This window comes from Anopheles cruzii, chromosome X (genome assembly GCF_943734635.1).
Source record: "Anopheles cruzii chromosome X, idAnoCruzAS_RS32_06, whole genome shotgun sequence".
Classification (NCBI taxonomy): domain Eukaryota; kingdom Metazoa; phylum Arthropoda; class Insecta; order Diptera; family Culicidae; genus Anopheles; species Anopheles cruzii.
In genome coordinates, this window is record NC_069143.1 from 7,668,187 (window position 1) to 7,805,633 (window position 137,447).

General features: G+C 50.1%; 18 protein-coding genes across 22 annotated transcripts in view; 6 read left to right on the forward strand and 12 right to left on the reverse strand.

Annotated features, from left to right (window-relative positions):
- The first annotated feature begins 859 nt into the window (after positions 1-859).
- On the forward strand, positions 860-5,657 carry LOC128267255 (protein spitz-like). Its single transcript, XM_053004064.1, has 2 exons — positions 860-973; positions 2,296-5,657. The coding sequence occupies exons 1-2, from the start codon at positions 904-906 to the stop codon at positions 2,979-2,981; spliced, it is 756 nt and encodes a 251-aa protein (XP_052860024.1). The 5' UTR covers positions 860-903; the 3' UTR covers positions 2,982-5,657.
- Positions 5,658-8,146: 2,489 nt separating this feature from the next.
- On the reverse strand, positions 8,147-12,726 carry LOC128278749 (uncharacterized). Its single transcript, XM_053017481.1, has 3 exons — positions 12,610-12,726; positions 10,083-12,467; positions 8,147-9,691 (listed from the first exon to the last, which is right to left on the reverse strand). The coding sequence occupies exons 1-3, from the start codon at positions 12,724-12,726 to the stop codon at positions 8,147-8,149; spliced, it is 4,047 nt and encodes a 1,348-aa protein (XP_052873441.1).
- Positions 12,727-13,701: 975 nt separating this feature from the next.
- Positions 13,702-17,075, forward strand: LOC128266959 (GATOR complex protein NPRL2). Its single transcript, XM_053003752.1, has 3 exons — positions 13,702-13,905; positions 14,171-14,352; positions 15,519-17,075. The coding sequence occupies exons 1-3, from the start codon at positions 13,879-13,881 to the stop codon at positions 16,495-16,497; spliced, it is 1,188 nt and encodes a 395-aa protein (XP_052859712.1). The 5' UTR covers positions 13,702-13,878; the 3' UTR covers positions 16,498-17,075.
- A 22,369-nt stretch (positions 17,076-39,444) lies between these two features.
- Positions 39,445-74,961, forward strand: LOC128278760 (protein gone early). Its single transcript, XM_053017492.1, has 10 exons — positions 39,445-39,565; positions 39,653-40,060; positions 40,167-40,357; positions 50,873-51,182; positions 72,432-72,643; positions 72,723-72,932; positions 73,007-74,094; positions 74,174-74,350; positions 74,427-74,762; positions 74,835-74,961. The coding sequence occupies exons 1-10, from the start codon at positions 39,445-39,447 to the stop codon at positions 74,959-74,961; spliced, it is 3,180 nt and encodes a 1,059-aa protein (XP_052873452.1).
- On the reverse strand, positions 52,274-53,759 carry LOC128270198 (fibroin heavy chain-like). Its single transcript, XM_053007636.1, has 2 exons — positions 53,716-53,759; positions 52,274-53,434 (listed from the first exon to the last, which is right to left on the reverse strand). The coding sequence occupies exons 1-2, from the start codon at positions 53,728-53,730 to the stop codon at positions 52,274-52,276; spliced, it is 1,176 nt and encodes a 391-aa protein (XP_052863596.1). The 5' UTR covers positions 53,731-53,759.
- Positions 61,711-63,146, reverse strand: LOC128270308 (glycine-rich protein 1-like). The gene is made up of 2 exons (XM_053007744.1): positions 63,132-63,146; positions 61,711-62,877 (listed from the first exon to the last, which is right to left on the reverse strand). Exons 1-2 carry the CDS (start codon positions 63,144-63,146, stop codon positions 61,711-61,713), a joined length of 1,182 nt encoding a protein of 393 aa, XP_052863704.1.
- A 144-nt stretch (positions 74,962-75,105) lies between the features above and the next one.
- Positions 75,106-75,453, forward strand: LOC128278771 (putative cyclin-dependent serine/threonine-protein kinase DDB_G0272797/DDB_G0274007). The gene has a single exon (XM_053017503.1). It carries the CDS (start codon positions 75,106-75,108, stop codon positions 75,451-75,453), a length of 348 nt encoding a protein of 115 aa, XP_052873463.1.
- Positions 75,454-77,619: 2,166 nt separating this feature from the next.
- LOC128272604 (chitinase-3-like protein 2) lies at positions 77,620-82,583 on the reverse strand. Its single transcript, XM_053010478.1, has 4 exons — positions 82,454-82,583; positions 81,212-81,336; positions 80,205-81,137; positions 77,620-80,091 (listed from the first exon to the last, which is right to left on the reverse strand). The coding sequence occupies exons 1-4, from the start codon at positions 82,522-82,524 to the stop codon at positions 79,508-79,510; spliced, it is 1,713 nt and encodes a 570-aa protein (XP_052866438.1). The 5' UTR covers positions 82,525-82,583; the 3' UTR covers positions 77,620-79,507.
- A 1,906-nt stretch (positions 82,584-84,489) lies between these two features.
- On the reverse strand, positions 84,490-88,497 carry LOC128269328 (sorting nexin-25-like). Its single transcript, XM_053006772.1, has 3 exons — positions 88,377-88,497; positions 88,167-88,272; positions 84,490-88,103 (listed from the first exon to the last, which is right to left on the reverse strand). Exons 1-3 carry the CDS (start codon positions 88,495-88,497, stop codon positions 84,896-84,898), a joined length of 3,435 nt encoding a protein of 1,144 aa, XP_052862732.1. The 3' UTR covers positions 84,490-84,895.
- Positions 88,498-89,283: 786 nt separating this feature from the next.
- LOC128268928 (uncharacterized) lies at positions 89,284-90,378 on the reverse strand. Its single transcript, XM_053006238.1, has 2 exons — positions 90,302-90,378; positions 89,284-90,238 (listed from the first exon to the last, which is right to left on the reverse strand). Exons 1-2 carry the CDS (start codon positions 90,358-90,360, stop codon positions 89,320-89,322), a joined length of 978 nt encoding a protein of 325 aa, XP_052862198.1. The 5' UTR covers positions 90,361-90,378; the 3' UTR covers positions 89,284-89,319.
- A 578-nt stretch (positions 90,379-90,956) lies between these two features.
- Positions 90,957-95,433, reverse strand: LOC128274771 (endoplasmic reticulum resident protein 44). Its single transcript, XM_053013078.1, has 7 exons — positions 94,913-95,433; positions 94,455-94,530; positions 93,864-93,955; positions 93,009-93,402; positions 92,466-92,732; positions 92,171-92,369; positions 90,957-92,089 (listed from the first exon to the last, which is right to left on the reverse strand). The coding sequence occupies exons 1-7, from the start codon at positions 94,955-94,957 to the stop codon at positions 91,942-91,944; spliced, it is 1,221 nt and encodes a 406-aa protein (XP_052869038.1). The 5' UTR covers positions 94,958-95,433; the 3' UTR covers positions 90,957-91,941.
- A 1,714-nt stretch (positions 95,434-97,147) lies between these two features.
- Positions 97,148-105,539, reverse strand: LOC128278804 (uncharacterized). The gene is given in 8 exon segments (XM_053017534.1): positions 97,148-97,335; positions 97,417-97,753; positions 97,825-98,001; positions 98,075-98,246; positions 103,206-103,301; positions 103,361-103,697; positions 104,081-104,249; positions 104,604-105,539. Coding segments are annotated over 8 exon segments (2,412 nt in total).
- Positions 105,540-106,846: 1,307 nt separating this feature from the next.
- On the reverse strand, positions 106,847-108,184 carry LOC128272954 (peptidoglycan recognition protein-like). 5 transcript variants are annotated; one of them, XM_053010871.1, is made up of 3 exons: positions 107,990-108,184; positions 107,631-107,907; positions 106,847-107,557 (listed from the first exon to the last, which is right to left on the reverse strand). In XM_053010871.1, the coding sequence occupies exons 1-3, from the start codon at positions 108,054-108,056 to the stop codon at positions 107,254-107,256; spliced, it is 648 nt and encodes a 215-aa protein (XP_052866831.1). In that variant the 5' UTR covers positions 108,057-108,184; the 3' UTR covers positions 106,847-107,253. The 5 variants fall into 5 exon arrangements, with proteins under 5 accessions (XP_052866831.1, XP_052866823.1, XP_052866815.1 ...); XM_053010863.1 differs by having other exon boundaries at positions 107,631-107,910; XM_053010855.1 differs by having other exon boundaries at positions 107,631-107,913.
- A 3,304-nt stretch (positions 108,185-111,488) lies between these two features.
- On the forward strand, positions 111,489-113,562 carry LOC128272944 (uncharacterized). Its single transcript, XM_053010836.1, has 4 exons — positions 111,489-111,570; positions 112,122-112,357; positions 113,100-113,334; positions 113,422-113,562. Exons 1-4 carry the CDS (start codon positions 111,523-111,525, stop codon positions 113,560-113,562), a joined length of 660 nt encoding a protein of 219 aa, XP_052866796.1. The 5' UTR covers positions 111,489-111,522.
- Positions 113,563-114,567: 1,005 nt separating this feature from the next.
- Positions 114,568-117,293, reverse strand: LOC128278815 (uncharacterized). Its single transcript, XM_053017545.1, has 5 exons — positions 117,279-117,293; positions 116,588-116,924; positions 116,102-116,506; positions 114,901-114,966; positions 114,568-114,647 (listed from the first exon to the last, which is right to left on the reverse strand). The coding sequence occupies exons 1-5, from the start codon at positions 117,291-117,293 to the stop codon at positions 114,595-114,597; spliced, it is 876 nt and encodes a 291-aa protein (XP_052873505.1). The 3' UTR covers positions 114,568-114,594.
- A 7,611-nt stretch (positions 117,294-124,904) lies between these two features.
- On the reverse strand, positions 124,905-125,923 carry LOC128278826 (uncharacterized). The gene is made up of 3 exons (XM_053017555.1): positions 125,840-125,923; positions 125,444-125,773; positions 124,905-125,363 (listed from the first exon to the last, which is right to left on the reverse strand). The coding sequence occupies exons 1-3, from the start codon at positions 125,921-125,923 to the stop codon at positions 124,905-124,907; spliced, it is 873 nt and encodes a 290-aa protein (XP_052873515.1).
- A 3,582-nt stretch (positions 125,924-129,505) lies between these two features.
- On the reverse strand, positions 129,506-133,164 carry LOC128278837 (uncharacterized). The gene is made up of 3 exons (XM_053017566.1): positions 131,936-133,164; positions 130,130-131,788; positions 129,506-130,064 (listed from the first exon to the last, which is right to left on the reverse strand). Exons 1-3 carry the CDS (start codon positions 133,162-133,164, stop codon positions 129,506-129,508), a joined length of 3,447 nt encoding a protein of 1,148 aa, XP_052873526.1.
- Positions 133,165-135,511: 2,347 nt separating this feature from the next.
- LOC128268608 (proton-coupled amino acid transporter 1-like) overlaps positions 135,512-137,447 on the forward strand; it is a 3,477-nt gene continuing 1,541 nt past the window's right edge. The window contains exons 1-2 of the mRNA XM_053005744.1: positions 135,512-135,762; positions 137,346-137,447. The exon at positions 137,346-137,447 is cut by the window's right edge and continues 49 nt beyond it. Of these exons, the coding sequence (XP_052861704.1) occupies positions 135,524-135,762; positions 137,346-137,447 (341 nt within the window). The 5' untranslated portion in view covers positions 135,512-135,523. The remainder of the gene's footprint in view (positions 135,763-137,345) is intronic.

Here is a 137,447-nt window from a genome sequence, read left to right on the forward strand (position 1 = left end):
ACATTTTTCTCAGGGCAAAAGTCGACCGAAGAGTTACAAGGAGCGTTTGCTGCATGCACGACACTGTTTTCTACTTTCAGTGTATGTTTGAAAGTCGAATAGAAATATGTTGAATACGATTTGAACAAGGGCCGCCGTTCATTTTGAATAAACCATGATGCCGTACGTACCGCCGTACGTTCCCTTCTAGAAGAAACCAGACGGCGATGACCAGCCGGGCCACTGAGTTCGAAAAAAACCTACTAAAAACACAAACTACACAATCAAAACGTCACTCAGGGTATTATACATGGGTTGTCATCTTGCGCAGCTTCATTGTTGTAAAATGCTTGATGCTGCCAGCGCAACACCGCCATGCGGTGTTGTTCGTGATGGTAGTGAAGAAAGTTGCTTATGTTTTTAACGGGATCTTAACGAATATGGAGCAACCATGAACGTGTGGTCATTCTAGCAAGCAAAAGTGCGACAATGCGGGTGGGCAACTGATTTTCAAAAAGAACATTTGTGCCCGATGAACTTTTTGCAAGTATATTATTATTCAGCCTTAACAAGCAATAGCAATAAAACACTTTGAATTCAAAATTGTCATATTAGACCGGAATTGCTACGTGGAAACCTGGATTTCGCATGCAGAATTAATGTTGCGCATTTTTACGTTGGATCTTCATCTTGTTTCTTCCCAACAGGGTACGCTTTCGTGTGCGGCACCAACGATCTTGAAAACCGCAGCATCTCCAACTGACACTGACACTGACTGACACGAGTTTAACGAATTGAACGTAGAAAATAGATCTCGTGTGCGAATCTCGTTAAACGACGTTAAACAGAACGACGGTATTTCAATTTCCGGCTGTGTGCTGAGCCTGAATTTCGTTTCCACGGCGCAAGCTAAACACAAAAGCGATGAACGCAAGTGCTTTGAAGTCGGGTTTAGTACTACTCATTATGCTGTCAACAGTTGTGGATTACACAGGTAAGTGTGGTGCAAAAACTCGTGAAATTACTACGTTTGATTAGGTCATGATTTCAACTGTTCTGGAGCGCTCGAACTGTTCTGGAGGTTTTGGAGTTTTAAACCTGCGATAGTTTTTTGTCCCAACTTGGGGCACCGTTACGCAAAGACGATTCGTTTGATCCTGTGCAATGGACGATGAGCTTAACGACTCATCACGTTGGTTCGGCTTGCCGGTTATGCGTTTTTTTTAAATCTCATAAGAACGGACCGGGCCGTATTTATCTATGCGGGGGTTGTTTGTCGATAAATAATATATTTCACCGCTAAGCGGTCGTGTTTTTTTTAATGTTCAATTTGTCAAGCTCCGAAGAACGGAGCGTCATTAACGGATTTCTCTTTTTTATTTCAGTTGTTTTTTAGCATCTCCTTTCTATCATGCTTTCATTATAGTCAACCATTGGATGCTAGTTAGACCTTTTCTGGGTGTGCTGTTTATTTGTTGTATGTTTTTATTCAAAAGGATGTAGCTCTAGCTATACACCTTTTACAGGAGGACAATGTGTAGGAAAAACTTTTAAAATTAAACCGTGACTGGACAGTTTGTCTGAGTAGTCAGAGTAGTGACAATGAAGCAAGAAGAAAAGCTTAGGTTGTTTTGTATCATGCGGTCACTAATTGATGCTCACTGACGTAAGGTTAATATACGGAGCTTAAGTTGAAGCCAATTTTTAAGCCAAACCCGCGAAACTGAAATATAAAAATTCTAAAACAAACATACAAACAAGATGTAAAAATAAACGCTAAGCCGCTTTCTGTTCGGTGTGGCTCGTATATCTCGTTCTCGGGTACGAAAAAATGGTTTGATCCCTTAGCGAGACAATCACAGGGAAACTCTTCTTTTCCCACGGTTACCACCGAACGTAGTTTTGATTAATTAGGGAACGAACGATTCGGAGCTCGAAAGAAACTCGTTTTCGAGATAACGAGAGAAAGTGTAGATCAGAACAGGATAAACAGAAAAGTTTAATTGGAAGAAATTAATATTTTCGTTTTGACTACTTCGACACTAAATGAGGGCGACACTAATTATGGCACTAATACCAGATCAGCTAGCGAACTAAGTTCAATTGCTATTTACATTTTGATGGTTTCGTAATTCGATTACTTTTAACGTGAAGAATGCTTTAAGCCCGACCTCAGCAAATGCTAAGTACCACAGATGGTAAGGGGAAGATTCTTCACACGGCTTTTTCCTAAATATTGAAATCATGTTCCAATTATAATGTGCTCCACTACTAAGTTATGCATTTCCTGTATCTCTCCCATCACTCCCGCTGCAGACTGCTGTTCTAGCAGATCGATGCCCAAATCGAGGCCCCGGCCTGTATCGCACTTTCGCGGAGTAATAAGTACAACATCGACCACTACCATCTCCACGGTTACCCAGATCCAGCTGGACAGCTCCTCACCGCCCGAGACAACGTCGACGGTGACGGACGCACGTGCTCCGGTTGTTGATGGTGGTGGTGAGCAGCCGGCGGCAAGCTTCGATTTCCCCAACCGTAGTATCAACCCTGCAGATGAGCGCTTGAAAACGATCAACAAGGAGCAGAATCAACAGCAGCAGCACCATGTAAACGGTGCATCACCGTCCCGTAGCATTGGTATCGGCGACAAAGAGCAGCTGATGCGCATGGGTCGCTGTTCGCAACTTTTTGAGGAAAATTATTGCCTAAATGGCGGTCAATGTTACAACTTCACCATTGCCAACTCGACGATGCCGACGTGTGAGTGCGCTGATGGGTTTATGGGTGAACGGTGCGAATCAAAGTACCTGGATGGCACGTACCTGAGCATGCGCAAGCCGAAGATTCAGATCGAAACGGCCGGCGTGTATTACGGGGCATTTCTCACCCTGATGGTAGTGCTCGGTGTGTTCTACTACTTGCACTTTTTCGGCAATCGCCACCGTCATCAGCCGCTGGACAATCGTGCGGCCTTGTTTTGGCGTCTGGTACGAATGTGAGCAGGTAGTGCAGTGCACCCGTAATACCTCCGGTATGATGCCATCCACTACATCATTAAACAACCCACAGTCACAAAAAAACTAAAACTAAGAAAGGATTTGATATAGAACTACAGAAAATGCACATTAACACAAGAAACTACAAACTTTGGCTCGGCCTAGCTTCCAAACGAATTAGATGTTGAACTATAGTAATAGCAAAATCAAACTAGAAAAAACGACCCTCAAACATGCATACAACAACATTGAATCTTACAACAATCTTCAATCAGAATTAGAAATCGAGTTGAACAGGATTTGTGATTGTTCGCCTGGCTAGGTTGTAAACGTCTGATCTAAAAAGATCCTTCTCCTCTGCCACTCGAACGTGCTACAGAAACAGTGGTGCAGTCAATTAGTTTTGCGTTTATTCCGATGTCAGATGTCTAAACTTACGTGCAAAACCACGACTGAAATTGAGAATTATTACAGGAAAGGTTGCCAGATTTTCAAATTGCCTATTGAACCAGCTAATTTGGCGGAAAAAACACCAATAGCTACAAATACAAATACAAACAAATACACGCGAAGACAACTGAATGACGAAGACGATATACTGTATTTCCATCCACGCTGCATTAGCATTAGAAGAAACACCGCAGTAAAAGGTGCTGTTTATCCGTACGCACGACTGCCGTACGATTCTAGTGATAAGTTTAGATAAGACACTACGAGCGTAGTGATTAGTAAGGATAAATAGGATTTTCCGTAACTAATATATAACTCTTAACTAGAAAATAGCAGAAGGATACTCGGTGGCTGTGTGTGTGTGTATTGGTGTAGTTGTGAAGATAGAGTTTTCGATGAAAGGGCAAGAAAAACCTATCACAGTAGATTTCTTGTGTGTAAAACATCAACAGGAATAAAACACGGTAGAGATGCAGAAGGCGTAAGGGGATGGTCGATGTGACTGTTGGTATACTGCCATCAAACACACTTCAAGCATCATCACAGCAGAGTAAAAGCCAACACGCACGTAAGCCAAAAGCTAGAGTTATACCCTTCATTTTCTCTTCCCTTCGTTGTACAGAACAATTGAAATTTTGCATAACTATCGGTAGGCAGATAGCGAGAAGTGAACTGAAGTAAAACAATGTATGCAAAAAAACAGTAATGTGTGGAACCATCCTGTCATGGGACGATACTTCCCCTTTGATTTTTCGATTATCCAACAGGTCTAAGGAGAGCTTATGGTGCTTTATGGTCTAGCTAAATGTACGTTGCACTAGAGACCAAACCATACATGCATGATTATACAATACACTAAATGAACGCTAAAATAAACGCGAAAGGGACAAAATGAGTAGCACCGCAAAAATACATAATATCCAAGCAAAATTAATTGATGCGAATGTTAATGTGCATGACTGGCATTATAAAAACTAAAACGGTAGAAATCCTTCAAATAATAGTATATCATATTGGTAGATTCCCACCGACGTGTGGTTTGCTGAACCTCCTTTGTGTAACTATCGGCCTTTTTCTAATTTGTTCTTGGTTTTCAGTAGAACAAACATTGTTCAACAATTTTTTATTCTGACCTACTATCAGTTAGTTTATGCACCAACGTAGTCGATACTTGTCGCGAATCATAGTCCCGAATTTGATTCATCATTTTCTTTTTTGTTTGGTTGTTCAAAGTCAGATACAAGTATAATTGAGAGAAATGTTTTTTTTTATCTGAAAGGTAGCGCGTTGCTTTATCAACTGCTATCGATCAAAAAGTCATGATTAAAACAACAAAATGAGCTTATCTGTGAGTTGAGCTTGATCCTATCTGTGAAAACCTATATAAAGGGGAGTAATGAAATTCGATTACCTAGCGTGACATTATAAACGAACATTCCACTGATTCGAAAAACCGAACATTCAACTTTGTTTCGGTACACCATTGTTGGAATTGATCGAAAGATTTTACCATTTCACATTTACCCACACGCATTCACATTCGATCGTTCATTCTACAGCATAGTGTTTCTCGAAAATAGTTGATGTAAATGGTAGAATAGTCATTACGCATTGTATTGTTATGTTTCCCTTTATTCTGTGGTACGTTTTAGTACTTCTATGTGTTCTCTTCTTCATGTTCTCGATCGACCAATAGGGGATCTTTTATAACTATGGTTTAAAACTTTTAGCTACCAGCTGCGGTACGTGTCCGACTAAAACTTAGTGTCTTGTTTTGTCAAAATTGCATAAAAAACGGTCAAAGGTTCCTTCATTAGAAAGCTGTCTGGTTGACAACAGAAGCCGGTTATGTTTGATAATGCACCATAGAAACAGTTTTCTCTCTACACAATCTCTTTTCGATGCTTAATGTTTATAGGGAATAGCCTTTTCCTTCCCGATGAGATGATACGAGAAAGAATAATGGAAAAGTATTGAGTAGGACCACGAAGAAAACAGTATTATTGAGTATAATGTAATGACAGTTATGAATGATGCAAGTTACATCCTTTTACCAAAATGGTAACAAAGCAAAACATGTGTCACGCTGCATATGAACGAGTTACGTTATAAGTAGAAAACGAGACGCGTTAATATCTTCAGAGTAGAGAGCGAAGCTTTTCCGCAACATACTTAAACAAAATTTAACGCCTCGATAATTGCAGAATATTTGAACTATCATCACATTATTTGTACTTATTCTTCGATAAACTTTTATTCTCCATCATCATCTAGTTTTAACTATTTATCGGATGATTTTTTAATAGCTTTTAGATATTTTTTTTTTCATTCTTTTAAAATCATTTGTAAGGAAAGCGGCGAATCGTTCGATGCTTTAACAAACAAGAAATACTTCTCCAAACATATACATTCTATTTAGAATTATAATAACTAATTTCGCTGAGAACGACGTATAGAACGTCAGCGAACTGCCTTATGATAGTGTCCTTAGGTAGATGAAAAGAAAGGCTGAAAACAAAATATCGTCTTGCAAAGACCTTGAAACCACAATAAAATCATTTGATAGATTCTGCATACACATAAATGCAAGTAATTTCCCCCATATATGTGTAGATATTTTGTAAAGTTTACGTAAAAAATACGGAAAATTAGTAAAAGAATCAATAAAAAAAAGGGCGAACAAATTTGCGCCATTGGACAAAAACGAAAAATAACGATGAACGATCATTTTATGATGGTAGCAAGTATAGTTGCTGATGTACCATTCCATTCCCAAACTAATTCAAAAACCAATATCTTTATAAAAGCCTACTTCTCAACTATGTAATTAGCGATTGTACGCTTAATACACAAGCACATACACAAGCGCATTATCAACATTTGGTTCCTATCGAATTTAAGTTAAAAAAATGTATGCATATATTAACACATTCTGCGCCAGTTGTTGTACCGGCTGTTGTACCAGTACCAGTTGATCAATGTTGAATTGTTTAATGTGCTTTTGTTTGCACAGAAGAAATAAAGCGCAGTATCAAGCATCACATATTTACTATAATCGCTGTAGGAATATTGTTGATTACTTCATAGAGGAAGAAAACTAACACGCATACGGGTAAGTGCAGCATACTAGAAGAAAAAAATGATAAAATGTGACCACAATAGTGACAATATAAGTCTTTTCCCTCACACAACCATTCAATGTCTCTGATTTTATATTATGTTTTGTTGGTGCATAATTTTGTGTGTATTGCTTTCAATCCATTCGCTTGGAGTTTCGTATAAATTTAGTGAGAATAGCATTTTTGGATTCTTTTGACAGTGTTACACAATAACGAATACATTACTATTGAAGTAATTGTCTCAAGCCTATTGAAGTCCGCTTGGTTTCAAAAATAGAAGATGCATAAAGCGTTGTTTATGTACTATGTACTTGAGTATTGAGAAGAAGAGTTAATCATTATTCCACAAGAATGTGTAGGCCACCGATAGCGAGATCGACAATCCCCTTCCAATTAATAACCTTTCGACAATAACTTCTTTGAAAATGTTGTCGATCAAATTGATGCTGCATCAAGTAGTTTGAGAAGTTATTAGATGTTCCAGGATTATATAGGCAAAACAATAAAAACGAAACCACTTCAGCAAAGGGGAAAATGCGTGGATAACTCGAATAAAACCGTAATGTTACATAGATAGCGATTACAATTTTGTCATTGATTTTTTTTCGACATCAACGCAAGACACAAATCAACACACGCCTAACTGGTTGAATATTATACGCCGATACGAATAGATACGTGCAGCAACAGAAGCAGTAGGAGGTAATAGAAGTAAGTAATCTAAAGAAAGTAAGGTTTTAATCGATGAAAGCCGAAAGCTTATAACTATCATTTTCAACTACTGCGAGTTGCGTCAATGCACATAAATACTGTAGGAGAATTCAAAACTACCTATTTAAATCACGGTTGTAGCTCAAGTCAACGAGCGAACATTATGGAGAGAAACTATTTACGGAAACTAAAAAAAAACACGATCAGAAAGTAAAAAACGAGTATTTTTTAAATTTATTATCATCGTCTGAAAACAGTCGTATTACAAGCACCAACTTCAAAGTTTGGCACACAGTTTATGGTAAAACTATAAATGCACACTTATCTTAAACATGTCTCAGCTGTGTTTGATTGCTTCGAGGTTCGCTCGAAGGGCGCATGTTCATAAATTCGTCTTTTTAATATTTCTTCCACACATCTTTTATAAATTAATCCTGAGGATTTTTGCTCTTTTGTTGTTGGTTGGTTAGTACTTGTTCGTACGATCAAGTAAACAAGAGACTAGATTGGAGAGGAACAATGTGAAGTGTGCATAAATTAAAACTACGTTTAGAAAATCAAGAAAACAAAATTATTGATAGTTATCAAGTGGTAAACAAACACCTGCCCTAAAATGTATCTTCTCTGCTTTTGATTTCTTCAGCGTTCACTCGAAGAACGCTAGACACAAATTCATCATTGCTGCAGATATTACTAATTTTATGTTTACTGTACTATCAAGTACGTTCACTGTCGTCTCGAAGTGAACTTTTTCGTCTCACAACCTGATATAACTAAAGCAACGATGAGAAGTTGGAACCAGTGAGGTTACTAACTAACTAGATAACCTTTTAGTTGCTGTTTAGCTTTATGTCCCTACATGACATAATCATCGTTGCAGCTAGTGAGCTAGTCTTCATCTTCTTCTTCATCTTCCGATTCGGGCAAAATATGGACCGGCAGAGACGCAACTGATTCGTGACTGTCTGAGCTGTGCGTCACTTCAATTTGAACGTTGGTTTGGTTTCCGTTGTACAGCTTGCTAGTGTGCAGCAGAAACACCTCTACTCCGTGCATGTTCGGTGCAAGCTTGTTTAGCACCAACTGCAGAATAACGTCGTCCTTGGAATCAAATCCGAGAAAGAGCAGAAACTCGAGCATTGCGGAACGGTAGTGGTAGGTGCTTTTTGGATTGTGTACGGCATCAAGCTGGTAGTATTTTCGCACAAGCGCCTGTACTCGGAGCAGAGTAGCAGCTTTAATGTCCATTGCAGCGGTTTGCTGCATAACGTCACTGTCATCGTTCTGTGGTAAGTAGCGAGCATACGTGAAGTATTTGCGGACTGTTGCACCTAATGCCAGGCAGAGACCATGGCGAAAGTTATCATCAGATTTTTTAGTGAATAGAGTGATGATGAGATGTTCCCAGATCGCCGGTAGCACAGTGTGATCGTGAACATTCGCGAAACTTTCTGCAGCCAATTGCCGCACTAAGCTGTGTTGGTGACACAGTAGCTGCCAAATAGCCAAGCGAATCTTGTAAACCGTCTGCTGCTGCACAGGTATCCCGTACGCTCGGTATTCGAGTTTTGATAACAGAACCAAGACAGGTATGATGTGTGATGTCCATTCCTGGTTCTCTTGAAGTACACGTATCATGAATGGCATGCTATGGTGTAATTTGACGCACAGCTCGTCAAGCGAGACGTACTTTGGAAACCAGGCGCATTGCTGATCGAAACACTGTTGCCGATGACCGGTCAGTTTAGTAACGAGCAGTGTGAATAGACCATTGGCCGCATTTCGCACAACCCACTGGTTAGAGCGAATACTCACTAGCGCAACAATCAGTAGTTCATTGGCGTACTCGAGTATCGTTTCGTTCAGTGACGCATCCTGAACGAGCAACTTCAACTGGTGCAGCTGTAACACACTGAGCTGAGAGACAGGCTCGTTACCCAAACTTGCATAATAGGCAGCGGCTAGCTCGCGCAGCTTCACATGTTCCTCGAGGTACATTCGCAAGAATGAACCATAGACATTACCATCGGTATCATTGCGTACAAAGTTCCACACGAGCCACAGGTAGCCTCGATGGCGACGAAACTCGTATTGCTCCGTGCGGGCGTGCATTTCAAGGCATGTCCAATACTTTCGCTCGAACAGCTGCACGATCGCGTTCGGGTGAAAATGACGATTGTGGTGACTACGATCTTCACCAATGTTGGATGGTAATTGGTTCGTGGCCATCTCTTTACTTTTCAACTGAGTGACATGGCGCACCAAAAGTCCTAGTGAGCTGCCGATGTTCTCGATAGCGGCTCGATGGCAACAGTTAAGCATGCTGTTGATTAGTACGTCCAAGCAGCGGGTGATCGTTTCTAGTGCGTTTTGCCGTTCTTGGTAGTGATCGACGAGCCAAATGGCGAAGTTTTTGATAAACGAAGCCGCTGACTGTGAAGCAAAGAGTAGAAGGAAAAACACAAATCAACAAACTTTGATAATTATGGGTAAAAATGAATAAATTTTGATCGAGTTGTAATGTGTGGGAGTAATATGGAGGAACAATGAACGAACCGTTACACCAGCGAACTGTATGCACTATCCGACGAGCTTATTATCGCGCAGCGCATACGTTTCAGGCTGGTCTTTCCATGAGAATGACAGATGTCGAACCAGCCTGAACAAAATCTTGTGAGACCGTCCAGAAGGACACAGTATCCGGCACGGATCAAGCAATACTCACGCGTAAGGATTTCCACAATGCTACTTGCAGTGCGCGTTTCGCCTTAACCGCTGCAACAGAGTCACCGGCGTCATCGACTCTTCCGCCTTCGGGGATTACCACCACCCACTTCGCGGACCTTTCCAGTAGCATCTGCAAGCTGCGATCCATAATGTCAAAGTTTGTTCCATCCACAGTGGGCTCTTCTTCCGCTCCCATTTCTGCTCCCGCTCCCGCTCCGGCTTCCGCTCCGGCTTCCGCTCCGACTTCCGCTCCGGCTTCCGCTCCGACTTCCGCTCCGGCTTCCGCTCCGGCTTCCGCTAAGGCTTCGGCTCCCACTTCCGCTTCGACGTCCGCTTCGGCAATCTGTTGTTTTGCCAAATTAAGCTTCTCCACTGCCAGATTGACTACATTCACAACCAGATGTAATAAGCGTTCGAATCCCTCGATCCGTTGCAGTAGCGGTCGTGCTTGTTCAAAACCGAAAAACGTTTCATTCGCTCGGTCCACCACACGATACAGCTGTCTTTCCGGGGTTTTCGCTGCATCCGCGACAGCAGCACCATAGAAATCGTTTTCATGGCTGTAAAAAGCAATCGTCAGATCGTATTCGATAGTCTCCAAATCCTCAGAAAGTGATGTCAGCCATGACTGAACAACATCCGTGCTGTTTTTGTTGCCAGAGTAGAGTTCTGCCAGCCTGCCAAGTAACTCCTTTTCGAAATGGTACGCTGTCGATTTGTTGTACAGAAGCTTGGCCGTTGCCCGTTGAATGTCCTCGAATTCGCTACGCAGTAAATAATCCAGTGAGTAGATGACGACTCGGTGTGATGAGCCCAAACTGTCGAGCGTTAATGGTTCGGGCAACAGTGGAGCAATCCACCCAATGTTCTGGTTTGGACGACTCACCATTTGGTAAGGGCTGGTCGGACGGAACTCAAAGAACATCTCCACAAATGCAGAATACATTTGGAGCGCTGTAAGAGTAGGATGGTAGAAGTACAGCTTGGACGAACTTGTCAACAAATAATTATTGTACATTTCAAACGACATGAAACGTGCCAGGATAAGTTGTGTTTCTCGGCCAACCGTCGATGTCACTTCTATTGTGGCCGGAACTTGATGCAGCAACTGTCGGCACTCCTTGACAACGGTGGTGCACAGGTTGCTATCGGTTGATGAGTTGATCACTTCCAGTGCAAACTGTATCAGTTTCGTCATTGCGATGGGCAGCCACACAGCGCATTCATTGTCATCTGCGTCGATCACTTGCTGTGGCTTTCGCCACCCAATACGAATATGATGGGCGAGCGTTTCAAACATAAGGCTGTAAGACAAAGGCGATGGTTTGGCCTGCTCGGTCAATTGGCACAGAAGAACGAGTAGGCCGTGGAGGTTCGAGTGCGTTTCAAACTGTCGCCGGAACACTTTGGCTACAAGGTATAGCTTCTCGTATGCAGTGTCAGATTGCAGAAAATCGGGCAAACTGTTCATTGCTTCGTCGGTGTCATCGCTATTCAGTACGAGACGATCTAGTTCCAACTGCCGATAGATTTTCGCCAAATCCGTTGGTGAGAGGCAGCTGCACCAATGTTTGACCATGTTGCGGCATAAGTTTATATTTGCAGTGCGTAGCAACTCAACGATCACATTATAAACGAAGGGTCGGTTTTCGCGAAGCAGTGTACGGACGAGCGTCTGTCCTCCGCGCATTAGATGCTTGTAGTTGAGAGACAATTTAAGCACGTCGGCAAGTTCCGTCATTGCGACGCTGAGCTGTGGCAGTAGAGTCTCCAGCGAGTATTGGTCTAGCAGCAGTACCAGTAGGTGAAACTTGTTACGGTTCAACCAAGACCAGCGAGCCACCACCGGCAGAACATTGGACCAGACGAAAGCCCTCACCTTCAACAGATGTTTCAGCAATGTGAACATGTGTTCGCGTGTTGCATAGTACGGAGATTCGAGATTCGCTAACACTGCGTACCAAACCTGGCCGGGGGAGTGATGACAATTTGCCACGGAAGAGTTCAGGCGCTCGAAGCTGAGCATATTTTCTACAACCGTGTTGAACCAGCGCGTGTAACCGGCACTAGCAACCAACAGCTCCCGATTGAGTTCCGGTAGCCGACGAAGTAGCTTCGAGTTTTCCTCGAAAAAAGAAATGAAATGGGATCCTAACATACCCCAGATGATAATGCTTCTCTCGGCGGCAGTTTTGCCGTCAAAAGCTGCTGCGTCATCAAACGGGACCATTGCATGGCGTAGGTTGTTGTAGTAGCACAAACGAAAGTACGACTTGCAAATAATCTTCTGCGTCGAGTACGGTATTCGCTCATCCGCGAGAAGACTGGCGAGTAGTTCGATCAGCTTTTGATTGCTGCTGCTGGGAAGATTGTCTGCGCTGTTTTTTCCATACCGTAGCAGCTGTGCTCCTACCTTTTGCACGCCTATACTGGCCGCCGCGGCAGGTACCGGTTTCCGGCAACGATGCGAAATGAAAATATTCTACAAAGCGAAATGAAAATTCCCATGTGATATAAAATTTATTATGAAATCGTCACTTTTCTCAAATCCCGAATGTCCGTCAACGTTCGTTTCCACGGTTTTGACCGGCTGGGGTTTCGGCCGACCGCTCGATTATGCGTACCTGACAAACGTATATTACTGTGGCGAGCGATCTTGGTGGGTTCAGCTGTTCCATCCACTGCGCGCACTGCATTTCGAACGATTGCTCTACTTCACCTTGCACAAAGTGCGGCGCCATCTTGCAGAGTTTTTAACTATTTTCGATAGTAACAATTTTCTTCAGTGCAAGCAAGCAGCGCGTTTCGCGTCCCTTCACTTTCGAAGCCCGCCTTGCAAGAATTGACATTTGCGGCAACGACGTATCCGGAAAGGGTTGTATCGAACCCTTTGCCCAAACGTAAATATAAATACAAGCAAACGTCAAAAAACGCAACTTTGAGATTAATGCGTTTCTTTGCCCTTCGGTTATTTCTTGCGTTTCACACCTAAGGAAAAATCCGTCCTGCCCAACCGCCACGAGTAGCGGTTCTTATTTAAATAATAAGAAATGGAATCCGAAATGGCATTAAATTAAATTAATTTTAAAATTGTAGAAAGCCCAAGCGTTTTTTTTCACGACAACATTTGTATAAAAGCTCTCCAGCATATTTTTGTAAAGCTTCTCAGAAGCTTTTCCGATTAGCATAAAGCATAACTGAAAAATTTCAGCAGTATCGGCTTCTTCCTTTGAACCACCTTTCGTCATATGATGTCTCGATGTGTCAAGATGAGATAACCCTTTCCATAGTTGAGTTTATTATTTCATTATGTTTTTTTTTAATATTTTCAATTGAGCAACTTTATGGTAAAAGTAGTGCTAATGATATTTAAAATAAAATTGGTTTGGATTTCGTAACTGCATTAATGCTACTCGTTTGACAATGACGTTTATCTGGGTGGCGATGCTGCGTGCTGAGAGCGTACGCATACAAAGAGAGTATTGAACAGGCAACGAAGCCAGTTGCTGTGGCACACACACTACTATCTTTAAGTGCGCACTAGAGGTAATATTGATATTGACTAACGATATAATTGTTTTAGGCCGAGAGAGCTCTAAATAGGGTTAAAAAGATACTTTAACAAAAACAGTTCACTAACGTTCTACTTGACGTGCAGTCTTTTTGCACAGCCATGCGCATTGAAGCTGTATTTTTCTTTCGTCAAAACACAATTTTACCGCTCACGCTAAAGATCATGAATGGTGTAGTGAGGTTTCACCAAACAAACAGTCGTAGCGACCAGCTGGACTCAATGTTAAACCTGGGCCACACACAGTCAGTCCAAATTTGCTGTGGCAGTCGTGTGCTGCGTAGCATGATGCGTTCGCATCAGATAAGAACTCCGTGTAGCGATGGGTAGTGAAAAATTAGCACGAATGGTACGAATAATAACTTTACAGACAATTTGTGCTATAACAGAAATCTATTCCAGCTTTAAAAGTGATTATTAGAGCAGATCTGAACGTTTCCAACTGGCTTCATACTACACTATCAGGGACACATCTGGTAGAAACAATCCTTTATTTATTCAAGCTAGTTATGCTGGTTTTTCACTTTTGAAAATGGAATTGATGCCTGTCTTAGTGTGGATTGTTTGTAGCAGGAACGAATAAGAAGTAAACATAAAGGGATCCTTTTCCACAGCCTAGGTCCCGAGGTGCGAGAGATGGCCCGATCCGCGGCATCCTTCTTAGTGAGTTTCATGCTGTGGCGGGGTCAAAGATTAGCTGTCAGGTACCAGATAACCTAATCTCGAAAGAAGTGTTCGACTCAATTCGAACCTTCATTATCCCAAAGCCACAGCTGCAACGATGTATCCTTACGATGTAAGTAATGTTGCCCATATTATGTGTAGGTTTTGTGTTCGGAATGTGTATTAGACGAGTGATAGTATTCTCGAAATGTTCGTGCATCAGGAACTTCAGTTCGGCCGCATAATATACGCCCAAAGTTAGGTACGGTGAGAACACAAGGAGCAAAACTTGGCTTTTTTTGCACTACAAATTGCAGCAAATGAGGTGCTCGGTCTAGCACCCAACCGTTTCCAATACTTTTTCGGCAAACTAATAGCGCATTAGCAAACCTTAGTCTCTAACTGTAAGCATTTTATCTGTAGGCGTTTAGTCTTGTCAAGCAACCTACTGGTATAGTTTTATATCCCCAGCACGAGCGTTTATGAACCGTAACAAGTACTTTATAACAACTATGAAGCATTAAAAGTCTTCGATGAGTAATCATTACAATTCGTATCCAAGTTTACGGCATTAATATCTTTCTGATAGCTTATGGTTAGCGCAATATTCCTAATCCTTCGATGCGGCTGGTATACGTTTACGTGATACGAAAAACCAGCTTTCTACACGTTTTCAGTTAAGTTGACAAAAATAGTTTCAATAGCTACACGCTTTCAGCTAAGCTAACAAACAATCAAACTATTATGTTTGAATTCCATTTTTGATACTGGAGAGAAAGTGAACAGAGCTACAAATTTCTTTCGGCTGCATGCCGTCTATACAAAAACTGCCATTGAAATAAATTTTATGTTTTTAGTGGATCATTATTGGTTTATTTTATTTATTTATTAATACTATAGAACGGACAGAACAAACTTTAAGTGTTGCACTCCAGTCGAAGAACTGTCACATTAGCAGATAGTTTGTTCCAAAAAAACACTTTTGGTATTACATCCGTCATATCTATATTGACACTAATACTGTTTAAGCTGTATTTTATCGTATCGTATCGTATAGTGTCGTAATTCTGATATATTTGAAACCAGTTATTATTTCAGAGAATCTTTAATCGTGATCAACATGTGAAAAATGTTCTTAAATATGCACTTCAAACAAAATCCGGTACACCCTTACAGAAAAATTGGAGATAAACGGTTTAATCAGTCAACTTTCTTAAAAAATTTCTTGTATCCCATATATTATATATGTAACACCAACTTATGATGATGTATGATGGAATTATTGTTCTTTTCTTGCAGCAATATACTGGGCCACAAGGTGATAGGATATCCCGTGCTAATTAATCATGTACGCTACCAACGGAATGCTTTCTATTTTAATCTGTGTTTTGTGTGTGATTCATTGTCACGAACCGTGCAGTACGAGGCAGTGGTGAAGAAACTCTCAGAATATTTGCTAATGATGGAGGAGGAGACGTCTTTCCTTTCATGTTCCGAGAAGAACGGCAACATTCACAATCTCCTGACATGTATACTGCGCGATCTAAACGAATGCCAAGTGGCCACAATCGTAGAAGGCAGCACGACGATCTATTTGAAAATCGGACGCCTCAAACCGGATCCTCCACCTGTCCAGGATCACCAGGTACCTCTCCTGTGCCGCGGGTTCGAGGATACGGATTTGGACGCATGGGACCTGACTACACAGCAAGTGCTACCATTTGTCAATGGCATGAATCATGTGGCGCGGATTGCTGCTGAAGCGGACGTCGAAAATCAGCTTGTGAAGTCCTGCATCCAGAATCTGGTCTACTACGGAGTGGTACAGCTGTTGCCACTTCTAAAGTACAGCAACGTGTACATGTGCACGCGAGCGTTGCAGAAACTGACGCGTAACCGTACCTTTGCGGACGAGTGTCGCCGTTATGTGCAGCTGCACACAGCCAAGGATTCGGTGCGGTTACCGAGCCTATTTAATATCCTACAACTGTACTCGCAAATGACACACGGCGTAACGCTTCGCTCGCTCTGTCAGCGGCTCTGTCCACGCGACAACAACATCGACGAGCGGAAGTTGGTATCATTCGGGCTGCAATACTGTCTCATCCGCTGTATTAACAAGTATCCCATTTTCACCGGTTCAGTACCAACGCCAAAACATAAGCTCTACACAGGACTGAACAGCTTTGATGAGATCTGTTGCAAAACCGGCCTAGCGCCTAGTCGTATTGAGCAGGAAATAGATATGGATTCGAATGTAACCGTTATTTGGAAGTGAGTGCATGCACGAATACAGGCTGCTAGTACTGGTTCAAAATTAATTTTATGCACGATGTCAGAAACATAATTCACACGCGCATCGAGATTATCTTAACTACTACGAGATTATGGTACATGATGCTCGGATTCGGTAGATTATTTTAAAAACTTTTTTGCATGTTTTGCTGTTCTTCTTTTAATTTTTCGTTAATTCAATGTTTGCTTAGTAGGTCACGAACTTGTTGTTTAATTTATTGCCTGATCGTGCGTTTTGTCGACGGAGTTTTAACCAGTTTTTCGTAATCGAATCGCGTCCGCAAGGTGCTAGTTTGATGTCTATTATTGTGAAGGATTTACACAAACCTCAGATGGCCCCCGTTTTATTCATAGCTTTATATGCCTGTTTGTAAACAGTCTGCTCAGTCACTAGCTACTACTGGTGACCACCTGTTGTGTCACAGAATTCTTCAGGCCACTAGAAGCTGGCAAAAGATATTCGTATCGAAAGCATGTTAGATTTGTAGCATTTTAACGTATCATCGCAGTCTATGTCTCACAAATAAAGTGTATGATACTATGAATCAAATTTCTAATAAAAAAAACTGTAACGGTTCCTTTTGGCTTTTATCCGAAAATTGTTGCAAAAACATAAAGTATACACTTCGTAAACATACTAAAACTTTACACTTGTACACACTCACTTGCACCAGAAATTCTATAATTGCAGACAATTATGCATTAAAACATTTTATTGTCATTCAGATTACAAAGCTCCTATTGATTATACTTGAGCGCGTGTATTACACATAAAATGTTGAATTCAATCAAAACACATGCAAAGGAAAAGGAAACCGTTTCAAAAAAAACCGTTTCAGATTCGGGAACGTTCCGGCAAAGTGAGAAGTGAGAAAAGAGAACTCTCGCTATGGTCAGTTTCGGTTAAGCAAGGTAAGGTTCAAAAGTCAGGTTTGCATTTTCATTTTCAGGGAAGAGTTGTGAGTTGTTTGTCAATTCAATTTCAAACATTCAATCGTGCGGTTGGGATGCGTTTCGTTCGGTCTCCTGTTGCGTGTGTATTTTCGACGACGTAAAGTACAGTCAAAGGTATGATTGGTTTTCACTATCAAGAACGGATTCAGTACTTTCGGTTCGGTGTGTTCGGGCTAGTTATAGAATTTAGAATTCGCAGCCGACACTGGATTCGTTAACACCCGTTCAAAGGAGGCCGCAAATGCACAGACAAGAGCTCATTTGTTATGCATGAATAGGCGCAAATCGAGTGCGCAGTTTTTGATCTGAAGTGAGTGTAAGCATCCGAGCGATCACCCGTGTGAATTGTGTATTTTTTTAAATTTAAAATCTGGAAGTTTCGACCCTCGAGGGCTGCATGGTGTGCACAATCGAATAGTAGCACATCCGTCCGTAGTGTACTTCCGCGACAAAGGCAAGGCTCTTCGGTACACGCGATCCTAAACGTGGCGATCGTCCTTCGAACCAATACGATTGTAGAGGCTCGCAAACTGCTCCTGGTGTACATATGAGTGATCATAGAAAGGACGAAGCTGTACTAAACGAACGATCCTTGGAATATGAAGACTTCAGTGAATCAATTTTAACTATTGAATGTGTTGGAAAATAGTGTTCGAAATGGTCGTTGCTGTTGATTTCATTTGTTCGCATTTTCTGAGTTCGCGTTTTCATTGTGAGCGTATTGATTTTGTTTGAAAGCAAATTGCACCTTTCAACAATCATCACATCCACTGGTTCACGGTTAGTTGGTTGCTTTGGTGGTCGGAAGGAAAAAAATGCAGCCCGGCCCGCTGCAAACCCGATGAAACTAACCCTTCGACCGTGTTGTGGTGTTGACCGAACCGAACCCAGAAGAAACTTATAGCACAGCGGAAACGAGATTCCAGTCACAGAACGCCTATCAAACTTTCGAACTATCCGTCGAGCAAGTCCCAAGACCCTTCAATCAACGGTTGGCGGTGTCCCCTCCCCCCTCGTTTTGGGTGGGATACGAAGTGATCGCGGGTGAAACGAGAGGGTGAGTATACGATCTTCGAACATGTACGCGTATGTTGAGCTTGGTAATAATTGATCGACTGTATTCGGTGCAGCCTAGGACCTTGCTGGACTTAGGACTAAATAGCCACCGTCCCCATCCAGGTGCCTATCTCCGGTGTCAATGGCAGGTCCCTGAGATGGCCCAAGACCAGAGTATCGACCGGATTAGAGGGCTTTCTACAGGCCGATCGCTCGCGAATACGCGGATGAGCGGGAGCGGTCTTAGAAACGCCGGAGATTGGTTATTGGATTGACATCGATCCCGTGGCGCGGTGCACGTACACCAATCCGGAGTGGGTGGTCCCTTTTTTTTGGGCTGAATCAAGTCATTTTGCTGGTACCCAAGGTTCGAGAAGGTTACGATAGTCTGGATTCGTTTCCGGTGGAAGCGCTTCGGCACGTTCTCAGTGTGGTGCCTTTATGTCGGCTCTAATTCTGCGAATTCTCCGTGTGTGTGTATGCTCACCTGAAATTGATCACGAAGGTTCCCGCCCGCTGCTGCTCCTGCGCTTTGTCTACAGAGTTTCCGGTATCCTATGTGTTTTTGCAATTGTTTTTGGCGAAAGACGGAAACAGGAAAGTGATTTGTGCTGATCGTCGTCGCATGATAAGAGCGCCTAATGAGAATGGAATGGCCAATGTGGATGGTGGGGGTGGGGGTGGGTGCAGGTGCCGCATAATATACTACTAAAGTGCATACGTGAATGCAGTGGTCTCGAAATACGCCAGGTCAACGCCAGGAAGCCCCAGGGTTGCGAGAAATTCCGGCCCAACCACCGGCGGTGTGTTGGTGAACCGTGGCACTATGGGGAAAAGGCGGTCATGGCTTCAAAGTTTAGCGATTTTCCCTTTAAGGTGACAAGTTTACTATGACCAGCCTTCTGGGTTGTGTACATTCCGAGGGTTAGTGATTGGATAGCTGTCAGAAAGCTACTAATGCCGTATACCTGGACATATAATGGAGTTTAAATGCTTCATAGTTGTTACAAAAGTACCTGCTACGGTTCATAAAGGCTCATGCTGGAGATATAACGTTACAGACCTCCTAAGCTCGATTGACTATGTATTTAAATCAAGTAGATGATGATTTAAATCAAGTAGTCGATGAAGAAATAAAATGTTCGTCGGTTCTTCCTAAACCCATTACAGCTATGTCCGCCTGTCCCATACGAATTCCCCATAGTGCGCCGCCGCCGCCGCTCCAATAATGCCGGATCCAGCGAAGTGGACGAAGGCCGGTGGGGAGGTTGCTCTCGTTTGGGCTGGAAGGGCCCCAAGGAATGCGCCATGCTATACCACGCCACGCGCCACGCCGTAGATCAACGCCAATTGACTGCAATTCGCCGATTCCTTCCGATCGTCGTCTTGAGGGTCGTTACCGTGATTACCGCATCTCTGTCTTTTTCTCTCTCTCTCTCTCTCTGATGAGCGATTGTGGTTCTCGTTGAGTTCTGTCTTTATTCTTATTTTCTTTTATTTTTATTTTGTTGCGAAAACACTGCACCTTACCTTCCAAGGTTTTTTCTTATTGTTTCGGAGCGTCACACTCTCGTCAAAAACCGTTCACAACTTTGACCGTTTTTCTACGAATTCAATCGTTCAAGAGCTTGGCAAAAAAAGGTCTGAACACGCGTACGATTGATGTGACAAAATGCGCTCAGCCAATTTTGGCAAGGCTTTGGAACGAAAACACAAATCCTTGTGCAGTGCTTACCGTGTGTGTGCTGTGAGTTCGGAGCGATTTCGACGGGTGTCTAGCTCGATCGAACACACGTTTGGCCGTTGCTAAAATATTGGTGCCCTAATAAAGGACGTACCTGGTGGGGACATTATCTCATGCATGAAAACCGTCGTCGTGGGATCGTCTCGGAAGGTAACTAGATGCACTTTAGTCTAGCTTTATCATCGAGCAAACCGAAGATGCTCAAACTTCTCACCTATGGCAACAAATGACCGTACCAGACTTCTAAATTAAATGAATATGTCTCCTAATCTTCATACTTGGTCTGATCAAAACTTTTGGCGACATTTTAAATTTCCGCGGGCTACGAATATCCGATTTTCGATATTCGTTGGGGCCTTAGGTTGCTACACATGTCAGTGACTTATGGCGAAAAGTTCGGTCATTTTGAGTAATCAATCAATTTTTGACAGCTGTTTTGCCTGTGACAAGATTTGGCTCAAAACTAATTGACCAGGAGGTGGTAATTTATGTTTTTAAAACAGCAAAGGGTCACAGGAAGCCAGATCTGGGGAATATACAACGGTATCGGTAGGCATCATTTGTGGGCGAAAATTTCGCGCAGAAACCAAGATGTGTTAGCAGGAGCGCGACAACCAATTTTGGTTTTTCCACAAATCCGGGTGGGTTTGTGACGAATTGCTTGGGGGCAAATTGTGCATTACTTGCAGGTAATATTCGTTATTGACCGTACGATAGTTTCACCATAAATTTTTCACCATAAGTCACTGACAACCTACACACAACCTAACGCTACAAAAAAATATATCTAAAATCAGAAATTCAAATGTCGCGAAAACGTTTGATCAGACCACGTGTTATTCAAATGTTCAGTAGCTAAACTCTTCTAGTCACCGTTTATTCGCAGTAACCTGGCGTGTACAAATATGTCCCATAGGTTCTCTTTTCTTCTCGATTTTTCCGTTCTACCTGCCTGCTGTTACCTGTTGGCCAGTTTGGGTTCGTTCAGCCACTTTTTAAAAGCCACGCGTACCAGCAACACGGCACGGCAGGTGGCGGGGACCGACTCCGACAGAGAGAGATCTGGTAGCGCGTTTTGTTTGTTTGTAACCACGAGGAGCCAGCTCTCTTACGCTTTTACAATTAAAAGTGCCCTGCTGGTGGTAGACAAAAACTAAAATACCACTTTCCACTGGCGCGACGGAGGGAAGGGGGGGGGGGGGGGCGGATCCGGATGAGTTCCGGATGAGTTCCCCAACCCTCGCACACGAAATGAAATGGGTTAAATTTTTCATCTCTCCGCGCACGACGCCGGTGTCGTCAGCGGAAATCGTAAATCAATTAGCCGTCTTGGGAATCCTTACTCTCAAGGGCACACGGGAGGAGCAACAGAGCGTATCCCTTGCTGCCCGTTGACCGCTCGCCTTGTCCTCCTCTCGTCCTTTCGCCATCCGTCACGGACAGGGTTTATGGGGCTGTGGCTGTACCGTATTTTCGCCCGCATATCGTCCTTTCGTAAAACATAACATCCGCTGTTCTGTCGCTGACGTTCTTTTTTTTTGGTGAATAAGAGTCCGACCAAAAGGTGTTTCCATCGAAATCGGTGCAACTTTTAATGATTATCTACGAAGTAAGTTTAGAAACTGTTAACCGTTTAATCTTTAGTCCTCAACTCATCAACTTGGTTTTATTTTCTAGTGGCCTGCCGAGAAGAAAATACGGACGGACGGAAATTCCGCTTCCGGACGCAGGCGAGAAACACGTGCTCGGCACCAAAAAACACGGTGCTGACAACTCGCAACTCGCGCTGGGCAGCTTGTTGCTTGTTGCTGTGCCGAATTAATTTATGAAACTCGATACTACTGCTCGCTCGCGGCTGTGTTCTGCGAGGTACAGGACCTCTACAGCAGGACTACAGGCTCCCGTGTGGGTGAGGGTGATGGCGCAAAGTACTTCGCTGAATTTTTGATGCACTGAACAGTTGGGGGCTTGGACTTGGCTGACTTTTGAAGTCAGTCGCCTCAGACAACGCCAACCGCCGCAGGTTTCCGTGATCGCAGGCTCTCGGTCGGGCCGGATCTGTTCGCACAAAAGAACCTAACGAACGTAAACAAGTGCTTTCGCCATTTCACCAACGCAACTGTGCATGGCTGCGGTGCTTACTTATGCATGAATCGCTGACCTCTGACCGCTGTCAGGGAAGGGAAGAATCACCGTCGTCGCGCAAGGAGCTCGAGCGGCGGCGGCGGCGGCGGCAGGACTTCCTCCCCGAAACGGGTTAGTGGTGGCTAGTTAGTTCGTTTGTTTTTGCCAGTTCCTGGTGGCGGTGGCGTGTGGTGCGAGAGCGAATTGTTAATCTGTGCTTTCTTTTTCTATTATTTATTTAACTCCGATACACACACACACACACAAACGGTCGTGTCCCGTACCGGTTAATCACGACCGCTGTTTGAAGACCATGAAGAATTGAAGCAGCACGAAAGACGAACCCGACGGGCCTATAGGTTAGTGATTGTCACGGAAGATTTATCGCCGGTATTGTCGATGGCTGTGGGAGGAGGCTCGGGCGAGCAGTTCGCTCGGGCGAACAGTCGGCCCGCAGGCTGTCCCTGTGTGTAGTCCTGCTGTAGTGTGTTTTGTTTTCGTTAGCCACATCGCATCGCATCGTGTGTAACAATGCACGGACGCGCTGAACACAATGGGCGCGCCATGCTGAACTTTGCATCCTTGGTTTCCCCCTCACTCCCTTCGCAAACATCCTCAACAACAAGCTGTTGCGAGCTGGTAAGTGAAAGCTAACCCCGGTGTCGATCCGGTGTCGTCACTGATTTACGCCCTGGGCGAGCTACGCTCTGCACACCAATTGCTTCACGGCTTGGTGGGCGTGGGGTGGGGAACGTGCGATGGGGTGGTGCGATGGGGTGACGAATGGACGACTTCACACTTTTTACTGACTTGGCGTTCGTAATATGTTCGCTTCGCGAACGATGCGCCGACGAGATCAAGGAGTTCAAGGTGTCACAGATGAGCCGCGCTCACCTTACCTCTGGGACCACCTTCTGACGTGGCCGTTTTATTGGCTTGGACCACCCAACTGCGCCCTGGTGTTGGTGGGTCTGTAACCAATACTGGTTGGACTCGGACCACCAGCGCGCGCCTTTGGGAGCGATCTTTCGATGCTCTCAAAGTCTCCTTTTCTCCTTCTATCTTTCGTTGATCTTCGTCCGTAGTTTCGGAGGAACACCAAACACCCGGAAGCTGTCCGTGTTGTTTGACCCAATTGAGCCCTTCTGCTTCTCAAGTCGGCCAAATATAAGGCTGGCTAAAAAGTAATCCATTATTTTCTCCAGAGATGCCTTTAGTCATCGATATCTCGTGAAGTATCGATCGTACAATTTCAAATTTAGGCTCATTTTAAAGTTCATACTTTATACAAAAAAAAAATGCTCACAAAGAAGCTCCGTTTTTGGGCGCCACCCTATTTACACAAAAAAACCCCGATGGATTGAATGGCCATCTGCGCAATTTTGGCCAAACGGAAAAAATTGAACCATTTCTTTAATGGATGGGTACTGGGGATGAGGAATGGGATACATACAACAATACTGTGTGAAAATGATCGTGATCAAAGCGTGGTGATGCAGCTTAACCGGTCGTCAAACCAGGACTCACTGGGCCAGGAAGGACCATTTATTGAGAGTTGCTTCCGTGTAGCCAAACACTAAATTTAGATCTCTCTACTGTCAATTACTCCATGTTCCATCAGGACAACAAAATGGCCAAGCGATTGACACCTTTTTCGCGGATTAAAAAAAAATCCTGAGTGATGAAAAACTGAGATCAAAAAAGGATTGCTAAAATGGATTGCTCGAGTTTTTCGCCAATAACGACCAATACTTCTACAAGAGAGGCCTTTTTGAAATTTTCTAACAAAATGGTGCATATTTGACGCAAATCGCGGATTATTGGAAACCTGTTTAAATACAGTTTTGATTACTTTTTAGCCAGGCCTTATACATTGTGTGCCGGACTTCGAAGTTGGTGGACAGTTGTGGTTGCAAAACTGCTGCGCTGACGACCCGGGCCGACCCCGGGAAGTGGCAATGTGGCGACCCCGCGGACTCTACGACCGACTATACTAGCGAAAGCGTGTCCTTATAGCGCTGATACAGCAGACCGTTTTCGGAGCCAGCAGACCAGCGCTTCGATGGTACGCTTGCTGGACGTTGCTGGTTGCTTGTGGAGGACATCGAAGATCTCGATTTTTATCGGCACCGATTTATCCATCTTTTGCTTGCGAGACGAGTGTGTTCCGGGTCCGGCTGTGTCAGCAGAAACTTCTCGATAGAGAGAGAGAGAAAGAGAGCGTGGGGTGTCCAGCTCAATGCGCTCAAGTCCACGCCAATTAGCGGGCTATAGAGAGCTGAGAGGTTGTTTATGATAGGCGAAAGGTTTGGCTCTCTCTCGAGGGTCGTCGGTGTTGGCGAGGCTTGATGTGTGGTGTGGTTCCAGGCACCAGGCAGCTAAGATAAGAGCCGTCGTTGTCGTTCGATCAAAGTTGCGCACGACCACGACGGACGGCGTGCATGATGTGCGGTCTCTGGATCTTCTCCTGGGGTGATGTGCTACTTGGAAATTGGTGAATTGACGCAAAACTGCCCCCCGGATGAAGGTCCGGATGAAGCCCGTGTCCTGTGACCCGGGCGGGCGGGCTGGCCAGGCATGTTAATACATTCTCCGCGGAAGTCACCCCCCTCCCCCCTCTACCACCCCTACTTAATGGGTTTAGCCGGACGGTGCTTGCTTGCTGTTGCGGCCCGCCTGATGATGATGATGATGTGAGCGATTGTGAGGTCCACCGAGGAGGATGCGATGCGCGCTGCAGGACAGGACACGCTGCTCTGTCAGCTTTTTCAGCGCGGACTGGCGCTCATTTATGATTTGGCAGTTTTTTTTTCGGTCAGCCCTTTGCCTATCCAGCCCGGTTTGCCGATTCGACGGTCGTCGTCCACACCACGTCCATTATCCGGGAAAAGGATCCGGGGCACTGTGTTTGTATTGTTGTGTGCAACGAAAGAGTTCGGGCGTCGGGGAGAGGGGGCGGGGTGCGACGTTTCTATTACCTTGTGGGAGAGAGAGAGAGAGAGTGTACTTATGGTGCTGAGGTACCGAGATCGGAGTTTTTTTTTTGCATCGTGTGCCCTCTAGCTTTTGCATAATGATCTCGGCGAACTCTGCCAACTCATTCTGCTGTGGTATCTGCGCCACCATATGTTGGTCCTTCCGCGGAGTAAGCCCTTTCCAGGGAGTGCCGGGACGGGCCAGTATAGGGATCTGTAGGATAATGGGTCGTGTCGATACTGCCATAATCCTTGTTGGCGGCCATGGCGCGCGGAAGCCGCTCATCGAGTGGAACCCCGATACGTACACGATGCGGGGACGAGGTCGGTGATGTCACAGTACAGCTGTGTGTGGTGTGCGGATAACAAAACCATAAATTCCGCAACCTTTTCGGCAAAAATCGGCTTCTCAGGCAAAATGCACACATGCGTCAACAAGTTGGGTTTTCGTTATAGTAGTCTCCTGTAACTGGAAACGGTGATCAATTTTGACAGCATCCAGCATTCGATTGTTCGAACGTTGTTGCTCGATCAAAGCTCGAACGCTTATTTAAGGCTTAGTAGCGGCTCAGGCAACAGGAGAGACCACATGCTGGGGAATACTTGCTGTGGTGCCGTTCCCAACCCCGGGAACATGGGCGATGCATGGGGGGATGGGAGAGACCTTCGGTTCTCCGGCGTATCTGGCGGAAGGAGCCGCGCGTAACACATCTCCACATGCGGAATCTACCTCCCGCCCTCCCACTACGGTTCCGAAGATGATGAAGTCGCGTGATGATAAATTAAAAGCAACCGTCCCGCGGTCGCGGGGTAATAGTAGTTCGTGGGGATTGTTGTAGCTCCGCTCTATGGGGACCACAGGACTCCCCTCCCCGCCCACTCGCCACCAACGGCATCATCACCCCCCCCCACCCCGGGAACTTTACCAGGCCGTGATTTATGTATCGAAGGATTTGCCCCGAGATCTTCATTCATCATTAATTGCCTGGCCCTCCCGATATAGGCTGATTTGCAGATTTTGTGTGCCGTGCATGCTGTGTGCCGTGTGTGCGCATTGCATATATCGCCCCGGTATCGACATACTACGCACAGCGCAACATCACGACGATAATCCTCCGACTTTCGTTCGTGTAACAATGAGCGGCATAAAGAAAGGAAGGACATGCCGCTGTCATCGAAAGGAAAGGGGGGGCGGGGGGAGAGGAACGGGTGGGTGGGGGTACGCATCGACGACCACCGCAGTTCACCGCCCCGTCCTGATGACAGTAGTCGATAGTCAGTCAACATCGGCCCCGCGGAGCCTGCGAAGGTTGCTGGGATAAAGTTCGCTTTCGGCAGTTCCAAGATGCGGCAGTCGTAGGAAGGGAAATCGGGGATTGGTGTGTTGTGCGGGCGGGAGGGGTGGGGGGGAACGCGAAAGTTAGCCGCATTTTTTCTTCCATTCATCACTATCCTGTGCATTCGGTGGGATTGTAGGTAGGGATGGATTGTATATTAGGTAGTCTAAAAAGAAATCCATTATTTTCACGGTAGATGCCTTTAGTGATCGATATCTCGTGAAGTATCAATCGTACAGTTTCAGGTTTAGGCTCGTTTTAAAGCTGATACTTTACACTTCAAAAAATGCTTTCACTGTTTATTGTTCGTTCTATTCGTTTGTGAGTTACAGGGTGTTAACAATGGAAGTCACCATAGAGAAAATACGGTACATTTTACATTTTTTCTTTGAAAAAGGCGAAAATTCAAGCTAGACCGCTGAAATTTTGCATGTTGCTTATGATCCCGATAGTGTAACAGCTAGTTGTGATCAATTTTGGTTTCGTTGACCCGTTTAAGTTATTTTCGATGTTAAAGATGCTCCTCGCACAGGCAGACACGTCATCGAAAATGTCGATAAAATCACAGAAATAAACAAAGTTGGTCAGCATGTTAGTAGTCAGAGCATCGGCCAGGAGCTAAAGACTAACCATCAGACAGTTTTAAGCCATTTGTGCAAAGCTGGATTCACGAAGAAGCTCGATGTTTAGGGGCAACCCTATTTACACCAAAAAACATTATGGCTCGAATTTCCATCTGCACAATTTTGGCCAAACGGAATGAAATCGAACCATTTTTTATACGGATCGGTACTGGAGATGAGAAATGGGATACATACGACAATACTGGGTGAAAATAATCGTGGTCTAAGCGTGGTGAAGTAGTTCAACCGGTGTTCAAACCAGGACTCTTGCTTAGAAAGGTTCTACTGGGTATATGGTGGGACTTGAAAGGAACCGTTTATTATGAGTCGTTTCCGTGTAGCTAAACAATAAATTCAGATCTCTACTGTCAATAATTGCACCGTTCGAAGCTAGCAATTGACCAGAAACGATCAGAATCGGCCAACGGAAGAGGTTTTTTGTTCCACCAGGACAACGAAATGTCACGCACGTCCTTAGTGACTCACCAGAAAGTCCAGGAGCTTGGTTGGGAAGTTTTAATGCATCCACCGTATAGTCCCGACCTTGCACTAATCGATTGACACCTTTTTCGCGCATTACAAAATTTCCCGAGTGATGAAAAAGTAAGATAAAAAATGGATTGTGAAAATGGATTGTTCGAGTTTTTCGCCAATAACAACTAACCCTTCTACAAGAGAGGCATTATGAAGGTATTTTTAAAAAGACAACAAATTTTCCAACAAAACGGTGCATATTTGACGAAAATCGAACAATTGAAACCGTATTAAAAACAGTTTTGAAGTACACGCAAAAATAATGGATTTCTTTTTAGACTACCTAATATTTTATTTGCCGCATTATCGCCAACTAAAGCTGAAGCAAGCAGCCTACTGAAACTATCGGCGGACGACACTAGCCATGGACACTGATACAATCTTTCTTTCGCTCTGTGCTCTTCATATCGCCAGGCCTTGAAATCGCTGAAGAGTTGGTAAGTTCTCCGAAACGAAACTGAATGGTATCTTTTAACGATCTACCGAAGGGAGAGAAGCTGATCAGCGGTAGCGGACTTCTTTCTCCTGAATCCTTCCCTGATATTTGCCAACTAGCTCTCTAGCGTCCACGTCGTTGGGGCTAGTCGTTTCAGCAGCAAAACGAGGGAGAAGATTTTGTATACTAAACTCGACACTAACCGTTCCGTAGAAGATGCCGAGATTCCGGTCACAAGGCATCGGCATTCGCTATCCCACAACGCAACGCTATCCCTCCCCGGCTCTCTATGATCTCGGATGGGTGGTGTAGGTGTGGAGTACATGCTTAAGTATGCAGACGGTCGTCCTTATTGGCAATCTTTTCTTTCGGCCCGCCAGGGGTCGCTCCATTTAGCACAACACACTACGGTGCTACGTGCGACGTTGGTCTATGAGCTGCCCGCACGGGGCGGTGGTGGTGGGGGGGGGGGGGGGGCAAGACTGGTTGTCGCGTCCGTGGACACTGGAGTACTCCCATGAAAAGGTTACCCTCGCAGCAGTAGTGGTGCGTCTGGCTCGTTGACGCCTGGAAGCCGCGCCGAAAGCCTTTTTTTCCGTTCAATCCGACAGCCCGCTGCGATTTTGGACGATGTCTGAAGGCTATTTTCCACCCCCCTACTGGGACCCATGCAGCATTGACCCTACGCGTGTGTCTATGGCCCAAGGTCTCCCTCAGTCTGATCAGCATAGTGCGGCCTGTCACTGACAGCGCGGGTTACGCAGGTACGCCGGGACGTATCGCCCGTGACGATATCGGAAGCGCAACCCTCTCTCTGGCTGTCGGAGTGGGCTTGCATCGGAACTCCGGGCGGCCGCTTCAACGATTACCCTGCTGCTGCTGCTGCTCTGTCGGCCATCATCCACGCAACGCCAATCGGTTCGTTTGACATCAATTTCGCTCGTCTAACCCTCAAACAAGAGGCAGATGTGCAGGAGCGCGCCGTACGTGGTCGTGACCGTATTCCGTGTTCCATGCGTGAGTGTGGGAATAAATTTTGAGTGACTCGGAAACGTGTGCCGCGCTACTTGAACGGATGATACAATACTCTAGCGATAGTGTGCGTTTGGTCTGGGGTGTGTGTGTCGGCGGCCGGTATTGGTAATCCAATCCATCCATGGTGGAAGACCACAGTAACGTGCGCGTGGGTCTGGCAAAAATGCACGGAATCTTTCGAGAGCACCCTGTCTTCTGGACTTGAAGTGGGCTAATTCTCGACACGGCTCTGTCTGGTATCGCTCTCTGACAGCAGCGGCGCCCAGTGACTATACTGTGTTGATTTATATTAGTCCTATCACGGAGCCTACAAGTGCCGTGCGGCGCAACACATGTCTCGGGATATACACTGCTGGGCAATAAAATAGGTAAAAGTATCAAGGCTGCATTATTTGATCATTTTTCAAACCCCTTTTGCATTCACAGGTATTACAATGATAGCACAAGATAGTAGTGCTAAAAACAATATAAAGATAATCTAAAAGAGCAATAGAAAGCAGTGAAAAGTACCTGGCCAATAAAATAGGTCAATCGGTGAATAAGGCTAATTTTGATGAATTTACACGGTTTACACTTTTGCTAGTATCAAAACTCAATATATTTTATTTCCAAAATAGTCAGTAACCCGTGTATCCACCGTTGTTTTGAAGCACTTCATGCACCTTTCGTGGCAGCGAACCCTGACCAAATCCTGACAAGTTCTTACTGAAATGGAATACCGTTCCTGTTGCACTTTTTGCCGACAATTCATCTTTGTTTGAAAAATATTGTCCAGCTAACTTTTGCTTCAAAATATTCCACAAGTTTTCAATAGGGTTTAAGTCAGGAGACTGACTTGACCAAGGCAAAACTAACACATTATTGCCATCAAACCACGATTTCATACGCTTCGACGTATGCTTGGGATCGTTTTCTTGTTGAAATATCCATCTCAGTGGTATGTTTTCTTCTGCATAAGGCAGTACAACGTCTTCCATGATTAACTTATACTCAAGAGCATTCATGGTGCTCTTTACTCTGAAATAGGGACCTATACCAGATCATGAAAAAATATGCCCAAATCATGATACTTCCACCTAGATGTTTAAATTAAAGAGTGGCACTTTTCTTGCAATTCGTCCTGGTAGATTCGCTTCTTGCAACCACCTATGGACAGGTTTTAGGCCAATAATGTTATTTATTATTGGGCAAATCGTTTTGGACGAACCAAACGGATCCGCTTTGGCCAAAAACCTGCTTGCTGCCAATGCTTTCCACAACAAAGCATTTCTCACAAAATTACTGAAATGACGTTAACTAGTGTATCTAACTACAGTTTCAGTTTGGTAATCATTGGTTTAGTAGTGGCTTGTAGTTGCACATCCGGTGACCCGTTTCGTTCTAGCCAGCCACTCTGGCTAGACTGCTAATGCTCGTCAAACTTGCTGGAGTTGGAGTCACTTTAACAGATGGGCCGGAAAGTCCCGGTCCTAAAAAGAAAACGGGTGTTTTATGTTTAAGCATTAGCTTTACTCATCAATTGTAGCATCAAGAGCCACACAATCCTTTCAATACCACTTTTGTTGGAACGATTTTTCTGTCGAGTTGAGCTTCAACGAGTCTATGAATCACAACGCACAACGCAAAAACTCGAGGCCATAAACTTCCCAGGTCCGATTGCGAGTGCCTTGCGGGCGCTTTGGACGAGGTTCACCAGTTGCGCTCTGCACTCAGTTGACGATCGGTTTGCTTCCGTAGTGGTGAAGTGATGAAGATGAATCATCTTTCACGTCACATACATTGTCACATATCGACGCAAAAATTCCGACACGTTCTTTTGATATCGTTACACTGTGTCAGGTAACTCACCGATCAAAATCAGTTAAGTATTCTTTGCATTCCTGTTGCCTTGTTCAATAGTTTTGGTTCATTTGTTTGACAGGAAGTTGAAGGACTGTCACGCGCTGCCAAAGAAAAGATGGAGAAAAATAAGGTCTGCCAGTGGCCAGCTTGGCGGCTGGCGTCAAAATCGTCCGTGTACTGATTTTTTGGAGGTCCCGCCGGACAATCAACATCGGTTTTCGGTGAATCGATTCCGAAGCGGTAATTGGTGCGAGAATCCCACCAGCACGTCACCCAACCGCCGTTGTCAGGTGCCCAGTTTTCCATTGGTGTCTGTCTGTGTGTTTGTTGAGGTCAAGGCCTAGGATTCGCGCTGGATCGCAGCGCATCGCTTCGTCGGACCTTTTCCGGTCCGGTAGCAGCTGCTTGTTGCAGTTGGAATTAGTTTCCGAATCGATCGACCGGGTGTCCGGTTACAAATGCCGCCGTCATCCGGCTGCGGCTGCTGTGCAGTATGGCTTCTGTGCTAGAGTAATAGAGATGTGCACTCTGTTGCTTTGATAAATTGTTTCTCTATATGCTAACGTGTTGTCTTTTAAGGGCAAGCAATCGCCACTCCGCCGGCTCAGCTCTATTCTTGCACCCTGCGATCAATCACGCGTGGTACGTGCCCCGTTTCGGCCAGCTACTGGAGAATGCCAACTTCTTGGGCCACTTCTCATCTGTGGCGAAAAAGTGGCCCGCCCAATACACGGAAGAAAAATGAATCCGACAGTTTATCCGAGAGACAGAGAAAATCAGAGCCAAGCGTACTACGGACCCTTTTCGCCTTCGACCAATTCTCGCATCGACCCATCGCAAGAATGCTGGGAGAATGAAACAATAAAACCTAAGAAGAACAATAATAAATACCATACATAATGCTGTGGTCAGGAGAGTGGGCGGAAAGCACCAGGAGGGGAAGCATCAACAGGAAAACACGGAAGAGAAGGAAAATTATCGTCAAAATATCGGAACTCGGTGGTTGAACCACCAACAATGAACCCCCCAAACCAAAACCTCCACCTCAACGGGTTAATCGCCGGTGCCGGGGTGGTGCAGGGAGATGTGTGATCATCGCCGTCGAAGATTTCGAGTTCTGTGTCATGCAGGCACGTTTCTCAGCCACCGCCACGGACGGCCCGACACCCGCCGGCCCTTCCGGTTGACCTCAGATTGGCAATTATTTATTGTTCAATTTATTTTCGTTCTGCTCGGTTCCGATTTCCCGATCCGATTTGTGCCCCCGTTCCCGCCACCGCCACCGCCACTTTGGCCAAATTTCCCTTCCCTCGGTGCTGGAGGACAATCTTCGGGAAAGTTCCATGAACATCCATGGCCCCAATGCGCTTGTTGGTGGTTGGTGATGTGTGTATATATGTTTCGATAAATCAAGCGTTTTCCGTTTTTAGCGTTGCCGCTGCTAATATGCGTAACAAATGGCGGGCGGCCCGGGAAACAAAATAATCACGCAGGCTGTGTGTGTGTGTGTGTGTGTGCGATTTCGAGTTATCCGGCAACATCCGATAAGTTATCGGTGTGTTTGTTTCTTTTTAACCAACAACGTGGAGGGTCCCGGGCTCGCCCAGTCTTGAACGCTTCAAGGACAGCAAGGTGTAACAATTCAATCAGGCGCTGCAAGTTGCGCTGCAGTTACACCTGCCTAGGTGCCAGACAAGCTTATCTCGGAGCTCTCTAGTGGACGTTGGAAGTTTTCTCTAGTGAAACCCATGGACGTTGGGATGATTCAGCTAGGAGCGGTGCCAGGGGAAAGTCCGTGACACGGGACACGGACGGCGGCAATTGGACATCATTGGCACCGTGACGAACAGGGTTCGCGTGGCGGGTTCCCTTGGTGGCTTAGCATCTCATCGGCGGGCACACTGGAACGAACGCCGCTCCGTACCCTCGATTGCTGTTTATTACTTTATTACTCTTGCTCTGCCGCGTGGCTAATCCGCCTCATGGAGTTCGTGCTGATGGATCCACCGTCGTCGTCGTCATCATCGTCGTGGTAGATCTTTGTGGGGAGAAGTCATGTCGGCGCCGGGCATAGGGTGTCGTGTGTACTGCTAATGGGCTAGGCAATTAGCCAGCACCAGGCTGTTCGATAAGCTTCGATTCGAAAGAAACGCACAACTCTTTACTGTTCAGTATTCAGGTCTCCTTGAACATCGGTACATCCATCGCGTTCCAACTAGCAAACTTTTGCTTTTTGAAAACTCCAAACTCCAACAAACTTTTGAACTTCAATTCATGGACTTTTGCTCCAACGTCAACATGCTCTTGTGACGCGGTACATTGTCCGGATGAAAAACGGAAAGGATCTCCTGCAAATCGGGTCTTTTTCCCCGAACTTTCTCCTTCAGCTCTGGTGTAAATGGTTACAACTTATATCCAGAATTTATTGTTTCACACAGTTTGCCAATATCAAAAGTCCTTTTCGTACCCCAAAAAAAACTGATGCTACCTAAATTTTTGCGGGTTATTTCTGGACATTAACTCGTTTCGGAACCGAAGAACCCAAGGTTCACCGCACCACTTTTTAGCCTCTTGTTTTGACTCAGGATCAGGGTGATAGACCCAAGTCTCATCCATAGTGCTGAGACTTTCACAGCACGATACTTGATTTTTGTACCATAGTAAAAAACAACGCTAAGAAAGAACCTGACAGATTGAAATGAACTACTTCATATGGGAAGGGTGGGTGTACCAAGGCATAACAAAATACAAACCTGGACTACTCTAGCAGCAGCAGCAGCAGCAGCCCTCCGTATAATGGCGGATGAAGAATGGCAAGCAAAATGCTGCAAATTTGCATGAAATGTGAGACACCATGGTGTTCTTCACAACTCGCGAACGGCGATCGAAAGGAAAAGTCCAAGTAACAGCAGGCTCTGGAGTGGAGGCGATAAATGCATTATAAGGTGCAGAGTCTCCCCGGAGTCACCAGATGCAATCGGTTTTTACCTTCTCTCTCTCTGTCCCTCTGCACCGGTGTCGGGAGACCCCACCGAGCGGCGGGACGGCCAAGCGCCGAGCGTTTTCGTTCAAGTGCGCCATTAATATCCATAAACGATTGAATGCTGCGCCCTTCATCGTGCAGCCGAGTGCCGAGCGGACCTCGACGTCTTCATCGCGTGTGCCTTCATGTCTTCATCATGTATTAGCTCTTGAAATGCGAAGTACGACGCCCGGCGACAGCGCGCGCCACCAGCGATCTTTCTTGTGCCGGGCGAAAACCCCCTTGGTGGTGCTATAAATCTTTTCGGCACACGTCTCGGTCCGTCGGTCGCCCCGAAGGCGCAGGCAGAAGTGTGTCCCGGTGCAAGGAGAGCGACGGATGGAAGAAACGCGTCTGCTTTCTTTTCGTCGTGGTTCCGTTGTTCGGCTGAACAAGGTCTGGCTGACGAGGGTGGACCATGTCAAGGCATGGTGCTGGTGTGTGCTGGTGCTCAGAAGTGTATGCATGTTAAGGGCCACAGGAAGAGACATTAACCTCACTCTCGGTGCCCATGGCCCAGGGAGGAAAGAACCCGCTACTCTTACGTGTGCACTTCAAGTTAAGTCGCGTTATCTTTTCCAAAGCCCACATTATGGTTTCTCGTCCCCGAGCAGGCCCAGCAATTGGTGGCGGCGTGGAAATCTGGAAAAATTGAACCCTCAACTCTAGTGGCGAGGGTGGCTTGTGGTCGCCCTCGTACGTCGTGTTTTTCGACTAATTGAGACGTACGCGCGAGGCACGCGGTGCTGCTTGCCCCGTTCCATTCTCCCGTCCGTCAATCGGTTCGATATGCCGCCCGGCGCACTGATTCCGATTCTGCGGTGCCGTATCGCCGTAGGAAACCCTTCGCTAGCCTAGGTGCCCTCAAGCGACCAGTACCTCACGCTCGATCGATCGGTCTCGAGTTCGAGTTCCCTCGTCTCCAATGCATGCCTACTTTCTGAGATGTCTGTCGCCGCCGGTCGTGATCGTATGCCGCCGGATGGAGATCCGATGCAGACCTCTGACTGTACGTCGAGTGTTGTGTGGAAAGTATTTGAAAATCAAAACTTCGGCGAAAAAGGTACACAATTCAGAGGTCCATATCTGAAGGCATGCATCCGAGTGGCAGCTAACAGACTACAGACTACTGATTTCACGTCTGACCTCAGCGATGACCAAGTGCTAGTTTGGAAAAGGTTCAAAATTTTCCCCCGTTGCACTCGGTCAGAGTTCAACAACAGAGTACAGCCAGAGCATTGCAACGGTTGGGTTTGATAATGTTAAAACATTTCTCCTTTCCGGACGTCGTCGTGGGGACGTGTTGTGTGTCGCGCTTGACGTCCGCTCGTCTCGACCCGATCTCGGAAGACCGATTTTTCTTCGACCGGGATAGAAGGGCCACACTGCTGCCTGATGGAGAAAGGATGGCATTTCTTTCCATCTCTTCTTTTTCCAAGGAATTTTGTCTTACATCTTGCTGGTCCTTCGAGCGAGGCCAAGGACGGGAAGCAAGTGCGTGTGGTGCACCCGTTGCACGAGACACATGATTTTTATGACGCACTCCAGGGTCGCGGATGACGCAGTTCGTCGTCCTGTTTGACGTTTTTTTTTCTTTACGAGTTGCGTTGTGGTTCCTCCGTTGATCATATTCGGCAACGCCTGTATTCAGCGGCTTCCAGCGGGCAATAGGCGTCGGCGTCCTGAATCCTGATCGGGTAGCAACACTTGAGCGCAACACTTTATTGATGCCAAGACGTTCTTATTCAAAATAATAATGATAAAAATGCAAGAATTAGTTCAAATGTGTGCGGTGCGAGTACGCAATCGACATCGGCGAGCTCCCGAGCCAAGAGTGAGGGAAATAAAACAGAGACGCAGCAAAGCATCGTCTCGCGTTCTTGCGTCGTTTCGTATGTCGCCCCATTTATCGCCTTGGTCTCTTCGCCAATGCTATCGACTTCAAATCAATTATCCAACAACTTTATGGGTAAACTTTGCGTTTGGACCCCGAGCGAACGACGTGCGAAAGTTAATTAAGTTGATTAGCTTTCGCTTCGATTCGTATAAAAACACCTGACTTTATGTCCATCGTTGCACCGTGAGAGATTGCTTGCGAGAACGTACACACGACACGTGCGTATTACCGGGCGGCTCAGTCGCGTTTGAGATATCGACAATTAAAAGAAAACCAACCAACAAAACGGCACTCGGGCAATTGGTCCAATAAATTTCAATGTTTAATTAAAGTTAGAAAATGCATCGAGAGAGAGAGAGAGAGAGAGAGAGAAAAGAACGGGAGATAAAGAATGAGAGCATAAGATAAAGAGAAATCGATACCCGCGGTACTTTGTGCGTGCCGCCTATTTGTGACTGAAAAGCAGTTTCGATTTAATTGCGTTTTTTCCCCCTTCTAATCATCGTTTAGTAACCTCCGCCTTTTAGTGGCAGCAACTGCCTAATTCTGGCCGTGTGTGGCGTGGGTGACGGCGAAACGACGCAGGGGCAGGGGCAAGGAATGAAAAGATCCCTCAACAACCATACCTGGTACTTCTTTGCAGAGTGGCGCAGTCACTTCGTAGTTCAGTAAATTTTATGGAGAGCGCACCGTCGTCGACCAAATCTATATGTAAATATATTACAAGTATGATGCAATTGATGACGTACAGTCAGGGTTTGCCATGACGCCCCAAAAGACCTAAATTATCCTTCCTTCGGACGAACTGAACCATGTTGATGTATTTTTTTATATACTTTATGATGTAAGCACAATGAATAGAACACCATAGATAGGAGTGAAGGCTTCAGCAACCATAAGGTAGTGGTAAAGGTTTCCGAATGAGTGGGCTCAAGTGATTGGAAGACCAGAAAATCCTTGCTTATTCCAGTATTGGTCTTTCGGGCATCTTACGCACATTAGGAAGGGTTCCTAGTTTCTAGACGTGAATTCTACCTTATCACAGGCACAGGCTCCCGGAGTTATATCGTTCAGTGTTCACAGTCGTTCGATAGTTTAAAATCTGGAAGAACACCTGAAGCCAACTGCAAGAACTTTTTGCAGTTACCTATACTACCAGACGTATAGAGTCGTATAGAGCGGGTGTTCAGCACCTATTCCTCGTCCGTAATATCGCTCGCGAACTGGAGCCGACATTTGAATCCAAGATGCCGAAGACCAATCCTTCGAGCAGACTCCATTTCACGGTTGACAATAATTTACACAAGCGACTCGTCGTCGTCTTTTCAAGCGTTGGTAGTTCTCCGCGGCAATCAGGCCCGCGGCAATCACATTCTTCATGGCACAATTTTTCTTTTCCCTTTGATCTGTGAGAACACAGGCTTTAGGATACGATTCCGGAAGCAATTTGAAGTTTAATTGTCGGCGCGTTGTATTTGGCTGTGGCTTGTGGCAACGAATTCGTATGAAATGTCACTAATCCGTTGCGTCACCTAGTGTCACTCACTGTAGCATGCGGCATGTAAACAAATGTCGATTAGGTGGATTTTCCAAAAGAAAAAGGAGCTATTGATGGGGGGATGGTTATCGGTCTGCATTATTGACCTCGTTTCGGCGGATAGGATCGCCTGTTAGGTCGATCTCACCAGACAGCTGACCGAGTTGCATGTGAGAAAAAAAAATGGTTTACACGAATATAGCGCGCGGCGAATGATGGAATGTGTTTGTAGCTCGACGGTCTAATAACATGCTGCACACGGGTGCGGGTGTCGTCGAGGAGGTTTGCTAAGTTTGCCGCGGGACCCTCTGTCATCTGCCGATGATGTACAGGGCCTGAGGGGGGCAACAGTTCGGAGCAAGAAAGGCTGTGGCGGGCGTAACACGCCGCGATTCTCTAAACAATTTTATGGCGTGTAATGGCTGGCATTACTTATGGGCGGCGGTTGTGCTCGTCGGCGAACCAATATTTGTTTTATACTTAGAGGACCCCTAGGCCTGGTGGGTGGGTGGGTGGGAGAAGAGGGTGCGCCAGGGTAAGTGATCGATTCATGGAGCAGCGTGTGGCGTACGTCTTTTCCGTGAAAACCGCGCGGCCGATTGTTTTGTTGATCGCGGATGCGCTTCGGTTCTCACTTTCACCTTTCAGATGTGTGTACCGGGAAGTGCCATTTCGGGCAGGATCTCTCGGTGCCAGAGCAGGCGCATAGAGCAGGTGCAACCATACGTGAAGCTGTCCTGCCAGAAATTCTTGAGCTGACCCGGACCGAGGTCGCGGTTGAAGTTGCATTTTTGAATGAACTCAATCAGTTTGGCCGTTAGCAAGAATTAAAATAATACATTTTTAGGAAGAACCTAAATTTCACTTACGCGAAAAAAAGTTCAGTATCCGCAATTCATACAGAGAGAATATTGCCAAACAGCTTGGTTTTGTTATGTGATCCTTTTTACAGTCCTCTGGAATTACTTTGCTCCAAATTCTTTTGCTTAATTTAACTAATTCTGTTAAATTGACTGCGGTCTTTTCACATGAGTAATGGCTGGTTGGTTGGCCTGGACAACGATGTTAGTAGCACAGGTCCTTGATATCCATAAGGCATCCTGCTGCATGACTACTTCTCTGGGCTAGTGGATTGCTGCAGTATCCTGTGGTATTTTCACAAATGAGACTAGTTCTTTCGCGAATTATGTTTGCTTTCAGCAAGTTTTGGCCAGTTTTCACCTTGTAAGTGAAGTGTAATGCCACCAAAAAATTTAAAATATAATATACGTAGCCTGCGTAAATACTAAATTATCATTACTTTTTGAACACACCTCCGAAACTTATATTTTTCAGATATTTTTCAAATGTTCAGCAGCAGTACGTTCACCTTTTCGCCTTCCACTATAGGTATACTTGCTGTGCAAAGGGGAAGGCACGTGTAGAACCCCCGAAGACCTGCAGTATAAAGTGGTGTGTGTGAATATTGTGTGTCGCAGGATGCATCGCTCCCATTGATACCGGACTGAATACTCCTTGCTACTAGCTAGCTGACAGGCTGCTGCGAACTGAGTGGTGTTCCTCAGGTGTGTTGAGACCCTATTGTGCGACGAGAGGACCCCTTTCAATAGTATAGTGATAGTGTGTGTGTGTGTGTGCAGACAGACAGGTGTTGGTGATGCTAGCAGTGTGTAGCAGGTGAGCTACTAGAAAGAGAACGATCCATAAGGCGCGACCCCAGGTGGTGCAGTCGGCCGTGGATGTCTGGAAGGCCGCGCGCCCTGCAACCGTGTCCATTCGCAACAATTCTCAAGTTCAAGAAAACGCGCTACGGAATGGCGGACTCGGCCGCTCGCGGCACCGGTTGCATGAGTAGCGACGCTGGCCACAACAACAGCAACAGCAATAGCAACAACAGTAGCAACTGCAACAGGACCGCGGCCGGTAGTCGGTTCAGTATGGTGGCAGTCAATCAGCCACCGACGGTCACCTACAGCACGGCCACCGGTGGTGAGGACGACGGCGGCGGCGGCGGCGGCAAAGTCTGCGTCGGTACCGAGGTTCGCCCGGACGAGCCCGGGCTGGAGGAGCTCGATGACAGCAGCGATCACACCTTCTCCGCTCCATCCATCGACGGCGGCGGCGGCGGCGGCGGCGAGGGGCTACTGTTGGAGGGGCGACGAAGGCTCGGCAACGACGAAAACGGATCCAACAAGAACAGGTCGTCCGGGGCGGTACCACTGCTCGCGACGGGCGGCGGCGACGACCCCGAGAGCGGCGGCGGCGGAACCTTGACACGGAACGAGGCCGCCCTGGTGGTGTCGGTGATCGGATCGGGCAGTGACACGGCGGAGGGTGGTGGCGGCGGATTCGGAGGTGGAGGCGGCAGTAGCACCAATGAATCGTCCTTCAACTCGCAAGCCCGGAACCGGCGCAAGAACTTCCGGTGTGGTAAGTGTGGAACGACCGACATTCTAGAGTCTGCGGACTGACTTGACTACTGATGATGGTTTCTCCAAATTTGCTCTCTTCCTCCATGTGAACTGGATGTGCTCAGGACTCTATGCCCGGTTGCTGAAGCTGTTCGAGGTGTCGCAGAAGTCGGAGCGGGCGTTCCTGGTGCTCGGCGGGATCTGTCTCGCGCTGCTGCTGATCGTCGTCGTGCTGGCGTCCTGCTGGCCCCACATTCCGGACTATCTGCGCATGGAGGTCTGCATGGAGACGGACTGTTTCGAGGCAAGCAAACAGGTCAGTGAGTCTATGATCGGGATATGATGTGTGGCTATGGTTTGTCGTAGAATCGAGAATCCACAGTCCAATCCACTAGTCCACTAGAGTCTATTGCAACAGAACAAAAAGAAACTCGACTAAGTAGGAGAATGACAAATTGTTGATCCAAAGGTGGTCGAAAGCTATGGTCACAAATTGGGATCCCAATGATACTTCTTTCAGTGTCTCTTTCGTCCAATTCATGTGGAACTCAGTATTCGACATTTTTCTAATCATTCGCATGGCACAGCAGGCGTTTGGAAACTGTCGTCTGGTCAACTCCCAAACATTTCTGCAAGCTCTTTTTGTGTCATCGTGATCGAAGAATGCAGCCAATTCTTCATGGTTTTCGACTGTCCAGGTCCCGCTCTTGGTCTTGCAAGTCAAATTCACAACTTTGAATGGATTGAAAGTTGAAATGAAAGATGAAACATGAATTCAAAGTCCCAAGAGATTGAAATTGTTAGAGTTTTTAATTAGCAATACCTGAAAGTGTGGCTTGTCCGTAGATCATCCGTCTCGGTCTCAACATTAGAGTTTGGTTCGCATGCGTCTAAGTCAAAAGTGTGCTATCCATCTATCTACCCTTTTTGGACTTGGATTTGAATCATTTCCATGTATTTTGATTATTTTGCCCTGCCCAACTTTCGTCAAATATGTTGGTAATTTGTTTGCTATCTCTACCCACAACAGGCACAATTATGACCATTCTAAGGTACTAATATTAGTTTAATCTATTTCGCTTTGTTTACCGTCTCAGAAGCTGCAGGGACAAAAATATGACCAGAGCTCTGTGATTTTTTTTCCCTGTGAGTAAGAACTATGCAATTTGAATATCAAAATGTAGGAATAGGACTATTTCCAAATGCCCGTGTGCCTGTGGCAATCAGGAAGTTTCGTTCAAAAGTCGCCATATTGCTCACAGAAGTCAAACAAACATAACTTTCGACATCTACAGAAAAGTGTCTTGCGTCAACGTACATATTTTCAACGTACATCATTTAAGTGTTCAGATTCAGCCCTGAAAATGGTTGCTCAACTCGATCTGTCGGTTGTTGTGCGATCTCGATGTGCCGGTCTGGTGGTTGTGTTGTACATTACATAAAATTTATGATCAAATGGCGTTGGTCCTCATGGCGTACGGGGGGGGGGGGGGGGGGGGGGGGGGGGGCGTAAATTCAGCTTCCCTGGGCGTGGCTCTCGGGCGTAAAAAAGTGCTGAGGTTTTTTTTCCCGGTTGAAGTTAAACTGAAGTGCCTACGTTGAACAATTGCGTTGTTGGTGTAAAGAGTAAGCGCGCACGAGCACGCCGACCGCGGGATTGTGTTCTTCTGCGTAGAACAAGTAACAGATTACAGAATTTACGATGTGTTGCCTTCCTTCGGCCCGTTTTCTTTGGGTCACTGTTCTCCGCGGGTTCTCCTTCTTCGGCGACGCTGGGTTTTATGGGTCTGCTTGGCGTGCTCGGTTCGACATTTCTCGGCCAGAGGCCTCGGCTCGGATCAGATTTCACCATCCCATCGCACCACGCCCGCCCCCAGCAAGGGTTCCAAGGGCAGCACCAGTCGCACCACACGATCGACTGTTACTCGGTGCCCGGTTCTGTGAGGTCATTCCGGCGCGACCTGGCCCGAAGCGCAATTCTAGCACATAACGTCGTTCTTGCAGGTGGCCAAATCCACTCTTTCTCTCTCTCCAATCATCACCCTCACGCCAACTCTTTCTAATCATCAACACTGCTAGGGGACTTGAGTGACATTCTCCGCCTTGAAAACACAATCCTGATCCTCGTCCGCCGATTTGGATTCGACGTTTTTGAGGGGTCCATGAGTTTCTAAGGCAACCCGCTATCACACCACCCACAAGATGTGGAAACGCAGGTGTCGCAGGTGCTGCTCCATTTGTGAGAAGGCACCAGTAGCAGCAGCGCAGCGTGTACAAAGTTGTTGAGAGAATTGCGCCCAGAAAAAGAGCATCCAACCGGTTGGCTGGCTATTTCTGTCCGACCCGGACCCGGAACGGAAGAAATCGTCTGGTCGGGGGTGTGGGGAGCCACTCTGGACATTCTAGGGACCGGAGGTCGTTGGCGGCGGGGGACCACAGACAGTTCACATCCGTGGACAGCAGTGTGCCTCCAAGAGCGCCGAGGTAACCCATTAGCGTTCCGCGCGCCGCGCGCCGGGCACGCTTTAACACAATATTCTCGCTAATGACGCATGACAGCGTGGTACGGCGGGGCAGGGCGGGGCAAGCAGCCGGAGCAGGAGCCGCGGAGAAAAGCTGGTAAATGATGGTTCCGGTGGCCGATACCGGTCCGCGTGATTCTTCAAAACAAAAGTCACGCTCGTCGCCGTCGCCGTCCCGTCCAAGGAACCAAACCAAGGAATGTGGTATAGTGGTCTGTGGGGTGGGTGGGTGGTGATGGGTAGGTGAGGGGGGCGGTGTGCTCTGGTTGTCTGAGTGGTGGTTTCGTGCGATTTTCCACGGCACGCGGTGCGTGCCGTGGTCGAAACCCAGAAAATCCGACAAACAAAACAAAGTCCAAACAGTGTAGTTTGTAGTGCAACATAGAAAGCGAGAGGTAGTGGGAGTGGGAGAGTGGATGAAAGGGAGAGAGAGAGAGAGAGAGATGTGTAGGTAGGAAGGAAGTAGAACGTTGCCGATTGTTGGTCATCAATTCAAGTGTTTCTCAACACATTATCACGTGCGATAAGTCCGATTTTATGATGATTATGTTTTATGCCGGTCCCGCCGGCAGTGTGTGTGCGAGTGTGTCTGTAAACACTATTACACATCAATGCTGCTCACGGCCACGATGGTCTTTCTAAACAAAACATGAAATATTGGACGGGAAAAAGGCAAAAAACAGAAACAGAGCGCTGCGCAATGCAACGTAAATTATGCCCTTCCTGACCATCAATACACTTGGTCCAACGAGACTCCAATTTATAAATTCCATCCCTGAAGTGAGAGACTGGAAGAGCTTCAAAATACGCTTCCGCAGCTGACGTCATCATTTGATGAAAAACGCTGTCAACGCATGATTTTTTGGTGTCGGAAAACATATGGAAGTCACTAGGGGCCGAATCTGCTGAATACGACGGTGGATACTCCAACAATTCGAACTCTAATTCTAGGATTTTTACCATTTTCAAACGGTTTGCTCTTGTGACACACGGTTTGGCATTACCTTGATGAAAGAGGTTGTTTTTCTTCTGCAGATCGGGTTTTTTTCACGAATTTGCTCTTCAAGCTGGTTTAAAAAGTTTCGAATCGAAATTTATTGTTTCACCAGTTTGTCAGAGTTCCTCTAAAAAAAATCGTTAGTTAAATATTCGTTAAATTCGACGTTAGTCAAAACGTTGGTTATACTGTTCAATGAGATGGCTAGGCCTTATACTAAGCTTCTTTAAGTGATTCGACGATTTCCAATACGTATTATCCTGTATTTTTTACGATTTCAGGTGTTGTGTCTGTTTTTTACGTTTTTGACATGAATCGTCTTGTTTAAGGCTAGTACCACCACGTTAAAACTCAGAAACCCCTCTTTTAATGTACTAATTGAAAGTGAAGAGTCCTTTTACACATTAATTCAACGTTGGTTTATAATTTTCTTTTGCTTTTAAGCCTCGCAAAAAAAAATCAATCATTATAGGATACTTGATTATTCCATTCTAAAAAAATCCTGTGACACGTCGATACTAAATGAAGTGACAAAACATGTAAACAAAAAATGAAGTAACCGATTGAAATGAAACTTCACATACGTTCTTATGAAGAGTGTACCAACATAACAGAAAAATATTAGACTCGTGGCAGCGCTCTCCGTTTTCTTTTTCGCCAAATTAATTAAATTTTGTTTTTAAAAATAATTTAATATGCCTGTAATTTACATCCGCTTTAGGAGGGTCCCCCGCCCTCACATGTTTAATTTCTCACCCACACACCCCGAAACAAAACGTTGCGGCAGTGTGTGTGTGGCTGTGTCCCATTAGACGTTCGAGACGTTCAATCATTCAAATCAAAACAAAAACCCGTCAACTGACGCGGCGGGGGGGGGACAGGTGAGGCCCGATTGTTTTCTGTACAAAATTATTTCCGGCGTCGATTGTTTCTTCATTCCTCAACGGAGGGGGTGGGGGCTGACCAGGACCAGCAAACCGAGCAGCTGTGTTTATGTGTATCCTCCGTCGGCCGCTTTAACGTTGCCCCAATTTTGTTGGTGTGTACTCCTCCTTCTACTTACACACACACACTCACACACACACACACGCCACAGATAGAACTCGCCACACAACCCGAGCCCCGAGAGTTTGGGTAAAATAGTTTATTCTTCCATTTAGCACACATGCTTCAGGGGCGCCGTGCGCTGTGTTGTGTCCACCACATGGTCCTCGTCACCCCGAATGGGATGATGTGTACCGGATGTGGAAGGTGGCGACGACGACGGACACATCCGGAACCGGAACGAGTCCACGAGCAAACGGTCCACCACCGGAATCTTTCATTTCTCTGGCGGCGGCTACACGTGTGCAACTGTCTCCTCTCAGTTTTTCGGTGAAGCCCTCGGTCGTCCTATACTGGGTCAAACCTCCTGGTGGCCGGTGGCCACTCCACCCAGCCCAGCCCAGCCCTACTTGGTACCGGTACTCTAATTGTTTGCCCTGTTTTTGCTTTGTTTTGATGCGCAACATGCTTGTTGGGGGACCCACGGATGGAATTTTGGTTGGTAATACATAAATGCTTTTAAAAACATAAAACAATCCGATTGATTTCCCATGAATGGTTGGCTGGCTGGGGGGTTTGACACCCCCCCCCCCCATCTGAATGCGGGTACTTTGTCGACAAATACATAGCGCCCGTTGTCCGTTGCCCTAGTTTCGCAGTATAGTGCGAAGAATTTTCGATTCGGACGAATTTTATTTTTCGCACTAAACGCGCTTTTTATACACAGTGGCAGTCGCGTTTGGTGCCTTTCTTTGGTCGGTTCGAAAAAATCGCTTTTAATGCTATTCAAAAATTTCAGATAAACGTTTCCACTGACTCTGTCGGAACCAATTTCCATGGTAATGTGAATGTGGCAAATACAATTTTGAACTACATTGGAAATTACACCTGATACAAGCGAGCTTTTCTGGGGAATTTCTTCGATCCCCCGATTTCAATCTTCCCGAATCGACCCGAACCGAACGGAAAAGCTAGAAAATGTAAACGATTTCAAACAGACCGCTCGGAGGAAGCTCTCCGTTTTAGCCCCTTGGAACTCTTCGCAGTCTGTCATAAATATCCGCAATTGCCTCGTCAATTAATTCAAAGCCACATTTGGTCTAGTGGAGAAAGGGGGGGGGGGAAGGGGGATGCCTCTGCGGATTTTTCGATGATAGTTTTGTGAAGAAAGTTGAGATTTGTATTGGAATTTAATAAGAATTTAATGTTTTTATTGAAATAGTCAGTCGAATAGTAAGTTGTGTGTTCATCTTTCAACTCAGGCCACTTCGTGCCACAGTTTTTGATCGACCATTCCCTTTCAATCCCACCACCGGAATACGCAACATCAACTTCGTGATGGTCGCACATCCAGGCTTCGCACAATCGTGCTTGGATTGGCCTGCCCTGGCCTTTGATCACGGTCACTTGAACGTTGAACATTCCGGTACTAAATCAATATTCTCATCGCGGTGTCGCGGCCTCATTAGTCGCATTGGACTGATGGTCAGTTTTCTGTTGGTTCGAATGCATGAAGTTCGCGAATGGTTTTAGATGATTGCAAACTGTGTCGTGTCGGCCTCTGACTTCAACATACCAACATACTCCATTTCTTTCTGTTTGAATCGGAAGAAAACGAAACTCTTGTTACGAAAGAGGGGGGACCCCTTTGGAAGGAGTCGATCGTATGCCGTACCGTACTGTTATTTGGTTGAGGGCGGCGTGCGTAAGGTCGTTAGTTCGGTTTATGAGCAGCAAATCGGCACAACTCGTAAATGATAGTCGCTCGTTGGACGTGCTGCACCATAAACTGACCCTCTGCTGCTGCTCCATAGTGCCATATAGGGTCCCTGCGAGATGCACGCAACTTGTTGACGCGGACTTCGGCCGTCGGAGTGTCCTTTCGAAAGAGCACACACCCCGTTCCGGCGAGGACGATCCCATCCTTTCTGACGTCCCCGACGCCGACCTGCCGGATGCCGGAGGAAATCAACTGATTCTTCACTGATAATTGCCACAAATTCCTACCATTCCTATTCCTGCTTGCGCAGGCGAAGAACCTGAAACGTGCTGCGATACTTGCGAGACGGTGGTACGGGAAGGCTGTAATATCACCATCCCTCCGGGCCGGCCCGGTATCTGTGTGGCGTGCGGCTCATTTAATGGCACTCCTCCCTCCTCCGATCGATCCGGAGCCGGATAGTTTTCGGCGCCAAGAGCAGCACCTCGGGGTCAAGTGCACACCATCGGTCCAAAAACCGGGCGAAGTCCTTTGGTCCGTCGTGCTGCTGCTTCTCGCTTCGTCCGTATAGCAGCAGCATAGCCCTCTGTGGGTGGGCGGTGGGGTGCCTATAATTTGCCGTCAAGGAATCGATATTGCTCCAACGGGGTTACGGTATTGGGTGTACGAAACACCACCACCCATCTTCCCCTATTTAAATCAATAGCCGTTCGGCGTGATTTTTCCGCCACACCGGCGACCAGCGCTTGACATACACCACTTCGATCATGTTGCATCATAAAAGAGGGCAAAAAAAAATAAAATAAAGAAAGAAAGGAAACGACGGTGTCCGGACGACTAGAAATGTACGTCAAATCGTTGTCGTCGAAAATCAGGAAGAATCAAGTGTTAGCGGATTCACCAACACAGATGTTACTCCTACATTGCGTTAATAATGCGACTGAGGCGCGAATCGCGAGGCTTGAACCCCGGAACCGGAACACCGTTTATCTACCGACATTAATTGTGCATTAATTTTATCTGCTGGTTCGCTGTGCTGCGCTGGTGGCATCGCCATCTGACCTCATTGCGACCGGGCCCGGGTCCGGCCGTGACATCATTTGATGGACCACCGTGACCACCACCACCACACGTTCGGTTTTTAGGTTCTTATGCCCCCCCCCCCACCAAGAAAATCCCACTTTTTTCTGTGGAAGGTCTGAGGTGTTTTCCATTTCCGACTCAAACAGCAACGCCACACAGCTGCACTTGCTTACTAGGCTTTGAAGAAATGGTTTTACGGATCGGAAATTTGAATTCTTAATTGGACATTTAAATTGGACAGAAGCTGCCCCGGCTGGCCGGCTGGCCCAACATCCTAACAACATGGCAATGGCTTTTCCGGTTCTAGCGCGTTTCCGATCGAGACAGCTACTGTCCGGTTTCCACCACGGAAGTTTCCAGCCATCCTAACGTTCTCAGATGGCGCTAGGATTGGTTCGAAATTGACGAATATCTCCCCCGAATTGTTTTGTTGTTGTTGTGGAACTCATTAAACATTGTTTTCATTTCATTTCAACATTGTCAAAGCATGCAGCCTACCGACCAGAAGCTACTGCTGCTACATCATTATCATCATGATGCATTTCCTTGTTTCGATTGGGTTATTTCTCATCAATAAGATAACTGAACATTCACAGAAAAAGAGATAAAAACGGTACACAGGGTCATCCGTTTTGTAGATTCGAAATTACAGGGCTGGGGCACTTTACAGTTTCACAGTGTCAAACTTTTAGTTGAGTGCCTGCCATTCTAGAAAATGGTTATTCGAGCTTACCGAGCGATTAACAACAACGAAAACAATACGCCAACTGGACCAGCTCTCTGGAGCAACAGGCCGAAAACGTCAGTTTTGCCAGCAAAATTTTCTTCAGCGACGAGCCACAGTTTTTTTTTTTTTCACTGCGACGGCTACGGAAAACAAGCAAAATTTCAACATCTGGGACACTGGAAACCCCTCGCGGATCGATAGAAAAGAGGCCCCCTTTTCCATCCAGAAAAGCCTGACTGGGCTGGCGTTATGGGCTGGCGGGCGTCATAGGACTCTATTTTTCATCTGGCGATAGAGCTCTGCTGATAACCCATTCCTGTTTTTTTGTTTTGTGGCCTGTCAAATCATTTCGCACCGTTTCGGACTTTTTCTTGTTGGGTTACGCAAAGGATGCGTGTTTATGCGTGTGACACAAGTCTGCAACATTCGATTTGGCATTTGGCAAAATAACATTCGCCAAGTTATGGCCGAAAGGTAACACCATAAATGTGGCAAAAAAGCATTGAAAATTGGTAAATGTTGGCACAAATAATGGCAAAATACAAAGTTAATGATGAAAAAAAAAATAATTTTATTATAACTCCACCTAATTTTTCATGTATCCTTTTTTACAAATACCAAATAAATAACTCTCTATTATGTCGTGTGCTCTGGTTTGGTGTTATCCGACATCCGGGTAACCCGAGGAACAGAAGTAGTGTAAATGAAGGCGGACAAAGAAAGGGCGAAAGATGCCGCGAAAAAGGTGCAGGAGCAGTGTGCATCACTTCCCCCCGGTTGGAGGAGGGCCTCCAAAATCGACATCGGAATCGGGTTTTGTAATTTAATCGACAATCGATCAATCTTGTTCTCTTTGCCCCACCACCACCACAACAACACTCTGCCCCTGCGGGGGTCACCCTTTTTCGGTAACGTCAAATGCCGTTTATGGTGCGGTTATGCGATTAACGTTGGGCACCATTATTGGGGTGGGAATAGTAAATTTCGTAAATTTAATTACGACACGCCGCTAAAAGCCACCGGAACTCTGACACGCGCGCGCCGGTCACGGAAAATAATGTTGTCATCGCGGCGCGGCGGCGGAAGTCTCTCGTTACAATAAATAAATCAGAAGCAAAACATGACGGGCGCGTGGGGGCCGGGCGCGCCCCGGGGGGGGGGGGGGGGAGGCGTGAACAACAGATTCGAAGGCAGCGGGAAAAAACCGCGAACGAAGCGTAACGAATCGGGTAAATGTTGGTGGGCCGGTGGCGGAAATGGTTGACCGAGATGCTGCCTGTCTGCCTGCCTGCCTGGGAAGGGAAGGAAGATTCGGTTGCGGGCGAGTCCTGGCGAGTGGCTGCTATGAATGTCACCCATCCTACGATAATGACGACTCGCCTTGAGTCATCGAAAGTGGAATGGGCTCTCGAAGAAGGGTGCGGTGTGACGATTACTGTCGTAACAATCATCACCCTGACCCCCGTTGCCTACCGATCCTCTCAGCTTCCTCGGCTGGCTGGCTGGCTGGCTGGCTGGTGACCACATAATCGGTGTGTTTGGTCTAGATATTTACCAAACCGGAACCACCAGATCGGGAAGATTCTTTTGCGCGCGCGGATCCAAGTGACCTTTTGCGTTCGGTTTTTTGTCAGCATCACCTTCCGATTATTATGGGGGGGCGGGGGGGGGGGGGGGGGGGGGGTGGTCGTTTTTGTGGAGAACCTTGTTCCCGTTCGTCTGGTCCCCTTCCTCCAGTGGGGATGATGATGGGGGGCTTGACAATAACAATTGAAGAATTTATCAAGACAACGGTTGCTCAAGACAGGCGGCGGCGCCGTACGGAGCAGAAGCCTGACTGTCTGCCGTAATCAGCGTAGCTAGCGTACTCCAGGCAGCAGCAGCCAGTAGTGCGTGGCCAGATGGTCTAGAGTTGACGATCCGCTACTTCTGCTGCGGCGTACTGTGTACCTATTCAGAAGGAAACGAAAGGATACGACGCTCAGAGTAATGGGTAACGACGCACGACGAAGTTGTAAAGTCCGCGCAAAAACCCTCATTATCGTTCATGGGGCCGAGGGAGGGATGTGTTTGCCGGGGGGCAGTGCAGAACTTTGCGTAGTAGAAGAAACACTGTTCTTCTGGTTTTATTAATTTGTTTATAATTGCTAAATAAGGCTTGATTGGCTACCGAATTTACCCATTTACCTTTTGAAGGAAAAACGGGTCTCCACGGCAAATCCAACGGTCTCAGGTTCAATTTCGTCCAGTAAGCGTAATCCAATTTTTCCAACCAATTTTCAGCCGCAGAGTAATAGTCGTAGCGAAAAAATCTGTTCTAGATATTCAAACGACATTCAAAACAGGTTAAAAGCAGCACGAAATTTCGATTATTTGGTGATGGGAAGACATTAGCTTTATGGCGGGATCATCGGTGATCTCGAAGACGATAAAGTCGAGTCAAATTAGGAAATGTTTACGATATGATTGCCGACAGTGCACCTCTTGGAGTTTGTGGAAGGGGCCTGAGAGAAACCGTGGAAAATTTGACGTTAGGAACTGGGAAACAATAATATAAACATCACGCCAATGAATGAGAATGTCATCTCCCTATTAATGCACCACGAACCATGCGTTAATCAAAAATGGTAAACGAAATAGAAAATTTAGGACCAACTTCGCGCGTCAACCGTTTCATCGACGACGACCTAGAGCATACACCTAAATGACCAGTCTCTCATTGTTCAACTTTCTTTTAGGTACTGACCTCAGCTCAGCCGAGGGTTGTGGCCTGTGACGAACCATACCAGTGGGCCTGTGGGCGGTTCGAGGAACACTTCCGGACGCACGCCTTCCGCGAGATCTACAAAGGCGAATGGTCACCGGTGGCGCAGCACGACTACCAGCGCACACTGGAGGCGTTCCAGTTCATCGTCCAACTACCGATGACCGCCATGACGTACTCGGCCCAGCGCATGATCTACACGCTGTACCAGCGGTGCAGCCGGCTGGAAACGGGGACGGATCGCGAAGGTCTCAACGCGCTCCGCCACATACTGCTCGATCTCGGTGAGTAGTATCGTCTGCGGGGGCGTCAATGTCCTGAGGATGTCCCAAACATGCCCCCCGGGGGCGTTGCAGTGCCAAAGTTTCCATTTTAGCAACCTGTGTGATCTGCGGACGCGCCCGCCCGCGGAACCTATGCTATGATGCTGCGATGATGTAATTGGTTTACTCTACAAGACCGGCCAACACCGGCCCCGGCAGCGCCTTGTCCGATAGCTCCGGTAGCTGACTCGGTCGATCGGTTGATCTTTATCTAAGCGACACGCGCTCGGCAAGGAGAGCCCGTGTTCTCAGGGGGGGGGCAGGTGTTGAAACGCCGAACTTGTTGGGAGAAATACCAGTTAGACCTGTTTGGCGTTCGTTTTTTTTTTGTTGGTTTTGTTTTCGGTTATCATCCTCTCACCCCATCGCCACCCCGTTCCGGGGGTGTACCAGGTAGCGCAGATCAAGGTCAATAGCGTCTCCTCTTCGAGTGGTTGATCTAAATCTTCTTCCACGGTCCATACGATCGGCTCCCTCTCTATGGTTTGTTGTTTTTTGGTGTGACTTCTGTTGTTCAGTCCAATGGACCCGAATGGACACTCCAGCCAATGGACCTGAATGGACCAACGATCGCTACCTAGTTAGAGGCGGGTTTGTTTGGTTGGCGTCAGTCGTAGAGGCAAATTTCGGTTCCCGTGAGAAGGGTTCGTTGAACTAATTGCTACGTACGCAAAAGTCCCTACACCTCGTCGAAATGTGTTTGATTGTATAGCATGCACGCATGTCTTTATTGAAGATGGTCGTAGCATCTCGTGAGCCCTATCGCCTTCTCTGGGCGGGAGAGGATAGTTTCTAAGCTAGTCAACAAAACATTGCACACTTTTTCTTATGACCTGCCCTTGATACCGTTTGCTGTGTGGCGACCTTGAAGTAGTAGTTTATCGTTAGCAAGAGAATTGTCTGCGGCGCTGCGCTCGCCCCTGTACTTGGTACTCGTCTCGTCTTGGGTTTTTGGGGTGGAACTCACCCAACTTTGCGTTGGCTGCTATGTACACTCGCGAACTGGTCTCGCGCTGCCTGGGGTTCCATGGCATGATGGTCCACGTCTGCGTCTAGTACACGACCGTATCATCAACAGCACCTACAGAAGCGACCGCTCCAGCCGAAGCCGACGCCCCAGCGGAAGCTCCGGCGAAACCATCGACGCTGTTGAAGCCAGCATTGAAGCCGCTTGCTCCGTTTGCCACGCCGGACACGTCCGAGCGCCCACCGAGGACGGGATCGTAGCTGGCGGCGGAACCGCTCTGGGCACCACTAGCCGCAAAGGAACCGCCGAACCCGGAGTTGAACCCAGCGCCACCTCCGTTGGCGTCGTTGAACGCAGTTGCTCCAGCGTCGGCGAAGGCGCTGGCACCAGCACTAGCACTAGCGCTGCCCGCCGCATCCTTACCCTGGTACTTGATGAAGTAGACCTCCGGTTTGCCGGACGAGAACGAGCTGGCATCGGCAACGGCACCCGCCTTCGCCTGGGACGGCTTGTTGACCAGCACGTAGACGATGGTCTTCTCCTCGGTTTGGCTGGCAGCCCGGGATGCGGCTCCGGCACTGGCACTGGCCGACGGCGCCTTGATGAAGATGATTTTGTAGTGCTTGCGCGGCGTAATGGTCAACGTTTCAGCTTCGGCGGCGGCCTTCGGGTCTTCCGGGGCGACGTGGTAGTAGAAGTGCTTCTGGACGACCGGAGCGGCATAGCGGACCTGAGCCTGGGCAGCGCTGTTGGCCGTAGCGCCAGCGTTCGCACCGAATCCGCTTCCAGAGGCCGAAGCCGAGGCTCCGCTGAAGGCACTGGATCCTCCGAAACGTGCCCCAGAGGCCCCGGCACCGGCGGATGAGTCCGCGGACGCACCAGCCGACGCACCGGCTGACGCTCCCGCACGCAGTCCTGCCTGATAGCCGGCCTGATACTCGTCCGAGGTTGAACCGGACGTTGCTTCACCACCGAACCCAGACGTGCCGGTGGCGGCCCCACCGAACGAGGCAGCTCCAGCGTACGAGGCGGCTCCACCGTATGCGACCGCACCACCAAAATCAGAGCGACTGTCCGCTCCCGCCACATCAGCACCACCGACGGTATCCTGATAGACGGTCGGCGCGTAGTCTACCGATACCGACTGCTGTCCGACGTCATAGCTGGTCGCACGGGCTTCCGCTGCCTGACGAAGTTTCAGCCCAATGTCGCCCGAAGCGACTGCCAAGCAGCAAGCAGCGAAAATCTGTTGGGGAATGTGACAGAACGGAAAAGACATGATGTGCGACTCAGATACTGGCACTACTGGAATACTGGATTACTTTAGGGCACTTTCTGGGCGCTATTGAACTATAGAACTACACGGAACCCCCACGGTCTCAGAATTATAGCGAAAGAGAGACTTGGAGCGATTGATTGTAGAACACAGGTGTTGATTGCTGCGCTGGTGTGAAACGCGATGCCTCAGGTGCCACACCAATTATTAGTTGGGTTCCACGAAAAACAAAAAAAAACCTATAGACTCACCACGAAGGAACGCATCTCGCAGCCGGAAAGTTGAGCAGTGAGTGGCGGAGTCGTTAGAGTGCGTGTTCTTCTTGGTGACGGCGTCGGTGACACTTAGGGAGGGACGCCCTTCGTAGTAGAGTATCCTTCTCGCTGGGCGCGAAGATCGAACTGAACTGAAGATGAAGCAGAACTTTCGCTTTTTATATAGGCGCGTCACGATTTCCACGAACGGTTAGTTCAACGTGCGGCGCGCTCCTCCACCATAGCTTTGTCGGGGCGGCGCATTTGTCTACGGGGGTTCTATTGGTCTACCACAAGACAGGGGGCCAGCCGCGACAACCACCATGCCACCCCCCCCCCCCCTGGCTGGGGGGGGGGGGGGGGGGGGGAATGGAAGACGTTGCGTCTCCTCGACTGTTTATCTACGCGCGCGCGCGCGCTCTCAGACCTTTATCTAGCATATCAGCAATTTTATGTAGATGATGCGCATACATCCACCCATTTTTTGGCGGCATCAGAACTACACTGGAGAGGGGATGCCTGAAACCCTAAACGGTACGGTGGTGGGGCCCCCCCCCCACCCACCAATACACCGGCCTATCGGCGGGCTTTTATCGGATGATGATTTGCGTGTGGTTTGCGCTCACACAGGTGTCTTGTTTCGCCCGATCTTGTCGGTGCGGATCTCTCTTTATCGATTCTCACCGACGGTGCGGTCGTCGGTTCTCTTGGGAGAGGGAGCGTAGCTATACTCCGTAGCGTACCCCGGTTAGGCCTGACCATCACCATCACCACTTCAGCACCAAAAATCAACTGGAGACGCACCACATCACTCATAATCCATCCAGCACAGCACAGCACACCACCATCATTATCGATTCGGCGGCGAAGTGACATCAGTGACAAAAGTAAATACCACCATGCTGCATTCATTACGCGGTGTAATATCCATAGCAGAATGGGCAAGGAAGTAAGCAAGAATGTGGCAGAAGGAAGAGAATCTTTCAAACCTCCAAAAACTGGACGGCGGGATCCGGAGAACCCGACCTGAACGGGGTTTGGGGACTTTTTATTTTCCGCTTTGATGCCGGCTCCGGGGTTGGTTTGCCGACGGGTCGACGGGTAGAGGAAGCAAATATTGAGGTGCCGCGTGAATAACGCTCAATGCTCTCTGGCCTTTGATAATATATTGGTTTGTCTTCATTTGATGTGGTCCATCTATTCGCCAGGTGTTCGCCGAGGGAACAAGGTTTTTCAATAAACTGACAATATACTATCGGTCTCAGTGACAACTCAGCGACTTTGGTCGCTCGCTCTTCTCTGTGTGTGGAGTGGGGGGGAACCTCTTTGACATTTCGGCAGTGTCTGTCTGTGACTGACTGCTGATTACGATCGTTTGTTGACGACCAGTTCCGATTCATCGATCTCCCGTGCACGCGCGTCCCCGTTTGGCAGGTCTTCTTTTAAGTTTCGCTCTCGGTTTCATCTCGATTTTTTTGGTACCTTGGCATGGCCAAAAACGCACTGTAGTCACTCACCAGCCGAGCGAGTGGAGCCCCGGTTACACCGGTTTGACTTCTTCCACCACAAAGGGATGACGTTTATGAGTGTTTTATTTGTTTTTGCTATTCGGGGCATGATTTTTTGTATACGAAGCGCGTAGATCGTTCGAAATGTTTCTTCCAAATTGTTGCCATTTAAAGTATTCTACAACTGTGGAGGAGGTAATAAAGTATTTCTATAAGTTCAAAAACGTCATTGGCAACAGAGCTTAACATTGTCATTGTGGCTCTCTGTTGCAGGCCAAGACCGCTCGGTGGTTCTAATTTGCGGATAAGAAGATGAATCACTTATCACGGCAGAGGGGCGACACCTACACCTTGAACAGACTCGATTGGTGTTGTCAAAAGTAGTGTCGACGCTCCATCCTGGGACATCCGTGTGGCTTCGTGCACCATTACTTACCTCGTGTAGGCTGTGAAAGTCGGTGTACTACTGGCGGTACAACGATTTCCTGCCGTCGTTTGCATTGAAGTCTCCGCAAAAGGATTTTGTGTTCCATGACCCTAATGTCAGCCCGTACACCAAAGCGTGGATATTCGGAAAACATGTTGCCGCTCTGTACGACTTGAACGGAGGACAAGCAGGAAAGGAGAGCTTTCGGGGGCGGCATCGGTTCCTAACCCATTACAGAGCAACGTTGCAGAAAGTGACGAATCCGAAGATGACGATAATGGAACGATTGGTGACGGGATGATGCGGTTCAACAAAAACCAAGAACGAGTAATAGTTTTTTTTACTTTGATTGTTTCTTGTCTTGCTATGTTATGGAAATTTAGGTTTGTGTGTGTTTTCCTTATAGTACAAAGTTGACTTCTTCTTTTTCTACTGCTTCTACACTTCTCTTCGGGGGCGATGTTTTTCTGGTTTTTCGTTTAGGCCCGTCTGCCCTTTCGATAGTAGTGTTACCATTATTTTACACATGTTTTCCTACGGTCCTCCTAAACACGAGTGGCGATAGTTGCACCGCGTGTAGTTAACACACGCGTCCTAAAGAAATATAAACCTATCTATTTTTCATCGTTTTTTTTCTTGTTCGAGAGACTTACGTCGTAAAGCTGTCGGTTTTTGAGGTACGGGAAGAACAGAGAGTATCAAAGGAACACAGAAAAGTGCGTAAGGTACTTGTTACACGAGTATTTAGTACGGGGTGACCACTCCCTGAGCTCTCGTCGTTGAAAACCGGTTCGCAGACTCCTTAGTATTGATGGAGGCGCTCTGTTCTTTCCGAAATGTCGCGAAACTGTTGGGCGGACGTTTCTAGTTGAGGATTGGGATTTTACGACTAAGCTACAGGCGTGCGCTCTCGGTAGCTGCGAAAATTTAGTACACATTCGCGTTGTTATTAGCAGAAGCACCACCAAATGCGCTACTGTCGTAGGCAGGGGTGCCACCGAAGCCCGATGATCCGGCATTGTAGCCACCGCTTCCAGCCGCGCCACCGGACACACCGGAGTCAAAACCAGAACCGGCAGATGCACCGGCTCTGCCGAAGCCGCCAGCTCCTCCTCCGAAACCAGCATCGGCAGATGCTCCGGCTTGGCCGAAACCACCGGCTCCTCCGAAACCAGCATCGGCAGATGCACCGGCTTGGCCGAAACCACCAGCTCCTCCTCCGAAACCAGCATCGGCAGATGCTCCGGCTTGGCCGAAACCACCAGCTCCTCCTCCGAAACCAGAATCGGCAGATGCATCCGATCTGGCGAAACCACCAGCTCCTCCGAAAGCATCAGCTCCTCCGAAATCACCTCCGAAAGCGCCGGCGTTGGCACCAGCTCCAGCGGAGCCCGGAGCCTCCTTACCCTGGTACTTGATGAAGTAGACCTCCGGCTTGCCGGGCGTGAACGTGCTAGCTGGAGCCTCGGGACCCGATTTGGCAGGGGACGGCTTGTTGACGAGCACGTAGACGATGGTTTTCTCCTCGGTTTTGCTGGCAGCCCGGGATGCGCCTCCGGCACTGGCGCTGGCCGACGGCGCCTTGATGAAGATGACCTTGTAGTGCTTGCGGGGCGTGATGGTCAACGAGTCAGCCTCGGCGGCGGCCTTCGGGTCTTCCGGCGCGACGTGGTAGTAGAAGTTCTTCTGGACGACCGGAGCGGCATAGCGGACCTGAGTCTTGGCGGCGGCGGATGCACTTGCACCACCGAATCGGCCGGCCGTGGCACCATCGAAGTTACGAGCTACGGCTCCACCACCGCTACCCGGGTAAGCCGAGGCCGACGGGCCCGAGGCTCCGGCGCCCGCGGAACCGGCACCTGCGGAACCGGCACGCAGACCTGCCTGATAGCCGGCCTGGAACTCAGCACCACCGCCAGCAGATCGGCCTTGGAAACCCGTACCAGCTCCAGCGCCAGCTCCGCCGAACTCCGAAGCACCACCACCAAATCCGGAAGCACCAGCACCAGCTCCAGAAACACCTCCAAATCCAGAAGAACTACCAGAACCACCACCGAATCCAGAGCGAGCACTGGCCCCGGCACCAGCTGCACTGCCTCCTCCAACAGTATCCTGGTAGACGGTCGGAGCGTAGTCTATCGATACCGGTTGTTGTCCTCCGGCTCCCGCTCCCTGGCGGAACTGCGCCGAGGCTAGTCCTATGCACGCGACGAAAATCTGGGAACCATGTAAAAAGGAAGACCATTAGTCAGATTCCCGAGTACCCGAGTGGTGGACGTTGCAACTCCTTTGGGAACAGTGAAATTATGCTTGGAACTCTGCATCTGGTTGAAGTCCAGATCTGTGTCAACGATTCGTTGACGATTGATTGATGAAATTCCGCTCACACTCAGTGCTCAGTAGTAGTTGTTGATTGCTGATAACACTACAGGCGTACTCCATAGCACGGTATTGTTCCCAGAGTCAGGAGAGAGTAAGAAAACATGTACAGCCGCGGGAGTATACTCACCACGAAACAGCGCATCCTGACTTCCGGTGTGGATCCTGCTCGACCGTTGAAGAAGAGACCGTTGGGACTGTTTATGACTGTTTGACACTTTGCTTTCTGCGAAGACTACTTCTGCGAGTCGTCTTCTCTGTGGTGCGCCCGAAAGAAATGAACTGGAGATAGGACCGAACTTTCGCTATTTATACTCATCTCCTGGGCTGCAACCTTCCTTGTTTGCATTCGCGGCTTTTCCATTCCCTGCCGTCTTTTCTTGGGCGTTTTTTTTTATTTTGCTAACAATCCACCAACACACATTTTAGTTTTATGTATCCGCAGCCCCCCCACTACCGTTCTGAGTTGCGCGAAAAACAACTTGTCCTGTCCTGCGGCAGGTCTGCCTGTCAAATAGAAGAATTTCCCCCTCCACAAAAAACAGCATCCTAATCGATGCTGATGACATTTACTGTGGCTGCCGGTCGTCGAGTTCATCCCGTTCTGGTTTCGGTTTTGGGTTGTGACCGGTTGGGGTCAACTTTTATTGGTTGGCTAACCCAACTCTTGACCGGTGACCGGACCGGAGCGTGAATCGCTGTTGCCAATCGCTGACACTCACGCAACGCCTATGTATTTGGTACGATGTTTGGTATTGGTATTCATAATTAAGTTGAAGATTCTCAGAACGGCTAAGAACAGGCGCGTGTCCAGTAGTGTCTCCAATAGGTTCTAACCAGTTCTAACGTATACCCGGTTGTGTCAGCGCACAGTCTTACCGTGCGCAGGATGTAATCAGCTACATTGAAATACATACAGGAAATACTGTTCATCCCGATTTACTGTCAAAAAAATTTGTTACTGTCAAAAAAATTAATAAAATCAAGTTGGTAATCGAACAGACCATATTATTAAACTAGACGTATGCTAAACACATCAGCAATCCGCTGTTAGCGCGTGTGTGTAGGCCAAAAAACGTCAACCTTAGCAGAACAAAAAGGAAGAGAATAGAAGGTTCCACAAAACTGTCGTTAGTCCGGTCCGGACACGGTGCGTGCTCTATGACATTTTGGGGATGACCTTTTAAAATGCTGAACTTTGTTTGGCCCGACGAGGATAGGTGATTCCTGTCCTGTGATTCTCGTTCTGCGTGTGTCTCACGAAACGTCTCAACATTTTATTGATAGGTGTAGAACGGGGGTGCGAGCGCGAAAGCGAGGGGTGGTGGGAGTCTTTTACTGCAAGCCAGGACCGCTCGACCAGGGTTACAGCTGCCGGTTGATGATGATCGTGAAGCGTCTACCTTAGTCTAGCCGATGGATAAATTGGCAGACAAGAGTCTAATAGTCTGAAAGATGCGAACCAGTGATTCGGTTTTTTGTTGGTGATCCGAATACTCGTTTTCTAGTAGTAGCCGCCGTTGTGGTGCTGCACCCTGACGTTGGCTTGGGGAGGAAACACAGAGCTATTGAAACCTTGGAAATGCAACACGTAGAGCCGTGTTTTCGTAGCATCAGTTTGAGGTTCTAGAACAAATAGTATAGAGCTTAAGCGGCATATTTTTGGAATACGTTCCAATTCTTCAACCAGTTTCCAAAGGCAGTAAGGACACGTGTTATTCTGGCAGGGGATAGTGTGCAATTTCTGTACCGAAAATCAGTTTTCGCTGAACAGCAAAAGGTGACGATCACTTGGAACCGCAGCTTCTGGACTGCCTCGCGGCGTCACCATGGGATTGTGGTGGTGAGGAAATTTATTTCCCTAGTTATATTTTGAAATAAATGAATACGGATTTGATAAAAAAAAAGTTAGTTTGAGCCGTATATGGATACTGGACACATAAGAACATTGAATCTCCTTATGAGATGCTTCCAACGCGTTACGATTGGTGCGGACCTGTCATTGGCTAAGGAAGTCGTAAAAAGGATGTTAGAAGCTAGCAGTAGACGTTCTTTTGCAGATTACCCTTTGAACTTTTTGAAATTCGAAACGAATTTCAATTTTTCAACATTTACTATCGATGAGTGGCTGCATCCACGCTTCTTGCTTTCGCTTCTTGAATTGTTTTGTTTTCTTCCAATTTCGGTTGGTTTGGTGCGCTAGAAGCAGTCTTTATCTCCCATTACTGTTCGAGAAATTTGATATTTGATTTTCGTTTTGAAGGTAAAATTGGGATCATGTAATTAGAATTGTTCATTTTCTTTTGGTTCCAATGAACATGAACGTTTATTAGTGAAAGCATACCGTTGATTTCAAAGGGCATTTGTTGAAGTGGTTCTGGGTATACAAAGTTTTGAAATTTTTTCTCCAGGGATGCGTACAGAAACACATCTGACACTGTACAAACTGTACGTGGTACGATACTTCTCGAGATATCGAACACTAAAGCCATCTACCGAGAAAATAATGGATTACTTTTTAGCCAGTCTTCGCCATATTTTCGTTGATCTTTTGGGTATGAGAAAAGTCGCAGCACGTCGATTAATGCCAAAAGATCTCAATTTTGTTTAATATGTTCATCGCAATCAAGTGGCTCATAGACATGCTTAAAAACGATCAAACTCTGCATAATTACTGGTGACGAGACATGGACCATACGAGTATGGAATTGGAATGCTGTAGTCCAGTTTTGTTCGCACGTCAAATTAATACCAAACAGCTGTAACAGCTTAATCACTCTCATCTTTCTATCCAGACCACCGAACTATCCATCTATTGAGGAAAATTAAAGTACGCCTTTTCTTCTATGTACCGAATATTGTAATATTGTGAGAAAAACGAAGCCACTTCCTAGACCTGTGAAGTGTTGGCAGACGTGTGTTTTTTAAAGGCGAGCCTCACCATCTCATTTTAACCAACACTCGGTCTTGGCGGTCTGAGGGAAAGTGTCAAATTTTCCGTTGCGGACCGTACGATTTGCTGTAATTTCAAACCGAATTGGCGCTCGATGTGTTCGGCGATTGAGAAGAGGACGATAAAGGGGGAAGGACGATCGGTAACGGCGATGATGAAATGATGGTCGATGTGAAACAAAAAAGCCAAAAACGAGTAGATAGTTTTTTACTTTGATTGTTTTTTGTCGTGTTATGTTATGGAAATTCATGTTCGTGTGTGTGTTGGTGTTTTTCTTATAATACAAAGTTGACTTCTTCTTCTTCGACGCTTCTCTTCGGGGGCGATGTTTTTCTGGCTTTTACGTTCGCGCGCCCCTGTGCCCTTACGATAGTAGTTAGCATGATTTGTTTGAACAATGTTTGCCTACGGACTGTGGCCTCCTAAACACTAGTGGCGGTGTAGTTGCGCCGTGCGTTGTTATCACACGTTTCCTAAAGAAAAATAAATCTATCTATTTTTCATCGTTTTTTCGTTTTCTGTTTTCGAGAGACTTATGTCGTAGAGCTGTCGGTTTTCTGAAGTAGAGAAAGGAGTCTCGCGGAAACACGCGGAAGTGCGTGTACACAATAGAGGTTACAGGAATAAGATAGTATGGGCAGACCATTCCTTCGGGCTGGCCCCGGGGTTCGGGGTTGAGTATTGAAGTTTACGACTAAGCGCGCTCTCTCGCTGGCTGTGAAAACTTAGTAGACAACCGCGTTGTTAGTAGCAGAAGCACCACCAAATGCGCTACTGTCGTAGGCTGGGGTGACACCGAAGCCCGACGAAGATCCGCCGGCGCTAGCCGCGGTGTAGCCAGCGGTGAATCCGGCATTGTAGCCACTGCTGCCAGCGGCGGCACTGGACACACCGCCGGAGCGGGTAGCATCGACGAAGTCGTAACCGGCGTCGGCACTGGCCCCGGCATTGGCCCCGGCAAATCCGGCCGCACCACCGAAGTCGGCGGCTCCACCGAAATCAGCGCCACCGAAAGCTCCGGCGTTGGCAAACGCACCAGCACCAGCACCGGCACCACCGGCACCATGTGCGTCCTTACCCTGGTACTTGATGAAGTAGACCTCCGGCTTACCGGACGAGAACGAGCTGGCATCGGCAACGGCACCCGCCTTCGCCTGGGACGGCTTGTTGACCAGCACGTAGACGATGGTCTTCTCCTCGGTTTTGCTGGCAGCCCGGGATGCGGCTCCGGCACTGGCACTGACCGACGGGGCCTTGATGAAGATGACCTTGTAGTGCTTGCGCGGCGTGATGGTCAACGTTTCAGCCTCGGCAGCGGCCTTCGGGTCTTCCGGGGCGACGTGATAGTAGAAGTGCTTCTGGACAACCGGAGCAGCAAAGCGGACCTGAGTCTTGGCGGCGGCGGATGCACTTGCACCACCGAATCCACCCGAGGAGCCACCGAATCCACCGGCTCCCGACGATGCACCACCGAAGGATGCACCACCGAAGGATCCACCACCGAAACGGGCACTGCTGCCGCCGCCCGATGAGAAAGACGAGGCTCCGGAAGAGGCACCGGCACGCAGACCTGCCTGATACCCGGCCTGGAACTCAGCACCACCTCCAGCTCCACCTCCAAAGGACGAACCTCCGGCTCCACCTCCGAAAGACGAACCACCGCCGAAGGACTGGCTACCTCCGAACGAGGACGAACCACCACCGAATCCTCCCGAGCGTGCCGAAACACCGGCGGCGCCTCCGGAGGCGGAATCCTGGTAGACGGTCGGTGCGTAGTCCACCGACACCGACTGCTGCCCGACGTCGTAGCTGCTCGCCCCACCGGCTCCCGCTGCCTGACGCAGCTTCAGGCCAATGTCGGCCGATCCGACGGCCATGCAGGCGGCGAAAATCTAAAGCACGGAAAAGAGAGCTGAGGTTACACGTCACGTCACACACGGGAATGGCAAAGGGGAGTTAGGAGGTGCGCTAGAATTGATTGATGAAAGAGGCGCTCCGTAGCTCACTGCACTGTGCGCCCCCGAGTACTCGCGTAATTGATTGTTGATAGAATCCAGGATTCTAGGGTACCGGGGTTCCTCCAACGGCGTTGTGTACCCTTGGATAGACAGTAGTGTCCTCCGACGGGACGACGAAGTGCACTCACCACGAAGAAACGCATCTTGTATCGTTTCTCTTCTCGTTCTCTCTTTCTTTCTTTCTCTCTCTCTCTCTTGCGCTTTTTCTGCACTCGACAGAACTCGACGCTCGACTCGAAGATTCTCGAGGCACGATCGCGTTGGCTGGACGAACTAGAAGTGCGCCTGCTGCTAGTGCTGCTGCTGCTGTGTAGTTCACTTCGGCAGACTTCCTACAAGACGACTTTCCTTTGCGAGAGCGGTCTTCTCTGCGGGGCGATCGAATTGAACTGAAGATGGAACAGAACTTTCGCTTTTTATATCCACCTTCGGTGCCGCTGGTGATCGCAGCGCAGCCACACTTCGGACGCTGGAGTTGGACGTTGGTTTTTTGCTGTGACCATTTACTTGTGGGGCTCTTTTTTGCTTTCTTCTTTCGGTAGGAGCCCATTTTTGCAACTCATTCACACAAGAGCGCCAAGCATATCTGTGCATTTCTGTGCGTATATGCATGGCCGGCCGGGGCGTTAGCTAGCCTCTTAGCGGCGGCGGCGGCGGCGGCGGGGGCCCGGGGGTAAGAAGCGCCCTGAAGAGTATGCTAATCACTCGAATGCAGCTTTTTTTGGGTTGTATCACCCCAAAGTGTTCTCCGCGGCGCGATATAAAATCCCCGCATTTTTATGGGTATGGTCTGGCCATTCCATTCCCTCCTCCCAGCCCAGACACGCACACAGAGTTAGAGTCAGCAGAGCTCCAACAACAAAAAGTGGTTGTTAGAGTCTGTGCGGGCGTGTGGTGGTTTTGTGGTTTTCTGGTCGGAGTGGGGGTCGATCGCGCGACACCTACGACACTCTACGCGGATCGGATCGTAGCCACCGCGAACAAGAATCCGTCGGCAAAGCTCTGGTGGAGACTGGGCGTGGAAAGATGGGATCGTGTCTCATCCCATCCCCCCGAAACACACCATCTGGAGAGGGAAAACTCGCAAAAAAATTAGATACCCCAGAACCGAAATATACTATCCATAAAGCCGAGCGCGAGTGAGGTGATCTCCTTCTGGCATTTAGCGGCTTTCGAACCCAGCCGAGAATTTGTTTTTTTCTTTCTCTGCCTAAGGTGTCTGTCGGTGGTTGATAAATATAGCGTCTCGTTCGCTGTGGAGCTTAGCTATGGCTGTTGCTGCCGGCCAGCCACCTATAGGGTGGTTCATCTATATCGTAGCGCGCCGTCAGGGAGAAATCAAATGTCGTCCAAGTCAGGACCCCCGAAGATCCATGTTCTTCATTCTCGAAAAAATCAAATGGACAGATAATGAAGCCAGACCAAAATCCACACCAAACAGCAGCCACTCCTGTTGGGTGTATTGGCTTCTCTTGCACGACGTGACGACGGGTTTCCGTCGGAGCCAAAAATACGCAAATTCTGCTTATTCCACCTCGAGGTGGAAATCAGCGTTTGCAAATTTCGTACAGTTTGTGTAGAAGACATTTCGTGTAAATGTTAAAGTTTTTACTAAATGTTTACAATTTCCAGAATGAAACCTGACTTTTTATAGGTGAAGTAATCGCTAACACTTGATCACCCTATATATCTCGGTTCTCGGCCAGAGAAGCTCCTAACTCCTCCTGGTGGTTTACAGACTCCACTACATGGTGCCTAATTTGGCGAACCTCCCCCCGGGCAACCCCCGGCACAACAACGCCCCGCCCCCGTGAGCAATCCACCTGCTTATCGCACGGGAGGCAGATGAGTTCGCCGAAGGATAGGTAGCCGTTCTTGGGTTATTTTGTTCTTCGCTGGCGTCGGCGTCGGCGTCCGTCGCCAGAAATGTTATTTTTGGATACCACCATTTTGGATACCCACCACACCGTCAGGGACGTCCCGCTACTTACTGCCGCTTCCCACGATCAAGATTGATCTCCTTCTGCTAAGGAATACGTTCTCCTCATTAAAATTCATCTACACCCCGTCCCGTCCTAGCTAGCCAGCCAGCCAGCATGCTCTTTCTATAGAGCCCCATAATAAAGCCTCTGGTGTGCTCTCTTGTAGCACTTTGACATTTACCGAATTCTGCTCAAAATTACCATTCCGGTTCCGGTTTTTTTCTGATCCCAACCCAAAAATATACTCTGCTCGCGGCCACAAATACACAACATCACCTCTCGACAGCCGCCGACGAGCCTCGGCTAATATTAAAATATTGAACTGCTAGCTCGGTGCGATCTGGTTGGAGATCGGCAGATGGCCAGGTATTAACTGCCTACCAGGCCTACTGCTGTTCACATATACTGACCTTTCGTATTTGACGCCGTGTCGGTAGTCAATTGGAGTCCATTTCAAATTTCCGCCCCAACTACGTCGGCGTCGAAATTTGTGAGACTCGGGGTCAGCAGCGATTGTACACGACTGCCAAAGGTGTCTCCCGCTGTCATATGACATTGACCATGACCAGCGGGATCTTTACTTAACAATCTGGCCCGCCCGGGGAGTACTCTAATGGGACTGGCCGAGCCCAAGTGTCGGACCAAGTAAACAAGTAGTTCGCCGAGCTCGAATTCTGGTGTGCGTAGAGGATTCTAGCGTAGAAATGTTACCAGCATGTTCGGGAAGAGGTACCAGGTCTGGCATGTCCCGAGGAATGTCCGTGTTGGGAAGTTACGAAACAACGCTCGGTGGTTGTAGTCGGACAAGAAGAATAAAAAGACGTAACAGTCTGGGCAATTCGTTGTCTCTGACCTCGTCAACTCAACTCGTTGGCTGGCTGAAACTAAGTCCATCACTCTTCTAAGTCCGTATCTTCAATTGCAAGCAGAAAAGTCCAAGTCCAAGTGTCAAGAAGTAAAAGTTTGACACTTGGGTCGACAGATACATATTCGAAAACCGTGCCCTGAGCCCTGTGATTTCGAAACTACAAAATGGAGAACCTAGTGTAGTGTGGTAGCATCGCATCGCAGAGCAGCAGTGCCGAATACCGGATCAGGTACTGTTGCGCGCTGTTCGATTACTCATCGCCCATCAACATAAATCTCGTCTGGCAACTGTTTCTCTTGTGACCCCACTCTATCGGGTCAAATCCAGTAAATGGTGAAATAGCAGATGAAATGCAGAGAATGCTAATGCCGCTCCGTGGACACTGCTGGCCGGTGGTGGACACAGACGTTATGTATTGCCAAACGACGGCATGGCATTGACCTTACGCGAAATTTCAAATTCAATGGCTTTTTCCAAGGTCATCAGATAGAGAGGCGAGAGAGAGAGCTTGTAGTGAAAGCTGGATTGGTGCGTTGGATTTGCTGCTGGTGGTGGTTGCTGTCACTGCTGCCTCCCTTTTGCCCCATCGGACGGGAATGTCCTAGAAAAATACACAATTTCTCTGCAAATTTATTGCGACCGCCGGGTCTTGCTGTCAAAGTGTCGCGCGCCGGTGTCGTCAAGCAGCGTGCAGCAACCTGGTCTTTTGGATTTTTTTTTCTACTACGTTGCACCGACCGTGCGCCATCCTGAACCGCCATCATAATCGCCGCCAACGGCAGTTGAAATCTCTAAGGTCGAATGAATGTGATTTTCATTAGGTTTCTCGGCTCTCCACAGACACGGGGGCCGGCGCACGAGAGCGCGGTCTGTTGCGTAAGCTAGATCGACTTAAAGAAGTGCTTCACAATCAGCTAGACCTCCCCCCTCTATGTTGTGGCGATTATCAATGCAAATTGGTGTTACCAATGGGGTGCCTGCCGCCGTCGCCGTTGCTGCTATGTTGTGTTCGAGGTGTCCGGAGCATTTCAGCTTTTCGTGTTATTTTCGTGGCTTGATTTTCTCTATTTCTATATATGAAATTTATCCCCGGGTTCTGGCTGGTTGGGTGGTCGGTTGGTTCCGAACAATCTTGCGCAAGGATAGAGGCAAGTTCTTGGAAAGAATTTTGCGTACGATCCGCTCGAGATAGCATCCAACGATGAAGCCAGCGATTCTAGCGGATTAAAGCAAGACCAAATGATAATGCTACGTTCGCGGAATCGGAAATTTGAAATCCAACGTTTGTTTAGAGTGAAGAACCTCTGTGGAGTGAAGTGATTGTAGCCAAGAAGAAGAGAGGATCCTCAAGATATACGATCACGCGTGTCAAGTGATTCAGGAATTCTGCGTGTCTAAACGCGCTCTGCTCAGTGAAAATGCGGAAGACCTTGCTTTTGCAGCTACGCTACGACCTACGAGTTGAGTGAGGAGCGTGTGATTTGAATAATGCAAATTGTTGGCCAAAGCTGTTAATTGCGCAGGCCAAAGCCCTGCGGTAGAGTCGAACTTAATTAAAGCTAATTGACGAGACGTTATCGAGGAATTAGTCTCTTTTTCTCGGAATTGGCGGACTTGGACTAATCTGCAAATTTAAATGTCTGGCAGATGTCCATGTTGTGAAAAGATCTTCCGACTATTCGACGTCGCACCCCGTTAGAATTTATCCAAAACATAGATTTGTAGTTTGCTTTCGGTACACAAAATCTGTTTTGCGATTTGCGGATCCAAAGGGCCGCGTACAGTGGAGCACACTGATTTGAGCCATCGAAGCTGTGGACTCAACAGCAACGCCAACGAGAAAGACGCCTTTTGCAGGTCCAGTCAACCTGCAACAGAACTGTATCGCGGTCGCACATGCATTTGGTTTGGTTTTTTTTTATTTTCCTATGTATTTATGCTGTCTTGCTCAATTTCTAATCGGACGAGGACACCGACGACAACAACGCGGACGACGAAGGTGATGATGAAGACGAGACGCGGCACGGTTTCGATAGTAATATGTCATCAAGCAGGGCACCCCGAATCCGGTGCGGCCTTGCACTGTAATTGATGACCTTCTACGGGCGCCTTCAGTAGCGCTTCAATCGCACCTTCTGGGTATCAACACGGCACACGGATTAACTAATGGAAAACCGGTTCCGGTCGGGGACCGGTGGGGTTGGACCTTTGATGAATCGGTTTCGATTTTCTAAATTATTTAATCATCGTCGTACAAATAATGCCGATTTGATTAGGTGTCGTGTCCAGTTCACGAGATCGAACCGGGTGATATCGAATCCGGTGGAGCTCGCTGCGAAAAAGGGGGGAGAGATTCATCAGAGTAGAGCCCACGCGGGTTGACTTCACGAAACACCGTTCCTTCGGGTCATAGTAGTACAATTTTCTGACGGTTTACATGATATGTACGAGGTCCAGATAAATAACGAGATTTAAAATAATATGCATCCATATGTGTACTAGTTACATAGTTTGAAAGGTACGTTCTGCTTCTTTCAAACGCATCCAAGGTTATGCAAATCGGATGACAGAACAAAAAGTTATGCTCATTTATGTGTCAGTATTTTTAGTACTTGGAAGACCTGGGGCACGTCCACAAGATCGAAATCAACAAACAAGGATGCCCGTGGAAGATTATATGCCGTGTGAAGCTCAACTGTAACCAGACACTTTGGCTAGTTTTTTGGGAGCGGCTTTCGTAGCGTTTTTGGGGTTGTGGATCTTGTTTTCGTGCAAGCTTTCGGTTGGACGCGAGACATTTCCCTATCGCATCCTCCACCATCGCAACAGGCAGTCAACAGGCAAGAGAAACCAGAAAAAGCTGTTTTCGACACAAAACCAAGACTGCTACAATAGCTGACCAAAACGGCCGATCTCTGATCGGTCGCCATCATCACTAGCAGAGCCTCCCTAGGATCGCAGATGGTGCGCCCCGCGATTCTCACCATCACCACCCCCCTGTTCTCGTAAACTATGATATTTGCTGTATCCCCCAAAACAGCCAGCCGCCGCGGCTGTTTTGGCCAATTTTATGGAAAAAGCGTTAGGAGCTCGCGCGACCGACCAGAGGCAGTGCGGGGGAGCTCATTTGCATGATTGGCTTCAATTAAAACGGCAACGTTGGCCAGAGAGCGTGATCAGAAGAGCGTGTTGCCTATTCGCGCGATAACTGGCCGCCACCTCGCGGAGAACTGCGGATAGCGCATCCCAAATCTCACCCGAAACGTCGTCCCTTTTCGGCGGGTGGCGGGTTAGGGATGAGCTCTGACTCTGGAAGAACCGGTTTCGGACGAAACCGGACCGCGAAATCCGTTCCATACCCCTCCCGTTCCTTCCCGGTGACTTCTGTCATGGCCGCCGCAATTGGGGAACTCGCAAGACAGCATTATTGGAGCGCTTCTGAAATTTGGGCATGGAGGTGTGGAGCTCTTCTCTAGCTCGCGCTCGGGCTGGTCGGGTGGCAGGCTGGCGGGGGCGGGTGCAGGCGATTTCTTCAAAAAGCAAAAGTTTGGACACGTCTGGAGTGCCTCGCCGACAAACCTGACCCCCGCTGCATTGCCGAAAACCCGGTTTTGGAACTCTCGATCTTGAACAACTCTCGATCATCTCGTAACGAGGGGGGGAGGGGGCTCTCGAGGTTTGTCTTGTGGGATTGCTTATTTGTCACAGGCAAATACTAGTTCCCAACCAACCACACCAACCCTCCCGTACACGGCGTGGAAAGCAAAAGTTCTATCCATCGCTTCTTCACCGCAAAGTTAAACAATCAAAACGGGCAATCAAATGTAGGCGTAGGGCATACCTCTGCGCCACCCCCATCATAAGGTCAGGTCGTTGGGATTGGGATTTTGGTCGTCCCTAGAAGCGTTGATCTCCCCAGCCGCCGACTCAACAGACACCGACAAAACCACCTCTCGATCGATAACGTCAAATTTCAAGGTCCCACACCACAAGGCAAACAGCCGGCCACTACTGGCTGGCGCTGTGGCTTCGGCTGCGTTTGTGGTCTGCCGGTGCCGGTGCTGTCCTCATCAGCATCAGCATCAGCGCATCTCGGTTGTGTGTGCACCAGACTAGCAGTAGTAGTACCCCAAGGACTCGATGGGAGCCGGCTTCGCCCTCAATTTGTAACCCGCGGGTGGGTGTGGGTGCGGGTGTCTTGTGGCCACCGCAACTGTTGGTAAACTTCTGAGGACCACCGAAACCACCAAGCAAGGTGACAGATAGCAAATTCCACCCACAAGAAGCGCCGGCGTGTTGCACTCTGTTTGCTCTATGGAGGAGGACATAAAAAAAGATGATTCATTACTGGCTCCGGAACTGCGGGCGGCGTGGCGTATGCAGCACATGGGCTGAAAAGTCCCGGCCCTAACGCATGTCTAGTCTTGTTGCATTGGTCGCTTTTTTGGTTAGCACATCAACAACGAATTCGTGTTTTAATTTTACATTCCTTCTTGGTGGGAGAAAATACTGTTCAAGCGAAGAAATGGCTTGAAAAGTGTCCGACTTCACGCGTTACGCGTTCACGGGTAACATACGAAAACCAATTTTGAACAACGCGTTTTCTTTCACGGACTCGGGACTTTTCAGCCCATGTGTTACCGCCACGCTTTGAAGGGAGCCAGGTTCCTCGGCAGAAGCACACGAAGCCCCCGGGAGGGGGCAGCTGAAGGGGCAGCAATTACGGAGGTTAAAAAGCGTTCAATCATCGGGACACGCGGAACACATCGAGGACCAATTCAAGGCTATCTCGGTGTTTTGCTGTCACTCGCGCTCTGTTCTTCGTCTTCGCCCACTTCTGAACCGCTGATTATCGTCGCTGATATGCGAAGCAAGCATTCTCAAACGCTCTCGGCGGCTCGGTGGAAGAAGCGCATTTACTTCAAGACCCTCCGACGACCCACACGAGAGAGCAGCGGCCTGATTGTCTCACTTTCCGCCGTTGATTTTTGGGGTTCGCCGACAGGTGTTTCGTCAATTACCACCGGCTCAGCGAAAGGTCACTACTGAGCCGTCCCGTCGCCAGCAGCAGCAGCAGCGAAGTCACAGGTTGTTCGCTGTTCGCGGTAGTGACCTTTCCTTCTAGTGCCTGACCTACCTTTTCACACACTATTGATCGCGCGTCAACACCACCGGTCCGGTGGAATCCGATCTCCACTTTGCACTTTGGCAGGAAAGTTGCAGACAGGAAGTGCGCGCGACACCTCTATATATATGAGAGATCGCGCTCTGGTCGTCCGTGTTTTGGTCGAGCAGTCGAGACTAGCTGTGGATAACTTCCGCAATTTGTGGCAAGATCCTCATCCTCGACTTCCCGAATCGGGCTTCAACACGGAAGTGTCTATTTTTCGGGGGTATGGGTAGTGTATTGATTAGTGGAATGGCGAATGGGAAGCGAGCGAGTGTCGGTGGCCGTGACATTCTCACGCGCGCATCCGAGGTCTGTCGCTTCTGCCACCGCGATCCGCCCTTTTTTTTTTGACAGTTTGACAGTCGATCGCCTATCGCCTAGTTTTGATCGCTTTCGTTTTGGAAATGACAGACTCTGGACCGCACCACCAGGGAATGGTTGCCGGTACCCAGATAAGCACACGGGAATTGCCCAACGCTCTAGCGAACCACCTGAAGCGTCTGGACGTGAAGAAATATGCCGGAAGGATCACCACCAAGTGGCTGGGGTTGTCTGTGTTACCGTAACATTCTAACGACGTTCTTCACCTTGTAGCTCGCTCGCTGCAGTCGGTTCTCTCCGATAATTCAATATATAGGCCTCGCTGATGTCAACAGGGAGAGCTTGTGTGCGCACCGCAAGAGTATTTGGTACACAGAGGAGGGCACCTATTAATCATAATCAAACATATATCCGACCGCAAGCAAGCTTCGCACGCCGTCGTGCATGCGTCACCTTCTCAGCCTAGTGCTTCCTAATAGTGCTTCGTAAGCTCCGACGTATATGGACGCCGTGATTTGGGAGCACAAAAACGGTCAATATACGGAGCTAGGGTGCGAAAGGGTGAAGGCTCGTGAAAAATGAATGCCTTTGTCGGCTGGCTGGCAGATTACCGGGCGGAGGATAATTAATTATGTCCGTTATAAGCGCCAGCGAACCGAAGCGAAGATCATCTGTCAGACTTGTCACAATGGCGGGAACCTCGTGCTGTTAACGGATATGGTTCACCTCGCAGCTGTAGGTGCAAATTCTTGATCGTTTTTAACGTCTTGGAAATAACGATATTGAGCCAAGTCATGCCGGTGTTCAGTTGTTTGGTCCTTTGGTGGTGACGTGAGCGAGCCACGACTCTGACAGCGTTCTTTTGCTTCGGGTTTGTTTCCTAAAATAGTGAACATGATGGTCGTCGACGGTTAGCGTGCTTCATTTGATCTACATCATCTGATACCAGAGCTGATGGCTTCATCGTTTAGATTTACAAATTCTTCATTGGAGCCTGTGCACCCCTTCATTATCCGAATATCCGAAGATGAGGCGCAAATTAACATAATCTAATTGTGACGCATCTTGACGCACTTTCTTCACGCAGGCGGCTGGCAGGTGATCGACGAGGACCGCCGGCACTACTGGGATCTGCGGGAAAATCTTCGCCGCGTACAACCCATGTACGGCGCGGCGCCCTTCTTCAAGCTCGGCGTTGACACCCGCAACGAAGCGCCGTACGACTATATGATCACCGTGACCGAGGGCAACCTGGGGCTACCGAGCATGGAGTTCTACAACCTCAAGGAGAGCCACCCGGTAGGTTTATGCTCGATTTCGGTCCCTTTGCCCGGGTTCGATGACGGTTCTCATCGTTTTTTCCGCTCCTCTTTTGCAGATCATTCAGGCCTACCACACGCTGCTGATCAACATACTTTCGCACATGGTAGTAACCTCGACGGAAAACGCGCAGGAGTTTGCGAGCAAAATCTACAACTACGAGAAGCGCATCGCGACCAGCGTGATGCGCGCGGTGCGGTTCGAGAAGTATTACCACACCCATCCGCAGGTGCAAACGTTGCACCAGGTGGGGGTCGTGGCACCGTCGGTAAGCGACGAAACGGCCGTCACTGACCATTTCGCGATGGTATTTAACTTGGGTTTGGGTTTTCGCTCCCACAGCTGCCGATCATGGAAGCGGCCCAGGCCATGTTCAAGGGCAAGAAGATTACCGAGAACACGCCGGTGATGGTGTCGAGCCCGGGGACGCTGCGGGCGATATCGCAGGTGGTGGCGACCAGCGACAAGGAGGTGCTGAACGATTACTTCATCTGGACGGTGATCTGGCACTTTGCACCGTTCGTGTCGCGCGAGTTCCGCGTCTCGGTGCACCAGTTCGAGCAGGCGGTGCACGGGGCCAAGGAGCGCGAACCGATGTGGTACTTCTGCGCGAACCTCGTCCGCCAGTGGATGCCGTACGGGTTGCAGGCGTTGCGCGAGAACACCTCGCTGATCGTACCGGAACAGCGTAGCAGCTCCAGCGGCTCCCTGCTCCCCGACAAGCCCATGTTGCAGCAGATACTGCGCACGAAGCGTCAGCTATCGCCTCCATACCAGCACCAGCAGCAGCAGCAGCAGCAGCAGCAAGGGCACGCGAGCACCCTACCGCTGGATTCGTTCGAGATCGGCGGTACACTGGACGGTGATGACGCTGGCGATGGGTCGGCGAGAATCGAGGCGGACAGCCTGTACGACTATCAGGTGGCCGAGCGCATCAGCTACGACGACGAGCTGGTGAAGCTGATCTTCTACCACCTGCGCGGCGAGTACAAGCGAGCGCTGGCGAATGCACCGTGGGTGTACGAGGAGCTGGCGCACTATCTGATCGAGAAGCTGGACACGCTGCGGGTGCAGATCGGCATCCCGCCGGAGCTGCTGCGGAGCGAGCTGCTGCTGAACGACTACTACGAGCAGCTCGTGCTGGACGGGCTGCTGTTTATTAACAACGTGAAGAACCAGTGGGACTTCACCAAGCGCCAGATGAACCGGATGCTGGACAATCAGACCGAGGCCGAGCGCATCCTGGCGGAGATGTACCCGGCGCGCTCGTCGGGCGAGCTGCTGCGCGTGCAGCTGCAGCAGGGCCGTAACCACGATCACCACCGGAGCCCGCTGGTGGACCCACTGGTGCGGTACTCGATCGGGCTCAACATGGTGATCGTGTCGCGGCAGCGCATCCAGCCGCCATACTTTAGCCATCACTACCCAATGTGAGTGACTGCCCCGATCCAATCCTGCCTTTCCTTCTCCCGCTCACCGTTTTGTTTTTGTTTGCATTGTTCCCCGTAGCTCCGTTAACTTCGCTCGTTTCGGAATGGACATTAGCTATGTGCTGCAAATGACCCTGCACACGCTCACGGAGCAGTTCCGGAACGTGGAGGCTCACGAAAAGTACCGAGATGCCGTCAGTCCAGGCCCGAAACCGGAAAACGTTTTCTATGACGAGGCGCAAAAGTGTATGGTTAGGTGAGTATGGTGACATTGCGCAGACACGACGATCAGACAGATCACAAGTATCGATTCCGATTCGGCTACCTTCCAGAGCATTCAACTACGTACCGTTCATTGGGCGTACCATGAACGAAACGCGGCTCAATCTGTACCTAAAGCTGTCGGCGGTGGCCATGGCGACGCAGGCGTTTGGCTCGCTGCTGGCCAAGATCGAGCGCAACGAGCGCATCTACGAGAGCGATATCTCCGAGAAGACGACGTACGAGATGCTGGGTTTGGACCGGCACCGCCGGTTGCCTGGGCTGCAGCCGTACGACGAGCACCAGCTGTTCACGCTCGTCTTCTTCCAGCGGCACTGCTCCGTCAACCACGACCGACACAAGGTGCCGAAGCTGCTGATGGAGAACGACATCACCGAACATGACCGGTAAGGAGGGACCCCCCAAATCGTCAGCGGCGCGACCGAGTAACGCATCGTGTGCTTCCTGTTCCTCCACAGATTCCACTTCTTCTGGAACCGAATAGCGTCGTTCGGGTCTTCGTTTGATTGCAAGACGGAGGATTACGGTGGGGACGATGCCGCTGGTGATGGCGTTACCAAAGGTCGTTGCAGCAATGTTCTTTGATCAACGCACCCTTCGGGAGATTGACAATCACCACCGCCACTATCACCCGCCACATGTTTCCCGTCGGTGGCACCAACGACACCAACGCCTTCATCGTCGCCTTTACCGACGTCGTCGCCGTGGCCCGTCCCGTCGACATCGCCAATGACTGCGACGACGCGTGCCAACAAAAAACGCAAAAACCTACCCTCTCCCCTCTACCTCGCCCCGATGGGACCACACCATTATCCGCCAGCACTGGACCATTACTACTATCACTACTATCACAAACAACAGCAGCATCAGCAGCAGCAGCAGCAGCAGCAGCGCACCCAGCCGTCGGTGCAGTCGCACCATCACATGGCGCACGGGGCGGTTCCCCGGCCGACCGAGATAGAACCACCACCGGCACCACCGGGGGTAGTAGCTCCATCGATGGGAACGCCACTGTTCCCGCCGCCCACCCACTCCGACGCCTTGGGGCGAATCGATATGAATAGCATTTTCTTTTGAGCGCTATCGGCTCAGAAGGGTTGAGAAGCCTGTAAGTGAGTTATATTGTTACCGCGTGGCCAGCTACATTGGCATATTTACCAAGCGCCAAGGGCAGCCAAGTGTGTGACGTGTGGATTAGCGAATCAAGGAAAGTTAATTCAAGGATACTTCGCATCTTGCAACACTTGGCGGTGAAAACAGGAAGATCTCACAATTGGACTACCAAGCCGCATGTTGTAATAATGAAACGAATTCTCCTCGACAGCGCCAAAAAGGTACACCATCTCGCCCCTTCATCTTGCCCTTTACATTCTTATTTTCACTCTTTTTGCTAACACCTTAGCTGACTACTTGACAACGGTGTTATTGTGATTGAAAAAATGCCCTTATTCACCCTCCAACCTTAACACTTCACAGGCCGCGGTATGTTTCGTAACGAAGTGTATTTAGCTAGCTCTTATGGCATTTACAAGCATTTTCAAGACTTAGTCCGGGCGCGTGCATGTTTAGGGAGATGCGCATGTAGATAGTATGAAAGCTACCCCGCCATTCGATTGCCATTCGTTACGGGAGGCGTTTTGAGTATTCGTTGATTGTTTTGCCGTTACAACAAACAGAATCAGCTAAATAAACCTACGAAAAGACGATAAAGGCGATAGAAAACCAAAAAAAAAAAGGGCGGAGACCAAAGTAGTATGTGAATAAGCGAAGAAAGGAAGCCGATCGAAGACGCGGTCGTATTTTTTTGCCTCCGCAGGCTGTTGGAGGCAAACGGAGTTTTCGAAGCACAATGATACTATCGCGGGTTTTCTTGCACACTTCTTCTACCACGCGATGGTACACAAAAAAACGGGAAAGAAGAACAACGAAAACATCTAATGAAATGAAAAGGATAGAGTTTATTTATTACACTTGTGAGAAATAGCATAAGTAACGTATCTCTCGTATCGTTAGATTTGATTGAATATAAGTCTCGTTCACTGCAATAAGTGTCTGAAACGGAGGAGATAACGGAGACGGAACTAAAGAGAAACTAAAGAGATATTAAACATGAATTAGAAAGAAATTAAAGGTAAGAATCCTCACCTCGTATACATTACAGACTTATTCATTCCGCCTGCGGTCGTTTCCTTTCTTCCACGATGATTATTTTACAAACGACGCACCAAGACGGAAGCAACATACGATACCCTTAATCGTAATTTTTTTCCCCTTCACTCAATGTAAAACCACAAACATTTATTTCCACCGCACATCGGCACACTGATTTCAGGAAGAAAAGTACAATGAGACAGGCAGAGAGAGGGAGAGAGAGCGACAGAGAGTTAGAAAATTCCAGTGAAAAACCAGTAATAGCAAAATAGGCATGTCTTACGAAAGCTATTCCAATGATAATAATGTCTTATATGAACTTTGACCGTTCAACGGTGACCGCGGAGCCATGAGCCATGCAAAACCACGAAGCGCTCTATGTGGAGTACATACATACGAGACTACATGTGCTCACCTGAAATATGCTCGGTTATTCAATAAAATACCAGGTTACAACACAACTCAGTTACAAGTTTACAATAAATTGGCGACCAGGTCATAATGATGCTGGCAACGAAGATGCTTAATTCCACCGGCAATTGCTGCAGGCGGTTAGAGTATGCTGCCCTCGGCAATACCACCGTACCAAACCATCGAGCCATTCGATCGTCAGAGAATGAAATGGGCGCGATGGGTGGAGCGTTTGGAAGGAGCTTTCCTGTTATCTTGTGTTCCGGCAAACATGAAACTACTGATGCTCTCTGCCGAATCGCTGTCTGCCGAAACATGGCGAGAATCTACTACAAACAGCACGTCAGGATCTTCGACGTCGGTCCACGAACCTTTGGCTGACAATCGCAAGCCGGAAGTTGTATCAACTTCACTACCAGGTACGAGTGAACGTACCGAGCCAATACCAAGAGTCGAATCAAACTACTACTACAAAAAAAAAAAGTAAGTTAGTGTACTCGGCGCCTCAATCCAAACAGTTAAATATGCTTGCGTTCAGTTATATGGCGGGTGGGCGGATATTTGCTGTACGGGGTCCAAAACTAAATGACTGTACACTGTATAATCAATGCAAGCAATATTGGACTGCTGCTGTTTCATATATTTCATATTCTTTTCACCATACAATGTTGCTTTCCGCTATCAGTTACTTACAATGCAAAAGATCAATCTACAGACTTCACACGAAGGCGTTTTGTTAAGCGTTTAGGTTTTTGTTTCCTTCCTCTTTCCTCACACGACGTCAGGCCGAGCCAGCCAGTAAGTGTTCCTCTGCCCATTCTGGACCTCATCGTTCGACACTCTACACCTTCTATCAAATACTATAAAAAGTAGTTGCTTACTGTTTCGCACGCTGTAACAGTTTCATCAACCGTACCAGAAAACGTTTGTTTGGAATGCACTGATTTGATTAGTTTTAGTGGCCGACAAGTTTGAAAAAATACAGCGTTCCGGACCTCCGTGACTACAGGGCGTTCCAGGAGCGACTACCGCAAGATATTTGAATACTTCGTTTTTTTAGGTTTACCAACACACACTCACACACATACACACACACAGTATCGGCAATGTTTACTTTCCAATAACTTTTAAGCAACAGTTCTGTTTAAAATTCAACCACTTTTCCTATATTTCCTATAATGTTAACACATTGGATGGACAGATCCAAAAGTAGTGCCCTTTTAGAAGACGCAGAATTTCGGCCCCGAGGTATCCAGATTCGTTAAAGACAATAAAAGAAACACCTGTTACTGACTGCCATTGCCATGCAGTTGTGATCATCGTGTGATGGCGAAGGATATCGTTTATGTTTTCTTACTTATTTTTTTAATCTTTGATAAACGAACTGGACCGTATATGTTTTTGATTGTTTTCAACGAATCTGGAAAGCCCGGACAAGAATCGCTCCATCCTCTAGCATTTTTTGACCGGTCCACCGTCGTCTGTAGGTGATGTTTTGAATGCGCGCTTTTAGTTATCGAATACGTGTGCTTGTTTGGTGACCATACACCATATACCATATATTCATTTGATATACCTGGGCACACACGCAACCCCTCTGAATTTCTTCATGCCAGGTGCCAACACAATGTTGGTAATACTTTAGGCACTAAATACCGCAATGGGGGAAACAGGTGTCGTATTGATGCCCTCCTGTGTGCACTGTTTGGATCTTTCGCTACTAACAACTTATGGAGGCGAGTGTATGTGTGTGTGTGTGTGTGTGTGTGTGTGTGTGTGTGAGTGTGCTTGCGTCACTACTGTTGCTGCGTTGGGTGCGTTTCTGTATTTTTGTTATGCTGTAGTGGTAATCATAAATTTTTGGCACAATGTTGTGTTTTCCCCTCGTTCCGTAGACCCTTTTTTTATTCGTTATTCAGAGCCAGTATAACGATATTAATCATTTCGCACTACGTACATGATGGTTCCGGAATCCATCCGGTACTCCTATGGACCTATGGAATGTTTCGTATGTTTTGAATATTCCGAAGCAATGGAGATGCCACAAAAGTTTGCGAAAAACTAAACAAGAACACTTCTGTCTGTAGAGCAACCTTTTCCTACGGTGCAACCAACACCGTAATCATGTGGCGAGATTTTGCTCATTGCACCAGAATTGACTAATTACGAATTTAAAAACAAAATAACGAAACGAGGAAACATAATTCAATTGACGTTCGCGGCTCAACGAGAATTCGTAAGCCACCCGAATAAATCGTTGCTTTAAGCTGCCCCGACCCAATTGGTCTTATTTCGACTCTCGCGCTGGAAGACACTCGTACTACTTCTATTGGTTGACTCTCGGTTTTGCTTCCCCTGTAACTACACGTCATGAGGCACCTACACTTCTACACTGCTTCTGCTTCGACGGCTGGAAACGGGTTCTTACGAGGCATTGTTTCCCGGTTCAATTCCGTCAATTCCATTTCGTGATGGTTGAATAAAGCTTCCGAAAGCGGCCTGCTGCCGAGTAACACACTTGACTAGATTATTGGGGCAAAGGAGGAATGTCATGCGGAATGTGACATATTCACCGCACACTGCTGTCACGTTGGTTCGGCTGTGACGCCGTTCCCTGCGCGCCCTCTAACACCGAGCGTACCTTGCGCACCAGCGGGAAACTTTCCGACCGCCCTTCGCCGCTCTCGGCATCGACATACAAGGCATTCTTGGCGCAGTACGAGCCGAAATCGTCGGTGTTGAGCGAAAAGATCATCGCTCCGCCAAACCCGTTCGACCGAACGAAGTTCGCTTTACACTCCAGGCTGCGCTCGTCGTCGTACGAGATCCACTCCGTGCCAGCGTGCAGATAGGGGGAACAGCTTTCTTCGTCATACGTCTGCATTACGTAGATGTTGTGCCGGAGGAACCAGCACACCTCGGAGTAGCTGGCGTAGCCGAGCGTACCGACGCGCCCATAACCGGAAGCAGGCGCTCCGATGCGCGTGTTGAACGGATTAACGAGCGTGAACGTGTGGCCGTAGGTTGGCAGTCCGACGATTACCTTGCTACGATCGAGCCCGGCAGATAGCCAGTAGTTCACCGACTCGTTGATGTTGAGCGTTCCGAGCAGTGAGCGCTCGTTCGGACGACGATACAGTGGAGCGTTTAGACCTGAAAGGGAGCCGAAAGGGCGATTGTTACAAAGGACGAAACATTTTGCGCGAAATACAATAGGTTGAGTTATACGTCAAGTAATGGAACTTAGGTGTCGCTGTGCAACTTACCGGTCTGTGGTAGATCGGGTGAGTAGAAGTGAAAATCGTACGACATTAGGTTCACGTAATCGGCGTAGCTGTTGATTTCTCCCACATCGTAAGCCATGTATGCCAACGTGCCTTGCGCCGCAACCGCCACGCTCAGTATGTACGTTCGGTGCTCGCGCTGGTACTCGCGCCGTATTTCGTGCAGCAGCTGGGAAAAGTGCATCCGCCGTTTGCCTCCACTGTCCGGAAACTCCCAGTCCAAGTCAACACCATCGAGATGGTAGTGCTCGAGCGTGGCCTTCAGTGACTGAATGAACCGCTTACGGTTCGCGTGGTTTTCCACCATCTCCGTGAAACCACCAACGCTACCACCGCCCACCCAGGTCAGGATCTTGAGGTCCGGGTTCGCGCGCTTCAGTGCCTTGGTGCGATTGAACGCTGTGCGCACGTTGTCGTCGATCATCAGTGTGCAGTTTTCGATGCTAATCACGCCAATGTGCAGGTGTGTGCAAAGAAACGGATCGATGCGCTCGGGATTCAGCTGATGCCGGAGCTCGGGATGCCGGAGCTCAGGCGTCGTGTAATAGCAGACGATTTTCGGACTAGCGGGCTGCCCACTGGTCGCTTCCTGCGAGTAGATGAAGTTACCGAAACGGGAGGGCAGAACACGCTCGTTGTCCAGCTGCTTGATGCGGGCTTGCAATGGATCGCCAGTGGCGTGCGATCGGTACCCACCGGAGCCCGTTGTGTTCGCCGCCGACATCGCTCCGCTGCTGACATATGAATTTCGCGCATCGTCGCCAATCAGCCTGCTGTTCCCATGGAGCTCCTGCCCGGGAGCAGCATTCAACCCCTTTTCACTCGACATATCCTGCTGTGTGTTAAGTTGTTGAATGGTTTGGCGTAAATTTGCCTCGTACAGGGCAATCCTATTACGCCAGTGGGGAAAAATATCTGAAAGCGATACAAAAACAAAAATATGTTAAATATGGGTGCGTCGGAATGTGCTCCAGCGACGCTAAACCTACCTATAAGCGTAGGTGGTATGATTAAATTCTGTCGGTAAATCATGGACCATGTTGCGTACACCGTCACACTAGACATACCGCAAAGCGCCACCAGCAAGCATCCCTGTATGTAGGTATGTCTTCGCCTGGAAACAAAAAGCAATGACAAAATGACGATGAAATAAGGTATCATGAAGAAAGTTTTCTCGAGGGTACATTTGTAATTAGTAAAATCTTCTTTCACCTGTCGGCTGTCTACATAATTTAATATCGTTTCCAATTTAATATTTAACAAGATTAAATTCACTCATTGTCCACCTATTATGTGGCAAGGATTGATTTTAAACCCTGTTAAAACTACTACGACTCTTTCTTTATTCTCATACAGAAAAATCAAAATCATTACAAAACCACACCTCCGCGACAGTCAATAGCAAGCATGCCTACGAAACGCATAAATGAAATTTGGCAGCCATAAATGTGAACAAGGTACCGCAAAAAATTACCACAAAAAGGTACCACCATAACATCCTGTCGGAACTGTTACGCTAGAGAAAAACCGGCATAGCACTAATTTTGTGCGGCTCTGGGGTCCCTTCGGAAGGCAGAAAGAAACGTTGGTATGCAGAATTTGCTACCATTGACTCCAGACATGCTAGCCAGCCGGAAAGGATTATGAAGCAGACGACAAGCTAACAAGGGGCCAAATTGCGGTTCCTACCTCCAAGAGCAAATTCCTACCGCCACGGGAGTATGCGTGATTCGCGGCGGCCAAGCCCATCGCTTAATTAAGCAAATGTGCTCCAGGGTGCTCCTGAGAACGAGCTAGGCCAAGACGAGCGTGCATGATGCATGATTTATTAGCCCCTTTCACAGCACGGCGTAATTAGGTACCGAAAGCCGTAGCAAATATCGCTTCGTGACCTCGTCAATACGCAACGGCCCGCAGCGAAACCAATACAATTTTATTCGGTGTATTCGATGGCACACCGTCAATGTTTGTAGCAAAACTAAGGGTACGAAGAGCAGCTCAAACGTTAACAGTTTTAATCAGCTAGAGGACGGAACCGGAAGATTCGATAAAATAAAAACATTTAAGATTGTGCCTACGCATTTACGCTGTCATTTCGAGTGGACAACGGAGCGCTTCGTGGTTCGCAATCGTGAACCTTAGACAAATTTCTGTTGGCCTCGATAAGGCCGATATAGATAATTATGTCCGAGAACGTTACAGTCTGTCGAGAGTCTAGGAGAGTATCCTACCTGAGATTGGAGTCCTCCTTCAGCAGCTCGTACTTTCCCTGTTGTTTAGACATTTTGCGTCCGACCTGCATGTGATGCACTTGCACGGCACGGGGTACTATTAACAACACACTGCACGCAGCCGGGTTGAGAGCTGCAAGTTGCTTCGTATATTCTGCGTAATCAGCCGAAGGTGGTGGGTGGGGGAACAAGGAAACTCTGCACGTCTGAAACGATGCTACTATGAGGCGATGCTAGCCAACAGCAATGCGGCAGCGATCTGCATCTCTAAGGACATCCGGTTCACTGGTTCTACCTTCCGATTTCGCCCAGCGACAGTTGACTGGTGCTCTGTTGGCTGAATGTTGATAGTCGTCGGAATGTCTGAAGAACCGGAAAGGGCGATATTGTTTCCGAAAAGCGACCGCCCTAGGCTATCTGCCCTCGCTCTCGTTTTCCGCTACGACTGCCGATGTGCACTGAATACTGTACGGTGACACGAAACGCACAAAGCACCAGGGCATTTGATTACGGCTGCCACCACAATGCATCGGATGAGGAGGTTCACATCACACGGCAGGCTGGTAGGCTGGCGGTGTTATCAATAGCGAATGCACCCCGATGCTAAGGCTTCGTAGTGCAGTTGTCTTCACGAGATAGACGAAGCTAGCGCTTCCTAGTAGTCCCTGCTGGCTCGAAAACACATCGACAAAGAGACAGCGATAGCAACAGCGCAGTTGGATCAACACCCTTCCACAAAAGGCACGACACGGGAACTTAGACGTTAAGAGGAGCAAACAATAAATGACCCGCACCTGCACGCAGTGGGACCTTGCTCTAGTTTGCTGCTTGCGGATTGTGTGTGATGTGCACAAAGCTGCCCGAAGCCATTCATGTTCGTCCGCTGATAAACACACTTGCACAAATACACACACTCGGGTTCGCACATCTGTCAAATCTGTTTTGACGTCTGCCGAACGCAACTATTTGAACGCGCAACTTTCTCCCGACCATGCTGACTTCAAGCCACAAATTGGCCGGCGTGGATTTTCAACGGGGCTGCTCCATACGATAAAATGCATAAATGCACTCGGTTGTTACCATCTCTTTTGTTGTATAAAATCGCAACAGTAGACTTTTTTTAGGTTGTCTCTGTTGGTTGTGAGGTGGTAGAGAGTCGAAAAATGTCGCATAACACGGTTGTTGGTGGTATATAATTATTTCTCTGTTTATTATCTGCTTTATCTGCATATATAACTCACAATCCTGATCAACGGCTCACCGGGGGGCACGTTGTCCGCTCACAGCAATGATGCAAGGACACGAATTAGCGCGTGGCTTTTGGTTTAGTTTTGTTCACAACTGTTTACCGTTAAACATGCAACACGTACGCCCATATTTACATATACATCAGCCACGCCTCAGAATCAGCCTTTTTTCCTAAAACACAAACAGCAGGGTGTTCCAGCTGTCAATTCCCAATTATTACAAATTACACAGCACGCTCGATAGTGTGATGTACAAATGCTTCGATCGATTTTATCATTGACCGCCTGACCGTGAACGCAAAAACTGCTACTACGAAAACAACGAAATATAATTTACTGTGTAAGTAACACCCTGTCAGCTAAACCTGTACCTCCTAAGCTAAGTGATTTTGCCAGGACGACCTCGATCCTCGACATAAGCCCACCCACCGGTGTTTTCAGGGTTTAGGGTTGCAGAGCTTGCCCGGGGATAAGGCTATTCAGTAGTGGAGGAAGTGCCACATGCCACGAATACAATACGAATTAAGTTCGATGAAGACAGCTATAAAGTGTAAATTTAATAAATACGGTTCAATCCGTTCTTCTAAGATTGAAAAAAAACTCTGGCTATTGTAATATAGTGAAAGAAACCGAACTGTCCGCTTATTGACTCGAACTATTCGAATAAGATCGACCGAGGCGTCTCTGCTGTCTTGCCGGAACTGCCGGCGGTAATCCACGCCCAACGTATTAATAGGAAACTAGCTGTTTCCGGATTTCTAGTAGCCAACTTCTAATAATGATCTCATTCATACACACCTTACATTAAAGAAACTAGCTAGTTTGGGAATGTTTCGCTTGTGAACCGACGATCGACAATAAGCCGGTCGTTTTACGGACGAGAGAATATATCGCATCGGAAGCAATCGATCCGGTGGGTAATATGATAATACTATAGCAACGACATGGTACGACAAACGAACTCACGCCCCGCGTGTGTACACGAAAAAATGTGTATGGTGGGAGAAGTGTAATAAGGTAGCACGCAAAGCACCAAGTATCTCCAATGTACCCGCTGGCTGTGTATGGCATCGGTAGCGAACAGTTAACTTAATTGCACAAATGTGCTTGCGCGAACGGGACATTAATACACATAACATCAATCACAAACCTCGCAGGCGCGGACTAGACAATCGAAGGGAATGTGACGTTTGACTTAAGATATGCTCCGCGTCGGTGTACTAGATGCCGTAGTCGGTGGGGTGGACAGGGAAAAAGTTGGTTGTGCAGTTGTGCTCGGATGATGTTCACAGGGCGCGGCCTTCAGCTGGCGTATCTCGGGAAACAACTCAAGCATCAGCGTTTCCAGCAGATCGTAGAACAGCTGCTTGTTGTAGAGTGGATTTTGCAGAGCCTCGAATACTTTTAAAGCGCCCTGGCGCGCATTCTGAGCCCCGATCAGGCTGCACAGCAGATCCGGTATGTTGTCCTGCAGCAGTGATCGAGCTGCATTCATGATCATCTCGCGCTGGTCGTCAGTCCGTTCGACCGGTCCACGCAGCACGTGCGCATTCGGGGTGCCTTCGCCAGTCCAGCAGGTCTTGAGTACCGCGGTGGCACACGCGTGCAGCATCGGCTCGTCGAAGAGGGCATTGACCGACTCGCGAATCTGTCGATTGATCGTCTGGCCGTAGGTAATTTGCACGAACGAGATAAGACTCTTCCGGAGCCACCGAAACACGCCACCGAGATCGAAGATTTCGCCGAGCAGCGCGTACAGCGGTTCGGCGATAGAGTCACGTGCTTCCGAGCCACTATCTGGCGCTGGGGTACCGGAGCCTCCCTGGGCCACCGGGAGTCCACCGAACACAGTTCGCGAGGGTGACGGTTCGGCTTCCGCTCGAACCGTTCCGCCAATGCCCTCGAGGTATAGCGATACCTGATCGACGTCTTCCGATGTGAAGTCAGCGAACGGGCGCATCGGAGGACCGGTTGACCAGAGCTGCTCCAGCTTATCGCTATTGGTGCCCCGGAAGAAGGTTGCGAGCGAGAATTTGGATTTTTTCGACGGCGAAGCATGGAAACCCGCCCCCGTTCCGCTACTAACTGCGTCACCGCCGCTCGCCAGTAACCCCTGCTTAAGACGTTCGGAGCTCGGACTGAGAAACTCGTACACGGCCTCGCTCTGGTTGAGGTGGTCGTCCTCGAGGATGAAGTTGAGGTAACGCTGGACCTGCGCCTTTGCCCTCTCCAGAAGTGCCCGATCGTTCTTCAGCAGGAACAGCTTGAAGGCGTTGTTCGAGGGCAGATCGAGCTGGCGCAATTCGCCACACATCGGGCGCAGCTTACGGTGGAGCGCGTGAAACTGGGCCAACGAACGCACCACCACCCAACCGGTGGAGATGCTCTCGGTGGCGTCCAGTGCCGTAGCCACCTCGTCTCGTTCACAATCGTTCATCTCGTCCACTTGCACGACGATCATAAACTGGGGCGGTTCACGATCGTCGGAAAAGTCGACGCTCTCGACGATCGCTCGCCACCGTCCGAGATATTCGCTCCACACCTCGGTGCGCAGTAAGTGCGACTCGAGCTGGCGCCGTTTGCCCCGCAACCACTCGATCTCCCGCTCCAGCATCACCAGCAGCTTCGAATCGGGTTTGAGCGACTGCTTGAGCGCCTCCAGGGCCTGCTGTTTGTTGGCGAACTTTTCGTCCAGCTGCTCCAGCTTGTTCCGCGCGTACTGCGAGTGGTTGCTCAGATCGACGAGCGCCGGATCCGTTGCCGGGGATCCGAAACCGCCGGCGCCAGGTGCAGCACTCTCGCAGCTACCGTTTTGTGACGATCCACCTGACCCAGACACAACCGACGACGAGGAGCACGTCTCGCTGTCTTGGCTTTCAGTCCTGTTCTGGTGCGGTGGTGGAGTAGCGGCGTGTGGTGACCCACTCACACCACCCAGCGACCCCGTGACGATCTCCTTGATGTCGTCGCGCGATAGCGAACACTTGAGCCGCCCGTACTCGTCGCTCAGCAGGAACGGTTGGTAGTATTTGCGCTCGAGCAACAGCAGACACTCCCGTTGCACCTCGTAGAACACCTCCGGCGTGCCGTCGCCCACCAGGAACGCCTCCATACGCTTACGGGCACCCCGCTCCAGCGGAATCTCCGAGTTCGGGGCGCGTATGTAGGTGTAGAAAATTTCGGCGCCCAACTGGTGCCAGGCCGCCTTCGGAGCACGGTATAGTTCTTCAACCGTCGTGTAGTACCCGACAAGCGAGTCCGCGTTCATGGGCTCGAGAAAGGTGGCCAAATGGCGCCGACCGGCTACCGTCGCGAGAATGTCGGCCATCGAGAGGTCCACATCCTTACCGACGCTCCCTTCCCAACCGAGCCGTGTCAGGCATTTCTCGCATTGGCTCTTGGCGAACGCCAGCTGCTGGATGTACTTCTTCAGCTTAATCCCGGCCGTCGGCTCCCCGCCGTGCAGTTGATGTTGCTGCGGCTGCTGCTGCTGCTGCTGCTGGTCAGCCTCCGAGTCCGAGTAAAGGGTGCCGCCACATGATCGCTGTGCTACCACCGTCTGCATGGTGGTGGCCTGCACCATGTCGCTGACGATGCTCGCCCGTATCGAGTGCAGCTCGTCGACCGTCTGGGTCATGTCGATGATGCGCAGAAAGTCGTCAAAGTTGGCGGCGTACTCGTGGCTGCGCTTCTGTATCGCCACCGCCACCAATCTCGTCTCGATGCACTCGACGATCTGCTGGTTAATGAAGTCGGGCGCCGTGAGGTACCGGATCGCTGGATGAAGCACACGGTAGGCGAGCACCTCGCTCAGTAGGTCCTTTATCGGCGATAGTGAGTAACCGCGCGGCAGCAGAAAGATGATCAGTATTTCCCCGATCTTCTTCAGAAAGTCCAGCTCCTTCTCGGCGGTGGCGAGATAGGCGGCCGTGCTGAACTCGCCCGAAGCTTCCTCGTTGGCGCCTGTCCCCGCTTTTCTGCCGGCTGCCGTAGGGGCCTGGGTAGCCGTCGCAATCCGCTGCCCATCCAGGCGAATCTTTTGCAGGTGCAACGTCACTTTGGCGACGAAATCACAGGCAATCATTTTCGGTGCGTCGATGCGTGAGGCGCGCTCGTGTAGCTTCTCGATCGCAAGCCAAATGTCTTCGCGCAGCAGATCGACGATACGCCGCGGCTGTGCGACAATCGTCTCGAGCGCTGGTTTGACGAAGTCACGCATCGCATTGGCAATTATCTGCTGCAGCAACCCATCCACGGTGCGGCCAAAGATAATGGTTAGTTGGGTGGTGCTTCCCGTGCCATTACCGGCCGTTGTACTATTCGTGCCCGGCCCGCTTGTGCAGGAGAAAGAGGTCGCCATCGATCCCGACGCAGCCGACGGGTAGTCGCTAAATAACGGTGATCTGGAAGAAATATTTTGCGGTAGGTTAAATGTTCGCTCCCTCGCACACCACGAGCCCGCGTACCTGGTGGCATTATATAGCACGTTTGAGTTCCGCCCCGCGTCTTTGTGGCTTGATTCTGTCTCACGGTTCGTTAGCTTGTAGTGCACATAGATTGTACCGAAAACAGCTACGGATGTCGAAGCCGAAGTGAAAAACATGACAGTAAACACAGCTCAACAAATACGCCCAGCTTCAAGAAGCTGTTCCGGTTCTACTCACAGGTTTACTTACCGATGGCGATCAGCAGTAGCGAATAGACGACGAACAGGAGGAAGTAGAGAAAGGCTGGCGAACAGACGCAAATGGCACAGAGAACGGCCACTACTGCTCCGATCCAGTATTGGGCTCGCATACTGGGCCGAACAACACTCCGACGGGGGGGGGGGGCGATTAGCCACTGGGGTGCAATGAGCTAAAATTGGTTCAACTTACACGAACACCTAAGATAGGATGGCTCTGCTGAATTTTCTTCTAAAAGAACATTGTACTTCTATCGCCTACGGTGCCTCCTGTTGGTTGCTGGCAGGTCGCATCGGTTCGCAATCCGAATTCGATCGATGGCTGGCGTTCCACCATTAATTCTTGGCCGAATGGCCGTCTTCAATTCGCCAGCGTCCCAGTGAATCGCGTTTTTCGAAACACACCAGTCATGACCATCCGGCGGCCCAAAATCAAGGTGTCACACGGCGGGGGCCAAACGGTGCAAGCTGTTCGTCTGAAGGGCGTCAATTGTTTTGGTGTTACTTTATTCTTTCAGAATGCGTCTGTGTGAGTGTAGACTTTCAGAATGCGTCTGTGTGGTAGACTGTGGAGAGTAAAGTCGGTGTGTAACGAGTCAGCGCTATAAAATGTATGGGGCTGCTTCGTTCGTTAAAACACGACTTACGAATACTTCCGCCATCACCAACACAACTGCACAACGTGTGTGACAGCGATGACGATCGGTGAAGATTTATCAGAAGCAAGATTTCATCAGATTAATCAGATTCTTTGCGGTGAAACATTTTTCATGGCACGCTACAATGCGTTTATGATTTATGTCGCGACAAACGTTAGCTTCGAAAAAATGCAATTAGGCTAGGGTTTGTTTTAATTCCAGTAAAAAACGCCTTTATTATCTTATCTATATGATACAGATCAAATGGGAAATATGCAGAGCGCAGTACACAACAATCTAATGCGAATTCAGCAATTTTATGTCATCTTTCTGAAATTCTTCAGTCTCGGTATGCGTTCCTGGTGTTTGCTGCTCAGCCACTGCATTTTTACTGGTTTCTGTGTCGGAAATGCTGATCAGGTCGCCATCGATAATGTTTAGATTATTTGTTGCCGGTTGCGATGCATTACTGCTCCGTGCGGTAGCTTCACCACCAACCGCAGCGTTCTGCCTTCCTTGAGAGCTTGAGGGGCGCTGAATTATATTTTCTTCACCGCTTGTTGCACTCAGCAGGAAAAGCCTCTTGGCTTCCCGGCGCACCGTAACCAGATGCATGACCAAATAGAACACCAACGGGACAGCACATGCGAATGAAGCGACTGACCCGAATGCCACCATCGATCGCTGCTTGTCTTTGCAGCAGTTGTACTGTCCGGACCAGCGGCGCCGCGTCTGGTTCATGCGATCCTCCACGTCGAAGCATATGCCCATATCGCGCTTTTCAAGCATCCCATAGTACTGCTGGACGCGCATATAGTTCTCGTCGCAAGTGGTACACGGATTCGAGACGTTTACCCGTGAGGCATTCTTTAAGCACAATTCGAGATCATTCGATAAATTCATAAACGTTGCTGTTTCGTTGGCGGCGTTGATGCACGATTCACAATTAGCCGCCGCCCATAACGCCGTCAGCTGGCCATTGATCGTTTCATAGACGTTCATGCGGTTGGCATTACGATATTTCTGGCACGCGGGATCAACGGTAAAATTTTGGTAAGCTTCAAGTGCCAGGCGATATTCGCTGTCGGCCTTATCGCTGGTACACAAAGTAAACACCGGTGTGGTGTGGTTTGGTAAAGAAACGGTCAACGTTGCGTAGTGCTTCAAGAAGCGGTGTACGGAATAGCAATCCTTTTCGGCGAACGTGTTGCTGGCGCTATGCAGAAAGTAAAACGGTCAAGCCGCATGTATTCCTCGAGAAGCATATTAGTCTGCTTACCAAATAAGAAAACACAAAACTACTGCCAATAGTTGCGACATCTTTGGGGATGCACACATGAAACACGAACTCACGGAATGACTAACCGGAATAAAATAATAAATCCAACCATATCATCGGATGTCATCGGTCTTCAGTTGTCAGTTGACGCTGAAAAATGTAAACAAACTGATGTTTACATGTTTCTCGCTGTTGCTGTGCTGTGGGGGAAACTCGAGCTACGGTCTGAGTGTCGTTTGATGATATGTTTTTCGATGGCGCTAGAAATGTAAATGTTTTACAATAATTTTTCCTGTTTACCTGCAGCCAGACCCTATTTTGAACTATTACTTTATATTTTTATAAAGAATGTACGTTTATTTAAATTTCTTTCATGGTTAGCTGCATTCTACGGGCGATCCCCGTGGACGGTCGTTTCCAGTTTCGTACAGTATCAAGTATGGCTCATCCGTCTGCGCTGCATCGATTAATCGGTTTCTATGCGTAAGACATCAGTCCGAACCGTGATAATGTATCGACTTAAAAGCTTGAGAGTTTTAATTGGTTCTGCTCTGTTTAACGGCTCCATCCGTTAATAATAAATACATACATTAATAAGTAAAAAACAGTATCTAGTGAATCAGGGTTAGAATTTTAATTTATTAAATCACTGTAGCATTCGCTCCACTTTCCACTTGCTTATGCCTGCCTTATTATGCCGGTTGGCTGTACTAAGCTCTTCTTCCAAATAATGTTAAGAGAAATACCTATATAAAACATGTTCGGAAAGAGACATGTAACGTGTGAAAATTCACGATGCACTCCAATCAGGAAAAACTGCGAGCGAACTAAAAGAAGCAATTTAACACGGCACTGGTGTGTGCCGAAACACACCAACACGGCACTGGTGTGTGCCGAAACAAATTGAAACAAAAAGCCGCGTAAAAACGACAAAGTAATAACATAATATGACAATGGTCTGTTGATTTCAGATTTCCTCTTCACTAGATTTCCAGCAGCAGCTGTGGAACGATACGAAAGGAAAGGGAACTTAACACACCCTCGATTTGGGGACAGAGTGAATCCGCAAGCAAGCACTATTCTGTGACAAGTGGAAGCAGGCGGGAAGGATGCCAAGTTGTTAAAACTTAGATAAAAATCCCTCCAGTGCGTCTTTAAATAAACACAAACCTACAAGATACTTCGATGTAACACGCAAACACAAAAGAAACGCTGGCTTTCGATTCTTTGGATATGCTCAACTCGCTTTTGCATTTGTATCCCTATCCTCTTCGTTATTCACAGAGCCACATGCAAAAAGAGATTTAAAACAAAGACAACGTGATTGTGTTTTTGGGCGGAACCAATTGACTAACTTGACTTGATCTGACTTAAAATACGTTTTAACCTCGTGATACACTTTTAGGAAAGCTACAATGTTGGGAAACGGACCGAGAAACAAGAATTCAAAAACACTGGAAAGTTGCCCGTTCCCCATGTAATGAGCTCTCTAGTAGGTTTCTGCCGCCTTCTGCCCTTTTTCTCATTCTACTTGAACCAGAGAATATTTCACAGCATTATTCGCTAACGGGCACTGTAAAACTAGAGTGAGATAAAAACAACAGGCACAGACTTAAGAGACCCAAGGAACGGCCGCACGCCTACAGTTCGTCACGCAGCAGTGTGTAACGGTTCTTCGAAGGACCAAGATTCTTGAACGTGGACTCAGGTGGCGTAGTCGGTTTTTTGCTGTCATCAGAAGCTATCGCGTCTGCTGTCGTTTCTTTTTCTGGCCCATAATGGAATTCTCTGCAATCAAGCAAAACCCCACCACAGAGGACGAATGAGTGATCATGTAGCTAGCCCAATGTTTGAGCGTTGCACACTTACCGGTGCAGTTTACCACTGTACAAATCGCTCAGGAACTGTCTAAGTTTGCCTGGTACATATATATCTTTGAAGTTGGGGAATAAATACATGTGCCGGAAGGAGTCGATTGCGATCAGCGGAAGATCGGCTTGCGTCTTTCCGAGATGGTGCAACGGATGAGCGAACCGCTTTCCATCGGCTGTCAGGAAATTGACATTCTCTGCAGTACCACGACACAACATAGAAAAAAACACGTGTCAATCAGGAAATTAAGTCGATGTTTCGTTTCGATGGACTGATGGCGAGTGAAACTTACGCTTCTCGGTAATAAGATCCATCTGCACAATCGCTTTGTAATCCTTAATCGCATCGAGATCGTCCGGAGCGTAGAAGAGGATCAAAAAGGGTAAACCTTCTTCGGTGAGCTCTTCGGCGTTTTCGAAGGTGATTTCGCGCACCAGTGGTACGCATTTTTCCTGTACCCAGATATTCATCTCATCGAAATTGCGCAGATCCCCGGTGTATGTTTCGTCATTCTCGTTCGACACGGCTACGTCTGGTCGAAACACGATAATTGGATGACCTGTAACGATAGGAATAGGATGCTACTTAACACGAACTTGTTGCCATTGATCAGTTACTAGCTAGCAGTTATTGCTTTTTAATATTTGCACAAAAACCTGCTCCAAAAAAACACACAACGTATAATGAAGCGTGGAAAATATCTAAAAAAAAGCTCCGCGAAAACACACATGATGAATATCGTGCTTCGGAAGATGAGAAGCTGTTGCCAAGACAGAAGAGGAACAAAGTGTTTCAAGTGAAGTGATTGGTCAAGTTCTCTGGTCCCTTCCCTTACCTGGAGGATGCAAGGCCTGCACAACATCACCGAACCCGACATGGAACTGGCAATCTTCCTTGAGGTTGGTAGCGACGCGCCGGAACGTGTTATATTCGGGCATGTCGCGTCGATCGAAGTACCCGACCACGATGCGTTTCTTCGAATCGAGTTGTTCTAGATCCTTGAGACTCTGGAACTCGCGAATCGGGTCTTCAAGCTGTTTTCGAATAAACTCGGTAAATGCTTCCACCGTCCGGGCGCCCCTATACTCGCGCTTTGTGGGCTGCCCGTTCCGCAACACCTTCAGCGTCGGGTACTTGGTGATGTGAAACCTTGAAGCGACCGCTGACTCACGATCGCAGTCCACTTTACCCATAACCACTTTCCCCGGGTCGGAAAATTCTGCCTGCACCTGGAAGCAAAAGGAGTTGGAAAAGCATGAGATTCACCCAAAGACCGTGTGCTACTGGTGGACTATTATTGCGGGACCCTTCGGTATTTGTTTCAGGTCGTCCAACATTGATTGATGCAAATATTTCTATGTTGAGTGGTGTCGAACAATCGAACTCACATGTCGAAATCGGATTGACAGTTATCAGCCGCATATATTAGTAATATTGTTCAACTTTCTTTCTAACATCTACACCGAGACCGTGACACGAGAAAGACTAATAGCAGTGTGATAGCTTTGATTCCGTTTGACACGTTGATAGTGGTGCAGCGGCAGTTCTTACGCAACGGGTGATAGAGGCCAGGTGATAAACCCAGCTGAAAGCCTTGATTGGGTCAGTTGCGGCTGTATTTGAATGATGCGGATGAATCCCAACCTGAACAAATATCAGTGTGGCCATCAACTAGTGCGACATTTCTTACCTTCTCCGCAGCTTCATCGAAGATCGGTTGTAAGATGTTGCTGAACCTGCACCAGTCGGCGTAAAAGTTTATCAATACCAACTCGTTGGACGCTACAGGAAAAAGAAGAACACAGAAAAGACCGTTGTAAAAGTTAATGGAAAACAAGGCATGTCCAAAACCTGAAATACAACAATACACGTTTTTATCTGTAGCCGGCGGTGTCATCACCTTGCCAGTGTGTGTGCATTTTTTTTTAAACTACAGCTGTTATACTGAGCCTTACACAGGTGTGTACCTGGTAGGCTCATTGCCGTTACGATATTGCGTGGTTGTTGTTTATCTTTGAATAAAGGTGCGCCGTAGCAGGGGAATCGGCCACGACCCACGACAGCGAAAAGTGCTTGCCGTTTTAAACGGACTCGATCGCTCCGTGGACCATATTTTCTACTCATTGCCGACACGACAGATACCGAGAGACAATGCAATCGTCTCAATGATAACCGTTTCGGCACCTGTAGCGTCGGTTTATTATCGAACCATCGGGATCTTTTGCGCTGTTCCGGGTGTTTCAAATCGGGGTTTACATTATCTTTGCGCTGCTCTACTTACCAAGGGTCATGTCGATGTTTTCACTGGTTAGCTTCACCGCTCCGCTGTCTACAGGGTTGAACAACAAGCATACAACCTGTGCGAGAATCAGAAAAAAAGAGAGGAAAACAGTGATAGCGGACCACCGGATATGATCAGTAATGATATCAGGTCGATCAGTCAGGACACCGGCAAGGCTGTCACCGAGCCAAAAGTTTGGACACATGCAACAACATTTAACAGTACTCTCCACACACAACAGCAGCATCATACACCGGTCACACAGACACACACGCTCCCAGAGAGTGTGTTTGTGCACGACTTGTGTATTTTATCCACCACACAACTTGAACGAATTGTGAAGTTTTGCGACTGAAGCTTCCGGAGGAAATGACAAAAATGCGTTACACTTGCCCGCACAACACGCGCCCAGCATCCTTCCGCTTCGTGCCACCGTTCACCGTATAGCCATTACTCACCATAAAATAATAAAATATCACTAACTTTACACTTGTGGGCAACATCTTCGATCTGCGCGCTATTGTTTCGGAAGCCGCCAATCCGGAATGCTGCGAACGAACGCGGATACTCCTTGAGCGCTGCCGGTGGTGGAATTCCTTCCTAGCGTTCGCCTTGGCGCGTACAAGGGATGTTGTTGCGGCCGCACACCACTCCCGCGTGTTCACGTACCAGGGCCACAGTACAGCTTTCAGTGAGCCCAATCCAGCCAAGGGTTCTAGTTGCTGTTGGTCTATTGCTATTGCTGCCACCGACCGGTATTTGTACCAACTCTTTCTGCCGTCGTTCGGATGCGCGATCAGAATGCCGCGTTGCCGTTATGCTGGTCGTTACGTTGCGGTGCCGGGGGGTTAGCAATGGGGTAGTCGTGCGTACGTTGTAGTCAATTCCTCCTGACCACAGGGAAAGTGCAGCAAAGCGATGATATCGGGAAGCAAACTTTTCCAACAAGCAAATGTAGTCTTCTCTCACTGCTACGGTCGTCCCGTATCATGCACTGTGTTCGAGAGTCGGGTGGTCCATGAAGCCATCACACGGCTGGCTAGGCACACACGCACACAGCTGTCCGGCAACGAAGAGACACGTAGCCTCAAAAACGACATCGGTCAACATCGGGGCCGCAGCATGCAGAATGAGCGGGCGCTGTGTGTGCGTGTGTTCGGAGTGACGTTTCGCAATGTGACGTTTCACATATTGCCAGTGCTGACAATTCGAAAACTTTCGAATATTTCTAAAATAATGTTTCACAAGACCGAAAATATTTCACGACGCGTGAAATGTTGCACCAACCGTCTCGGACCATTCAGTTTGAATCTGAATAATCAACGTCTCCGCTCGTTGATTCGCTCGTAGTGGTAGTTTCGAATTTTATGTCGCGCTGGTTACACATTTTTCTCGTTTCCTCCGGAACTTCACATTTCTTTCGGTTGGCCGCTGCGGCGCGGCCAATGAAACACAAGTCGTACTGAGAAATGGTGATAAAATAGCTTTCTTTTGTAATTTCCAGTAAGGCAAATAGGAAACAAATCACGTCTGTACCTAGATAGATATGCATGAAAACGGGATGGGTCGGATCGATCGTTCAATGATTCGTTCGGGTAAGGGCTAATAGTTGGGCATTATGTTGGTTTTGCGTTGCAGCAATGTAAATATTCTAAGGGACATGGCACAAATGAGCTTAGGCATCGATTTCGTAACGAGTCGTACGTGAGCTTACCAATCTTGTGCACTGAAGCAACGAAACGGGTCGTGATCGAAAGGGATACAACGGCAAGTGTAACAAGGCGCATTTTAGGGCGCGTTCCCTTGTTTGCTACGGAACGGGGAAACGTATCGAAACAAAACGTTGTGTGGCACACAGAGTTGCTGGGAGGTTTCCCAAATTACTTCAGTACCACAACCTGTGACCAGCATATGCGTTAAGAGTGTATGCCACAACGTGACTAGCATATGCAGCCCGAAAGACCCTGGTAAGAACATAAACAAGACACAATCGAAGTAGTTTGCCCCGCCGTTTTACTGGCGCACCTGTTCTGACTAGATTTGCGTTTTTTGCATGCATTAGCGCACGGAAACGGATAAGACAAGGAAGAAGGAAATCCTAGATACCCTACGTATTTACAGTGATACGCTACATGATTAGTCGGCTGCTCTGGCCGCCCTGCGCGGGTGGTGTGATAGAGATGTCGATGTGAGTCTTAAGTAAGTCGTTTCTAGTGCCATTCGTCTACGGTTGGAATATATCATAATTCGGGAGTGAACGGTTAGAGACCATTAAGAATGGGAAAATGGGCGAAAAAACCACAAACATACACACAGACACACAGACACACACACACACATGCGCGTGCGCATGCACTCACAAGTATACACACGCAACTCTATTCGCATTCAGTTGGGAATTCCGGTCAAGCTTCAGTTTCAGTCCTGGGAAAAAGAGAAACCACCATCGAAAGCCCTCTCGGGCCGTAATTTGGAATGCACGAGGCCCTAGCGACCGGGCTTTACTGGATGTCGTCGCTCGGGATGTTTGGCATGTCGGTGGCGGTGGCGGGGAGGACCGTGCCGTGCGGAACTATTGCCACGATCTGGTGAACGGTGCCGGTGGCGTCCGGAATCGGAAGGCAGGCGGCCGAGGACGGTTCGAGCAGCGGGGTCAACAGCACGGTTGACGGTGGCTGCGGCTGGGCACGTCGTCAGGTCATGATGTTGTTGCCAAAGTAGCTCAAGTTGAACTCATCGAACAGTATGTCGTCCTCCTGCGCCGTGGCCGACGGAATGCTGATGCCGAGCTCGGCCGGATCGAGCGCGACCGAGCGCAGTCCGCACTCCTGCACAATCTCCTCCTTCGGGACCGGGTTCAGGTAGTCGGCGATGTTGTACTCTGTACAGGTGGATCGGTAGCCAGTGTCAGTGTCGAGCCGGCCAGCCGAGTCAGTGGAGCAACGGGGGCCACTTAACTTACCCGAATCGAGCATCTCGTACGTCTGGATGGCTTGCGTCGGCCGGACGATCTGGATTTCCGTGCCCCGCCGCAGACCATTGAGTGTGTCCTCGTCCATCTGCTTAATCTCTTCTGCCGTCGCCGTAATCTCGAACTGCGCGTTACTGATGATGTCCGCGTACAGCGTCTGGGTCTGATGGTACGTAGCAGTAATAGGTTGCTGTTGATGTTGTTGCTGGTGCGGTTGCTGCTGTGGCGCCTGCTGTTGGTGATGGTGTGACTGCTGATGGTGTGGCAACGTATGGTGACCGGTGTGCTGCTCGGAAGTGGCTGCCGTCATTCGGCTACATTCGAGTGTCTGTGGAGGGTGGTTTTAAAATGGAGAGTGACAATCGTCTTGTTCTGGTCACGGTTTAAGTGTGAACTTACAAAGTTCTGCACCTGGCTAACCGGGGAAGCGACCATCGGTGACTTCGGGGCGTACTGTGCCAGGCTGGCCGTCGCCGCCGCAACCTCGTCGTCGGTCATCGAGTCGACCGTACCCGCTGTGCCCCGGGTGCGCGCATTCGCCTCCATCTTGAAGAACCATTCGAAGCGTTGCTTTTTCTGCCCAAAGGTGTCAATCGATCAGTCGCGGCCAGGGTCAGAAATGCGGGGCCATCAACCACTTCATACTCACGTGCTCCCACGCCAGGAAGTTGTCCTCCGAGTTGCGGCTCGAGATTGTCCATAAGTGGCCGGAACCGTGCGAGGACTTGCGGCCCTTCCGGAAGTGCGGATTGATCGACAGGTTGTGGCGGACCGAGTTCTTCCAGCGGTCGTCATGTGACTTGTAGTACGGAAAGTGATCGCTAGGTCGGCGGATGGGTAGAAAGGGGTGAATAGGGGGAAAAGTTACGGGTGCCTAGTGTGCCACCGGGAAGTCGTGCAGTCGTAAGTCCAGAAAGATCCGCAGTTCACCAGACCTCTGGTGAATACACCACCGAAACACTCCGGGTCTGCAGAGACGCATACTATCTTAATCTTGCGCGTAAATCTACTCCCTCATTGAACCCTCTGATTTCTGATCACTGATTGGGGTATTAACAAGCAGCACGAGCCACCGAGATGAACGACGCCATGGGTTTATTTCCGCACAAAGGAAAGCTTCGAGGCCAACGAAACCGCATTTCGTACACCGCTCGTCTGCCCAGCTAGCTGTCACTCGTTCGCACTCGTTGGACCCCTTCCGGGTTATATGGCCCGGCAGTGAGCTCATCAAACCACAGCCCACGAGAAAAAGAGAAAGAAAGAAAGAAAGAGAAAGAGGCTTCTCTACTTTGGCTGGCGGGGGCCCTTTTTCTTTTCGACACAGTCGATAGGCAGACGACGCCGGCAGAGGGGATGCCCACGAGGAGGAATGGGCAAAGCAATGGCACAAAAATATGAAGCGCCAAACTTTGGGATGCGCTGTCAACCTCGGCAGCGGGGCGAATGTCTTTTCCATTGGCGTCGCGTTGCGTCTTTCGACACCCCGGGACCAGCGGGCCCCGAGACCTCTGTCGGTTTGTTTTAGGTCGGAGTCACGGGGGTGGGGGTGTGGTATGGCGGACAGAGAGATAAAATCGAAGAACAACATTGCCTGGCCGAAGCACTGCCATGTGAACGACGGAATCGACACGGTTCGGTACGAACGGAACACCGCGCCCCGCTTGTCCGGAAGTGGCGGCGGCAGCGCTACTGTCCTTCAACATCAACATCATCGACATCGACGTGGTGTCTTCGCAGCACCGAAACGTGCTCGGTGGCCCGATATCTTTTGCCGATCCTGTCGAGATCTGGAAGTCTAGACGGTCTAGACGGGGAATCTAGATCTCGAAGACTTTTCCCATTTCCAGGAAATCAACATCTCTAGCTGGTGGTGAGCCGTTACATTTCCAAGAGAACAAAGAGGTCCTGGTCCATGCAACTTGTGAACGGGGAAACCCCCGGTGTCGACCTTGATGGCACCAGTTCTTGGGCGGACAACTCCGATGCCGATGCGAGCTACTGCATCATTACTGCCCTGTGAAGTGTTTACCTGTGTGGGTAGCTACCGTGCATAGGCCCCATTTCTGCACGTCAAATAGATGAGCTCGTAGCACGGAACTCCCACAGCCTACTAGCCACAGCAAAGTGACAGCCCGGCGAGGAAAGGGGCGAGGTCTCCTCCGTCATCAATCCTGACGACAGCCGTGGTAGCTGGTGGTCCGAGCTGCGTGCAGGGCATTACTTTTTTTGGTTTTTGTTCTTGGGCGATGGCTGATCTACCTTCGGTAATTTTTTGTGACAGTCCATAAATCTGCACTCTCTCGCCCAGCTATCAACTGGGCCTACCTACCCTACCTACGTCTCCGGGTCTACTGTTAGCTGTCATAAATCTCTGAATCAATCTTGCATTTTATGCAGCACCGGGGTTGAGGGGGCCGGTAGTTGAGTATACAAGAAGAAGATCCTCGCGGGCACGGATTGCGTGCCGGGGGCCGGGTCATCAAATACACCCGCTACAGTGTATCGCATGTTGCAGACATGCGACAGAGGCGCACCCGAGGGTGAGCTACAGGCTACCAGGGCATGGTCACAACGCTGAATGACAAATTTCATTGACTTGGTTGATTGACTCGCCCGGGGTGCCTTTGAAATATAGTTCCAAAAAGCTCCCTGCGGCTGCGTCAGTCCTGACAGCCGGCTCGGGTTTTTCCAAATCTTACAGAATTAGCCCCTTTCGGAGGGCAGCTAGGCCATTACATAACCCAGAGGTGCACCCAGAGGTCACCCGAAAGGATAACGCAGGTCCGAAACCGGTCGACCGGAGGAGAAGCTCCAACTCCGGCCTCTCCGGCCAGACCCTTTCTATGCTGTTGTGTGTCGTTTACCGTTCGTTTTCCGTTTCCCCAAACCCCCAACACTAATGGTCGTCTCCGGTGCACCACCCGTCCAAAAGGGTCTGTGCCCGAAGGGGCTTGTCAGGTCAATTGTAATACGTTTTGTGTGCTCGGCGCTTGACGGTTTCACCTGCAATGAAAGTAGGCATTAGGCGCCCTTTTGCAGGGGCCGAGACCGTAGCCGAGCTCGATCAACCGTAAACCATCGATTTCAATTTCAACGGATGCGCTGCACACACACACACATGCACAGGAGCAGGAGTCCAGGACCTCGAGGTCGAGAGGTAAAATGGGCCACACCTAGCCAGTGATCACTCACCCTGAACGGTGCCCCCCCGTGGCCGGGGCCTTAAGCAGGTGTCACGGCAGCAGCAACACAGGAGCAGTGATGCAGCACACAGGACACACACATTGTATCTGTTCCTCCGCAAGGCTCTCTCTCTCTCTCTCGCTCTTTCTATTGCTCGGTTGATTGTCATTCACGCAAGAAACACGTGCACGGGGCCCAGTAAACGGTCGCTAAACGCTATATCACAGTCTGCTGCACTCGTCTGCCCTCTGCCCTCTGTAAGCGATTCGATTCGGTATTTTAATGGTATCGATTGAACCTGGAAGCCTGAAACACACACACACACACACACACGGTGGCACACGGGGGCACTTGCCACAAAATAATGTCCGGGGTTCGTGTATTCCGTCAAGTCGGAAAATACGGAAACAGTTACAGGAACACAGAACAGTGCGGGGGGTACCATCTGTGCATTCGGTGGCCTCCCACAGGATAGGCAGGATAATTTATTTCCGCCCTCAATCGGACCCCGTGGGGAGCCCGTGCGACATGAATAAACATTAACTTTTATGGACTCTGCGCCGGCGAAGATATTCGGTGGCGGCCCCCCACCCCACCCCTGTGCGGCGCTTCCTTCCGTTTGCGCGAGGACGAACGCGTTTCCTATTGCTTCATCGCCAATTCAGGCCCGTCGGTAGCACGTCGTCGGTCGGTCTTTGCGTGTGTCAAACCTAGACGATGGTAGGCCTGGGCAGGCTGGGCAGGCGCCTCCATGCAGCAGTAAAACAGGCGGGAGAGGGGCCGGGGGGGGGGGGGGGGGGATGTAAAGGAACCCTCCATTCACCACCACGCGGGGCACGCGTGACACAAACTACACGATTGTACACGATTAATGTCTGCCCGATGTCTACGAAAGAATGCGATGTCCTTTCAATCGATCGGGTGGGTGCGATCGTCGGACCCTGACCGGGACCCAAATGGTGCGCCATTCTCCGTGGGACCTTCTAAATGCGAGTGAGGTCCGCGGGAAATTGGTAAAATTGGCATTGGCTCCCGGAAGGAGTGCTATGTCCGAAGCACATCTTGGTGTGGCATATAGCGAAGCTCACCAAGCCACTAAGAGGGATGATGGGAACCTGTCGCACCTGGGAAGCCAGGGAAGGTTCTCGCTGAACTAAAGTGATTAGTACTCTAGTGGCTACTACTTTAGTACTCCTACAGCGTGGGGAGAACTTCGTAAGTCACACATGGACTTACATGGAAAGACCCGGCCTACCGTGCTACAAACTGTCAGCTATCCTAGAGAGCTAGACCTAGAGCTTAGCGCCTTAGCGCTTTGTAACCCCCGATAGGTTTCAAGGTTTCCTCTTCTTAGCGCCCTCCCCCCCACCTGGTGGTGGCCAGCAAGGGGGTAGGAAAAGAAAAACCCAGAATCAGAATTGATGCGCACCGCTCGACGACGACGACGACGACGACGTCCCCTCTAGCGCTGCTTCTGGGTAGGCTGCGGGTTCACCCCTCCTACTGCAGGGAACAACAACAGGGGGCGCGCATTACAGTTGCCGGTGACACGGGGTGGTGGTGGTCAGAGGTGTAGGCCGGGACCGGGTGTAGGCCGGGACCGGGTGTAGGCCGGGACCGGGTGTAGTTCGCTGAACGCTCTATATCGCAAAGGGGTTCGCGCTTTCTATACGACCTGAACCTGGCGGGCGGGAACATGAACATGAAAAATAAAATGGATGCAGCACCGAAGGTGGGTGGCCACTACAACAGCACTAGCCTGCCCGTTTTCGCTCTCGTCGCTCGCACTCGCTCGCACTCCCGCGCCCCGCGCTCGCTTATTTCGGGAACTGCTGCGCGGTTGCGGTTGCGCGGTCGTTGTTACCCGCTTTCAACCCCGCGACGACCCCCCGGGCATGCGCACTGTAGGTCTCGCAGGCACCGCCGCCGCCGCCGCATCCTTATGTCACCATTGGCACTGTGGCATTACTGTGGTGGCGGCCTACCACCCCTATTCTTGGTCCTGGTCAGCGAGGGGTCGGGGTTTTTTTTTGGGGGGTTTGTCCAACAACGAACACTGGAATGGCTCGACTGACCAATCGGTTGTGTGGTCAGCGAGTGAGGTGGGCTGGATGTCGTAGTCCGTAGTCCGGCGCCATTTTGTTTTCGCTTACGCTCACGTCCGCAACACTCTTGGATGAAAAGGCTGGGCTTACGCTCCACTTCACTGCCGCCGCCTGGGGGTTCCGGAGGTTCTGGAGGTCCAGAAACTGGCCGCCAACGGACGGATGAACGCCTGGCACAAGACTGGCACCGGAGGCGTGCACATTTACACTCCAGACGGGACTGTGTGGCCAACACGGGCCTCGGGGGCCTCGGGGGCTCCGGGGCGTATTGCTCAGGCGTACTGTTTATTGTTTGTAAATATTCTTGTTTGAAAGCCGCACCGCCAACGCTCGTTGCGGCCCCAAACAGCAGCAGCGGCGGCGGCACGCCGGCAGTTCCGGTGTGTGTTGTTGTGGTTCGCCCCGGTCAAACAACCCACCCAGGAGCGGGACACCCCGGGATAGGATAAACAATGCGCTGGCTGGGAGGTACACGGGAATCGAGCTACTTACGAGATCCACTGGTAGATGGCGGCCACGGTGAGATCGCCCTGCTCCTCCAGGGCGTACTCGATCAGCTCCGTGTAGGTGAAGGGTGGCTTCTTCGGGCTGCAGAGAACGCCAGAGTCCAGAGAGAGAGTGTGAGTGACTTCAGTAACGCGATGTACGCGTCCCGCGACACTACTTACGATTTGCCACTGCTGCTCTCGATCGTGACGTTCTCGCCCACGTTCAGATCACCGTCCTCGATGGCCAGCGCCACGGTGTCACCGATCGGACCGACGCCGCTGCTGGCGGCCGTTCCGGCGCCTCCGTCGGTCGTCGGGTTGGCCGGGTCACAGTTGGCCGCCGTTGCCCCGGACGTGGTGCTCGCGGTGGCGCTCGGTTTCGGTTTCTGCTTCCGGTTGGAGCGTGGCGACAGGTTCGGGATGTCGTCCAGCTTGAAGCTCAGCAGCCACGACAAGTTCTTGCAGTCTTCCGGGGTGTCGGGTGTTTGCGATGCTGCTGGTCGTGGCCGTGAAGAGGGGAAACACAAGCAAAATCGGTCACACATCGAAGCACACGCCCCAACACCCATTAGCACCCAATCGGGAAGGGCAGACCCTCCAACAATTCGAAAACGGTACCAAATTTCACACTTCACTGGACCGCGCGCACACGCCGCGTGGACGTGAACGATGGTCCGTGAAGTCCTGACACGCACCGTAGGCAAAACCCTACGTGTTCCGCCGATAGGGAACGCCGATTGATCGCCTGTTGGCACTCAATTTTCAGGGATCGTGCCCGGTGTAACTTCCGGCTCCGTTCCGGTCTACTCGGACACGCGGGGGAACGGATCTGGAGGGGGACAAACCTAAAGCTGGTGGACCATAACGTTTACGACTTACCGAGCTGCTCGGGAGTCTTCATGCCGGAGGCCATGCCGGCTTGTCTTAGACCGGGACCGCCACCGCCTGTAGTTGGTGGCGTCGACGGGGCCGGTCCATCGCCGGTCCAGACGTGGCTCTGATTGTTGCCGCCATATGGGGCCCGGTTCCCGTACTGCTGCTGCTGCGACTGATTGGCGACCGAGTGTTGATTGTTGTGCTGGTGTTGGTGCTGCTGCTGTTGATGATGATGGTGATGCTGCTGCTGCTGCTGCTGCTGCTGGTGGGTGATGACTGCATGGGATGACTGCTGCTGGCTGGTTACGGACAGACAGGCAGATACCGCTGGTAACGGAGGTGGCAGTAGTGGTGGAGGTTGGGGAGACGTGGAGACCTGAGGTTGCTGTTGAGGTTGATGGTGGTGCGAGTGGTGTGGTGCGTGGAGCGACAGCTGCTGCTGTTGGTGGTGCACCTGATGACCATGTTGTTGCTGTTGCTGTTGCTGCTGCTGCTGCTGTTGCTGATGATGGTGGTGCTGATGAGCCGACAGCTGCGGTAGATGGTGGTGGAGGTGTTGGTGGTGATTTGGTTGCTGCTGCTGTAGTTGCTGTTGGTGATGCTGGTGGTGGTGCTGCTGCTGTTGGTCGCTGCTGATGATGGAGTACCGCTGATGCAGGTCGGTCGGTACGGTCGGTCCCTTGCGGTCCAGGTCCAGCAACTCGGCGGTGCTGGTCCAGGTGGACGAACTGATGTCGGTAAGGACGATCTTGTTGGACTGGTGCGCCTGGACGTCGCTGATGATGGCGGCCGGTACGCTCGAGATCATCTGCTCACCGATAGGCTCTACTGATCCGGCCCCACTGACCGGACCACTGGCATCCTGCACATCGTAGATGTACGTCGCCAGATGGTCCTGGTGATGGTGGTGGTGGTGGTGGTGCTGGTGGTTATCCTCTTGATCCGGGTGCTCCTGCTGGTGCCCGTTTTCTAGCGGAGCCGCCGCGCTGTTGTTGTTACTGTCGTTGGCACTGAGCACGTAGAACTGGCCGATCCCGGACACCCCGAATGCCTGCCCGAAAGCCGGAAACTCGTGCAGCTCCACACCCTGGTTATGGAGGCCGCTGGACGTGGTCGATAAGGTCAATTCTTTGCGCGCTTTCGCCACCAGCATCCCGGGGCCGTCAGTGTTGGTTGCTGGATAGGGTGCTACCGTCACCGACACCGGGTAGCTCGGGACCGAATCGGGATCCTCGCCTGCAACCGGGAGCTTCCGCTTCAGGGTTCCGCTTCGTCCACTCGGACTGGGGCTGCTGGGACCAGCCGGCTGATGGACTATTGAATCGATTGATGCTACACCATAATGCTGCTGCTGCTGCTGTTGCTGCTGCTCAACGGTGCTGAGTGGAGCGAGCAGCGGTGGCACGGTCACCGAGGGCCCACTACAGTTCGACACCACGTACAGTGGGCTAGCACGATGCATCCTTCCTGGCCGTCACACGTTAAGGTTGCTCACGTCTTTCGAGCCACTAGGTAAAACACACACACACACTTACTCAAACGTTGGGACTTTGGTGGTGCAGCATTCGGTTGGAGTTGGAGAATGGACAAAGTCCACTACACGTAGACAACTGTTAGGACCCCTTGGAAGTCTTGCTCTACCTTAATCCCCGTATCGGGGTCTCAATCTGACCTGAGCACGTGCGGACTTAGTATTGACGGGTAGTATTTGCTACTGCTACTGTATTCGCTGCTTCTTCGCGACACCCGTGTACGACGTACGACACTTTTCAAGATGGCCGACGACGACCCCGGTGACCGACAGGCGTAACGCGTGACGTCCACAAAGAAAACAAGAACGAACGTTTCGGTTTTTTATCACTTTAGCCACCTTTAGAAGCCTTCGAACGTGCCACAAAAACGACCTTCGCTGGCTCAAGCAAAACCCTGGAACAGAGAGTCCTTGGAGCACACGCTCTACCTGGTCGAAGAGCGTCCTCCAGGTCGGATTCGCGATTCGCGCTGTAAGACGCAATTCGTCGGAGCAAGGGGAGGTCCGGAGGGCTTACCGGAGGGCACCAAGGAGCACCACACAATACCGAAGCCGGACGCCTACAGGTTACTTGGCGGTGGCGCTGCGACACTAGAGGTCGTCGTCGTCGTCGATGAGCGCGGAGACATTGTAAAACGGTCCTTCCCGCCGACCGTGCCTCGAACCGGTCGAGCTGCAATCCGCCAAGACGGGATCCGCCAAGGACGCCGCGGTGTAGTCCGTTCCCTTCGTAGAGCCGAAGGATACTGTGCGAAGCAAGCACGTTTGGCCCACGGTGAAGCTGGAGGTCCGCCTCCGCCCACACCCGCCCGGGGGTGTTCTATTTGCGCCCTGGCGGGGTCCTGGCGTCGCTTCGCTGCACAGCCAGCTGTCCCTCTCTCGCACACACACACACACACTAGGGTCGCTCGCGCAGGCTACATGGTGTTTTGTTTTTATTATTTTCAGACATCCTTGCAACAAACCCCGGGGACCGGGCCTGTCAACCCCAGCCCGGTACACTCCCATCCCCATGGTCCTGGTGGGTGCCTGGTGAGCCGTGACGGTGCGCTTCGTAGCGTGTGGATCGATAATCGGTCCTGGTGCGAACCGTGCTCAGGACCCTGCACCTGAGCCGGCGCCACCACACCACCACAGTGCCTGTGCACCAGCACGGGCGGCGGTTAGACGCGCGTGGTGGAGCTCGGGGCTCGTTCGACTGCGGGTACGGTACTTTGCGTCCCTACCCTGATCGGTGACGTTTCGAGCAGCCAGGACAGCCAGGATTGATTTTCGAAAGTGGCGTCGCGTTGTGTGTCGCAGACCGCTCGAAGCCCCGGACTGCTCGGCCCCGATTTGTAGTTAACGTCGGTCGTCGAATGTAAAGTAACGTTGTCTGGTGTTTAAACTGTAGGTGACTTTTGCTGGGTTCCTACTTCGAAGGAGTTTCCGGTATACGATCCCCCCAAACAAGTAAGTAGCTCCGTCGAGAGAGGTTGTGCTACTCCGAACGAGATAGTGATCCGCGGGTGGTGATATAATTCAACACATGGAAGGTGTGTGCGTGTGTGTGTGTTCTTTTCTATTTTCTTCTGTGTAGGCCGTGGCCGCGGGAAGCAGTGTTAGGTGCTGCTCAGTATGGAAGTCACTGTCACGCACGGGAAGATTAGTTACCCCACGGTGTCCAATGGTCGTGCTCCTGCAACTTGGCGTACAACCGTTGGCCCGGGCTGTTGGTGCTCTGGAGTTGCAGCGCCCCGTACAGCTGGTAGTCGTCGGTCAGCTCGCCCAGCTCGACGCCGCACTGCAGCAGTAGGTCCAGCTGCTCCAGGCTGCGGGGCGTCGGCCGGATTTGGTCGAAGTTGCCAATGAACGCGACACCGATCGAGTCGCGATTGTGGCCCCGCAAGTGGGCTCCTACACGGTGCCACCCGATCCCCTCGTAGATGGTTGCCGGCCCGATCAGGAAGCTGTAACAAAACGAGAGCAAGTGCGTGTGTGTGTGTGTGTTAGTGGAGAGCATCTCGACGGCACAGCCCTCACAGTCTTGACTTGTACTTGTAGCCGATGTCGCTCCAGCCATTCTGCATCTGATGAGCCGTCTGAAAGCCACGGACCTGCTCCTTGCAGGCGGCGATGGTCGGGCATCGCTCGCCGGTCGTGTGATGCACGATGACCTTCGCGACCGGTTTCAGCTGATAGGTGACATTCTTCGAGCGAGCCGCTCCCCACGCGGCCCGCTTGACGATGTGCGGACACGCGGTGGACGATTCTGTCGGCTCAGTCATCACCTCTGCACCATGCACTGCTGCTGCTGCTGCTGCTGCTGCTAAAAAGTAGAACCTCCTATAGTGGTGCTACTGCCGATGGAAGCTTCCGCCAGTGGCGGTCGAAATACCTACCCGCGACGATGCATACGATCAATGCGAGCCGCAATGTCCGTCGTCGGTGTTGCTGTCCGTAGTTCATCGCTAACGGTTCGATACTTTCACGGACGGACGGATGAACTGCCTGCCGGTGGTTTTTGACGATCTTCGCAATCGTCGAGCTCGCTCGGTTCGCTCGGCTTATCAGACGCAATGTGCGACTGAATGCGATCGTACTCGGCACCAAACTGCTGGACGCTAGAACACACGAAGTTGATAGGGATTTTTTTCTGTCCGGCGATCAGATGGGTGTTTTGGTATGGGTTTTGCCAGCCGCCGCTGCTCGTCGGTGCCGCAGTGTACGTGCGTGAATAAAGCAAACCTCGCCGGCCGGCGGAATCCCCTCGATCGACCCAGGGTGCTTCGTTTCTGTTTGTTTTCGAACACGGTTTGTCAATGCAGGATCAGTTTTAGTCTCTCTCACTCCCTCTCTGACTCTCTCTTTCTCGTTCGAACCACGCGTGCACAAGATCCTTCTTCCGGATTTGATTCTCGATTACCTTTTAGGTTACGTTATCTATCCAAACGGGTAGAGCCGTAGTGTCACAAACTCAAGTTGATGGTTCGACAAAACTGACACCTCTCATTTTGGGAACCGCCGATCGTAGATGATTTGATCTTCAGACCCGTTACAATGGATTCGCAATGGTGAAAATATTCCAGACAATGGTCGAAGAACATTCAATATTCTATAAACAGTGATTTACTGTATAATGGTGTATTAGTAGAAAAACAGTCGAGAAGTGCTGAATGTCGGATTAAACTATGTCAACAAGTTCGTTTTGCCATACGCCATTCTGTGCACGCAAGGTGACGCTTCTGGGTTTTCCGTATTTTAGATGTGTTTCGATGCTCTTAGTTCACACTCTGCGATTTTCAGTGACACACACGCACTAAGTCTCTCTTTCTCTCTCGCAGTTGCTGGTAGGTTTGCCCTGGGGAAACCACTCCTTTCCCGGAGAACTTCACTACGACCGGACGGACAGTGCGCATGTGCTTGGCTCACGTTTCTTCCCTCTTCACAGAACGAACAGCAGAACGCATGTTTGTGTGTGTGTGTGTGTGTGTGTGGAAATTCAAGGAAAACTAACAGATAGACTTGTAAGACAGTATCCGAAGCAATGAAATCCTCCGAATTACGATACAGGGCTAGTAGCCTGGGAGCTGAACTGAACTGAACATTGAAAAGGTAGGTGTATGAGCCGACTACAAAAGCGACTACAATAACATAATTGTCGGTTATTTTAGCTCAATCTGTCAACGGCACGTCGGCCACCGGTCACCAGAGGCGCGTCGCATACTCCGGATTCACAGTCTTTCTTAATCATTTGACTAAAGTAAAGGACCTAGCTCTGCTTAGCCAACCTGTGGGGACCACCGCACTTCGGTATCACGCACGAACCACGAACGTGTTGAGTAACGTTCGGTTCCCCTTTCGGTCTAACACTTCATCAGTCCAGCTCCAATCTAGAGCCAAGATGCGCGTGGAGATGATTCCACTGCACGCAGATGGGACGCATAAATCCCGGTCGGCAATCAAATCGTTTCGCGTGTGATCCCAAGGCGTGGGTAACCTTGGGACACCTCGGGTTCCCAGCTCCCAGAAGCACCGTACCGTGGTGCTTGTTAGCTCGCGTGTTGCAAAGTGCTTATGCCGATGGTTGCTCGGTTTACGGTTCTGATCGCTTTCGAAAGGGATCCCCTCTCCCCGCCGGCAGAGAGCGATCTCATCTGATTTGGGTTGTTGTGAAATGCGTCCCACGTATCTGCGGTCTGCGTGCTCCGGGAAAGGTGGTCTGATACTCACAGGAGGGTATCAGGCCGGGAGCCGGGATCCATTTTTACGCAACCACAGCCGAAGTGGAGCGTCGGGTTAGCTTGATCGGTTACGTCCAGGTTGTCGATGTGCTAGGCAAGTACTTAGGCAAGCATCGCGGCCGGCGCTTGGCCTTCCCTATGGTTCGTATGATTGTTGTGCAATTGGAGTGATGCGATGCGCTGTACACTATACAGTTCTACGTGTACGTCTGTCCGTTTGCTGCGGCTGACTAGTCCAGCCTCCAGGGAGAGAAAGAAAGAGAGAGAGAGGGAGAGAAAAGTGCCCACAACGAAGAACCGGAGCCGGTCCACTAACTTTGACAGGTGTGGCAAATGATGGGACGCTCTTAGTCCGCGTCGCGTCGACTTCTTGGTTGCTTCACCTCGACCGGGTGTTCTGTGCTGTCCGTCCGTCGCTCAGTCTGGTCTGCACTCAGTACCAGTCCGTGCCAAAGTGGTGGTTAATGTAGCCGTAATAGCCTCCACTAGCGCCCAGGTAGGTGCATTACTCCGTGGGCACTATTTGCAGTAAAATGGATCGCCGCCAAAACAATCATTAGAAAGCCATAGGACCGGAGCAATCGGCCCCGGCGCGGGAGAGGTCCATTGTTTTTGTGCTGCCGGTTTTTGCGTCAGCCACGGGCGCAATAATGGGCCAGACCGGCGCATCGCTTGGTTTACCATCAGCGCCTTCATCACCGGCGTGGAGTAGAGTGCATACAATTTGCATCGGAGTGGAGAAAAAAAACATTAAACCTCATGCAGATATGAAGTGGTGCTGAGGGCCACCCTCAACCCCCTATTTTCCCGCACACACACACACACACCCCTTCATCATAGTATTGGCGATAAAAAGAAAATGACAGGGAACTTTGGGCGCTCAACAGAGGGTAACCTGAGGGTATCTGCCTGCGTCTTCGGTAAGGGCAGATGCACCTGGCACCAAAGAAGGCACCATAGCGCCCCGCGGATGGGTTTTGTGTTTTTTAAACCACACACCCCTCCCGACAGCCAACTCCGACAGTGGGAGTGGTGGGAAGCAATTTGAAGACACGATTTTTCGCGTCCGTCGTTGCCTCGGTTCTCTCTTTGGGGCGAGGTGCATCTTTGCATCTACGGCCGGGTGTTGTTGGGTGGGTGGCTGGGTGATGCAAATTGGTTATTTTAAATACTCCAGTCACTGCCAAGGCATGGCGGCGGGGCACCGGGGTGCTACAATGATTTGCAGCAATTGTTTGCGGTGGCATTGCGGGGCCCTCGGGGCCAGGATCAACCGTGCCGTGTCGCGTGGGGGTTTGCACCATTTTGGGGGGGTTGGTGCTTGGCTATAAAAAAGGGGTCCATCGCAATGCGGTGCAGTTTAGTGCAGTGCCAACATTCCGTCTCCAAACATCTCGGCGTTCGGCTGCCGCCTTTGTGTGTTTGTGTGTGTGCGAGAAAAAGGAAGAGAAAGAGAGACAGAAAGAGAGAGAAAGAGATCCTGAGGCTAGAGTTCTGAGTTCTAGCTGAGTGCGGTGCGGTGCGGTTGCTCCAGTTAAAGAGCCTAAGCAGAGTATGGTTTGACCCTTTAAAGCCCCAAAACTGCTGACGGGGGACGTGGAGTGTTAACTTTCAGTACCCGGTTAGGTCTAAGTGTACAAACGCTGCAACGAGGGGATTTCTAGGAGACCTCCTAGTCCCAGACCACTCCAATGATGACGTGTACTCAGAAAGCGCTGGTGATGGGTGTAGTGTTGATGGTGAGTTTTCGGGCTCCTGCGTCCTGCGAGAAGGGGCGAACGTAGTGGATCAGCATGGTCCCCAGGTTCCGAGAGGTCGAGGGCTGCATGCATCCAATCAATTGACAACGATCGACCGGAGAAAGGGGTTTTTGAGCGAGCAATCGTACAGCAATCAAACCAAGTCACAACCAAGCTGTTTTGCGGTGCGGTATCATCGGCGTGCTTTAACGCTTGAAACTTATTCTACGGCCGGTTACTTCCAAGTCGCACGTCCCTGCACGTCCCCATATATTTCGCGATTGATTCCTGTCAAGCCAGATTCCAATTTCTGGTCAGTTTTTCATGGTTACCAATACAAGACAAGTGTTGTTTCTGTGTAGCTCGTGGAGCCATTTTCCGGTCGAAATAAATCTCTGGTAGGCGCGCAAGTGTATATTGCTACTTGATGCAGAATTGGTCCAAGTATGGACCGACCTGTTATAGGGAACTGACCTGCTCGTGGTGGCTTCTTCACCTATTCGACCTTCGTCTTTGACTATTCTGTTCTTCCGTTCCGTACTACGCCACAGGTTGTCACTGGTGGACTGGCTAGTCCGGAGCCTCCGCTGATCGGTGCTTCCGGTCCCGTGAATGGCGCCATCGGTAACGGCTACAGCTACGGACCGCCGCCACCGTCACCCTCGATCACCGTCAATAGCTATGGATCGGCCACGTCTGAGTACGGTCCACCGACGCAAGCACCCATCATCCACAAGCACGTTTACGTGCATGTGCCACCACCGGAACCGGAATACCAGACCACTAGGTAGGATATTCGGGATGTTGCAGTGAGAATGCTCAGTTTTGCCAATCCTTGTTACTCGCTCCGTACCCTGTCCGCGCTGTTTTGTTTTCGGACTGAAACCGGATTATTGGTGCTGGAACATCGCACGACTCTCGCGAGCGATGTCGTAAGGCCGAAATGGTCGGACATCCATCCCATTTGGGAAGCATCCTGGGGACCAACGGTGCGAGAGGATTACGACGACGGCGAGTTGAGTTTCCTGTTTTTTTTTTTGTGGATGGACAACTGGGGAACGCCCGAGTCGCTGGGGCCGGAAAGGATCGGTGATCTTCAGCCGCTACCAATGATTGTGAAGTTTCACCCGTTGCGTAATGCTGCTGGAGCTCGGCTCGGCTTCATGAATCATTCTCGGGTGGAACTGGTTTCCGAAAACTAACTTTCTTCGCATGGGAGTCAAAGAAGTTGTATCGTGTCGTGTTAGTAAAGGGCACGAGTCGAAGCTAATCGCATTTTGGCTTTCGAAGTCGGTGAGAGCAGGCAACTGTTGATAGACGTGGGACGTCACGAAGTTATACCAGAGCACCGGTTTGATTACAATAGGCACCGAGGGCGGAGGGAGGTGGAGCTTCACCACCACCAGTGGGTATAGCAGTGATACTGTTGCGCCACTCTCCTCGGTCAATGAACTACGCCAAAACTTGCTTACTTCTTTCTCTTTCTCCTCATTTCTTTCTTTCATTGTCGGGACGGGATGTCCGCCCAGGAAGCCGATCGTGGTGCCGCCACCGCAAAAGCACTACAAGATAGTGTTCATCAAAGCGCCATCGCCGCCCGCCTCGGCCCCACCCGTCCTGCCCCCGGTCCAGCAGAACGAGGAGAAAACGCTCGTGTACGTGCTGGTGAAGAAACAGGATGAACCGGAGGAGATCATCGTGCCGACGGTCGCGCCAACGCCTCCGTCCAAGCCGGAAGTCTACTTCATTCGCTACAAAACGCAGGTACGTCTGAAAGCGGAGCTGCCTAGTAATCGCATAGTGGCTCATTTCGACTCCGCCTCCCTCCCTCTTTCTTTGCTGCGTGCACAGCGAGCATCTACGTCCGCCGAGCAGGGGAGTAACGGCGGTGGACCATATCCGGAGAGTGGCGGCCCAACGCCCTCCACCGAGTACGGTGCACCGCCACTACCGAGCCAAAGCCCCAGCAACAGCTACGGTGTACCGCTTTAGGTACATCCTGGGCGAGTACCTTTTCCGCAAGTACTTGCAGCTCTACCAGCTCCCGGAAGAGACTGACGCCTGAGCCATTCAGCCACGGACTTTAAGCACCCTTTCCTGCACCTGCTGCGCTGGTGACGACACTCGACGTGTTGGTTTCGGATGGTTGGGATGCCGGGGGAACCTTCAGATCCGGTGCAAGGAAAACGCTTGTTGGATGGACTCTTGTTTGTGTATATCTCTCCCTTTATCTCTCAGCAGCAGAAGTGCCGGAAGTTTATTGTGGTCTTATCCTCCTTACAAATAAACATAGAAAGAAACAAAAAGTAGAGTACAGAGCAATGTGTGGGCAGTGAGCCCCGTACGTAAGATTGGCAATCGGTGGAAGGGTGGAAGAGCGATGATAGCGCCGTCAGAGTCCATCAAGATCGGTCTAGATCTCCGGCGCGTTCTGAGGTGGAGTTGGCAAAGCAGCTGATCCTCCACATTGCTGGAAGTACCTGTCCCCCTATACCTTGGCGGATGATGGCTTTGCGAAAAAAATAAAATAAAAATCCCGAAAGAACAGGGTAGCAATGATAAAAGGGTACACTACGAGGGCGATAAATAACCGATGGTGCCCCAACTCGTGCGCGTTGACGCACGTCTAACAGTTATGTGTTGTTGCGTTGTTTCCTTGCTTTAGCCTATGATTTGTCACCGTTACGTTTTCTACTTATTTTAGTGATTCCTCCTGTTCCGTCTTCTTTTCTGCTTTCTCTGACTCCTGCTCGCCTCATTTCATGGGTTTTTCTTCTTATATTTTCTCTTCCTACATTTTTACTGTATACTAACATTAAGTTCTGAAGTTCGATGCACTGCGTGTTCCGCGCGGATACGGGCGGACAGCATTCTGCTAGTGCACGGAATTGAGCTAACTGCCTACGGACGGTAGGTGGCGGGTCGTTACGCCCGGTGATTGGCGAGGGGATGGACCGGGCAGAGTAGGGGGTAAGCGCTGCGTCACTGTTATGTGCGCCCCGGTCGAATGCAGTAATACTCGCCTTAGTGGTAGCCTCCATGACCACCAGGAGCGCCGTATGTTTGTGCAGGCGAGTCTACAGAGGGGAAAGAAAGTGAAGAATTAAAAATAGAAAATGTTTGAGGAACAGAGAAACAAACCCCGCCGGTGATGAGCGGTACATCTTTCGTGTGAAACAAATAGCTAAGGAGTCGTAGGAGCCAGATAGTCAAACACTGGGCTCCGAATGAACGGTGCCCGGTCGGGCCTGAGTTTGTCGAGAAGGAAAGTGTAAAGAGTGATCCATTGGGGCAACGCACACTACGATGGCGTGGTGGTGACTTACTCACATTCCCAACTGGAGAAGTACCAAAGCTCTGGCACCCGAATCTGGCCCCGGAAACAGAGTACGGATTAGAAATGGCGATGAAGTCCAGCAAGAGGCTGCTGCACAGTGTCACTGTCTGTCACTGTTCGTTTCTGTTTGCATCGATCAGGCGGCCCGGTGTTCGATTGATCGATCACCGGATACCGGTTCCCGCCATTCCAGTCAGTCAGCGTCAGCGGGATCGCAAAGTAAACAAAGCAGGTGCGACACCAGCGATCGTACGGCATCGGGTCTGTGCGAAGCGAAAGTTAAAATGTGCTCCAGCGGCAGATCGTACTCGAAAAACAAAACAACCCGGCCCGGACCCGGATCGCACGAGCACACACTCCGGTCCGGAGATCAGTAACCAACCCGGAATGCCGGGTAACAATGGGACGGCGGAGAAGACAGAGAAGATGATGAGCGCACCGGATCGAATAGGATCGTTCATATCGCCCGTATCACTCTCTCTCTCTCTCTCTCGGCCGCGTACACTGGTTTTCTCTGAATCGCTCCGAACTATTCCGAACCCGGTTCGATTTTTGGCTGTGAGTGAAAGTTTGTCGGACGAAAAACCGAAGAGCAACCGAAGCAACTTTCGGTCTCATCGGTCGATCGGGATTGGGACATCAAAACGCATGAATATAATTCGAAACCGGCTGACGTCCGGTGAAGGTCGACCGAAGTTCTGAGCACCCCGAGCGTGTTTCTGTGCAGCAGCAGCAGCAGCAGCGAACCCGTTCCCCGGGGGTTTGGTTCAGGCCGTTTTTTCGACCTTTTTTCCAGGGGCCCAGGGATCTGTTGTCGAAAGTTGACGCTGCCATTGCTGGGCCGCTGCTGGGCGGGCCCAAACCGGTTCCGAGGAGTTTGGGACCCCCCAAAGGATCAGCTCGGTGGAACCGTTACGTGTGCCGGTCATTGAAACCATTAAGACCCCGCCCGACCACCCGCCCGCCCGCCCGGAGCCGATTAGAACATGGTTAGGCGGGGGACCGTCTTGGGGACCATCGAACGGTAAGAGGTTTGATCGTGAGACCCGTCTCTCCGTCTCTTTCTCATCACTCATTCCACAGGCCAGATGTTGCATTCTTCGCATATTCACCGGATGACGTATTCTAAACAAATCGGCAAAAGCTACGAACATGGTCCTAGGATAGTGATAAGAGAGCATGCGGGGCACTTACGCGAGTGACTGGCGGACGCAGAACCGCTGGACGATAGTAAGCCAAGGCCGGCAGCGGAAGCACCGGTGGCAGCACCACCACCGACCGCCTCCGAGTTGGTCTTGTACTTGATGAAGTACACCTCCGGCTTGCTCGGCTTCGACACGGCAGCGGCGGGCAGCGTGATGTCGGCGAGTGGTTCCGGCTTTTTCACCAGCACGTACACGATGGTCTTCTCCTCGGTCTGCGACTGCTGGAGAGCGAGCTGGGCGGCATGCGACTCAACCGAGGGGGTCTTGATGAAGATGATCTTGTAGTGCTTCTGGCGGAGGGCCGGCGCGCTGATCGTCTGGTGGAACGTCTGCTGCTGCTCCGGCGGCGGCACGTGCACGTAGATGTGCTTCTGTACGATCTGCTGCTGGGGAGCTACGGGAGGCCAGATCGGTACCACATTAGGCATTATGAGCACAAGTTGTGGCTAGACAGCGGACAGCCCGAACTACATACCACCGAATGACTCCGCTTGGACTGCGCCACCGAAGGACTGCGCACCGGCATCAGCGACGGCACCGGAGAAGCTCGATAGGCCGCCGCCGCCGCCTCCACCAAGAGATTGGGTGTCGTACGAGGCACTGGCGCTGGCTGCGGCCGCGGCCGAGCCAGAGAACTGGCCGACCGAACCGGAGTGCAGGAGCGGAACGGGCGCCGCAGCCGGCTGCTGGTAGCTGTAGCCACCGTGGCCTCCGTGGCCACCCCCGTGATGGTAGTGTCCGCCCTGGTTGTGGCTGTACCCGCCAACTGGCGGCTCGGGCCGGGCTGCCACTAGCGCCACACAAGCCAAAAGCTGCCACAGGTCGGCAACGATGGTCGGCGATTGATAGTAGGAAAGACAGAATCAAGGACAAATCATTACTTCTTCTGTGTTGTGTTGGTCGACCGACTCTCTTCACAACCCTCCCCCCCAGACCAAAACCCATCGCCGGCCCCCAGCGTCGACCCCAGGCCGACGTATCCTGTGGTTGGATGGTTGATTGTAGCTGAGCTGAAGCCGGGTTCTTGGAGTCCACCGAGTCACCGGGATTCACTAGAAAGTCACCGAGACCCACGCCTCTCCCTTGGGAGGGTGTCCTGAGGCGGGCACACATATTGCACAGCCACGTACGCACACACAACCACGAACGATACCAGTGCCACTTACCACTAGAACTTTCATCGTCGTTACAGGACTGGACTCTGGGCCGAGTTTACCGTTAGTACAAGACAGAGAACTTTCACTTGGCAAGAACCCAGTCGTGGTGGGGATATGGTTCGGAGGACACCACACGTTGCACGAACACAGCCACACACACACACGCGTACACTTTGGCAACACTCCGAAGGTTTTCCGAGGATGCGCTGAGCTCGTGAAGCACACAAGGGCGCTCGTCGTTTGTTGAGGTTTCCGGTATTGTTGCTGGCGTTCAGCAGTTGCGGCGGCTGGCGGTGGCTTAGCTGGTGCTGCTCGATTGTCTATGGTGATGAGACATTGCGCGGACTCGGCTTAAATATAGTCATCTTCCCCCACCGTCGTCGCTGTCGTCGTCGTCGTCGTGGGCCGGGTTTCTTTTTGGGGGTTTGTCGTCGTCGTCGTCATCGTCATCATCCGCGCGCGCGTAAAGCCGAAAGGCTATTCTCCGGCCTCCCCGGCCGCCGGCCGAAGTGGTGGGACTCACGAGCTCGTGGGGCCCACGAAGGGGGTTTGCGGAGGGCCGGGCGGTGCTCTAGTGGTAGACTATCATGCGGTTACAAGACTATTCGAACCACACCCCACACACCATCCTCGGGTAGGTTCCCTCGGGTCCGAGGAGTCATCGACAACCTCGGGGGCTCTGCAGATCTCTGCAGCCGCATGCTGACCTTTTCGGGGATCAAGACGTCGGCGCGAGAAAGAGAGTGAGAGAAAGAGAGAGAAAGAAAGAGAGTGGGAGAGAGAGAGCGCGAGCGCGGTGAGGATTATCAGGCGACTGAAAGAGGCTGTAGCAGCGAGTGAAAGTGAAGAGCTCGCGTAAGCGAGAGTGAGCGAGGTTCTTCCCGCTGACTGGGGGCTGGGCTGGGCTGGGCTGGGGATCGATACTACCGCCGGTGTACCGCCGGAGACGACCAGGTCGCCGGCGAGCGGCAGAAGCAAAATAAATAAACCTTACGAAGGGCGATCCGGTCCGATCCGCATACCTTCCGCACACACCCAGACCAGGTTATCGGGAGGTGATGCACAGCGTCCGACAACGACGACACATCCATCCAGATGAAATTCAAATTTGGGTAGAGGAAGGAGACGCAACAGTAAGAAGAGCAGCAAAAACAATAACAACAGTAACAGCAGAAAGAACGAACGAATGAAAGAGAACAGTGAAGAAAGAAATACAAGAGGGAAAGAAAGAAGGAAAGACAGAAAAAAAGAAACAAGCAACAGTAACAAAACGACGACAAGCAACACGAGGTAACATTAAAGAACAAAGAGAAAAACCAAACCCCCCGTCGACCAAACAACAAAACAAACGAAACAACAGAAAAAACAGCTAAAATAATCTCGATCGTCGTGTGCGTGTGTGTGTGTGCGTGTGCGTGTAGAAAAAAAGAAATTCGTTGATTTCGGGAGCGTGGTGGTGGAAAAGAAAGCCGTACTCCCTCCCCCCCCCCCCGCTGGCATTCCGGTTCCTTTCGTCGGTACAAGGGTGTGTGCCGTTGTGCTAGGCTTATCGGCGTGTGACACGTGCACTACATCGGCTCATCATCGGCGCAGGTCATACCCGAGGGCAATTACCACCCGCCCACCCCCAACATAGGGTCGTAGTGCACGGCGGAGGCGGAGGTCCCGTCGTCGGAGCGGATCCCGCAACGGCAAAAGGTATTTGGCGATAATCAGGTATTTCGCATACTAGATGATCGAATACCGATGACCCGCCGCCGCTGATCTTCGGCACGGCTCGGCCACAGCTTTCACCCCACTTTCCTCGCCCTCGCTCGCCATCATCGGCCATCAATTTGCTTCGGTGACATTTTCGCTTCGCGCAGTGATACTTTTAACAGCCGAAAGCCGCCTTCAACTGCCACGTGTTTTCGTTGTTTAACAAATTAGCATTTTTTTCCATCACCATAACCATCATCAGAAGCAGCAGCAGCAGCAGCAGCCACACCCCATCCACCCGCTCATCCCGCCAAGGATCGCCAAGTGTGTGTTGTCAGAGTCTTTTCACTTTTCTCTCCCTCCAGGGTAGCCGGGGCCGTTTGTTTGCCGGCCGCCATTATGATGATCGGTTATCGGTATGCTTTCTTCCGCTTTTGTTTCTCGTCTCTCGGGCGTTTCTGGTATCGCTTCTCCGTGTGTGTGTGTGTGTGTGTGTGTTGTGTTTTACTGACCACCCTCTCGCGCTCCGACGGCGCGACATTTCTCGAACATCTCTCCAAGGGAGCTCCGGGGTTGAATAACGTTGATCCCCGAGAAACGAGGCCTCCAAATGGCTCCTCCAAAACCGCTTGGAGGATTTGTCTGCTTCTGCTTTTTCTTTGGCGTTCGGGCTTTGTTCGGCGACTGCGAGAGTCACAGGCGATAATCGTAACACTTTCGATTTTTTGGAATATTAATTCGATTTCCGCGGGCTCACACGCGCCCTCAGGACGGAAGATTTTGGCTGCATAAGCCGCATTCAGACGGCGCGCATTGGGATTCAAATTTGGGCGGCCTGGGTAAGCTACGCCGGGTGGATCTGCCCCACTTACGTTGTCGTTGTCGTCCCTGTCGTCCCGGTCGGGTACGGTCGTTTCGGGAAAAAATGTAGATTTTTCGAAATCTCTTCCGGGTTCGGCGGATGCGTGCGGATGGCGAGAGTTGCCCTAGGGGTGTGTTGTGTCTCTAATTGGAGGAAGAGCCAGCCTGCGCCTAAGATCCGCCTGGTTTTGCACAGGCGTGTCCTCGACGCTGACGGCATGTCCGTCAGGCGCTTCCGACGACGTGAGCCGACCCGAAATCCGCAACGTCAACGTCACCCAACCCAACCCAACTCGTTTTGTGGCAGATGGAGGTGCGTGCGTTGTGGAAGTTCCACGGTAAGGCTTTCGTCAGTTCAGGCAGTCAATTTGTGTGCCAAAAATTGTCCCTTCAAACTCAGAAGGGCCTTCGCGAAAAGCCCCCCACACCTCAACGTTTCCAACAACGATCTACATTTCACGATCACGAGATTTCGCCGTTTTTCGTAATTACTTGTCTCGATGCCTTGCGGAATCGGAATTACTAGTTCAGAAAGAGCAGGGCAAAGGCCAGCTGCGTGACACCCTGTCGTTGTGGTTTAGAAGGCAAAGGTTTAGAAGAAAAAATATTATTAATAAAAATATTATAGAAGATTACCGGGATACAACCAAAGGCCCGGACATTTCCTGAAAACAGTAACATGCCAGTTCTGAGCTTTCGTTTGATCTTCCGTCTGAGTTCCCGCTGAAACACCCGCGTCAAATAAGGCTGAAACTATCGTCCCGTTATCATCCGTTACCATCCGTTACCACCTGTCAGAGTGTTCTGTGAGAGTTAGAGTACGGGAAGTAATGGTGTGATGTGGCGATTCTACTTTCCAGCCCGGTACATTCGTCCATTGCCAGATTTCCCAACCACTCAACGTCTCGGATATCACGGTCAAAGATATGTTTGCCGTTACGCATATTCCTCCGCATTCCTTCACGCTGCGAGCGGATGTCACGCGGAACCGATGTCGGGCCGACCCTTCCGTCCGTTCCGTCGGTGCATATTGCGGACTAATTTACGTGGTGGAGAGGTCACACGATCCCCCGAACCCACCCGCAAACAACGGTTCTCCAGTAGTGCAAATAGCTTAAACAGCGCGCCCAATTATCGCTTGATCCTGACGAAGTACCGTCTGGTCCGATGTTTACATCGCTCAAGAAGAGGGTAAATATCGCGCGGGGGGTTCCAAGGATTGGAAGGTCAGGTGGTTGTTGAGCTGACCCCAATAACGGCAACACAGCAACCCCGGCAACTCGATGGTCGGCGGTTTTTGGGCGTTTCATTAGACGATAAGGTGATGTTTATTGAAAGGCTTAATGCTACCGATGGTAAGCGCAGTAGAAACGATGACACAAACGATGACTGATCCCGCCGGTGCTTCATCGGAGTCGGTGTTGTTCCGTGAGTGGTGATGCGATGCACACTAGACTGATTTGGTTTGAGGCCCTTAGGGCGCTTAGCTTAGTGTGCTCAGATTTGCTGGCTCGTCATTGTATACCATTACGACACCAACGCACCGGCAATCTCTTGCGCAGAGAGAGAAAGAAAGAAAGAAGGAAAGCAAAAGTCAGTTACGGAATGCCAACGGGACTTGAGATCTTGGGCGACTCCTCTAACCGATCGCTTATCGCGTATGCGGATGATTCGGAGTCTTTGCGTCGGAGGCAATATTTAAGGCAAATGAAAGCGGTTGATTAGAATGCATCATTGAAGGACTAGCTAGCGTTGCGATTGTCCATTTTATTTTCTTCCGCAACTTCTTTGCTGAACTTACGTGCGTTGCTGAGCTTGCTGAGCTCTCTATCCTTAAATTGCTTACAGCAACCGCCCGCCAACAGCTCGACGATTTGACAACCAGTATCGGCTCGGCTAATACTCAACACGCTGGACGAGTCTTCACGTAATGCGCGCTATGACAAGCGCTGGAAAATGGAGATGTGAGATCATAAACCTAAGTCCTAGAGTGCTCCATTCGAGCACTTCGAGGACGGGGCCCCCATCTCGTTGGGGGCTCGTTGTCGTTAAGCAGTCCTCCCCGCCCAAAACATAAATAGCGGCTCCATCATCTCCGATGGGCGGGCGGGGTGGCCGACACCCCGCCGCCGGGCTCTCCTTTCTGGAAAGGGCATCCACCGGGACTGGCTGGCTGGCTTGCGCAACCGTCATCTTCACCGCTGTTGGCCAAGAGCCCAAGGATTGGCCAAAAAGGCACACGCTGATCAGGCGATCAGGTTGCGCGCGGTGCGTGACTCGATGAGCTCGGTGAGTCCCCCCGAGTACGCGTACACGTACGCTCAAGTACGACGCTTCGCCTCGGACGAGAACCGCCCCAGGATCCCACGTCACGTGAACGAATCCGGTGTGGAGGATGCCTCCAGATGGCTCCAGACGAGCAGTGCACGTAATCCATCGTGCCCGTTGGTCGATTTGGGCGATCCTTGACCTTACGTTGCGCTGGGGCCCCTTGCGCTGTTATCTAAGCGTCCGACGCCCGGTACGGAAAAACCGTTCTCACACAAACTGAATCAGTTTCGGAGCCACACCATACCGGGAGGCGTGCCGGTGATGCGGAAAAATGACAACCCGGCGTTGGACCCGGTGAGGTTGCTTTTGACCTGGACCTGACCCGGTCCTGAGGTTAGGAAAGAGCCGGTACATCAGACGGACGTGTCGGACCGGCGTAGCGCCCCACGCTTGTGTGCTCGGGGAAACTCGGCGAGGTTACGGGCACCCCATAGACATAATTCATAAATTGACTTAAGAGCTGGGCCGCTATCTCACCGAAGCGCTAGGTGACAGCAAGCGGCATCGACTTTGACGAAGACGACACACTCTCTCGACGACGAGACACTGAAAGACACTTTCGCTTTTTGCGAACTCGCACTGCCTCCCGGACACTCATTCAGGACTCCGCCAGCCCGGAGTCCGACCGACTTTCAATTCAACTTATCCTCGATCGCTTCGGAGCGCGCGCCCCGGTGCGTGGCTCTCTTTCTCTTGAGACTTGGACTTGGAGATTATCAAGCTGTCGGTTTTATCCATTTACGTCGTCCCGTGCCGCTGATGATTAGCTGATATTCATCGGTTTTAGATATTGGCTGCGGGGTGCCGTTGGTGTTGTGGAATGGGTTTGTCTTGAATAGAGGTAAACATTTGTGATTTTTTTGCTGCTGCTGTTGCTGCGGCCAAACCGTATCCGTATCTCGGATAATACCGGTTTTTGTGGGTACCGAGATGAGGTAATCAGCGAAGGACCCTGCGGCCCCTGAAGATCCAAGGAGATGCACAGGTAAAAAAAAAACGCCGCCGAGCACAGGATATCGCACGTAACTCGCCCATCGTATCGCGTCGTAACTGCGTCCTGCGTTGAGCGTCCGCTCACCCTCCCCACGGGGGGCCCGCGAAATTAAAAACTGGAGATCGTATTTTTCGTAGCCTGACACCGCAAAAACTCCGTCGCAATGGGGATGGGGATCACCCTAGCATTTTTAGGACATCTTTCGGGGCTAGTATTTTGTGTCGTGTGTGTGTGTGTTTGCGTCTGGTCCAATCTGGTTTCGATGTGGTGAGTAGTTGCAAAATTGGGACGCGCAAAACGGCGTATCTGTTGTCATCATCCACCAAGCTCGAGCGTTGGTGTGATGCAGATTTGAGAAGCTTATGCGCCTCCTGAATCCCACTGAACCCCTCCACTGTCTACTCTGGTCTCCTAGCTCTCTTTTGCCTCTCGAAATAGCAACGAGACCTTCTGAACCGTTTGGAAAAGGCGATGAGCTCAGTCTTGAGCTCACTTGTTGCAGCTACGGGGACTGGGCTAAAACTCCTTTAATCACCACCACGCCCACGCTGGTAAATTATGTGGGGATCGATACCGCGCCAAACGAGTTAGAGCACCGATGGAGAAAGCCCTAGATTTCCCATAGGCAGCCGTAGCCAACCGGCCGGTCCCTGTCCAACGAATACGCACCCTTCCCATATCGTCACCTGCTCCAGCTGCTTCGTAACACTCTGGTAAACTTGGTGCTAACTCCAATAATTAGCTACTACTACTAATTAATTATGTCACGCTGGTGGACGTTCATCCTACCCAAGTCCCAAGCCATCGTCCCATCGGCTGGTGCGACCTAAATCGCGCAACGCCATGCAATCGGCGCGGGCCAGCTCCAACTTATCAAATCGCTGGAAGGATGAGGCAGCCAATTTCACTAATCGACTAACAGCGAAGCGGCTGATAGGAGGAGAAATTTTTGGGGGCCGTCCACCATCGGGTGGTCAATGGCCCGTCCAAGGCCCGCTATGGCATCCGAAAATGGCATCGGGCCGCTAAATGTCAAGCCGAAATTAGCCAACACAGCCTGCCGGATCGGGCCAGCGGCGTGTGACTGAGCCAACAGAGAGTTGTCAACAAGTTGGCGTTGGCGGGGTTGCCTGCCCCCCGTCCACTGCTCTGAATGTTGTTCGTTTTTGTTCGCCTACTCTAGAAAGCTACGGGACGCGCGAGGTAGTTTCTCAACCGTAGTGGAGTCACCGTTTTGATATTTCACCAGATCCAGGCAGAGCGGTGAGCGGTACCGTTGCTGATACGCTTACGCGGCCCGCATTACGCCGACATTGTCAGCTAAGGTCCTTAAGGAAAATGTCAGTCGTTCAAGTCTCTACGGAGGTCCGGCACCGACACACGGCAAGGCGTGATGTGATGAGCGGAATGGGATTCCAAATACACGAACGTTGCGTAACGAGCGCGCATCATCCGCTCCGGGGCCAATTTCCTGTCCGCCACTTCACCGACAATACTCGAACGCTAGCCGCCAAACTACGATCCCGTTTTCGGTCCACGATCTCTCGGAGGGCCAGCCAATTTCGTAGGCCAAGTCACGGACCCGAGGATCGGGCTATCGGGCTGCGAAATCGTGCGAGTTTCAAGTAGGACCGGATTTGCATAATTTATTAATATTGCCCCTGAGAGGTGAAGCGCCTACACGGTGAACTATCAGTGATCCGTTTTCTCTTCGTGTTGTGTTGGGGCTACTGCTGACCTACGCCTGACGTCTATCCACTGGTATCGGCGTAGACCACACGTTCTCGTTCTAGCAGTCGGAGGGGTTCTTCAGGTCGCTGCTTCGCTAACGCGGGAAGTGCCTGAGATTGCGCGATGCGACACATGACCGGCACGTCGGCCGGTCGCGTGTGACTGAGACGCTTCGGCGCTTCCCGCACCAACCGCCGCCGGTACCGCACCCAGGCGCGGTTTCGCAGGAACCGCTGGAACAGCTCGTGTCGGCTCGGTATCGACTCGTCCAGGTACATCCGCAGCCGGTGCCAGGTGTTGCCGATGTTCTGGTGCTTCAGCAGCAACCAGCGGCGCGGTATCAGCAAACACTGGGTACTGGTGCGGGCCACGACCCGGCGGTGTTGGAAGCGCTCGCCGATCCCGAACACGGCCCCGGCCCGCAGTGTGCCGACGTCCAGAAAGTGGTGCACGATCTGCTGCTCCTGCGGTGGTGGCGTCTGCGCTTGGGATGGGGATAATTAGCAAGGAGCCACTGAAGAAGTGTTCCCAGATTAGGGTATTCCCCCCAGTTACTTACGCGTAGAAACGATACGGCATGGTTGGGTTCGTAGCCTGATTCGCTCGCGGGACCTTCTTCGCACGCGTTGGATCGTTGGGCGAAAGTTTCGTGCCAGCGAACCAGCTCGTCCGGAGCTTCGTCCCGCAGCTCGTCTCCGGGTGTTTCTGGTAGCAGCACCAGCTGAAACGTGGCCCGTGAGCCCACCGTCACACGCAGCATCTGTAGGCACTGCAGGAGCATGCACTGGCCGCTCAGGATGAGGTGCGCACAGGGTGGTTCCCGGTCGAGCGAGATCGTCTGCTGCGGGGCGAACTGTTCGACGCGTGCCAGTATACAGCACTCTCGGATCTGCAGTCGGCGTAAGCGAGAAACGTAAGCGACCATCGGGGACCAGCATCCAATTCTGTTCCATACCTGTTCATCGGTCCAGTATTTGAAGTACTCGAAGTGTCCCAGAGTTTTTCGTAGCTGCTCGTAGCTGAGCCGAAGTGTGGCCATTCAGCAGCAGCTATTTTGGGGGACCTCTACCAGTTCCGAGCTCCAAATTCCAGCGGTACGTAACCGAGAGACAGACGGTCGAAATACGCCACACACACGCCTTCACGAACGTTCTGGACGATACTGAGCTGTGGACGGCAAGCCCTCTACAGCAGCAAGCACTGAGGGAGCGTTTGGCAAATTTTGCGATTCCACACGCCCCGCACACCGGAGAACACTTCTCGAGGAAGCCAGCAGCTTACAACTTTTCCTGTGTATCGAAAACTGTTCTACGTTTGCTTTGCGCCTACACCGCTTTCGGGTCAGCTGTGTGTGGTAGGGTTGCGCCGTGCTTGTCATCGTCACATCGGCAAACTATTAAACGGCCGTGTGCCGTGCCGTGCAACCAAACTCATGCCCTTACACCGCGGGGGCTGCCGCTTTGCCACAGGGTTAAGTGCTGCTAGATTGAGCGTTTTTAGCAGACCGGCACCAACCGGTGTGTGTGTGTGTGTGAGGGACCAAAGTTTTGCGGCACCACACGAACCGCCTTTCCGGTGCAGGAAGTGTGAGGCCCCTTACGTTACGCATATTCCCCGGCTTTCCCGACTTACTACGTGGACTGCTAGCTACCGAGTCCACCTTTTACGGAAGGGGGAAGTGTAGGAAGGATGGTCCATCTAGTGGTTGAATTTTAAACTACGCGAGTACTTGACTTTTAAAACGTTGAACTTTCTTTCTGGAAATTGTAGACCTTTAGTAGAAAACTTTGGCATTTACAAGAGTGACTGTTTGGTTGGTTTGGATTTTGGTCTGACGGTTCATGATCGACCCATATTTCTTCGAAAATGAAGAAGGAGCCTCCGTTACCGTTGATGGCGTCAACGCTGGAAACTTGAACGACATTTGGTATCGACAGGACGAAGCTACGTGCCATACTCGGCGATAACCAGAATCGAATTTTGCGCCCCGGATCTTCGGAATATACTAGGGATAAGTTTACCACTCAGAAGTCTGCACTCTATTATAACAAATACGGTACGAACTTGAAGACCTATTCCCCCAGGAGCAGTGATTTAGAGCTGTTTCTAGAGCCTAGTGGATCGTCAACATAATCGTCTAATATACGAGCTGCGCTACACCGAGCTCCCCATTCTGCATTGAGTCATTGAGTCTGTGGTTTCCGCAACAAAGGAACGTTCTCCCCGTGGGCAGAACCACCAGTTGTCAACTCACGTTACACGACGCGCTGATATCCGCGGTGCAGGACAATATAACAATCTAGTCTATTAATCAGTCCCCGTGAAGCTTGCGGAGGCGGAGAATTGCGAGAAATTCGGGGTACGGGTTGATTGAACATATTGCTCTATTGTGTCGGACCGGTTCCTCCGCCATTCCAGGGCCCGGAAAAAGGAATCTAACCCCGGAAACGGCAGACTCTAACCCGACGGCGACGCCCGGGGGAGGTCCAAAATGTATGGAAAACCTCAAACGATACGAAGTTAAATGCCCCGGTCGAGCCTAACTTCCTAATAATGGCATTAAATAATGTTTTGGGGAGACTTACAGAAGTCGGTGGTGGCCTGCCGTCAGTAGCAATTTTCCCCGATGGGTTTTGGACACGCAATCATCGCATCGGGCGGTCGGTTCGTTCCTTGGTTCTACCTCGGGTGTTTGGCAAAGTTTGGTGAATATTCTGGCCGGAAAGAAAGTTTCGCAAAGGCCCCCCGGGAAACCCAGTCCCGTTCGGTATTCGGTGGTGCTACGAAACTCGACGCACTCGACCGCAGAGACCCTTTCTGGGGTGCTCCTCGTTAAGGCATAAGTTTCATCCGGCCATTCTGGGCTACGCATTCGTTCCCACGCGTTCAAACGTTGATCTCACTCACGCGCGGGATCGCAGGGACGAGCGTTTCGTTTTTGTATGTGGTGATGGTCGTTGTGGCTTACTAGCTTGTGCTTAATAGTAGTGTTACGTTCGCGTAGTGACATTCACAGTGGACGGAATGATGGATTGCGGGCGCATGACTGGCGTCGGTAAATTAGAAATTGATGTCCTGCACCCTTTGGGACCCTTTCTCCGATCGCTACGGAGCCGCAGCCGCCCCTTCGTCGGTCGCTTATCGCCAATCATCAATAAAGCCGGCAACTTCGTATAGGAAGCATTTTGCTCCAAGCGGTGCGACTTGGGCGTCTGAAGGTAGAACACCACCGGAACACACTTATTATTGTACACTTTACATATAAAGTGTAGGAGCTTAGGGTTTCGTACTGTAATTACACTATATATAGTTTCTGTAAATTTGGAAAATGCTTGGAAATGGAAATGGTACAGTGGGCGCATCATTTTGTGCTGTTCAAACGAATCGAATCAAACGAAAGAGCAGTTTGAAAGCTTCACGGGAAAGTTGAAAGCCGAAAGCCACACCGAGGGCTTTGCCACCCGAACGATTTGTGAATTATTTCACGAAACGGGGGAAAGATTCCATTCCGGACCAACGGCCGTTTAGGGAACGATATTAAAAAAAAAACTGTCTCGTTATTGGTCTAATGAAATTTCAAGCTAAGATAAAAAATCTCATCACTTCCTTTTCGGGGTTGTTTTTGGACTCGCGTTATCATTGGTGGCACCTGTGGTAGTTGATACACTAGTGTGTACTAAGTTTTGTCGTTCAATAAGAAGGACACATTGTTATGCTCCAATTTATAAATTCCATCCCTGAAGTGAAAAACTGGAACGCGTTCAAAATACCTCTTAGCCTTTTATTTTGATTCAGGATCATAGTAAGAGACCCACGCCTCATCCACAGTGATGATTCAATGCACAAAATCCGCTTTATCCTTTCGAAGAAGATGTTGCCGAAAAAGTTCCATTCGAATGCGTTTTTGTTCCATTTTTGACGAATGCGGCTCCCATTTTCAACTCAGCTTTCAGGAGCCCAAAACTTCAGTCAAACTATAGGTTATACTGCTCAATGAGATGGCTAGGCCTTATACTAAATCTCTTTGAGTGGCTCGACGTTTTTCCAATACGATAGCCTGTATTTTCCATAATTCCACATTCGTCCATAAATTTCCGTTGCTTTTTAACCTTCAAAAAATAAAAATTCAATCATTGCACGATGGTTGGTCTTTTCCATTGTAAAAATTATTGTGACATGTCGATACTAACTGGCTTTTAAAAAATAAAGTGACCGATTTAAATGAAATTTCACGTTCATGTGAAGAAAGTACCTATATAACAAAATAAATAAGGCTTTGAATACACCCTAGTAAACAACAAAGAATCGATCTCGTGACTTGGATAGCGAAATTACTGACAAATGGTTCCCAAAACCTGCCGAGATGTGATGCCAGTGTGTGATGTGATAGGCCATATGGCCAGTTGTGAACTAATTGTGGCCAAACGGTAAAATCAACTAGTTCATGTCAAAGGGTGCTTACAGAAATGGCTCCCATATGCATAGGTGAACAGTCCGAGTAACTAGCACTTTATTTCTGGGACAGGAAGATACTCCTGCTCCTGCGGGTTGCTCCCTCTGTTTTAGGTTCATATAAATAAATAAAAAAACGGTTGCCCGCGCATCCTGCGGATCGTTGACGCTACGTGTAGTCAATCATGCCCTTGATAATTTCGAAGGCATCCCGGGCGGTGGCTACGATGTTGGACGGTGGCAACAGGAAACCGTGCGTGCCGGTGTCGGGAAGCGTCAGCGTGTAGCTGTACCGGATTCCCGCTCCATAACGTGCGTATTCGGCCGCGGTGCCCTCTGGCCCGGGGCTTGGCTCAATCCGATACCGCACGTCACTGCCAGTTCCGCTCAGCGCTTCCAGAGCCACAGCTGCCATCTCGTGGATGTCGCTCGGAACGTCTACCTCATTCTGCGGACGCTTGTCGGTGTCGCTCGGGTAGGATAGCACCTGACCGTACGCGTGTAGTGACACAAACAACCGTATATTGCGACGCCCGGTAGCGAGGAAGTCACGTACGGCTCGCGTTTCGGGCTCCGAGAACGGATCGCTTCCCGCAAAGTCTTCGCTGCACTCGTTGCCCGGTAAACCGGAATCCTGCCAACCGTGAGCCCAGTTACGGTTGAGGTCAACACCGTAGCACTTCCGCGTGCTGGGATCCGCCGCTAGCCCCGTCTGCCACCAGTTGAACCTGCGCGGAAAAGAGGATCGAGGATCAGTAGGAGCTCGGGTTTGCGGATAGCGGTTGAAACCTACGCGCTGGATAGAACCCCCTGGGGCCGAGGTTCCACCTGGGAGCGGCTCTTGGACCACATCCGGTCGTGCTCGTGGCTGTACTCGTAGCCATCGGGATTCAGTACCGGCAGCACGTACCAATCGTACCGGGCGACGGTTTCCTGCTCGGGCTCAGACCCATTGACCAGCGGGGCACGGGACCGCTGGAGGTCCAGCAGGTGGTTCAGAAACCACGTCGCAACCGCCGGACCAAGCCACTCCCGACCGTGGGCTCCGGCCTCGATGAAAATGGCCGGTCGCTTCTTCTGGGGTTTGCGGCGCTTGCGCCGACGCTCGCTCGAGGCCTGGACCGGACCGGACATCGACGTGGAAACGCGTACCACTGTCAAGGGCCGCCCTTCGTATGAGCGGCCGACGTGCAGTAGCTGGACACGCTGCGGATGTTGCTGCTGCAGGTAGTCGAGAAACTGGACGATGTCGGCGTACCGATGGTAGCGGTACCACGTCAGCGAATGTCCCTGCCGTATCCTGTGCTCCATCTGCTCGCGCCGCGTCACTCGAGGTTTCTCGTGTGCGATCGCCCGTCCCAGGTCCCGTATGGTCGGCCGAAACTGGATGCCTTCGGCCAGGAGGTACTCGCGGAAGGTTTGCTGCACCTCCGGCGGCACCAGTACATCCGTGGGCCCGTGCAGCGTTGGACCGAGCCACCATTGCAGCCGACGACCGTCCGCTGAGCGTCGGAAGTCATCCAGATACTGGCGGTGCGTGGCGGTTTCCACGGACACTCGCCACAGTTGGTGGCCAGCGTAGGACACCTTTCTGGTCGGACGCACCGGGTAACTACTGGGCTGGGCTGGACTCCCACTGGAGGGTTTGGGCTTTGGTGTCTCCGCGGTGCTGCCACCGAGCAGATGACTCAACCAGCTCGTCGATGGAGTTACGGGCGATGGATGAGGCGCATCTGCCAGCAGACTAGGTATCGCTGGTAGTACAGACTCCTCCGACACTCCGTTCTCGGTCACATCCTGCATCCAGGGATTGAAAAAATCCCAAGGCATCATCAGCTCGAACCATGACCCGATCGGGGTGGTGGTGCTGGTGGTGATCGTTGTGGGCTCTGACGGCGGCAAATCGTCCGGCAAGGGTGTATCGTCGAAGTCAGGACTCAACAGGCTGTAGACCAGTGGCATCGACAGCCACGACGAAGAGGGCTTCGAAGAGGGAACCGTGACGGTACCATTGCGGCCATCAACGGGGTCCACCGCCGGTTCTCCGGAGGTACTGCGCGTGGGCCGCTTGCGCGTTACCGACCAAATGCGAGGCGTTGTGCTGCGGGCTCTGTCCTCCTCGTAGTCACCGTAGTCGTCGGGACCTCCAACAGCGGGCCCACCGAACCCGAGTGAACTTACGAAACGGCCAAACGTGGAAAACATCCCACTGAAGAATCCGGCCTCGTTCCCATCACCTACGTCGTCCTCGTCGTCGTAGTCGTCGTCCGTGTTGTCCGAGTACTCATCGCTATCTTCCACCCCGGGCTCATCGCCTTCGCCTTTGCCACAGCAGTCGTCATCCTCGTCCGATGAGACTTCCTCGTCGTAATCCACATCCTCGTAACTGCCGCTCGATGCTGGGCGCTTCTTACGGTGCCGCTTCTTGGGCGGCTTTCGGCGAACGGGTCGACTACTTGAGTGATTTTCGACGTCGCTCCCGTAATCCTTGTCGTTGTTGGGCGGATGGATCTGTCCAGTTTCATTCTCATCGCTGCCTTCGTCGTCGTCGTCGTCATCATCCTCGTCGTCCTCGTCGTCCTCTTGGAAGCCCGGTAACTCTCCGAAGTAGTCCTCTTCGGATTCCTCCTCACTGCTCTCGTCGTCGTCGTCCGGGTCCGGCTTTCGAAAGGGCACCGTCGGTGGGGTAGCCGCCGTATATTCGCTCGTCACTTGAATGTTGGTGGTCATCGTGTTCTTGCTCCCGTCCGTGCTCACGGCCCCCGGAAGCCCCGAGATGGTGACACGGTCCGGAGCCGTGAACCGTTTCGAATCCAACGGCGTACTCGGACTGAGTACCGTACTCCAGGACGCAGTTTCTGGAGCGATCGCTCCTGCGAGCGATACCTTCTCAGCAGAACCACCCCGTTCCTCGGGTGCGACAATGTTTCGCTTTACCTTGGCACTTCCCGCGGAGTCTCCACGTCCGCCACGAGTTTCCTCCGACACAGTCTCCGTGCTGGTGAGAGCGTTCTCCATAAAGCTGTATACTGACTCCAGCACGCCCCCGAGCCGCTTAATGACCGGTGGATTCACGTAGACGTAGCTGGGCTTCTTCCGTCGCTTGACATCGCCAACGTTTGGCTTCACCGTCGTGGTCGTAGTGGTGGCCCGGGTAGTTAGATGCCGTATTTTGGTTTTGCGTGTAGTGGTCTGGCTGGAGGGAGCAGCCGTCGTTGGGATCGGTTGTACCGCTGGCTTCGGCACTAGCGTACAGCTCAACAGATAGTAACGACTCAGGAAGGTCATCATTTCAGGCGTCAACACGGGATCGGTTAGTACGGAACCTGGCCGGGGTTTCGATGGCTGAGTAGTCGGCCGCTTCTTCGCCCTTATGGGCGGTGTCACCTGCGCCGACACCGGTGGCACGGTTGATGGAGCTGTTGGTTGGTGTGGTGCCGGCTGATAGTACAAGGGGTCGGTCTTGTTGAGCTTGTTCTTGATCGAAGCCAGCTCATCTGCGTACTGCACAGGGGACATGGAAACCGGTGACGTTACGCGAACCAGGGACGACGGTTCGTGTGTCCTATTCTTGTGTCCCCACAGTAGATCGATGTAGCTGGATGGACGCTCGTTCACCAGGTACTGGTAGTAGTGCTGGGGGACCGTAAAGTTATCCTTACGCAGCAGGTCGCTCTTGCTGACGTACGCCAGCGGCTGACTCGGCGAGGTGTGATCCGTTTCAAACGGATCAAGCTTTTGATTGTTTACGTAAATCCCACGCGCTGCTCTAGAATCACGCAACATCAGCAACGCCAGAGTAGCGACGCGCAGTACTATGAGCACCATGCTGGATAGAAGACTGGGCACTCTGGGGTGAACTATAGCCACATACACCGTTTGACGCGAAACACGGATCCGGTACCCGATTCTGTTGGAATCGCCACGAAGCGATCCGCATAGCTCCGGCGAAGGAGTTCTACTGCGCTGTTGGGCGCCCAGTCTCGGGGCGAACTGCACTTCCCGGGCGAGCGGGAGCGTGCCACGAACTGTGACGCTCTACTGACCTAGAAGAATACCTCAACGTTCAATGTCAAGACGCGATGTCAGCGCACGCTCCAGTTGGTCGATAGCGTCACCGATCGATCCATTGTAGATAGTAACCGGCAACTTTGCGGTACCGCCTGCCGTGAACCCTGCCTGCCTGCCTAACGACCCATTGCACCGACACCGGGGGGTCGTGGGATTATTAGTTCTGCCAGCGCAGGCTGCAGTACCTCTGCTAACCATGGTGCATGGTTGGGAGTCTGGAAGAAGTCACGGAAGCGGCACCTGCTGGGCCCTGGGCCTGCCTGGAGAAAAGAGTCAACGGAGCGGAAACTGGAAAACGATGCCAGCGATCGGGCGCGCCAAACAACGATCAAACAAAATAACCCTCCACCGGAACCGCGCCGCGGATAGTGAAAGTTTGGCCAATCGGCTGGTGATCATCGGTGGTGAAAATGATATGCAAACACAGTGACACAGCGGCTAATGAGCAGGGTTTGTGGGAGGTACTGTTGTGGCTGCTCGGCGTGTCATGGCGTCCGGTCTTAGTAAAGCAAACAACAACCAACAGGCTAGTGAAAGTTAGTCTCCACATCGCGTGTCGCGCATAATGCGAGCTCATGGCTATCGCTTTTGACAGCGCTATTTTTCATATTTCAGCTTATTTGTGTTTAATGGTTCACGGTAAAAACGGTAAACGGTATCACTATAGTATTCTTCGAAGGGGTTTGGCTTTCAAGAGCTGCATGTTTCGTAGTCGTCCAGTGGTCCAGACACCATTTTAGATGGCTGGAAGGTTAAAGACAAAGTAACCGACTTTCCTGTATATTAGGAAGCAACTTGTTTGGTCCAATTAACCAAAAGGCCTAGTCCATAGGGGAGTGCCGGCAGAGTCTAATACAAGCTGACTCACCTGGTGGCACCTTAGGCAATCCTACCAAGGATAATACTGACTGACAACGGTTGGACAATTGGAGGAGATGTGCGCTAGATTTCCCGCCTGTTGATAGAGCTGTCGGCAACACAACGTTACAGAAAGCAACAGAGATTAACATTGTCTCTTGACGCATAGCGGTGTTCTAGAGAAACCAGGTGCTCAGAAGAATGATTGTTGGCCACGTATTTGTGTGTGTGTGAAGGGTTAATATAGCTTCCAAATACAGCTCTGCTTGAAAAAGATGCTGCTCCGAGTATAAAGATGCGGCGTAAGAACCACCTCGTAGAAGGGCCAACGGCGACAGCGGAAATCTTCCTGACGACACCTGACCGCATTAGCCTTTTCTGAGAGTCGTTGAGCTGGCGCCAGACCAGGCAGTCAAACTTCCATGGCCCATTTACTTTTGCAACCTAACCCAGTAGTAGGCAGCAGCAGAGTCGGATGCCAAGAATGCGCGGCGCACGCGACATAGGGCAACAGATAAAAAAAAACAGAAAATTAATATACATGTCGGTCTTGTGTTTCCTTCGAGTACACATATTGCAACACGTTCTCGAGCACGGCAGCCAGCAGCCTGCGACAGGTCACGACAGGTTGCGACAGGTTGCGGCGACACGCGTTGGGGATAAATAATTTTCATTAATCGTCGACGACGCCGCCGCCGTCGCCGTCAAGAGGAAAAAAGAGAGCGCACGAGAGAAAAAGAGTGTGGGTGTTCGATCACACGCATACCAAAGCGGTGCCGCTAACGGAGGATGAGAAGCGATCGCAGCGCAGCAGCTCAGCAGTCAGCTCTGTTTGAACGGTGTGTGCACAGCTCGCTCCCTGTTCAGACTATGCCTTAGCCAAACGACGCAGTGACGCTCTCGACGAGAGTTCGACGGGAGTCCCGGCACGGAAAAACCACAAACAGGTAGTGAACCGCGGGAACTGGTGTCAGAGTGCTACTTCGGCTATCGATTCACCTGATAAAACCGTTAAACCGTGTGCGCGGTTTATCTTCAGTGCGATCAGTGCCCCACTTAATTGCGGTTAAGAACGCCGTGTGCAGAACAAACAGCAGGTTCGAGTGCATTCCCTTTGCACGGCCCCCCAGGTTGCGTTCCGTCACGTGGTGGGACCGAACCGGTTTTCTGTTTTTTCTGTTTTGAACGCTTCCTTCGTTTATTGCAGCTGCCGGCAAGTTGTTCACCCACACGCACAGCAGCGAGTGTGTCGACGACGATGCAGGAGAACGCGCATCGCCCATTTGACGTCCGTCAGCCACCGCTGGAAACATCTGGTGGCTACGACCAGCGGCACAGTACGATGCAGTTGCAGCCGATACCCCCCACCAGCGACGGTGTCGTAAATGCTTCGTTCGAGGACGTACCGGAAGGCAAGCCACCCGAAACCGGGGTTGTGGTGGGGTCTGGAACGGAAAAATCCGCAGCGCATGGTCTGCAAACCGAGCGACCCACAACGTAAGTATATTGCGATCCCGTCTCCTTCGTTCGTTCGTTGGGGAGGATGTGCACGTCTTATCGGTCAACGGTTTTATCGGCCGTAGCAGTAGCAGGAGAGTAGCAGACACGCATCTCGACAACGATGCTGTCTCTCTCCTTCCATCTCCGATGCCCTTGCATACCTGTATGCGACCTCTCATATATCGGTTAGGCATTATCACGCACGTGCTGTTCATGCTTGCGAGGCGAGAGAGTTTATTTTTACCCAGTGAACAATTTTGAGTGCCCGGCGCTCTTCTCACTATGGAGCATCGAAAGATTATCGAAAGATGATCGAAAGAAAATCGAAAGATTATCGAAAGACTAATGTAAATCGCCTATCTAAATCCCTTGTGAGATGGCCCAATCTTTCGATGGCAGAAATTAATCTTTCGATTTTTTTCTCGAGCGTGCCCCTTGTCGTCTCCCTCTCTCATATGTGCCCTCTCCCTCTTTCTTTCTCTCGTATCCCCTGTCGGTTCCCGAAGTGAAAATGCTTCGTGTCGGTTTGGACATGCGCAGTGCCATTTATTTCTCGCTTTTGTGTGTTCGCTTTTTCGTTCACTCTACCGTTCGCCGTCCTGCTTCAGTGCATTGATGTAAACGCCGTGGTGTAAACGCCTATGACGCCGTAAATGCCGGTGCCGCCGTGTTAATTCCAGTCGATCGCTACTTAGTTTGACCAGCTTGAGGTAGAGATCTGAAACGAGCAGAGTGAAAACTTGTCAACATTATTTGAACACTACTGAACACTGTCCAATAAACTTACCTGTATTATTTCAATCAGGATCACACATGATGGAATGCACTTGAACTTGGTAGAAACTTGCAACTTGATCAACGCACCTACACACACTATACAAAATAGACAGAGTTCGACTTTGCCGCGACTCGAAAATTCGGTTAAGTCCCCGACGGAATGCTTTATGCGACTGCCGGTGTGCTTCGCGAGCCGCTCGGGACTGTGTGTCGCTCTGTCCCTTTTTTTCTATTCCTTTTCCTTTCTTTCATTCGTTCGTCTTCCACTTGCTCGCGGTCGCTTCGCGTCTCGGCCCTTCCGCCCTTCCCTCTCCAGGTAATTTAAACCCACAAGCTCGCGCGTGAAACTCCCTCCTCTCGTGGTTTCCTCCGCTCTTTTCCGCCGCTGCCTACGAGCGGACCCTCATGAGCCGGCCTGCTCACTGCAGCGAGCGTCGCGCCCGCCCCCTCTCGTCTTTGCCGCAGGCAGAGGGGCGTTCGAGCTCACTCGTTTCAGCCTTCCTCGTCCCCTCCTCAGGCGGAGGGGTACCTCGGTCACTCAAAATTGTTCACTGGGTAGTGCAACCCGTGTGATGCAGTAGGTGCGTCATCCCGTTTGAATACCGTCATCCCGCCCGGTGCTGCCGAAAGGGTCGCACTAAAGGTGCTATGAAGAGGTCAACTAGTAGCACGGAGCGATTTCTCATGGGTACCCTTTCAGTTCCTGAATCGGTGTCACCCTATACGCCGATCCACTTAGAACGCCAGATGTGGACAATGTGAAGCAATAAGATTAACACCAGCGCGATCTGTTTCCTTGACAGCTACCTTGAAACCACCATGCACATCTTCAAGGGCAATGTCGGACCAGGACTGTACGCGATGGGTGATGCGTTTCGCAATGGCGGGCTACTGCTCAGTCCCAT

Coding starts and splice junctions, on each gene's coding strand:
- LOC128278749 (XM_053017481.1), bottom strand. CDS start 12,726: ATGGCGCCGCACTTTGTGCAAGGTGAAGTAGAGCAATCGTTCGAAATG. Junction 12,468..12,609: donor CAGTAATATACGTTTGTCAG/GTACGCATAATC, acceptor TTCGCTTTGTAG/AATATTTTCATTTCGCATCG. Junction 9,692..10,082: donor GGTCCGCGAAGTGGGTGGTG/GTAATCCCCGAA, acceptor TTTGCTTCACAG/TCAGCGGCTTCGTTTATCAA.
- LOC128278760 (XM_053017492.1), top strand. CDS start 39,445: ATGGCGGACTCGGCCGCTCGCGGCACCGGTTGCATGAGTAGCGACGCT. Junction 72,644..72,722: donor ACCTCAAGGAGAGCCACCCG/GTAGGTTTATGC, acceptor CCTCTTTTGCAG/ATCATTCAGGCCTACCACAC. Junction 74,095..74,173: donor TTTAGCCATCACTACCCAAT/GTGAGTGACTGC, acceptor TGTTCCCCGTAG/CTCCGTTAACTTCGCTCGTT.
- LOC128269328 (XM_053006772.1), bottom strand. CDS start 88,497: ATGCGAGCCCAATACTGGATCGGAGCAGTAGTGGCCGTTCTCTGTGCC. Junction 88,273..88,376: donor GCTACTGCTGATCGCCATCG/GTAAGTAAACCT, acceptor CGACATCCGTAG/CTGTTTTCGGTACAATCTAT. Junction 88,104..88,166: donor GTGCTATATAATGCCACCAG/GTACGCGGGCTC, acceptor TATTTCTTCCAG/ATCACCGTTATTTAGCGACT.
- LOC128278815 (XM_053017545.1), bottom strand. Junction 116,507..116,587: donor CCAAGCGGAGTCATTCGGTG/GTATGTAGTTCG, acceptor GGCCTCCCGTAG/CTCCCCAGCAGCAGATCGTA. Junction 114,648..114,900: donor GTACTTCTCCAGTTGGGAAT/GTGAGTAAGTCA, acceptor TCCCCTCTGTAG/ACTCGCCTGCACAAACATAC.
- LOC128274771 (XM_053013078.1), bottom strand. CDS start 94,957: ATGTTGCCCACAAGTGTAAAGTTAGTGATATTTTATTATTTTATG. Junction 93,403..93,863: donor TCGATGAAGCTGCGGAGAAG/GTAAGAAATGTC, acceptor TTTTGCTTCCAG/GTGCAGGCAGAATTTTCCGA. Junction 92,090..92,170: donor TACAGTGGTAAACTGCACCG/GTAAGTGTGCAA, acceptor GCTTGATTGCAG/AGAATTCCATTATGGGCCAG.
- LOC128266959 (XM_053003752.1), top strand. CDS start 13,879: ATGGGTAGTGAAAAATTAGCACGAATG. Junction 13,906..14,170: donor GTGAAAAATTAGCACGAATG/GTACGAATAATA, acceptor CCTTTTCCACAG/CCTAGGTCCCGAGGTGCGAG. Junction 14,353..15,518: donor CAACGATGTATCCTTACGAT/GTAAGTAATGTT, acceptor CTTTTCTTGCAG/CAATATACTGGGCCACAAGG.
- LOC128267255 (XM_053004064.1), top strand. CDS start 904: ATGAACGCAAGTGCTTTGAAGTCGGGTTTAGTACTACTCATTATGCTG. Junction 974..2,295: donor AACAGTTGTGGATTACACAG/GTAAGTGTGGTG, acceptor CTCCCGCTGCAG/ACTGCTGTTCTAGCAGATCG.
- LOC128272954 (XM_053010847.1), bottom strand. CDS start 108,056: ATGAACTACGGACAGCAACACCGACGACGGACATTGCGGCTCGCATTG. Junction 107,917..107,989: donor GATCGTATGCATCGTCGCGG/GTAGGTATTTCG, acceptor TCTACTTTTTAG/CAGCAGCAGCAGCAGCAGCA. Junction 107,558..107,630: donor TACAAGTACAAGTCAAGACT/GTGAGGGCTGTG, acceptor GTTTTGTTACAG/CTTCCTGATCGGGCCGGCAA.
- LOC128268928 (XM_053006238.1), bottom strand. CDS start 90,360: ATGTGTGCATCCCCAAAGATGTCGCAACTATTGGCAGTAGTTTTGTGT. Junction 90,239..90,301: donor GTTTTGTGTTTTCTTATTTG/GTAAGCAGACTA, acceptor CTTTCTGCATAG/CGCCAGCAACACGTTCGCCG.
- LOC128278826 (XM_053017555.1), bottom strand. CDS start 125,923: ATGGCCACACTTCGGCTCAGCTACGAGCAGCTACGAAAAACTCTGGGA. Junction 125,774..125,839: donor AATACTGGACCGATGAACAG/GTATGGAACAGA, acceptor CGCCGACTGCAG/ATCCGAGAGTGCTGTATACT. Junction 125,364..125,443: donor ATGCCGTATCGTTTCTACGC/GTAAGTAACTGG, acceptor TCCCAAGCGCAG/ACGCCACCACCGCAGGAGCA.
- LOC128278771 (XM_053017503.1), top strand. CDS start 75,106: ATGACTGCGACGACGCGTGCCAACAAAAAACGCAAAAACCTACCCTCT.
- LOC128272944 (XM_053010836.1), top strand. CDS start 111,523: ATGATGACGTGTACTCAGAAAGCGCTGGTGATGGGTGTAGTGTTGATG. Junction 112,358..113,099: donor CCGGAATACCAGACCACTAG/GTAGGATATTCG, acceptor ATGTCCGCCCAG/GAAGCCGATCGTGGTGCCGC. Junction 113,335..113,421: donor TCATTCGCTACAAAACGCAG/GTACGTCTGAAA, acceptor CTGCGTGCACAG/CGAGCATCTACGTCCGCCGA.
- LOC128272604 (XM_053010478.1), bottom strand. CDS start 82,524: ATGCAGGTCGGACGCAAAATGTCTAAACAACAGGGAAAGTACGAGCTG. Junction 81,337..82,453: donor AAGGAGGACTCCAATCTCAG/GTAGGATACTCT, acceptor TTTTGTTTCCAG/GCGAAGACATACCTACATAC. Junction 81,138..81,211: donor CATACCACCTACGCTTATAG/GTAGGTTTAGCG, acceptor TATCGCTTTCAG/ATATTTTTCCCCACTGGCGT.
- LOC128278837 (XM_053017566.1), bottom strand. CDS start 133,164: ATGGTGCTCATAGTACTGCGCGTCGCTACTCTGGCGTTGCTGATGTTG. Junction 131,789..131,935: donor GAAGAGGACTACTTCGGAGA/GTTACCGGGCTT, acceptor TCACTCAAGTAG/TCGACCCGTTCGCCGAAAGC. Junction 130,065..130,129: donor CAGGGGGTTCTATCCAGCGC/GTAGGTTTCAAC, acceptor TTTTCCGCGCAG/GTTCAACTGGTGGCAGACGG.